The sequence below is a fragment of the Neltuma alba genome, unplaced genomic scaffold, assembly GCF_004799145.2.
Source record: "Neltuma alba isolate B1F8T4 unplaced genomic scaffold, ASM479914v2 tig00000201_pilon, whole genome shotgun sequence".
Taxonomy (NCBI): Eukaryota; Viridiplantae; Streptophyta; class Magnoliopsida; order Fabales; family Fabaceae; genus Neltuma; species Neltuma alba.
The window spans coordinates 626,022-770,200 of NW_021631957.1; the positions used below are offsets into that span (position 1 = coordinate 626,022).

Consider the following 144,179-nt stretch of genomic DNA (forward strand, 5'->3'; position numbering starts at 1 on the left):
TGAGTAAATGAGAGACTGTCTGTTTAAGCAACTTGATGAATGGTGGAGGGATTTTAAAGCCACGCTTACAAAACATTATATTCGTGGAAAAAGAAAGGGTGAGCATCCTAAGGAACGATACCTGTTTATCAGTCTTTATTATATTTTATTTTCCTTTTCTCTCTTTTGAAATCTTTTCTTGCTTATATTTTCTATACAAATTTTCTTTAGGATAATTTTTGAATTTATATTTGTTTTTACTTTTTCTTTTAATTATTTTCTCAGGCTTACATTCCCAACTATGAGATGTTCTGATTCTCCACATTTTAATATCATTTTGTTGGTTTTATAATATTTCATATTTCTCCAAGCTTGTTTACATTTATCAGATAGATGTTCTGTTAGGAAATCTTCTCTTCTTCCCATAGTATATATAAATGGCATTAGATCTGCTCTATTATTGAAAGCTTTATTGCATTCTATTATAATTTCTAATATTAATCTTGGTATTTTTCTGTAAAATAGTTCCATATAAAATCTTTGTTGTTCATAAAATTGTAATATTGCTTCATAATAATATTTTTTATATGCACATGTATATTGGTTTAAATATTTTGGATCTAAGGAACGTATTTCAATTTGGTGCATTTTAGTTATAACTTTTTCTATTTTTCATTTTTTCAATTAGCTCCTACACTTCTTCCTATGAATTCATTTCTCCATAGTTGTTCACACTGCCTTACTAATAGTGCATAGAATTCTTTTCTATTTGGACATGTTCCTATTATAGTTTTGGCTTGTTCTCAAAATAAATGTGCTTTACTTTGGGTAAAGGTGCAAATTCACCCTAAAATTTTATTAGATTAACGAACGCAAATTGATAATTTTCTGGGTTTTAGTTGAATAAAATTTATGCCAATTATAATTATAATGAAAACTGATTTAGTAATAAACATTTGCACCGGTTCTCTTTTGTTTGATGAAATATGCGAATATCACGACTCTGCCTTGCTTGGTTTCGCAAACACACTCGTAGGCTGCACTTTCTCTCTTGAGCATGGGTCCCGCCATCCCTGTTGCCATCGCCATTCTATTTCTGACGTAGGTAACGTCATCGAGTTTTATTTCTCTCTTAAGTTATTTGCCTAAACCATAATACTTATACTCGTTCTATTCAAGACCAAAATTAACTTAACAATTAGGTCTTATATAAAAAATCGGAGAAGTATCTTTTAAAGCATAAACTTTTAATAAATCTTGAATACTGATATTTATATGAAATCCTAATTGTTTCATTAAATACATATTTGCCCAATTGATTAAAGGTATTATCTCCATCTACCCCCCACGGTAAACGGAGAAAACACAGGTATCTATGAGAATTTATCGGTAACCTAGTACTCCTCCAGTCCTAATTATAAGACCCAATTGACTTATTTGAGGAGATTAAGGAAGTAAATTAAGTTGGTTATTTATAATAAATAAGTGTTGTTATTCCTAAAATATCCTTGCTAATTAAGTATATTGGCTAAAACTATCATTATTAGAAGGATTATCTTGGAAAAAAATGCATAAATATAAGAGAGAAAATGGATTGGGTTTTATAATTAGGACCAAATAAAAAGTCAAATTGGGTCTTATAATAAAGACCGGAGGAGTACTTTTTATACCATATGTTCTTGGTTCTACTGCATCCATTTCTAAATATTAATTCTCATCAACTTGATAAATTGATAATCATAAACCATAAATTCTCATAAAAATTTTCTGGCAAAAAAAGTTCTCAAAAATTTCTATCAATCAAATCTATCAATAATCAATTAAATATTAAATGCTTTCTCGGGTTCTTAATACAAGACCTAATTGACTTGTTTAGAGAGATTAATGAAGTTAGTTCAGTTAGTTATTTTTAGTAAATAGATATTGTCTTTGTTAAAATATCTTTATTGGTTATATGTATTTAAATTACCCATTGATAATAACTTTGTAACATACAAACCACTATAGAGATTATTTAAGGGCAAATAAAAAAATATTAAAGACAAAGTAGATTGCGGTCTTGTATTTATTATCAAATTGAATATCAAATTAATTTTTATATTAGGGATTAACTGAATAGAATGAAATAATGGGTGGATAAAAGTATTAATTCTGTTTAAATTTATAAATTGATAACCATAAAGTCATGAGCCATAATTTCTCATAAATATTTTCTGGAAAAAAAAATTCTCATAAAAATTTGATTTGATGACGAAGAGTTTATTTATTTTTTAATAATAACCCGAAAAGGGGAAAAATGAAAAAATAAAAGTGACGCCCACTCCCTCCCGATTAATCCCTAGCCATCGACGGGGTCGTCCATCAACTCTGACACTGCCGTCTCATCCTCGCCGGCCAATTTCTTTACCGGCGGACGATTTCAACTGTGAAGGCATGTTTATCTATTTCCCTCATTTTCTGAAACCTATGGAGTTCTTCCTCTCTGCGCTGCATAATCCTCTACAATTGCCGTCTGCATATCTTAATTGCCCTTGAAAAAGCGTTATTCACTCCTCGTTTATAAATTAATGCAATCGTTGATTCGAATTGTAAATTCTAGTTATAGAATTTTACTGCTCTGCTAGATGGTTGAAGCACAATGGACGTTTTTTTCCTTAACAAATTACTGCTTGATACGGGCGTTCACGCAAATGACATTTTAAATTTTCTTTGTCGAGTAAGATAGGTTGCATCGTTTTCTTGCGAAGCAAGTGCTGGTTATTCATTTTTACTTGCACAGTAATTTCTAAATTTCTGACACTACAAAATATGCGATTAAACGGGTCTAGTCTACCTCTGCAGGCAACCCTGAAATATATAGTTGATATCACTGAATCAATAGTGCGCTTTCGGGCTTGATTAGTTGAGAACAATCAGATAAAGAATGTTAGACATTAGCAATACTAAACAAATGATTGGTTTGCAAAAAGAAGAAACTCCACATTGAAGCTCATATATTAGTCTATCGTTATTATTTATGTAATTCTTTGTCGCTCCAGTGGGTGTCTCCATGTTGCTGTAACACTTTTTGTGCCATTATACAAGTGTTTAATTCTAAATTTTATGATTAATGCAGAAAAGGGAAGGTATTAAACTTTGATGGATATTAATCAGTTGCAAGGAAAGTTATTGTGAGCGTTTTGGTTGGATATGTATATTTGCGTATTTGGCATTTTTGATAAATTGTGGAGCCAAAGGGAGCAATGAAGCATTTGGAATGATTTATTATGGCCCAGCAGTCATCTAGACTTCAGCGCTTGCTTACTCTCTTGGACAGTATCCTTTTTAAATCTTTACATGCACTATACTTTTATTCTTGAATTTTGTACTTTATTTTGATTTCTCTTTAACCAAATTCTACAAAAGCCGGGTCGACCCAAGCAACGAGATTGACTGCTGCTCGCCAAATTGGGGACATTGCAAAATCTCATCCTCAAGACTTGATCAGTCTGCTAAAGAAGGTAACAGTTACTCTTATGTTTTATTCTCCCAGCTTTTATAGCATTTTGGGCTGTTTGCATTTGATTTTTGACCCTACTTAATTATAAGTCAGTTTGGTGAGTCATTGGGTTTGAAAAGTAATAATTGGTTCTGACCTCCTACCTGTCTCTATTTGTTTAACATTAATTGTAGAGGCAGAAAGCATTTCTGGGCTTCCAACTAATAGCTTAGGCTTCTTAGGTAGTTCTTGTTGATATGGTATCAAAGCCTTGCCAATCTGATGGTCAAGAGTTCTAATCCTTGCCCCAAATATTTTTATCATATGATAATTGCACAATGTTGTGATAAGCTTGTCTTTATCCTTGATTTAGATTCCAAGGGCTTTTATGTGACCGAGTGTGTTGGATATAGAAGCCATTTGTCTTTAAATGATAGTTTAAGTTTGGGGCCTTGTTTTCTCTCAAACATGGTGTATTCATGTCAATGTGCATTTTTGTATGGTTATTTTTTCTGGAAACCTAATGGCATGTTTGTGTCTGGACAATGTTTGTCATTGGTGCCGTGAGAGTTGTTTCATGCGTGCTGTTTCTTTTTTGGTGGTTTTATCCTTTTCAAAACTCCTTGTCATGTGATTAGGTATCTCAATATCTACATAGTAAAACTTGGGATACAAGAGTTGCAGCTGCCCATGCAATTGGGGCCATTGCTGAGAATGTGAAGCACACAAGCTTGGATGAACTTATTTCTGCTGTTGCAGCAAAAATGTCTGAAGCTGGGATATCTGGTAGTGTTGAAGATATGTGTGCATGGCCTTGCTTGCAAGCTAAAATTCCGGGAAGTGCATTTAGGAGGTTGGACAAAGTTCACTATCTGTGTATTAATTTTTTTCCTTTTTATTTGAAATTCAAACTTTAAATCTGGAAGATATTTACTTTTTTGCTCCTTGATAGCTTTGACCTCAACAAGGTTCTTGAATTCGGCACGTTATTAGCATCTGGAGGACAGGTAAGATGAAAATTTCTTGGTAAATATGCAGCTTCTATTTTTTCTCTTGGAGGTTAAAACATTACAATCGTTTTATTTTGTTAAGGGTATGCTGAGATTGCAATATTGCATATGCTGATACTGCATGTTCTCAGAAGTAAACTCCTGAATTTCTTGGAAAATCCACCATTGTTGTTTAGGAGGTTAAGGAAGTCATGAAGAAACTAAAAGAGATGTTTCTTTTGGAAGAAATGCAGAAGGCTCACACACTCAGTTTACTGAGTTAGCATTTATTGTATTTTATAATAATTTAGATTTAACCATTATCTTTAGGATTTAGTTTATTTTGGATTTGATTAAGGATAAGGGTTTTTCTCCGTTGTTCTTCTCTTTCCATCTTCCCTCTACTGTTTTTCATAGAGATCTTGTAAATTCAGTCTGCTATAAGCAATAATGCTGGAAAAATAAGCAACTTCTTCACCAATAACTTGTGAAATTGAAGTCCAGAAATGCATGATTAAACACCTCTATGAATCACAATACTTTCATGAAGCAATAATGCCTCCATACGCATCTTCATTGCCAACCGCTATTCATAGTTTCCTCTCTGTACTTATAGACCTTCTTTGATGAAGCCTTCTGCATATAGCACCTCCTCCCTTGAAGCCTTTCTCCTTCTTCAACAAAATCCTATCCGCCATCTTAAGAAACCATCTTCTTTGTCGGCTTCTTCTTCTTTGCCATACCATAGATCCACTGTTCTTCTCCCTTTCTATAGCTTTCTCCTTCTTCAACCCTCTGTTGTTCTTTCTCCTCTTTGTCCAGTTTTTTTTGGTTGTCTTCTTCAACAGATCTGGTTCATTGTTCTCTTTGACAGCTGTGGTCGTGGTGGTCTTGGCAGATCTGGTTCAGGGATTTACTTCTATATTAGAATTCCAATGATGGAGTGGCTTCCATATTTGGTTCAGTCGTTGGAAATTTTTGGTTTGAATGATGCTCAAAGATCTAAATATTGCTTGATTTTTCAAATCTTGAATGTAAAAATTTTCCCTTAAATCATATGTTGTAGATTGCGTTTGATGTTTCCTAAAAATTTTTAGCTTTGAAATTTTGTTAGAATTTGTTAATGTTGCATATTGGCCAAATCTGTGGTCGGTGTATGTGGATTGGATGATTTTGCTGTTGAAAAATTGACAGAGGGGGAGGGAGACATTATTGCTGAAGAGGAATCGTGAAAGTTGAAAGATGAGGGAAGGGCATCTTTGTCTTTTAGTTTTTTTCATACTTTGTTATAATAATTAAATATAAATTTTAAGCAAATATTACCTCATAATTGCATCCATTTTTTTGTCTTCCAATTCAGTTTCCATTTGCCATTAATTAAGAACCATTCCTCTGAATTAAACGGGCCTAACTGAATCAGAACAGAAAGGGAAGCAAACATTAGGAGGCAAAAATAGGTAGTGAGCCATTGGGTATAGAAAGTGAATGAAGTTGCTAGACGTGGATCTCTGTGTGAATCTTGACAATTAAGTGGTAGTTTAGAGAGATTCAAGCACAATATCTTCTCCAACATAAATAACCTTCAAGAAGCTGTGTTTATAACAATGCATGTATTTTTATCACTTGGTTGTCAAAATTTTCTGGGGCTTTCCTTTTCCAATTAATGGGCCTGCACATTGGGGTTCAATAATCGCCCACAGATAAGAAAGAGAATAACAAGAGAGAAGGATAAGGTAGCATCCTAAAAGGTCATATATATAGCTTTGTTCAAGATATATATATTTTTAAAATTTAGTTGCCTGTGTTCAATGGGTTTTGTTCCTTGTTCCATTTCAGGAGTATGACATAGGAACTGATAATTTAAAGAACCCGAAGGAGCGATTAGCTCGCCAGAAGCAAAATCTTCGACGTCGCTTGGGTAAGTATCTAGCTCTGCTTGTGTGTTTTTTATTATTCAATGCATGCGGATTCTTGTTGGGCATCAACAAGAAAAACGAAGTGCTGATGAAATAATGGGGCTGTTGATCGCTAAACATTTTTATGGAATATGCACAATACACTCTGGTTGGTACACAATGCTTGTGGAACTTGTTTGACCTGTAAACCATATTCTGTGGTTGGGGGCACTGATTTTGCATGGTGCACTGTCCGCTGTCATGTGATGTGTTTATCCATGGTTATTACTCTATGCCTTGCTCATTTTAATATTGTTCATTAAGTCACTTGAATAAGATGCTTCTGGTGCTAATAAATATTTCCACCTAATTTTAGGTTTGGATGTGTGCGAACAATTCATGGATATCAGTGATGTGATAAGAGATGAAGATCTTATAGCGTATAAATCAGATTTACGTCCGTATGGAATTGATCATAGAGTTTTTACATCTCATTCTGTACATAACATCCAGAAAATGGTCGCCAATATGGTTCCTAGTGTTAAATCGAAGTGGCCAAGTGCAAGAGAGCGAAATCTCTTAAAACGTAAAGCAAAAATGAACTCGAAAGACCAAGCAAAAGGCTGGTGTGATGATGGAAGTACTGAGGCATCACTTGCTCAAAATGTGACTTCCAGAGGCACATATCCTGATTCAGTAAATTGCAATAAGGTGATGTACCATTTATTATTATCATCATCTGATAGCAGTAATGTACCATTTATTGTGTTGACAACTTGATGCTTGTGGCAATTTACTGGGCATGCCTTCACACAATGCCATTGCGCAATCCTAGTTGTATTTAACCCTTGCTCGTTGCAATTTATACATGTTATACTTGTTAATTTACATGGCATCCTAGTAAGAAGCAAACCAAGTTGCATTATATTGTTTTGTGTAATATTCTTTCTTGACCTAATTTATTATAATGCAAATCTATTCAATTTCCATCTTGAAACTCGTGGCATGATTCTATGTTCTGAACTTGGTGTTCTATGCAGGCCTTCGTTTATGGTAATCATGATGAAGATGGATCTGATCATGATGGAGATGGGCGATGGCCTTTCCACATTTTTGTTGAGCAGCTTATTATTGATATGTTTGATCCTGGTAAAACTACCCTATTTGCATTGTCTTTAGCTCATTTTTGGAGGAGTGTTCCAAATATTGACTTTTGAATTTTTTGATTTTTATTTAATGCATGCTTTCCTGATGTTCTCTAAATAATTACTCTTCAAATTATTAGTTTGGGAGGTACGCCATGGGAGTGTGATGGCACTGAGGGAGATTTTAACCCATCAAGGTTCATCTGCTGGAGTATTAAAACCAGACTCACGCATGAGTGGAGAACTATTTCTTGAATTGGAAGATAAAAGTGTTTCACATGTATTAAAGAGAGATAGGGAGATAGATTTGAATATGCAAATTTCAGTGGATGAGTTTGAGTCAAATTCTAAGAGGCCAAAGCTTGAAGACGTATCATCCACTTCCATGGATGGCAGGACCGTTTGCAGCAATGGAGGTGATATTGAAATCAACATTGGCACTGAAACTCTTGGATGCAATTTGCCTGTGAATGACAGGAATGGACAATTTAATGATAGTTCTGTGGGCTTGGATCTGGAACCTTATTCTGAGGGTTTATGTCATTCATGGAAGGAACCCGCTGATATAGTGGAGCAGAAGGATTATTCTGATGAGGATAAGATTCCATCTGGCAATCTTAATGTGCTTCCTCAGGATTGTGAGCTTGTGAACTTGCTTAATGTGACTAGAAGTTCCTGGCTCCAAAACTACGGATTTCTTCAAGATTGTGTAATACGCTTCTTGTGTGTGCTGTCACTAGATCGGTATGAACTAGCTCTTGCTGTATACAGGGCTTCCTTTTTGCCTGCAAGTTTTTATTAAGTTTTGTTTGATCATTCTATATTGTTGCAGCTTTGGAGATTATGTCTCCGACCAGGTTGTTGCTCCTGTGCGGGAAACCTGTGCGCAAGCATTAGGTGCTGCATTCAAGTACATGCATCCGGCATTAGTAAATGAAACCTTAAATATATTGTTGAAAATGCAGGTAAATGCTATGTAAAGATGCTTCTTCCTTTTGCTATGTGTAATTTGACATTGCAAATTTGAACGAAGTAAAGAGAAAGGAAGAAGATATAGCCTGAAATGTACCCTGAGAGTCTGAGATGCATGACATTCTGTATTTAGAGGTCAAGATACAAGACAAGACATTAAAATACTTATTAGGGCTTACCGATTACAGCCAATATATGGTTATTGTCTAGTCAGCATTTACACTGTAAAGTTACTTAAACAGTATAGTCCTCTTTGTTGTGCCTTATTTGTCTGGCACTTCCTTTTAATTAGTTCAATATCTTTCAAGCTTTTTATTTTTTCTTGTTTTCTAACTTTGATTAGTGTTTAATCTTTATTCTTTTGCTCGTGTTTTGTTCAGTGTAGAGCAGAATGGGAGATTCGTCATGGCAGCCTTTTAGGTATCAAATATTTAGTTGCTGTGCGGCAGGTATATGTCCGTTTGCCATCTCTTCATTTTTGTTTTGGTCTGTGTGTAAGAAAATTATGCTTGTGCCTAATACCTTGCAAGTTGTTATGAATTTAAGTTTGAAACTCTGAATACAAGAAGAAACCGTGGGTCCGAGAAAATGTTTAAGCATAATATTGGCACACAAAACTATGGTACTTATAGAGATCATACAACCTCTACCTTGAATATTATAGCCATATACAACATAAACTTTTGTTAGTAGTACAGCTGGGATATGCCCTATTAATTTTTTGGCCACAGGATAAACTGATGATAACACTAAGTTATAACCAGTGTTCAAACCTGTGACAATATCTTTTAAGTTTTTACTTGAAGAAACATGAATTTTAATGATGCATATGGTTTTTGTTACTTATGTGTCTTGACCTTAGAAGTTAACAGGATGTGGCTATATGACAATTTATGGCAAGAACCAATATCTTCTCCCTTTCCCCTTTTGTCATGTGATTCGGTGAACCTGTTTTTGATATATCGTACTAAGGCTTTTATTGTGGTGGTGTGGAGCATGCTAGAATGTTCTTTATTGATTTGAGAGTGATCTCTCTTTGACAGTAGTGAGATACCTAATAATAGCTGGCAATGTAGAATGGAGTTGGTACCATCTATCTAGGGTTAGAAATGACCTTCTTATTGATGATTGTCTGTTGGTGTGGAATTATCTGCAAACTGCATATGCCATGCCTTTGAGTAATATTTGGTGTTGTTGGATATCATTGTGAGCTTCTAAGAGAATGCTGTTGAAATTGTTGGTTGTACGGTTGGCTTTTGAGGCAAGGAGAGAGGAAAATAGATATTCATTCCACAAAAAGGAAGGAGAATAGGTACAGCGTATATATACCCTTCTACCTAGACATGTCATTAGTCTTATTCTCTCTTCTAACTGGAAAGGCAATACTCACCATTTTACCATAGTCTATTACCAAAAAGCCCCTTACCAGATAATATTATGTATCACAAGTTATTTGAAGAGTCACTAAAAAAGGTATTAGTTCATAAGAAATGAATATTGAGTAGTATGTTCGTTAGGAAATGGGAATAGGATCCCATAAAGCTTCATAGGTGACATCCCTGTTTGAAGTACGAGGTTGTAGTGGTCACTTAAGAGATTTCATTTTGATTCCTTTCAATTCAGTTGTCGACTCTATTTTCCCTTGGAAGGTTATCCTGCTTCTTTCATGTATCTTCAACAAGGAACCTCCGTTTAAACTAGATCTTATCTTTTTCCTGTGCTTCTCTTCAAGAGTTAGAAAGATTGTTCACAATGGCAGGCATGCGAGATTAATACTAAACTATGAAGTGAAAGCTTAGTCTTTTTTAACGCCTGTTGCACTTTTAGTGATTTGAAAATCATATTTTTTGCTACGTTCTAATTTTTCTCTTAATGACCCTAGGAAATGCTTCCAGAATTGCTTGGACGTGTTCTTCCTGCATGCAAATTTGGGTTGGAGGACCCAGATGATGATGTCCGAGCTGTTGCGGCTGATGCTCTAATACCAGCTGCAGCTGCAATTGTTGCTTTGCAGGGTCAAACTTTGCACTCAATTGTGATGCTATTGTGGGACATTTTGCTTGATTTGGACGACTTAAGCCCATCCACTAGCAGGTATATGCTTGGTTATAAGTTTGTTAGGTATTTTATGCGGCCTTTAGTTAGTTAATTTTACCTTTGTGTTGATATAATACAGTGATAAATTTCATGAACATCTGTTTCATGGCGCTTGCTCTCAAGTATAGAAGCTATATGTGTACTTTCATTGAGTACCAGTGGTTCTAAATCTTGTGCGATTCTTTTGTATATTCCTTGAATGAATATTTGCATCTATTTATTTTCTTATGTTTACCATTGCGTCATTCTAGTTTGTGATAAATCAAATCTACTAATTAGGATTTGATTTGTTAGCAATGAATCTGCTAACAAATCAAATCCTATGAACATAAGAGGAAAATACCTAGGTCAATGAATCAGATATTAAATCCAAATAACTAATGATAAGATCTGGTAAAATAAATCAGGAAACGGTTTGGCCTAGAGAAGTTCACAGTCTTCAACATTCACCCTCAAGCTGAAGAACAGATGTCAGTCATTCCCAATTTGTCATTAATGGGGTGTTTAGATAAAAACCAAACTGTGGTTTTAAAAGTAATTTCACAGTATACAAAGTATGTGGGAGGAGTTGTCTTGATTTGTGTGAAAACACTTTTTAAAGGTGTTTTTTCTTAATTCTAAACGCTCCCTAAGCTCTTCATATCTGGTCCATGAAGTAGCTTTGGTGAGAAAATGTGCTTCATGAGAGTGAATAAACATAAGATAGATTAGTGATCGTTGCTTTGATCTTTTCCTTAATAAAATGCCTGTCTACTTCCACAGGATTTTGAGCAATCTCGATTGTGGCTGTGTTGTCACACCATTTCATTTTTGGGAACTAAAAGTTGAGTTTTAAATCCTTCAATAACCTCAGGATCCCTTTTCCTCCACATATCCTCAAAGATAATGCCCTATATTTGGCTTAGGCACTGCTTTCGGCCACTATGGGCTGCATCTCACTTTGCCATGTAACAAGGTTTCCCAACGCAAAGGTGTAGTAGCATACTAGCATGTGGTGGATCTTGTATCAACACGATATCCTGCCAGCACCTATAAAGTTGGAAGTGCTGAAGATTTTTATTAGGGGAGACGCTAGTGATGTTCCTAATCTATTTTTGGAAGATGCATTACTCACTTCAATAGAAATGCCCTCCAAAGTCCTTAACTTCAAACTTCCATCCAAAAACCATTAGAGATGTGTGATTTTATGATAAAATGTAGATGTATTTTATTCAGAATGAGCAGCGATATATATAGATACATAGGAGCTGTGTAGAGAAAGAGGAGATCACGGCTTTCTAGGGATAGGCTGAGATTCTAGGATACAATCAGATTCAAAAAAGAAATCAGAATAATATCTAACAGATTCAATGCTAGACCTAACGGCAGCCTTAGCAACCTAGGTTAACTAGAGAGAATATGAAATTAGGGTTTTTAGGCCCAAGGCCCATTAGCTAACACTCCCCCTCAAGCTGGCAAGTAGAAGTCTAACAGTAAGAATTGGTGTTTGAAACTGAGTTATAATCATTTTAAGAAAGGTGATAAAGGTGGATAACACATTAGATTTGTTGTCCAAAAGGTAAACCCAAGTTAAACGAGTGTGGTCATCGATAAATGTTACGAACCATTTGGCTTTTGTGAGTGAAGGTAATCGAGATGGTCTCCATATATCAGTGTGAATGATATTGAAAGGTTTAGAAAATTGGTGAGGGTGTTGCTTATAAGAGGATTTTGTGTGTTTTGCAATTTGGCAGACATCACATGTAAAAAAAGAGTCACTTTTATTCATAAGGGAGGGAAACAATTTTGACATGTAATCATGGTTGGGGTGGCCTAACCTATAGTGCCAAAGTAACACATCTTTATTTGTAGAACTAGTAGATAAAGTAGATGAAAAATAAGCAGCTTGCATGTGCGACCCTTCTGGTTTCATTTGACCTTTCAATTCCAAACAGTAGAGACCATCTAGAATCTTAGCTACGCCAATCGTCTTCCGTTGCTTTAGGTCCTGAAATACACATTCAACAGATGAAAAAATGACATTACAGTTCTGATGACGGGTTACTATTATGACAGATAAAAGACTGCATTTTAAACCCGGAGCAAAGAGGACATTGGGAAGTATTATATTATGAGATATATATGCAGTACCGATTCCCTCAACCTTCAAAGATTTACCATCTGCCACTTTAATATATACATTTGGTGGGCATGGTTTTATATCACTTAATAATTCTCCATTACCCGTCATATGATCCGTGGCGCCAGAATCCACAATCCACATTCTTTGATGATGGACATTTGTATTTAAAGCAAGTACAGCATTACCTGTATAGGCAATATATCCGGCAGCAATGGTTGATCCTTGAGAATCATGTTTCTCAAGTATTTTTCTCAACAGTTCGAGTTCTCCTTTATTCAATTCTGTTATGGTTTTTCCTTCTGTGGTTCCAGTATAGCCATGGTTGTCAGGTCTTTCTCTCTTTTGAGGTCTGCCATGAATCTTCTAGCAATTATCTCGGGTGTGTCCTTTCTTTTTACAATGATCACACCATTTTTGCTTGTTTCTATTTTCTCCGTTGCTGTCTCCCTTGGAAAGAAATCCACTAGGTTGCTGGACTTCACTCGTGGTTGCAAAATCATTAGAGGTCAACTTCTTTATGCACTCCTCGTTTCTCACTGTGAAGAATACTTCACCTAAGGATGGCAAGGGATCCATACTCATTATTCTCCCCCTCACATCTTCAAAGGGAGCATCTAGGCCAAGAAGAAATTTGAAAATCCGTTTTTCTTCCTTTATTTTTGCATACCTAGCAGTATCCTCTGGACACGACCACTCATGTGATTCGTACATGTCTAACTGCTGCCATTGAACGAATAGATCAGTGTAATATTTTGTGACAGATAAGTTACCCTTTTTGAAGTCATGAAGGAACCGTTCAATTTCTAGGACTGCATCCTTGTTTTTGAGAGAGGCAAACATGTCTCTTGCAGCATCCCACACCTCCTTGGCTGATTGGAAGAAGGCAAATTGCACACTGATCTCTGTAGCCATGGAGTTGACTAGCCAAGCCTGCACCATTGAGTTCTCAGCTTCCCAAGTGGCATACTTCTCGTTACTGGTATCTAGTTTCTTTTATGCTCCGGTTAAATAACCATATTTTCCTTTCCCCATCACATATAGTCGAATGCTTGAGGACTATTGGAAATAATTCTGTCCATTCAAGCGATGAATGGTGATTGATATTGAGCTTGATTCTGAACTCCCCTGCGTATTGGTCGACGATGTTGCTGTGAGTCCCGTCATGTTGAGGTTTGGCACCATCTGGTTGCTAGGGCTATCTTCAGAGAAGCCCATACCGAACCGAATCATGGTAGCTCTGATACCATATGTGATTTTATGATAAAATGTAGATGTATTTTATTCAGAGTGAGCAGCGATATATATAGATATATAGAAGCTGTGTAGAGAAAGAGGAGATCACGACTCTCTAGGGATAGGCCGAGATTCTAGAATACAATCAGATTCAAAAAAGAAATCAGAATAATATCTAACAGATTCAATGCTAGACCTAACGGCAGCCTTAGCAACCTAGGTTAACTAGAGAGAATATTAAATTAGGGTTTTTAGGCCCAAGGCCCATTAGCTAACAAGAAACCCATCCAAATTCTCCTTTAGTCTCTAATATGCATAAATATGATGGAAGTAAGTTAGATTTAAGAGCAATGAAGTGCATTTTTCTTGCGTACTCCCTTACTCAAAAGATACTAGTGTTATTGCCCAACCACAAAGAGGACATATGTCATTAATGATGCAATTTTCTTCAATGAGGATGCCTAGTACCCCAAATAACCCATTCAGGGGGACAATCATGGAGCAGAAGCATGGCTAACTTTGGCCCCATTACCTCTAACAACATGAAGAGAACCTAGACAACTAGTAACATACCTTGACAGCCCTGAGAACACAATTAGCCCTGACCTGTTCATTACAGCCCCAAAAATACCTTCAGCAATGCAGAAATTAGCCTCAACAGCCCAGAAAGCGTTCCTAAAGACCCTGAACCTGCCCATAATATGCTATATTGAAACTGACTCAAACAAGGCTGAACCATCCTCTGCTTGCCCAGAAACAGCACCTATCGGTCCAAAAAAACCTTTTTATGATCTGGTGGACCAGCAGTAAGATATCAGAACAAATGAAGAAGAAGGGCAGCAAAACGTTGAGCTTAGAGTCCCTCTTATTCTTAAGCACAACCAAGGTTTCAATTAGGTGTCAAATTTTGAGGAACTAGGCTGGCTTATTGTGCTCAGAAAAGGGGTAAGATCCTATTCCAAGCATCCTGTTAGTAAATTTGTTTCATATGAAAAATTGTTTGCTTGAATGGAGACATTTCTTGCTTTAGGATTAGATGAGATGCTCCTTAGGCATGGAGGTAGTTAGGACAAGTAGAGGGATTGATGTGTCATAAACAAAGTATGTCCTTAATTTATTACATGATATAGAGGATGCTTGGTGTATAGTAGAAACTCCCGTGGAAGCCAATTGCAAATTGGTGTATAAACTTGATGGTGTACTAGTGGACACATAAGGTACCAAAACCTTGTGGGAAAGTTGATCTATTTATCTCACACATGCCCAGACATAGGGGTAACTTATGGTCTGTTTGGTATGAGGGAGATGGAGGGAAAGGAAGGGGAGGCAAATTTTTAATAAACTTGATTTAAAAAATTGAAAAAGTGGGTTAAAACTTTTAATTATTTTCTCTTATTCTTTTGTCTTCCATCTTCTCTTCAGTAAAATTTTGTAACCCCACTTTTTCAATTTTTTAAATTGAGCTGATTAAAATTTTTCCTTCCCTTCACTCCCTCCCAATTCCCTCATACCAAACGTAGGGTTGTGGAGGTTGTCTATGAAATAGAGATGTTTGGAACTAAATCCCGAAAAAGGGCTAGTGGTGGGTGGCTATTGGTGTGGGTGACTAGTGAAAATGGCAATGAGCTATGCATTTTTGTTATGTTGAAGACAGGGTGTAGTTATCTAAGGGTGAGTGTTGAAATGAGATATAAAATGTTAATTCATTAAATTCTAATAAAGCGTAATCCCACCTTGTTACGCCTAGTTAGATCGTATAGTGTAGTGTTTTGATGATGTATAAGCTTATACAATATATTATGTGTATCAAACTTAGGATCAGCTTATAATATATTGTAACATGGGTTAAGTTTATTATATATTGTAAAAGCTCATACAATAATCCCTTTATAATAGTGTGTCAATTAGAACCTAAGTACACGTGGCATCCTGGTTGGCGTCTAAGGTAGTATCCTGAGTGGTGCACATAGCATCCAAGTTGACATCTTGTATGGTGACCGTGTCATACATTGTAGTATGTGATATCCAACATGACACCGAGTCCTAAGTGGCATGTCATGTCATGAAGTCACCCAAAGCCAAGTCATCCAATTGGAGGAAATTCCAAGTGAAGAAATTTTCGCAAGGCTACAATGTGTATTGGGAGCTAAATTACCATATTGAGCCATAGCTCAGACACCAAGTGAGAACTCAAAATGTCATTATTAGGCATTAGGCTATGCCAAAAATATAAAGAGAATTACAAGTGTGGAGAATCCATAAAATCTGGTAGAAAATGAAAGATATTACAAACAAACAATCCTATTCCCATAGAACCTGGGATATAGATAAATAAGAAACAAACTAAATAAATTTGGCTAAGTTACTAGCTTGGGCTTAGAATGGAGGTCCAATATGCTAACCAACAAAAAAGAATAAGCTAGCCATTGCTGTGCAGAAGAAGACTAACGGTACTTCCAAGAATTTTTACAAGAATTCCAAGATTCTCGCGGCTGAAGAAGAAGCTGATCACAGGGCTAAGAACCTATGCTTCTACTGCCATGAGAAATTCTCAAGGGACCATAAGTGTCCTCAACGACAGAAAATGCAGCTCCATTTCATTGAGCTGGAAGAACCAATGGAGATCAGTGGTTATGGGGTATGATTATGAGATTTAGTACAAGAAGGGAAATGATAACTCGGTAGCTGATGCCTTGTCAAGACTACCTAATTCACAGCTGTTACAAATGTCCCTTGACACTACTTTTCCGGAATTAATGAATCAGATTCAGGAAAGTTGGAAGAATGATGCTGATTTGGCTGCCATTATTTCTAAAATTGAGAGGAAGGGGTTTGCTCTTGGAAAATACACGTGGGATGGCACTTACTTAAGGAGAAAAGACAAACTTCCAGTAGGAAATGATGCTTCATTAAGGCAGAAATTATTGGAGTGGCTTCATGCTAGTCCACAAGGTGGTCATTCAGGAATTCAAGCCACCTATCAACGAGTTAAGGGACTGTTTTGGTGGAAATCTTTGCATAGGGATGTGCAGGACTTTGTTAAGGGTTGTGATACTTGTGCTCGCTGTAAATATGAGACCACTGCATCTCCAGGTTTATTGCAGCCCCTACCTGTCCCTAGCAAGGTTTGGGAAAGTGTTTCAATGGATTTCATTGAGGGTCTACCCAAATCTGGAAATAAGGAAGTTATTTGGGTTATAGTGGACAAAATGACTAAATATGCCCATTTTATTCCCTCTCTCATCCCTATACAGCATCTACCCTTGCTCAATGTTTCCTAGACCAAGTGTATAAGTTACATGGAGCCTCGGTTGAAATCATAAGTGATAGGGATCCAATTTTCATCAGCAACTTTTGGAAAGAATTCCTTAAGGTCTTAAAGGTGGAACAAAAGCTTACATCGGCCTACCATCCTCAAAGTGATGGTCAAATAGAGGCCTTAAACAGATGCTTAGAGGCCTACTTATGTTGTGTGTGTTGGGAAAGCCCTAAGGAGTGGAGTTCTTGGGTATCTTTAGCAGAATGGTGGTACAACACTAACTTTCATACTTCTACTAAGATTACACCCCATGAGTTGTTGTATGGGCAGAAACCTCCAATTTACGTTCTCTACATCCCTAGATCTGCTGTGGTTGAAGCTATTGACAGAAGTTTTGAAGCTAGGGAAAGAATGGTAGCTGTCCTAAAGCATCACCTACACAAGGCTGCTAATACTATGAAGCAAAGGGCAGACTTAAAGCGTTCAGATAGGGAGTTTCAAGAAGGCCAATGGGTTTTTCTTAAATTGCAACCTTATAGGCAGATTTTTGCTGTAACTAGAAGCTCTCAAAAGCTAGCTCCTAGATTCTTTGGTCCCTACTGAATTCTGAAGAAGGTTGGTGCTGTTGCTTACCGTCTAGAATTACCCTCTGAATCTAGAATTCATCCTACATTTCATGTCTCAATGCTTAAACTCTGTCTAGACCCAAGTGTTAAGCAGAGACATCCACCTATTGACTGGCCAGCAGTCCCTACCACTCTATATCCAGAAAAAATATTAAACAAGAGGGTTGGCAGAAAGAAAAGAAGGATTATTACAGAAGTTCTGGTTCAATGGAAGGGACTTCCTGATGAAGAGGCAACTTGGGTATCATTATTCAGTTTACAGAATCAATTTCCAGATTTCCAGATTATTGATCCTTGAGGGCAAGGACTTTTGAAGGGGGGGCATTGTTATATTAAAAATATAAGTAGTAGTTAGTTACAGTTAGTTGATTTCAGGTAGTTTAATGATTCCGTACAGAATTATCTGTTGGGAGCTAACCTATATAAAGGGTTCCTAAATCAATTGTATGTGTTATGTTTTGTTTCCAGTGAATATTGAATCCATTCTGAATATTGAATCCATCCTTTCCCTCTCTGTTTCTCCTACTCTTTCCCTCTCTTTCCCCTTCTTTCTCAAATTACATAACAGAACGCTTCAAACAAAGATGGCAGTGGCTTTATTCCCATAATTCTTCCTCTCACATCTTCAAATGCATCTATAAGGCTGAGTAGAAACTCATAGGTCCTTTCTTCTTTGACTTTTCTCCTGTACAATTTGGCATCACTGCTGCAACTCCATTCATGGACATAAAACATGTCTAACTGTTGCCACAAGCATGTGGCGGCAGTATAATATTGAGTTACTATCATGCTTCCTTGTTTCAACTCTCCTTCTAGTCTCTTAATCTGAAACAAGGCGGCTGTGTTGTCCATGGTAGATTGTGTTCTCGCAGCATCTTATATTTCTTTTGCTGTCTTGGTGAAGAGGTAGCCTTCACTAATTTTTATTGTCATTGAATTATACAACCAAATCATTATTAGGTTATTCTTAGCAGCAAACCATGCTTTATAATTTGAGTCACCATGTCTTGGTTGTGGGGCTTCTCCCTTGATATACTCCTCTTTTCTCTTTCCTCTCAAGTACATAAGAACACTTTGAGACCACTATAAGTAATTGCTCCCATTCAATTTGTAGGCAATTATCATATATTGTGTTTTGGCAGAAGGTACCGATTCTACTCCTATTAAAGATGATGTAGAACTTGAAGTAATAGAGGATGAGGAAGAGGAAGAGGAAGGCGAAGGGGAAGGGGAAAGGGTGTTGAGTTCGATGGAAGTTCTCTAGACTCTATTGTTGTCTTTGGTCGCCAGCTCACATCGGACTTGTGATTATTGGTTGTGAAGGAGATATGCTAATCTCTGGGGTTGCAAACACACTATTTGTGGGGAAGCTTCATGCGACCTCTCTTTGGGTCGTGATAAACTGGGTGGAGGAAGTTCCTGCTCTGATACCATGAGATTTAATGGGAAGAATTGTACTTTATTGAATAATACTAAATAGGAAGGAGTACAATATATAGCCCAGCTGAGGTAACTGGGGTAAATCTAGGGTAAATCAGAAAAATAAATATATTCTAATGATAATGCTAATAATCTGGGAAAGAATCAAAGATAAAAGACATGATATAGAGATAATACTAAATAACCGTAAATGAAACTACTAAATAAATAGAACTGAGTTTATTGGGCTTGGGCCTTGTCTTCCTACAATTGTCTTACTAATAATAACTTGAGGTGTTTTATTTGTCTATAGTTCATGTCAAACCCAAGTTTTGTTATGCTGGTATAAGTTGATGCATTTCTATTTTCTTTGCAGTGTAATGAATCTTCTGGCAGAAATTTATTCTCAGAATGAGATGGTTCCAAAGATGAATCAAGCCATTGAACTGGGAGATACAGAAATGGGTAATCTAATTGGAATTGGTGGCAGCGGGGATAGTGATCATGACAAAAATCCTTATATGCTTTCAATGCTGGCACCACGCTTGTGGCCTTTTATGAGGCATAGCATCACCTCTGTTCGATTTTCAGCAATTCGTACTTTGGTAATTTATCTCCACGTCACAATACCTGTGTAAACAATTGATATCATCTATCACTCCTTATAACATATTGACGAGGTGGCCTATTTCCAACATTTTGTTGCTTATGTCCTGTCCGTAATCTTTCTTGTGCAGGAGAGGCTGCTTGAAGCTGGATACAAGAGAAGCATGTCTGAGCAGTTTAGTTCTTCATTGTGGCCTTCTTTTATCCTTGGAGATACCCTTCGAATTGTATTTCAGAATCTGCTATTGGAATCAAATGAGGCTATATTGCAGTGTTCTGAGAGAGTTTGGAGGCTTCTTGTTCAGGTAATCTAATCAGAGGAGGTCGCTAATAAACTTTTTAAGTGTGTTATTTTATATGGTTTGTTCTAAGTTGTAAGTCAGCAACCTAAATATTTTGATATTCAATGCAGATTATTGCCGTAATAAATTGTAGTAACTTGGGGTTGCTGCTGCTGCTTGATTAAACTTGTTATCACCCACATCATTTTTCCTAAACTGCAATTGAGGATATAGCCAATTTGTTTTTTTGATAAGTTTAGGAAAAATCAGCTAAGCAATTAGTAACTTAGCCTCAACTTTATTGAATGAAAATTAGGGTAAATCAAAGATAAATCTAGGATCTAATAAGATATTATCTAATATAATCTAATCTATCCAAATAAAAAGATAATTAATAATAATAAGTAAAAGCAGCATTAATCAGTGAGCTGACTATGTCGGCTTGGGACTGCCTCGTTCAACATGCTTAATGTAAGGAATGAGATCAATATTTCATTTATAATAATTTATATTATAGTTTGGAAGGTTCTCATTGCATTTAGCAGTTTGGGTGTTCCTCTAAGTGGTAACCTCTGAAGATTTCGTTTCATAACATTGGCTAATTATGTTGTAGGCAAGTAGCCTTCTTTTTATGTAGTTCAATCACTATAATTTATGGATGCTAATGCAGTATCTATCTTTACTGCCTACTTCTCCAAAACTTTATCAAGGTATCTCATGAAGTTGAGGAATGAGAAGATCTTGAGGGATTTCCTTTGGTTAAAAGCAAAGTTAGGAATTTTGTAATTGTAGGTTTTTTGGGAAGAGAAGAAGCTGTATGTTTTGCTTTTATTTCTTGAACAGAATAACCGAATATAGCTAGGTTGAAAATAGGCTGAGACATCAACTATTATCTCCTAAGAGCTCTAGGGAACAAATTAACTAAAATTTCAATTACAAGGTAATGATTTCCTAAAAAATACGTTAGATTGCAGCAGCAGTAGGTAAAATTGCCTAGCTGCTAAACAAATAAGAACATAGTGTTAATGAAATAACTAATGGGGTGATTGGATTAGCTTTTCAAAAGCACTTTAACGCACATACTTATTTATTACTTCCAAAAAGCTAATCCAAGCACCCTCTGAATGTTAAAAAAATATGCAACGAAAGATAGCAAGCCATAGAAGCTGCAGCTGGGACTATTTCAGCTGCAGTCTCGATGCTTGACTTTCTGCATTAGATTTGATCCCCATGGTGGGATGGTTGTAACTGATTATTAATTTCATAAGCTTTTGGATTTATAGAAGTGTAAATTTTTTCCTCCTCACTCCTCAGTTTTCTTTTAAGTGGACTATTTCATTAAACACGTGTTATGTCATTTTCTTAGATTTATGATCTTTATTGATGGCAGTGTCCTGTGGAGGATTTGGAAATGGCTGCAAGATCTTATATGAATTCTTGGATAGAACTTGCATCTACCCCTTTTGGTTCGGCATTAGATACCTCAAAAATGTTTTGGCCTGTTACCTTTCCGCAAAAAAGTCAATCTAGAGCAGCAGCTAAAATGAGAGCTGTGAAGGTTGAAAATGAATATGGTGGAGATCTTGGCTTGGATTCTACTAAAGGAATTAATCTTCAAGAAAGAAATGGAGATGTTTCCATGGGTTCTGTCAAGATTGTTGTTGGTGCTGATGTTGATACATCAGTAACTAATACTAGAGTGATAACTGCTACTGCATTGGGAATTTTTGCTTCTAAGCTACCTGAGGTTTCTGTTAAAGATGTGATTGATCCGCTGTGGAGTGCTCTTACCTCTTCGTCTGGTGTCCAGCGCCAGGTAGTTATATATGATTTTTCGTGTAATAATCCCCCTTGATCTTCTGCCTTCTTTTGCCATCCTCTAATATATTTATTTCCTGTTACATATAGGTTGCGTCCATGGTATTTATTTCTTGGTTCAAGGAGACTAAAAGAAGTGGTTTATCTGAAAACCTTAAGATTATCCCTGGTGTCCCAAATCATCTGAAAGACTGGCTGCTGGACTTATTGTCATGTTCTGATCCTGCATTCCCGACCAAGGATTCATTTCTTCCTTATGCTGAGCTTTCAAGAACATATTCAAAGATGCGTAGTGAGGCTGGTCAATTGCTTAATGCTGTGAAATGTTCTGGTATGTTTGATGACTTATTGTCAACTATGAAAGCTGAGTTGGAGAGCTTGAGTGTGGATGATGCCATTAATTTTGCATCAAAAGTTCCAGCATTGTCCAATGAAAGTTTCGGGAATGAATCCTCAGGAAGAAACATTATGGATGATATTGAGTCGTCAAAACAGAGACTCTTGACAACCTCTGGCTATTTAAAATGCGTTCAGGTATGTGACGCAAGATTTTTCTCCTCTCTTGAATTGGTTGAGATAACTATTTTTAAATCTCTTTGGTACTTGAAGTTAGCCTGATAGTTGTCTTTGGCTTGCTATTTTCTGGCTAATGGGACTATTCGCAGAGCAATTTGCATGTTACGGTTTCATCTGCAGTTGCGGCTGCAGTTGTCTGGATGTCAGAATTTCCTTCACGCCTCACCCCAATTATTTTGCCTTTGATGGCTTCAATAAAACGAGAGCAGGTGCTGTTTATTTTTATGAGCATTTCTCTAAGACATAGAGTGCATTTGGTCATGGTGGTTTACTACATGAAAACCAAATACACACATATGCAAGTTTTCATGTTGCCATATGTGTCCTGTAATGCAGGAGGAAATACTGCAAATGAAGGCTGCTGAGGCACTGGCTGAGCTTATGTATCACTCTGTTGACCGTAAACCTTGTCCAAATGATAAATTAATTAAGAATATTTGTGGCTTGACTTGTATGGATCCCGCTGAGACACCTCAAGCTGAATTTATTAGATCCATGGACAGTATTGATGACCAAGGTCTCATGTCCTTTGGAACCCCCGGGGTTAAACAGAGATCCAAGGCCCACATGCTGGCTGGTGAAGACCGATCAAAGGTTGAGGGCTTTATCAGCAGACGTGGATCTGAACTCGCATTGAGGTTTCTATGTGAGAAGTTTGGTGTTTCATTGTTTGATAAGCTTCCCAAGTTGTGGGATTGCCTTACTGAGGTGATTAAGCCTAGCTCTGCCGAATCTCTTGCTGCTTCTGAAAAAGAAGTCACTTTGGCTATTGAGTCTGTCAGCAATCCCCAGACCCTGATTAACAATATTCAGGTTAGTTTCATTCTCTCTCTCTCTGTTTTTTTTTTTAAATTACCATTGCTGGTCCTTAAAGTTTGATTGAATTTTTGTTTTGGTCTCTGTAGTTTCAAATCATTGGTTTTGGTTCCCATAGTTTCATAATTCTTTGGTCCGAGTTTAATAAATGGTCCCTATACTTTTAATGAGTGCTGGTTATGGTCCCTATATTTGAACTCAAACCAACTTGTTATGAAACTATAGGGACCATGATAGGTCAAGAGAACTGGAGGGAATTGAGAGGGAAAGAGAGGAAAGAACCTAGAACCAGAATCTTGTTCTAGAGGCAAGAGGGAATTAGTTCTCTGAATAATTCCTTCATAACTTGAATAAAGTACATAATGGACTTAAGTAGTCTGTTGAACCATAATAACTGATAATAATCCTAATATTTGAAAAGATAAACTGAAAATAAATTATTCCTAAACAACAGACAATAACTTAGAATAAAACTACCCTGAAGTCTTATTCTTCTTCCTAGAATAAACCAGTAAAGGACGTTTGCCCTATCAGACCAAAGCAAACCATTTAAAACTACAGGTACTAAAACAAAAAATGGATCAAACTATAAGAACGAACAACGATTTTAACCCTTTTTTTTAAAAACAAAAAAAAAAAATTTTGGTTATTACATCACTTTTGTTACTTGTCTGAAATTTAGACTTCATTACTGACATTACAATTTACATAAGCTGCACATGTGCACTTTAGTGTGGCATTCTGAGCTGGGATGGAATAGTCATGAAAGTTTTTATTTTATTATTGTTTTTTTTTTTTTTAACTTTTTTTTTAAGATTGGGCAGTGTCTCTCTTATTTCGAGATGAACAGAAATTTAGAAAGATAATACTGGCAGTAGGGAGTTTATGTTTTGCATGAATAATGAGGAATAATATAAGAGATATTTTCTTTTCTAGGTATATTGAGTCATTTCTTAGTGTTAGTAATTAGATTGGACCAGAAGCTGATCATAAAGCATTTTCAACTGTGGGAGTTAGGGTAAACTTATTTTGTTTTTTATTTTTTTGAAAAAAGAAAAGTTGCTTTTTGCATGAATTTCTTTGAGGATATAGAACATTGGTTCCACAACCTATTCGGCAATTAATATCTAATGTTGATTTGCTGATGGCACTTTCAGGTCATTTGCAGATCTGAGCTTAACTTATTTACCAATGCAGCGTGTATTGTTTTGCTGTTCGTATTACTTTGCATTTTATAGCTCAATGTGCTAATGAAGAATATGGGCTAAAGTGATTAGTGTTCCTGCGTTAAAAAAAAAAAAAAAAAAAATCTTAATTACTAGCTGTGTTTTGAATTTTTACTTTTCAGCCATATGATTTAATATGCAAGCATATTCCGAATATAGCCAGACCAGGTACTTATGTTTTGACAGAATCACAGAATCTTCTGAGGTCTTGTTAATTATTTGATGAATAGGTGCATAATTCTTGTACGTTTGGTAGTTAGGGGTGTTCAGAGGTCAGGCTCCTGTTAGGAAAAAAACAAAAATAGAAATTAGGAAAAAAACAAAAATAGAAATTTATGAAAAATTATAAAACTAATTCTATATGGCGATCAGAAGTTCGATTTACTCAAGAATTAAACATCATTTTTACATTAATAATTTTGTATAGATTTCCCCTGTTTTGGAATGTCTCAAAATTCCATGATAAACCAGAAGTTCACCATAGTTCACTTTTATTATATTTGATTTTCTCCATCGTCATCTAGTCTAGTCTAATCTGAATAATACAATTATATCTAGTGTTCATTTATCATTTGGTTATCTGTATTCTTATTTAATTGTTTTGGTTGTGCATGTATTTTTGATATTAGTAGTCTTTTAATAGTTTTCATAAATTCTTGAAAGTTTTCACTATATTCATTTAAAATTGTTTTGAGAATTTGCATATAGCAACCAACCTAATACGTTCATTCTTGTTTTAGGTGGTACGCTCTATTGCTCCCCTCCTGCATGAGGATTTGAAGCCAAAATTGTTTACACTTCTCCCTTGCATTTTCAAATGTGTCAAGCATCCTCATGTTGCTGTTAGATTAGCTGCTTCACGCTGCATTACTTCAATGGCCAGGTCAATGACTTTAAAAGTTATGGGAGCTGTGGTTGAAAATGCTGTCCCTATGTTAGCAGATGCTTCATCAGTCCATGCTCGGCAAGGAGCTGGCATGCTGATTAGTTTTCTTGTTCAGGGGCTTGGTGTTGAGCTGGTCCCTTATGCTCCTCTCTTGGTAGTTCCACTTCTTCGGTGTATGAGTGATTGTGATCAGTCTGTCAGACAGAGTGTTACACATAGTTTTGCCACTCTTGTACCTTTACTTCCTTTAGCACGGGGCCTTCCTCCACCTCTTGGTTTAGGAGAGGGTTTATCCAGAAACACAGGAGATGTAAAATTTTTGGAGCAACTACTTGACAATTCTCATATTGAAGATTATCGGCTGTGCACTGAATTGAAAGTAATATTGAGAAGGTAAATTGCAACGCTATCCTCTTTTTCCCTCTGAAGGTGTTCTTCTGAAACAGATTTGAAATCCAAATGATTTTAAATATTCCTCCTCCGCCCAATTTGTAACTTGGTCTATCATTAATAATATCTTCTTTCTAAACATTTATTCATGTTTTTTACATTTTGCATGATGTTTCTTTTGCAAGACAATGAATTTTATTAATGGCTTTTTACATGTAATTTTACTGCTATTTTGCTTCCAGGTATCAGCAGGAAGGTATAAATTGGTTGGCTTTCTTGAAACGTTTCAAGCTTCATGGAATTCTATGTGATGACATGGGACTTGGTAAAACACTTCAAGCGTCGGCAATTGTGGCGTCTGAAATAGCTGAGCATCAAAGTCTGAATGAGAATGAGGAACTTCTGCCGTCTATAATCATTTGTCCGTCAACTCTTGTTGCACATTGGGCTTTTGAGATAGAGAAATATATTGATGTTTCTATTGTATCTACTCTTCAATATATTGGTTCTGCACAGGAGCGGATGTGTACTAGAGATAATTTTTGTAAGCATAATGTCATCATAACATCATATGATGTTGTCCGTAAGGATATTGATTATTTAGTTCAGATACAATGGAATTACTGCATTTTAGATGAAGGACATATAATCAAGAATGCTAAGTCCAAAGTAACCCTAGCTGTAAAGCAGTTGAAAGCCCAACACCGCTTGATATTGAGTGGAACACCAATACAGGTTGGTGAATTGTTTGTGTGCTCTTTCAGAGTAATACATTGAAAACTGATCAGATTAATGGAAGTGATCAAATAAATGGATTTCCTTTTCTTGCAGAATAACATCATGGACTTGTGGTCCCTTTTTGATTTTCTAATGCCAGGATTTCTTGGTACAGAGAGACAGGTAAATTTTGATCTTCCTTGTTGTAATTGATCTTTCATACATCACTAGAATTACAAGGACTAAAATGAAGGTGCAACTATGTTCAGGATTTGTTATTGCTATGGTGTGTTAGATTTCATGTGCTACGGTCTTATTGTTTGGATTGAGCATATCTTTAGTTTTGTACATGAGGGTTTCACCTTGTGTAGATTGAACAGGAGGAAAAGAAATGGGAGAATAAAAGTTTGGAAGAAAAGAAATTGTTTGAGATGAGGTGTTTTGCATATAGCCTGTAGTAACAGTCCTGCTTTATGCTCTTTAATTCTAGGATTTTGCTAACCTGTGTTGCTTATTAGCTCTGTTAATGTTGGTCCCTTGGTTCTAATTAGAGTTAATACATTTTCTTAATCTTTCTATACGCTGCATCTTTGCTGGATGAAAGTTAGACTTCTGAGCCATTCCTCTGTAAAATTCAACACTCTTTCTCTGCAGCAATGCATCAATGCAAAATATGCCTGGAAAGGCAGAATGAATTTCTGTAAATTGCCTTTAAACTATATCCGAAGTCATTCGGCTCAACAGATAAACCCTTTACTTTAGGTGCATTACATGTAGCACTTGGACTCTCTTAAGCTATAGCTTACTATCTTGCATCTAGTTACAAAGAAATCCAGACTGAAGTGAGAAACAAAAGACAAAAACAAACTCAAGAACATCAGCATGCTGCAACATTACTTGGGTTGCAAAACAAGGCACCCAATAACACTCAACTCCTATTACTGCAAGTCTATCAATATGTTACAGTCAAGGACCACCAAGAGCTTTGATTGCTAATTTCTTGACAGAAAAGCTTGACAAATCAGCAATCTTCTCGTTCCACAACCAAGTCTCCTTTTCTTGTTGAAAAAGACTTTTTGATTCTCCTAAAATTGCTTTAGCAGTCTTCTGAACCTTAGCCATTTCTTTCCACATGATGTTGGCATTTCCTTGTGACTCCTGACCCCTTAATCTAAGAGAGCTTCACCTCAACATCCTTGCATATTATATCAGTGAAAAATACTCCCATCTCCAATTTGAACACCGAAGGTAGAAATAAGACAGTAGGCAGATGGGGTTCTTGAACTACCGTACAAGAGATGATATCGTGGGTTGACCCACTATCAACAAGCAAAATTACCTTGTGGGAAAGCAGAGGGCCATGCAACTTCATGGCAGACCCTGTATTGCATGCTAGAATACCGTGGAGTGATATTTAGGCTCCATTATACTCCCTCTCCTTGGTTTTATGTTTTGCCGAATCAATGATTTCTGTGAGTGAAAAGGTGCTTTTATATACGTGTGTCGACAACTAAAATAGGGGCCTTTCTCTCTTCTATGTTCGTGTTCACGGAGACGGGCTTGGATACTCTAGGATGCCAAATGAGTATCATTACGCGTCAAATAACTGGAAGCATTGACCAACTTAGGGCACAGGGCTAATTGGGCTTGGATCCATTGGCTAATTCCAATTTGGACTCAAACTCTAAGGCTAAACTTATGGCTTTGTATACGGTGCATGGGTTGTGGATTCTCGTGTTTGCCTTCAACTCTTCCTTGAGTCCAATGAGAAAAACATTGAGGTTGTGCTGTGGCTAATTCTGAACTATGGCAACTCATTTGGCAAACTTATATTGGTATTTACCAATTGAACTTCTTTGTTTGATGGCGCTTAGATGCTCATTGAGGTTTTGATATTTGAGAGGCCTGCAGTTCTCTTGCAAAGTTCTCACTAACTTGTCCAAATATAGTACTGAGTTGATCCGAGAAAATAAATCTACGGCATCTCCTTCCAAAGGAATTGAAGCAACAACAACCTTGAAATCTTCTGGTGTTTGATAATATCAAAAATATTTTTACTCTGTTAAAATCCATCTGCAAGGGTCACCTCCACTAGATTTAGAAAATTCTATCCTGGTGTGCGGTAGACCAGGGCCTCTTCTGTATCTCGTCAGATCTGAATCTTTATCACTCTCGTCATCCCAAGGAGAGCGCCTTCTTCCTCTATCATGGTCATTGTTGTTTCATGTTTGACCTTCTTTGAGAGTAGCCACTTCATGTCTTAAAGCTTCTACTGGTTTAGGGGTCAGATGAAGATGAAAAGGGGTTGCAGGAAGTATTTGAGCGTTATTGGGAGTGGGTGGCTCCCATGTTGAAAGCAAGCTCTGATACCAAATTATAGTTGCTCAAAAACTATTAGGGAAAATAAAGGAAAGGAAACTAAAGGAAAGAGAGTAAGAGTCTCGCTCTACTCTTTGTTACTTGCCGCATTCTTTAGCAGAATCTCCAAAGGTCCAAAATAACAAAACTGATTTATTATTTACAAATAATGACTAGCTTTACGAAGGCTAGCCTATCTGTAAAAGGAGGTTACCTTAATAAAATAATAAGATCTAGTAATAATCGTAATATCCCTAATTCAAGATAAACTGAATAAACTAATCCCAAATAAACTACGATAAACTAGTTTAATTGTTAAGATAAATTAAACAATTAAAAATGCGAAAATTTGATTAAAACTATTAAATAAATAAATTAATTTTCTATTGCTTCTCCTGAATTGGTCTGACCTCTAAGCTTTTATCAATAACAATCTAATCTGAGATGTCAAAGGTTGATTCATGGCATAACTGAATTGCAATTAGATTATGCAACTCAGTCTTGTCCATTTAAAAGATTTTTGAATCCCCGCAAGACATATGCGGAAGGAGCAGCTCGTTTTTCCTTAATATCAACTAACTCTTTCATGATGCCAAATGACATAACTATAATAGCTGAGAACTGTCATTAAACAGGAAACTTATATTGTACAGCTATACAAGACCCTACAGCATTGTTGTAAAACTCATGACTTAGCACATAAAATCATACAGTTTCACAATCTCGGGTGGACTTCTGGTTGACTTGCACAAGAATAAAAATCCGCGAGCTCTCACCAAAACTTGCTTGAAATTTTAATCTTGCCTTGAAATCATGAGTTTGCTAATGAGGTTGAGTTCCATTGTTGCTTGCAAATGGATACCCCAGGGACATTGGCTTGTTGAGTGTTCCTGTCATTCCCTCTGCCAAAATTGAATAGGATGACTTGTTGATGGAAGCTATTGTGTCTGTTAGTGGCTTTTACTGTTTCTCTGTGGCTGGTCTTTTTTGCATGCCCCGTCTCGTCCTTAGCTACCATCTCTTTTGGTTTTGGGGCCTCTGAACATTAATAATTTTCTGTCAGAGGTTTTTAAATTCTTTAAAGTGGTATTGAGCAAGAATAAATGTCGCACTGTGGTGTGTTGTCTTCGGCTTCTTCCTGCATTTGTTATTTTAGTGTTTGTGAATTCATTTTCTTTTTTAGAGTAAATTACTGAGACTCCTTTTGTGCTTTGTGAAGTTATACAAAACATTTATTCAGTACATACTTAGAGGGGAGATAAGAAATAAGGCTTTTTCTTTCTTCACTATCAGCTTCAAGTAAATTAATCTCAGGTTTATTAGTCTCTTTTATCAGTTCCATTGATTATTCTTGTTTTAAATCATGTCTATTGTATGTGACTCTTCACAGTTCCATGCCACTTATGGAAAACCACTCCTAGCTGCAAGAGATCCCAAGTGCTCTGCTAGGGATGCTGAAGCAGGAGTTCTTGCTATGGAGGCATTGCATAAGCAGGTGAATAAATTTTCTCCTAAATTCACTCTGAAAATATACGTGTATTGTTTCTTTTAATTGTGTATATTTTCATCCACTAGGTCATGCCTTTCCTTCTCCGTAGAACAAAGGAAGAAGTCTTATCTGATCTGCCGGAAAAAATAATTCAGGACAGATACTGTGATTTAAGTCCTGTACAGCTTAAACTCTATGAACAGTTTTCTGGTTCTCGTGTCAAACAAGAAATCTCATCTATAGTAGTAATGAATGAATCCACTGCGACAGAAGAAAGCAGCAGATCACCCAAAGCATCCTCACATGTTTTCCAGGCAAGTTGGTTGTTTAATCCTTTGTTATCAACTTATCAGCTTTATAATACACACACAAACATGCTTAGTGTATGTGTGCGTCTGATCACCTATTCCACATTTCAGGCACTTCAATACTTGCTAAAGTTGTGCAGTCATCCTTTGCTTGTTGTTGGTGAGAAGATTCCTGATCAACTTTCTACCATTCTCTCAGAATTGTTGCCTGTTGACTCTGAAATCATGTCAGAACTCCACAAACTACATCATTCACCAAAATTGGTGGCTCTCCAGGAGATCTTGGAAGAATGTGGAATAGGAATTGATTCTTCAGGTTCTGAGAGTGCTGTTAGCATTGGGCAGCACAGGGTCTTGATATTTGCTCAACATAAGGTGATATTCGTTGTTGAGGACTACTTTCTTTCTGAAGTTATCTTCATCAAGGCTGATTTTTCATTCAACTGTGCAGGCTTTTCTTGATATTATTGAAAGAGATTTATTCCAGACACATATGAAGAAGTTAGTTCCTGGTCCTAATCATCCAGTTAATATGTAGTAGTGTAGTTTCTTGTGTTTCTTCCATCATGTTTAAACAAGCTGTTCTGCATATTTTGAGTAAAATTTTGAAGCTGTTTTTTTTTTTTTTTTTTAAATTACTACAATAATTTGTTACGATTATGATTTTGATTTGTGCTTCTTAAAATTATTTGCTTCTGATATATATTATTAATGTCAATATAATTTTCACTTTATACATGAAAGCGTCACATATTTGCGACTGGATGGATCGGTTGAGCCGGAGAAGCGTTTTGAAATTGTCAAAACATTCAATTCAGACCCTACCATTGATGTATTGTTGCTTACGACGCATGGTAAAAACTTTCACCCCCTCTTGGTTTCTCCGAGATGTTTGATTTTCAAAGTACAGATTAATTTTCAGAGATATATAACATATCCATCTGCAGTGGGTGGGCTTGGTTTGAACCTGACATCCGCAGATACCCTTGTTTTTGTGGAGCATGATTGGAATCCAATGCGCGATCATCAGGTAACTGCAATTTTTGTATGTTTTCTTTGGGGTTTATGGTTTACTTTAGCACACTCCTAATGTGAGGGCTGAAAATTGAAAGCATGCCATTGAACTCAACTTCTCAACTGTATCATAATTAAATTTTTGGATCACTGGCTAAAAGACATCGCCAAAAGCTTAAATTATGGTTTTCTGTAGTAGTTTAATTTTCTTCCTCCTGACCCATGAGCACATAGCTGTCTGTCTGAGTTTTGTTTTGTGGATTATTCTGAAGCCGAATCATGTTATTGACCCTGCAGGCTATGGACAGAGCACACCGTTTAGGTCAAAAGAAAGTTGTCAATGTCCACCGTCTAATAATGCGTGGTACTTTGGAAGAGAAAGTCATGAGTCTACAAAGATTCAAAGTTTCAGTGGCTAATGCTGTCATTAATGCTGAAAATGCCAGTATGAAAACAATGAATACAGATCAGTTGCTTGATTTGTTCACGTCAGCAGAAACCTTGAAGAAGGTATAAATAATGTGTAGCTCGGGTATAATGGCATTTTATTTGTCATAATTTGTAGGTTGAGTTTGGGCCATATCAAATTGTTTGGTTGAATGATAGACACCCATGAACTCACTTTTGTTATTACCCATTGTTCATTTTCGTTTTGCAGGGAGCTTCTGCTGCGAACCGATCAAATGGCACGGATGGAGATGCTAAATCCGTGGGAAGTGGGAAGGGGCTGAAAGCAATACTCGGAGGTTTGGAAGAGCTTTGGGACCATTCACAATATACAGAGGAGTACGATCTGACTCAATTTTTGTCAAAGCTGAATGGCTGAAATTCTACATTCACTTGAGGGTGTACAGTCTAAATTTACAAATTTTGACCACCTTTTAACATCTCAAATTTTTTTCCCATGACCTTCACCGAGTTTCAGTCGTCACTTTGTGAAGCCACCAGTGCTGCCCGCGTTAGCCATTGTAAATGCTCACACATAAGTGGAACAGGGTCTGTATTTTGCTAGGGGTTGAGTCGAGAGAGGGTGGTTTCTGTGACTGGTGAAATCCCTTGGGAATGGAATGTAAAATGCACAAGTGATGCCCTTGGGAGGGGATGGGGTTGACTATTTTATTTTTGTTCTCTCTTGTATATATATAAGCCCTAGTCGTACTCAATTTGCAACATTCTTTAAAAAGGTATTAATATCAAAATGCAAATTACTTCTTTACTGTTGGAAGTTCTCGAACAACTGACTTACCAGTCAAATTATAATAATTTTTCCCCCCTTTTGTCTATTGTTAATCTTCACTGTTCATTTTATTCTGCATTAGCTAAAATAAAAGAATCGACGGGGAAAAGAATGGATCTACTATCGAATACGTTTGCAATAATAATTTATTACGGTAAAAATGGCACAGGGAACTAGGTGTTTAGATGGCTCTCAAATAATTGTGTAATTAGGAATACAATTCTCGTTACTTCTGCGTGTTGTATATTTACTCGATCAATCAAAGGAAAAATGCCATATAAATACTCACTGAATTCTAAACTTTCAAATAAATCATTTCAATTATAAGTATTAAATTTTAGGACCAGAAGAGGAGGAAAAGTAACCTCCATGTTACTGATTGCATAATGATTTTGACAACCTGTTTTAAATGATTTTTTGTAAAACAAGTTACCAGATTGGCAACCTAATTTTAGTCCACATTGTGTAATGAAAGTTACCAAACACATAATGATTTTTCCAACATGTTATAAGTTATTCACAGAGTATTTTACAGAACAATAAATATAAATGACAACTTGTGTAATGTAAGTAATTATTTCAATAACTATTCTTGCTTTCATACTACTCACATGGTCAATTTTTTTTTGGCAGAATTAAAATCCGATGGCCAAAATATTTGATGAAAAACATCATAATGAACATGATAATAGTAACTTCGTACATATGTAATGAAATTGACAACTAAACTCATAATATTTATCATAAACTAGCAGGACTATGATGGAACTTACATTATATACATTTAAATGACAAGTTAACATTAATAATAATATGACTAAATCAGTACCTACATTAGATAATAATATGATTAACAACACTTTCAATGTGTTTGACAACTGCACTATTGGCACTTCCCAAAAACCATAATACCCCATGATTACAACTACATTTGGCGCTATCATGGTTGAGAGGAAGAAACTTTAGTCGTGTCTTCTCTCTCTCTCTCTAAGGAAGATGACATGCAGATATTGCTTTTGTTCCCATATCTTTCGTCGACTAAATCAGAAATAGAAGGAACAAAACTGATTTCTCTCTAATTCAGCTTAAGAGAAAAATTCGTGATGGTCGCCACTTAAAGAAAAAGAGGACCAATTGCAGAATGGTATGCTTCCAAAGTTTATGATGATCTCTCTCCTCTCCCTTAAAATAGTTCAATAGTATCTCCCACTCCTGGAAAATCAAAATGAAAACTGAAATTCTTTGCTTGCTTCCTTGTGATTGAACTCTGATTATGCATTGGAGGGGATAAGTGAGAGGGTAGTGGGAGCTTTAACTTTTGATAGAGAAGACAAAAAGAAAATGAGAGAAAGGGCTTGGAGGTAATTTGCTAAAATTTACAAATTTCAATTTATTACCTACTCACTTATTTGTCCTTTGTGAAATTATAATGACTTGTTTGAGATTATTCCTAGTGGGAGCTTTAACTTTGATAGAGAAGACAAAAAGAAAATGAGAGAAAGGGCTTGGAGGTAATTTGCTAAAATTTGCAAATTTCAATTTAATACCTACTCACTTATTTGTCCTTTGTAAAATTATAATGACTTATTTGAGATTATTCCTAAATCAAATAGCCCCAAGTGAGACACGTTACAAAGTTCTAGGAACTGATTTTGCAAAATGACATTAATGTTAATGATGTTACACACGTGGTACCAACAGAATAAATAAGAGGGTAGAATGTCTTGGGAGTTTTTAGTGACCATGAGTTTTTCACTCATTAGTTTTATCTAACTATTATAAAACAAAAGCTAAAGTATATATTTAGTTCTTTAACTATATATAAGGTTTCAATTTGATCCTTTAACTTTAAATAGTACATTTTTAATTTTTTAATTCTAAAATTATTAACAAAAAATGATAACATTGAGATTTTAAATGTTGATGAACCATGATCAAATAATAACACTGAAAGTAAATGTTGAACATTGAAAGTGCAAACATAAGAAGGGGTATATTGGTAGTTTTGAGCATTATGAAGAGAGGTAGAGGTTGTTAAATGACATGCTTTGATGTAACAAAACTTTAAGAGTTTGCTATTTGGTAAGAGATTTAAATTGAAATATTTAATAGGAAAAATTTCTCTTAACCCTTTGGTGGACATTTAATATCCAAACTCGTCCAAGAGATTCGAAATCGTCATTATAGTCTTGTGAGGGTAAACTAAAATTAATTTGTCAAGACAAAAAGACCAAAATGCCATGAAAAAGAAAGCACAATTTGTGTGCTGAAGAAAGGAAAAAGAAGTTGGTGTCATTTCGAAGCTTTGTCCATGCAATGAACGGAGACTATTCCCCAAGCTGACAAAAAAGGCAATGGTTGACGATTATTTCAAAGTTGCGTCCCTCCGCCATCTCTCCAAGACACTGTTAGTATGGCTAGGAGTGTGAAATAGTGTGACTTCGCTATATGGTGTCGCGTCATTATCGTCACTAGTCTAATAAATTTGGATTTTTTTTTTTTTTGTGTGTGTGTGTGGTAAAATCATGTTTTTCATCTTCTCTTGTTTGCGCGATGCGAACCTTTTTTCCTTTCCTCCTCTTTTGGACAGAAACATAGCACAATATCGCCATTTCTTCCCTTCCCTTGTTCACACGATGAAGCATGGGAAGGATTTTCAGCAGTGTTTGGTGAGTTAAGTTGAAAATTTTCTCTTCTCCCTTGATTTTGAGTTGCATTGGCATGGTGTGTGAGAGTTGAAATTTTCGAATTGTATTCTTATATTTTAACTGATTCCATTTAAGGAATTGTATTTTGGAAGCATGAAACTTTTATAGATTAATTTTGAAAGAGAATGTATTGGACAAAAGATTTGAAGGTGAAAAAGTTTCTTGAACTTACTTAAATATTAATGCACACAAGGTGTTTGTGAAAATGCTCAGAATAAAACTTTAGTTGGAATCAGATATATGGTTAGTATTCATGTTGAGTTTTTTATGATAGTTATGGAGTAGATTGTATTGGGTAAGGTATTTGAAATGTGTGTGTTCGTGTTGGTTAAGAATGTGATATTTCTTTCTAGACTTCTTTGGAATGTTGTTGATTGTTAGTTTGAGCTATAATTTGATAACATTGCGTAAATATTATTGCACACAAGGTAATCATCCATTATTGCTTGTAAAAACTTTTAAGTTTTTTTTTTTTTTTTTAAATTTTCTGGATTGCTCAGCTTGCTAACTAAATTGTCAAATTTAATCTTGAGATGCTTAAATCAATTTTGTTGACTTGTATTGTGGTTGTATTGTGTTAGGCAATTAAATTCCCTCTTGCTTTTGATCATATTCGGAGTGCTTAGCATATAGTAGTGTTGTGACAAATTGTTCGGCCATGTATATTTGTCACCTTCATGTGTGTTTTAGCCACCCTTTTTAATTTCCCAACTTCATATTTTTCTTCTATTCCCATATGTTGAAGCGAAGTACTATTCCCATCTGTCGAAGCTCATCATTTACTTCGCATATTTATCCACGTCCATTGTATATGTCACAGACCTATGCAAACTAATTAAACATGGCTAGATATATTTTCTATAGTTAGTTCTAATGTTGTTAACATAGTTTCAGTTTTGTGTTCTTAGCTCGGTTTTTTCAGTCTGCTTTTTCAGCTTCAACTACATTCCGTACGGGTAGATTGCGTTGGATTGAATATTTGAACATAGTTTTGAATTAGTTTAATTGGAATTGAGTTGCATTACTGGCAATACAAATAATTCAACTTTTTTTTGTTTGTAAAAATCGTTACTTTCATCTGTTGAAGTTAGAACAAATTGGATTTGAGCATTTTATTACATGATTTAGTGGGTCCTTTGGAGGTTTATTAAAGTGCTTTTGTACACCTTTTGCATCCTTTTACGATTAATTGTGTCACTGTCCATTTGAGTTGATTTATGCTCCTTCAATGGTGTTTTCATCAATTTTTATTCAATTTTGAAGTACCTTTCTAAGACGAGATATTACAAAATTTTGGATTTATTTGTAGGTAACTTGGAAGAAATTGGGGCAAAATTGGGAAATGACTCAAAAGTCCCTAGAAATGACAATTGAGAACCAAGAAGAATGACAAAGAAGGACCCCAAATTGAGAATTGGTGCCTAATACTTTACCAAATGGCATAAAAAAGTCATGGAAGCTTTATTTTGTCTTCCTTGCCACGACAAAGCCCTAATAACTTGCAAAACAGAGTTTCGATTAATGAAGTAGAAGAAACCCTAATATGATCTCCTAGCTCGAATTCTAAAGGCACTAAGTCTCCATTTCGTCCAGAACCTACCTTCAACCTTTTCTTTCAACTCCTCTTCATCGTTCACTCCAAATCCCATAACTTTTCATCAATTCATGACCATTTCCCATTTCTAAACTGATTAAACCCTTCCACACTTCTTCTGCAACATCTTTTCATACTCATTTTCATAATTTATCATGGCTGAGAGCTTGGTGCTTGTTTGGAGCAAGTTAGAAGATGAGTGGCTGATCTCCTGTAGCGTTTTGTTAGTAAAGATGTGTTCAAATCTTCAATGGACTAAATATAGGAGAGTTATTTAGTTTTCCACTAGTTATTTTCATGTATTTGACTATCTAGTTTTAGGGTTGATGACGTGTGTCTATAACTGAGGTTTTAGTTATAACTGCTTTGTGGATTTTGTCATTTGTGATTCAATTGGATGCTTTTAGTTCATTTTAAGTTTATAAATCCCCTTTTAAAATTTCACTTAGTTACTAGGAACTCTTTTTTTTTCCCCCTCAAAATTGAACGACCTAAGTTATACTATACTACATCTAGAGCTGGTAACGCGATCCAACTAGCCAACTCGCTAAAAATGGCGGGTTAGGATTGGTCAAAACCCAACCCGTCAATAAATGAATCTTTTTTAACCCGTACAGCCAGACCCGCAACCCGTGGGGTAACTTACATCTATTTTTTTAAAAATTTTTTAATTGTTATAATTATATTATTACATATTATATCCTATCTAAAAAATAAAAAATACCTATATAATTTATTTGGTGCTTTCAATCCAATATTTCAAGGAAAAACAAAAAATTTATTATTATTTTTGAATATCATGTGAGAAAAAATATTAAAAAGTAAAAAAAATAAAAAAAAATAAATAAATAAGTGTTAGTGAGTTGGCAGGCCAACCCATCCACCTATTTTGGTGGTTAGGTTGGCTAAAAGCCAACCCGTCTTCAAACGAACCTTTTCAACCCTATTCATATGGGTTCAACTTGTCACGGGCCAATCCGCAACCCTCGGGTTGGGCCATATTACTAGCCCTAACCATATCAATTCAGTTATTTTTTGTTGATCCCAAGGCAACTAAGGAGGTGATTGATCACTCTTGCTTGATCAATTCTATTTCTCTCACTCGCATTTTGCTTCTTTGTTCATTATGAGCTTTCCTTTTGTCCTCTCTTGCAACCCACTCAACCCTCACCACTCCAACCTTCTTACCTTTTCATTTTTGCGCTAAACCCCCACTTCCCAGTGATTTTCATGATTCTTTCGTCTTTGAACTTCTCTATTCGCATTGTGGCTGTGTTATATGCTCTCCGTTACGTTTTATTTCTAGTGTATTAGAATAGAGTTCTCTTTTTCTTTTACTTTCTTTTCTTTCTATTCTGGGTTTGAGGAAGCATTGAGGATAGTTTTGAATAGGATTAAACTGAAGGAGCCATGGATTTATAATTGGTTGTTTTATTGATTTGGAACTGCTTCTGTGATAACTTATGGTTCATTACTGATTGAAAATTTGTTTACACCAACTGAAGGATGTTCCTTTTACGAATTATGAAGTCACAAATTTTGATTCTTGTTTGGAAATTGATCGCTGCTATTTTAACTATTGCAACTTTCTAGAGATATTGAAGTTCATTGGGTTTTACCAACTCTGAGTACTTACTAATAGGTATTCTTTTTTGAATTTTGAACCACAAGTTATATAGCTACTGATGGTTGTCTTTTAGTTTGAGGGTGGATTTTTAGTTTGGAATATTTAGACTTGAATTTTGAAAGCTTTTAAAGTTAGAGGGGGTTTTTCACTTCTGTTTTGGTTTTTGATTGTCTTTGTTTGCTTATATGTTTAGTTTTGTTTGTGGTTTGTGTTTGCTTTTATTTGCAGGAGCTATGCCTCACACAAAGAACCCTTATGTCTCCCTTGTTCCGCCAACTTATGACGATGTATTTGATCAAGTGGGTGCCTGGCTACTCCTTAAGGACTTTCAGTGATGACATTTAGTAGCGATACAAAATGTCACCACTGAAAGTATGACTTTCAATGGTGACATTAAATGTCACAACTAAAAATCTTACTTTCAGTAGTGACTTTTCAGAGTCACCACTCAAGGTCAATTTTTGAAAATAAGACTTTCAATGGTGACTAATCATGTTGTCACTGAAAGGACTTTTCAGTGGTGACCTAATGTTGCCACAGAAATAGGTTTTTAGCAGCAATTGTTATTGTCTAGGTGCTTGAATGGGCGATGTCAAATAAGTTATCCAGATAGATGATAATTTGATATTGTGAAAATCAACATCTAATGTTGTAAATTCACATATTCTAGTTGTCTAGGGAAATGGTAATTTTGTGTCGTGAAAACTCATATTTCAATTATAAATTCACAAATTCCAATTATCTAGGGAAATGGTAATTTTATGTTATAAAAACTCATAGTTTTCTTATGAATTCAAAAATTTCAATTCTTTAATGAAATGTTAATTTTGTGTTGTGAAAACTTGTATTCCTACTATAAATTCATAAATTTTAGTTTTAAATTTATACTATGTTTAATTGTTTATAACTAATTGAAATTGACATGTGAATGGTGTGTAGCAATAGATGATATATGGCTAGTAGTAGTGAAAAGTTTATTTTGCATCTTCCAGATGGGAGGGAAATATGTGAAGAGCTCAAAGGGAAAAATGACATATGAGAGGGGGATTATAAGTTGAAGATTACGAAGAAAAGGGATTACATATGAAGAATTGCAGAGTATATTAGCAAATGATGTGCAGCTTGGATGTTGTTAAATAAAGTAGACAGTTAGTTTTGACAAGGAAATATTATTAGACCTTGTCGATGATGTGGGATTTGGACAATTAATTGACTACAACAATAACAGTGGGCATGTCTATGTTTGTAATAATGTGAAAGAACTGAGATAAGCTTCATAGTTGGATAGTGTTTGACTTTATTGCTAAGCATAGTCTTTTTTTAGTTTTATATAAAATTGCTTTTGTTTTGTATATTTATGAATTAAAATATATATTTTTTGAATGGTCGGGGAAACAGCTATGACAACACATTTAGGGTTTTTGGGATGGATTGCAACTATTTTGTCTAGTGTTAACAATACTTGGTCCCAAGTACTGCATTAAAATTGCTAACTCATTGGTGACAACTATAGTAAATGGGCACAATCCATCCAACTCACAGTTGAAGGCAAAGGGAAGCTCAGCTATCTTACTGGAGATTCACCTTGCTCACCTTGGAAAACTAAAAATTTGTTGTAGCATCGTGTTTGATCAACACCATGACTTTCACTCTTAAATGAAGCTTTATGTTTATGTAGAGTGGGAAGGAGATCTAGAAAACTAGCTGAGAAGCATACTATGATAGAGAAAATGCTTCCCAAGTCTTTAAGATCTAAACCAAGTTATGGCAAATAAAGCAAAGTCTGGGAAGTCTAAATGAATATTACCTAAACATGTCTGCTTTGTGGCAAGAATTAGATTTTCAAAATGAAGAAGCTTGGAAGTGCTCTGAACACGCAACTAAGTACAATACAAAGATTAAAAGAAGAAAAGATTCTTTGAAATTTATCCAGAGTCAATGTTGACTTAGATGCCATAAGAGAGCACATCCTAAGCAAAGTACCTTTACTGAAGGGTTGTGTTACAATCTCTCTCGAATACCTCAATTAGTAATTTTGAATTTTCTACTTTTATTTCTCAAAATACAGAATAGAGAGGTCAAAAAACCATACCAGTATATAAGCATTATAAGAAATTAGGCCATAGAAAACATACCTACTGTGATATCCATGGGAAACTAAAAGATTTGAAACCCAAAGGAGGGAGAAACCGAGGCTATATTGCTAAAAAAGGAGAGAAGGCATCACCATCTCCAAGCATGTCCATTGAACAATTCCCAAAGCTAATGGAGATGCTTTCTAGTGTTCATCCTTTTAGACAAGTAGCACATAGCCAAACCAATACCACAGTAATAAGCAAAAGTAATTTTACGCATGCTTTGAATGTTATTCAAAGCTTGTGCTCAAGTATGTGTTGGATAGTTGACTCTATCACCTTTGACCATATGACGTATAATTGTGCCCTATTTAATACTTATACTTCTTGTAATGTGTCTCTTAAAGTGAAAATAGCTTATGTTTCTATGTCCTTGATAATTGGTATAGGAAGTATTAAAATTTTAGATCAAATTACACTATATATTGTTTTCTCAAATGCAACTTACTACTGAGAAGTGTCATGTTAATTTTTATGATTTCAATTCCTTATTTTAGGAATTGTCAACAAGGAGGATGATTAGTTATGCTAAAGAACTTGACGACCTATACTATTTTGATGAAGAGTTTATAAAACCTGGTACTAGCAATAAAGTCTCTTTTCCAAGTGATATTTACCTTTTTTTATGGCATAGACATCTTGGACATCCAAATTTTTGATATTTGGTTGAACTGCTTCCTTTAAATTTTTCAAAGAAAGATATTTCTTGTAATGACTATTTTTTTAAAACCCATTTAAATTAAATCAAATAATTTAGTTGAAAGATTAATCATGATTGAAAAAAAAAAAGAAACCTTAAAATCATAAAATCACTATCATGATTAAAAGAAATAAACTTACATCACAAGTAACTCATGTTAGAAAAGGTTTGCACATCTAACATAGTTTAAAGATAAAAAATTTTCTTGTTTGAATAGATAAAAATCAGTTCATATTAATGCTTAACTTAGGCTGTGGACTTTAAAAGTCGAAACAAAACTCATTTTTAAGGGTTAAGGTGCAAATATATCTATGAACTTATACCAAATGTGTGTCTCGCATCATAAACAAACCTTGGGTGCAAAAATACACATGATGATTTTAAAAAGTTGCAAAAATGCCACTACCGTTAATTGTTGTAACGTTGACCATTTGTTTGACCGAAGGTGCTGACGTGGATGCTGATATGGCTTAGAGAGTCTGATAAAAAAGAGTGAAGGTGCAAATATACCTATGAACTTTTGTCAAATGTGCACTTGACACCACACACAAACCGAGGGTGAAAAAATACCTACTATCATTCTAAAGAATCCTAAGACGGTATAGTTGTTTAATTCATTAAAGATGATTGTCTAACTCAAAATTTTGACTAAACAAGGTGACATAAATGTTAAGTTAGTGTTTCAGTCTTCCTCCTTCAAGTGTAAGCTTCTACTCTTTGCAAACTAGAGGGGACCTGACAAGAGCAACTGAGAGAGAGTAGCATTGCTCTTACAAAAAGAGAGACTTTGATAGATGAAATGAAGGAGTAAGTTTTATGGAGAGTTTAGCTTATTTCTCTTCAATGAAAGTGCAATAGTAAGGAGAGAACATCATTGGGATTGGAGGGAGGCTGAAACGCGATCATTTGAAAGGAGGAGCAAGTTGCACTTGAAGAAGGGAGACTGAAACACTAGCCTAGGGTCTCACCTTTTTCAGTCAGAGGTTTGAATTAAAATTCATCTTTGATTAATTAAATAATTGTAGTATTTTAAAGTTATTTTGAGATGATCATAGGTATTTTTGCACCCAAGATTTGTTTACGGTGCGAGGCACACATTTGGGACAAGTTCATAGGTATATTTGCACTTTCTATCGAACCCTCTAAGCCACATCAGCATCCATGTCAGCGTCCATGTCAGCACTTGTAGTTAAACAAATAGTCAACGTTACAATAATTAACGGTCATGGCACTTTTATGACTTTTTGAAATTATCATGTGTATTTTTGCACCCAAGGTTTATTTATGGTGCAAGACGCACATTTGGTATAAGTTTATAGGTATATTTGCACCGTAACCCTATAAATTATTATTTCAAAATAGCAAAAACCTCACAAACATATTAGCACATATATAATATACATAATCATAACTTCTCAATCACAATTCCAAAAGCCCTACAAGATAATTTTCATAACTCAAAAAGTATAACACATCTCTTCAAGTTGCAAAAAACATATTATTAAGGAAAAATTGCAAATTTGGAACCCTGAGCAGACTACCGTTGATAAGACAAAGGAAGGTAAGGATGACATCAAGCCATCATGCCCCTTATGCCATGGGCGATATAATGGCTAGGACAAAGGATTGTAATCCCATGAGGTGAGCGAACTCCAAAATCCCATCCTCAGTTTAGATTGCGGGCTGCAACTCACCTGTATGAAGCTAAAATCACTAGGAATAGCCTGGCAACCATACGGTGGTGAATTCATTCCTGGGCCTTGTACATACCACCTGTCACATTATGGGAGCTAGCCATGCCCGAAGTCGTTATCTTTACCTTAACCATACTCAAGTAACAAAGTGCAAAACCCGTAGTTTGGAAAAAAATAAAGATAAAGTAAAGTTTTGTAGAACCACATTCACTAATTTAGGAAAACTAACAAGTTATGTGTTAATCACTAAATAAGAAGTAAACAAATAGCTAAATATTATTTTCCATTGCCATAAATTATTACCTTAATCTGAAATTAGCCATTTGAATTTGAATGACTGGTAGAAATACCAAGTTTAAAAAATGCTATAAAGCTACTAACAAAAGATAGCATGCTCTTCACCGTCGCTTACTAGTCCATGGGGGTAGTGTAGTGCGCTAGGGATTTGGCAAGGGTGAAGACATAAAGTAAGGGGTAGGAATAAGGAAGTGGGGTGGGGGAGATGGGGTTAGGGGAGAAGTGAAACATCTTTTCTTAAACCCCTTTTAGTATGCATATGAAAGCCTTACGATTCAAGTAGATCATAAAATAAGCCCCTAGATTGAAAACTTGCATTTAATTTCTCGGGTTACTATTTACTAGTAAATTTCAGATTTTCAGTCCAACTTTGAAAATTCAAAACTAATTATAAAAAAATGGCATTGAGGTTATTTAAGCCTATATTTAAAGCTTTTTCAATTCTCTATAAGAAAAAAAATATATAAGTTTGGACTCAAAGCTTGTTAGCCATTACTCTTATCTATTTTAAGTGTCTACCACTTGTTTTAAAGCTCATGATATGTATTTTAATCATGCCAAGTTTCATAAGTAGATTCCATCATTTACCTTACTTTTACTTCAAACACAAATTCATGGCTCATTTAGGGATAATTTATCCCCTCTTACTTGCAATAATAATTCATAATTATACATTCTTTGCATGCATTCATTTTAACATTGCATAATTCTTTCCCATACATTAACATGCTCAACTTTACATGCCATTATCATCATTTAATGTTAATTATATTACATTGAGAGACATGTTCATACATTAAATACATAAGCTCAATTATCACATTCTTCTCTTCTTTCTTTGTTCTCCTTCATGCATTCCTCTTCCTTTGCACATCATATCTATTATGATTGGTTAAGGGAGGGTGAGATTCAAAAGAATCTCAGTAGTAAACATAACTATCCAAACATACATGGCAAGCTTGACATTTATAATATGCTTGCAACTTCACATCTTTATAACATAATGACATGTTTGGAAATCATCATGCATTTATCATCAAACACTTATGCCTATGGCATACTTTAAGCATTTTCACATTCACAATGCATAAGTTCATAAAATCACATAAACATACAAACATGTCATACATGGAAGCAAATACCAAGCACATAAGAGTAGGGTAAAGTTTGCTACCTTTAGCCTTTTACATTCAATCTTTCCTCTTGCTCCTTTTATTTCCAACCATAAGGGTTGCTTGATCAAGTTTTTCTATTCATATTTCTTGATATCACATGGCCCTAATCACATTAACACATCATTGTCATTCATTTTATTAGAGCCATGGAATCAATAACATTCATACTTTGCTCTTTAACATACTTTAACCTCTAACTTTTGAGCATTAATTCTAATCTTTTTAAAATTAATTCCACAAGCTATTTCCACATAATTTTTCATGTAGAATCTATTTTCACATAAAAGAAATCTAACTCCTTCCTAATAAACTCTACATGGCTGAACACTATAGGGCTTTAGAGAAAAATTCTATTTTTAATTCTGATGCTTCCAATTTCTAAGTTTTACCCCATAAAATTTTTCATTCTAAACATAACCCCCAAGTCTAGCCAAAATTCACACAGAGTTAGGGGAAGTTGGATTCATTCAATTTTCATCACAAAACCACTTCATTCTTGTTCCTTTCTATCCTTTGGACATGATTCTAGCATCAACCAATCTTTTTCATGGTTCAAACATCATTGAACAGAATCTCAACCTAAGGTTTCAAGCTTTCAATATCCATCAAAACCATGACTAAGCTCAACAAAACAAGTGGCAAGATAAACTACACCAAAAGCCATAAACATACCTTGTCTTGGAACTTGATCTTGCATGGCTTCCTTGACTCTTTCTCTTCTCCTTTTTCCTTTCAAATTTTTGGCCCCTTCTCCCTTTTCTTGAGTTAGAAGAAAATCTTGGCCATGCGGGAAGGGATGAGATATTTATAATGCAAGCCAAATTTACATTGTGATAATCCTTCAAATTCACCATTTATTTTCACTATGGACACTTGGTTGATCTTGTTTCACTTTCCTTGTGATTTTGCCACATAAACCCTCTTAAGTCTCCTTATTATTCAATTCTATTGCCACCTCAAAAGACACCTCATGTGCCACTTATTACACATGTGTAGAAAGCATAATATTTTATTACATAATTCCCTTTCTTGTAAACTTAGTCCTTAACAAAATGTACAATTTTATCTATGTTCCTTCATCAAATTTGCATTGAAATAGGAGGAAAATAGGAAGAAATTCATGCTCCCTCTTACCCTTAACCATTCCTCTACCTATTTTAATCGTATTGAGTACTTTTTCGAGTCCTGACTTACTCAGTAACCCCGAGACATGTTATGGCACTTTTTTTTCATCACAAATGACCTCACATGGCATTATATAACATGCCTAAAGAGGAAGTGATACTCTTCCTTTTGTTCTTTCATTAAAATATTTAATATTTATTTTAGAGTAAATTTGACCAAATTCTTTCTATCGATACATAACGTTGAGAATCTGTCTCTAGGTACCAATACTATCTTCTCGTCATGGGATACTTTTCTAATTTTTCTCAGGTTAAAAGTCAATCCACAGGTAGCTTATTTTGACTTTTTCTGCATAGTGTATAAATAGACTTTAAATTCTATTAAAGCCAACCTCTTTGCTTTTTGGGAACAAAATTATTTTTAAAACCTATAATAATTCCTTCCCTCTTTATCTCCAAATATCTGAGGCATCCTTATATTTTAAATAATTTAATTTTGACCAATATTTATATTTACCCAAAACCCTGAGAATTTCATTAATTTGCTCTAAGGATATTTTTGTCATTTTCAACCCTATACAGGCTCAAAACCTCATTCCCCATTCTACTAGAATGTTTTGAAATTTTTCAAGAATTTTTGAGTGTAATTTCCATCACCGCCCTTTTCGGTCCTAAACTTTCTGAATTTACAATTGGGTCCTTATTCAGGTTTAGCCTCAAGAATCATCTCGTTGAGATTTCCTGCACAACCTTTGACCCTTAATAATCTCTAATTCCCATACTCGAGCCCTTAAGACTTCATCAGAGTCTCTAACTTGCCTGTCTCATGGTTTCAGAAAACTCTTACTTTACGATTTAGTCCCTAGAAATCTTCTCATCCTTCTAGGAAACTTCCGAAACTCCTACCAAAAGGAGTCTGGTAGCCTACCTATTTTAGGCTAATTCTGATATGTTGAGGTCTAAAATCTGAGATGTTACAAGAAGGAGAAGAAAGAGGAAGAAAAGAAAAGGAAAGAGAAGGAGGGGGAGAGGATATAAAGAGAATGAGAAAAGAAGAGAAGCAAGAGAAGGAAATGGCATTTTGGTCTTTTAGTCATCATTTCATAATTACATCTCGGCCTTTTTAAGCAATTATATTAATTCAAGAACCTATTTCGCAATTTCATACGTTAAGGGTCTGTTTTTGTGATTTACCCTATTATTATTTCAAAATAGCAAAATACACACAAACAACGTATTAGCACATATAACAAACAAAAAATGGTTATCTCTCACCAAAGTAGTGAAAAGGATTATTACAAGGTCAACTCTATGCTCAAACTAATAATCTAATAATTAATTTGCATAATTAATATAATCACATATTAATATAAACTATTTAATTAATTAATTTAACTTATATATTAGTCAAAATTTCTAATTTTTATTCTAAATTTTCAAAACTCTCATGACGCAAAATTAAGTACTTTAGCTCTAACTCATAATTTTCAAAACTCAAAGCTTGCTCCAAACTCTAGACCCAAAATTTTTTTTCTAAACATCACAAAATCACTACCTTTAGATAGATCTAATTGAGTAGAACAATTTTCATAAAGAGAGTTTAATAAATAAATAAAAGTTATATTTTGTTTATCAAAAAGATCTGCAAGATGAAAATCTAATAATTTCTTTTTATTAATCGAGTAAAAAGAAAATAACGTTATGTCCCTCTCCCCAACGGTAAAAAAGAAAAGTTTGGGGTACATTAAAGTTAAAGACCCCACTTTAAAATGGAGAAAAAGACAGTTTGGAACCTATTTTTTTTTTTTTTTAAATTTCCATACGTTTTCTTCTTTTTTCGTTTCTTTTTATTATTCTTACTTAATAATTTCTTTTACTTGTAACTAAATTTTTTTCCATAAATCATATTTTAGTTTAAAAAAATCTCTTTACTCAATTAATTACAGGGTAGCATTGCATTTACCATAAAGTGATTATTCTTTCCAAAATATTGAAATCTTAGGAATAAAAATTGGGATGTTACATTTCTAACATTTATTATGAAGTTTCTGAAGTTGCAAAGCAGCAACATGCTACTTTTCATCGAAAAGTTTATCAACCATCTACTCCATTTTCAACTATTCACGATGATTTGTTGGAACCTGAAACATCCTTCCATTTGCCCTTTTTAGTATGTATCTGAAAGTGTTACAGTTCAAGTAGATCACAATATAAGCCTAAAGATTAAAAATTTGAAAGTTCCTTCGCGGGTTACTATTCACTGGTCAATTTTAGATTTTTAGTCCAATTTTAAAAATTAATAACTAATTATAAAAAAATCATCTTGAGGCAGTCTAAATCTCCATTTAAAGCTCTTTCAGTTGTCTACAGGAAAAAACATAAATCTAAACCCTTCTCAATTATACAATTAATTTGTGAAATTTTACTATTTATTTGATAAAAATTATACTTTTTAGTTTCTTGTTTCTTTGCCCTAAATTTGAGCAGTTATATCTCTTAGTACACACATCCATTTTAAGTGATCTTCCACTTGTTTTAAAGCTCAAGATGTGTGTTTTAAGACAAATCTATCATTTGCTTTATTTCTACTTTGTCACAAATTCATGGCTCATTTAGGGATACTAATCCCCCCTTGCTTACATTAATAATTTATAATTATACATTTCTTTGCATGCAATCATTCCAATATGCTATTGATCATTTCCATACATCGTTAAGCCCATTATAAATGCCAATATCATTATTCATCGTTACATTATATTATAAGCATGTTCATGCATACATCAACATAAAGGAGAAATATTATATTATAATACGTAAACATATTTTTCCCATCTCTTTTCTTCTTTCTTTGATCTTCACCAATGCATTCCTCTTGTATAGGCATAATACCTATTGTGGTTGGTTAAAGAAGGGTGAGATTCGAAAGAATCTCAATAACAAACATTACTATGATGTATGCAAGATAGATGCAAGTGTATGACATGCTTGGTTATACATACTTTCACATTTATAAAATGTCATGCTCATATGCTCAATATTTTAAACACACATGGCTATGGATTAAACATAAAATAGAGCAACATTTAACTATTCATACTTTCATTCATCATCAAAACAATACCAACATATAAGCATACACATCAACATACAAAATAGGTATGTTCACTGCCTTGTGTCTTTAAGTTTTCTCTTTGCTCCCTCTTGCTCCTTTTCCCTTCAACCACTTCAGTTGCTTGCTCAGCTTTTTTCATTCATCTTTCTTTATGTCCCATGACCCTTAAATATACTAGCACACAATGCCATTGACTCATTAGAGCCATGATCACTATTAATATCAACACTTTGCTTTCTTTAAGCGACATTGACTTCTAACTTTTGAGCTTGAGTTTTAATCTTTCTAAAATTAATTTCACTTGCTATTTCCCCATAATTTTGCATATAGAACCCATTTCTAATCTCAAAACTCCTTTCCCCTTGAATAGTCTTGGCTGAGACATATAAGGCTTAGGGTTCAAAACTCCATTTTCAATCCCAATACTTTTAAACTTGCTTCTCACATTTACTCCACACAATTTTTCATTCTAAACATATAAAAGGCATCAAAATCATTAAATTCCAACCCTAACATCATCCTTAAGTCTCGCTGAAATTCTTATGAAATTATGGGAGTTGGATTCTTTGCAACTTCATCACAAAACCACTTGATTACTTATCTTTTCCTTCTTTTAATCATTAATCTAACACCAATCAATCTTTTTCATAATTTAAACATATTTGGATAGCACCTTCTCTTAGAGTTTAATGCTTCCAGAACTCAATGAAAACTATAACTAAGCTTTGCAAAATATAGAGCAACTTAAACTACATAAAAAACCACAACCTTACCTTGTTTTGAAGCTTGGATTTGCCAAGGAATTTATGCTCTTTTTCTTCTCCCTTTTTCACTTGAAAATTTTGTACTCTCCTTGCTCTTCCTCTCTTGGCCATCCAAACACACAAATGGGAGGTAGAAAGGGGTATTTATAGACAAAATTTTGGCTTGGATTTTCTATTTTGCCCTTGAAGCTGTTTGAAATTACATGGGTCCTGTGGCTTGATCTCTTGCCATCCATTCAAGCCTATTGCAAAGTGAAGGCCTAAGCCACTTTGCTTAAATAATTGCCATTTGTTGTGCCACCTAATCACACATATGGTCAAATATAATATTTTATTAAATAATTTTATTTCTTCTAAACATGACCCTTAATAATTTGTATTATTCTATACATGTCCTCCTTATTTTTACATTAAAACAGGGACAAAAATAGGGAGAAATTCGAGCTCTATCTTACCCTTGACTATTCCTCCACCTACTTTACAATTTTACATTGTATGGGGTACTTTTTCGGGTCTTAACTTACCTAATAACCTTAGGACAAGTTCTGGCACCCTTTTTATATCACAAATAACATCACATGAAATTGCATAACATGCATACAGAAGGGATGTTCTTCCCTTTTTTCTTTCATTAAAACATTTAATAATATTTATTTCGAAGTAAATTTGGCTGAATTCTTCCTATCGGTCTATGACTATGAGAATCTGTCTCTAGGTACCAATACTATCTTTTCATCATAGAAAATTTTTCTAATTTTTCTTAGGTCAAAAGTCAACTCATAGATGGTTTATTATGACTTTCCCTGGATAGTGTATAAATAGGCTTTAAATTCTTTTAAAACCAACCTCTTTGCTTTCTGGGGATGAAATTATTTTTAAAACCTGTGATAATTCCTCAAATACTATTTGCCATTTTTCTGCAATTATCTAAAGCCTCCTCATATTCTAAATAATTCAATTTTAGCTAATATTCATGACTAGCCAAACCCTAGGAATTTCATTAATTTTCTCCAAGGACATTTTTATTATTTTTAACCCCATATAAGTCTCTAAACCTTATTTCCCATTTTTTAAAGAATTTTTTGAAATTTTTCTAGAACTTTTGGGCGTAGTTTTCATCACTGCCTTTTTCAGTCCCAAATTTTTTAAATTTATGATTAGGTCCCTGCTTAGGTTTAGCCTCAAAAATCATCTCACTAAAGGTCCTAACACAACTTTTGGCCTTAATCATCTCCAATTGTCATATCCAAGTCCTCGAGACTTCATCGAAGTCTCTAACTTGCTTGTCTCATGGTTGTAGAAAACTCTTACTTTATGATTTAGTCCCTAGAAACCCTGTCATCCTTTCAGGAAACTTCTGAAACTCTTGCAAAAAACAGTCTAGTAACCTGGCTATTTCATGCTAGTTCTGGTACTTCTAGGACAAAACTCGGGATGTTATAGGACAAAGCCTTATCCCTGATAGAATTTAGCATAAATGGTTTATGACTTCCATTGATGATCGCTTCAGAGTGTTCTAGACATATTTGCTGAAAGGAAAGACAAAGGTTAATTCTATTTTCATAAATTTCTAACAAATTATTAAGAACCAATTTCAAACTTCTATAAAAATTCTTCACACAAACAATAGTACTGAATATATTAACAAAACCCTTGGTCATTTTCTTCAATAAAATGAAATTATTCATAAAAATCCTTGCCCCTATACTCCTCAATAAAATTGTAATGCTAAAAGGAAAAAAGATTGACTAATTCTGGAAGTAGCATGTACCCTTCTTCTTGCACACAGTGTACCCAAATTCTACTAGGGAAATGTTATCCTTAGAGCTACTTTTTTCATAAATAGAATGCCAAGTAGACCCTTATCATTTCAAACACCTCTTGAAGTGTTACAAAAGACAAATTATGTCCCTTGCCTTTAAAACAACCTACCCCTAGAGATATTTGGCTGCACTGTTTTCATTCATCTTCATCACCAAGGGAAATTAGATCCACAACTAATCAAATGTATCTTTATAGGTTAATCGACCTCTCATAAGGGAGATAAATGCTATGACTCTAAGAAAAAAAAATTATTTATCACATGTGATGTCACTTTCCATAAAATAGAATCTTTCTTCCATACCACAATTTAGGGAGAGAGTAGGAGGGAATTGCAGTATTTAGAAAATGACTTGGACATTATCCAATCTTACTTAGAATATGAACCTTCTCTCACTTTAAAACCTTTGAAACCAAGCCAAACTCCAATAAAAATGAGAAACAAACTCAAATCAAGGGGAAGAGACAAGTTCAAAACAAAACAAATGTCAATAACGACATCAACAAGTTTTATAGTAGATGAACTAAAACCGGTAGGCCTCACAATTTTTAGTATCATCAAGAACATAGGTAGTTGGTAGCTCCTATATCTAAAGGATTTGATGAGTCTGGTGGCATAGTAGGAAATCTGGATCTTTTAATTCCTTTAAGGAAGAAGCCAAGAAGTTGTCTTGGAAGAAACTCTAAAATCCCCAAAGCGGAAAGAAGCTGTCTTGGAAAAAATGAAAGCATTAAAGAAAAATAGTACATAGGAGGAAGCTGCTCTACCCCAAGGAAAGAAAGCTATGAGGTATAAATGGGTATTCATGATGAAATATAAGGATGACAAAACCATTGAGAAATTCAAGGCAAGACTTGTAGCAAAGGGTTTCTCACAAATCTATGACACAAATTATAAGGAGACATTCACAACAATTGCCAAATTAAGCACCATTAGGATCTTGATGTCACTTGCAACAAAATTAGACTGGCCTATCTACCAGTTAGACAGCAAAAATGCATTCCTAAACTGTGGTTTCCCAACTAAACAACCAAACATGATGAGCAAATTGAAGAAGTTCCTATACAGCTTGAAGCAGTCACCACGTACTTTGTTCAAACTATTGACTCATGTCCTGAGGAAAGAAGGCTACATATAGGGGCAAAGTGATCAGCCCTTTTCTTCAAACACAGGGTAAAAGAAAACCATTCTGAGCGTATACATAGGTGATATAGTCTTTACTGGAGATGATTTAGAAGAAATTGAAAGGATAAAAGCAGACTTGGCACAAAAATTCCAAGTACAAGACTTGGAAGGGATAAAATACTTCTTAGAAATGGAGGTGGCTTGATCAAAGAAGGGAGTCTACAACTCTCAACACAAGTATGCACTTGACTTACCCAAGGAAACAAGCATGCCAGGGTGCAAACAGCTCTACCCTTATAAAAGTTACAACCAAGAGAAAGAAGAAAAGGAAGGGTGAATGCAAGAACAAAGAAGCTAGTGAAAGTAGTGAAGAAGATGAAGAGGAAAGTGAAGGAGATGATGTTGATAAGGGCAGGTACCAAAAAATAGTAGGAAAGCTCATCTACCTCTCCCATACTAGACTTGATATTGCATTTGCAGTATGGCCCAAAGGGGAAAGACCTCAAGGCAGCCTATAAAATCATAAAGTATCTAAAAGGCACACCAGGCTCTCCCATACTAGACTTGATATTACATTTGCTCTTGAGAAGCAAGAAACAAAATGTAGTATCATGAAGCAATGTAGAGTTAGAGCACCGATTAGTAGCACAAGGAACATGGAGTCCTAGAGGAACTAAAGATCAAAATGGAGTGTCCCATGAAATCTGTAACAATGGTTATCTCCAACCTGTTATTAACCTTTTTAAACTCAAATTTTAATAATACTAACCATGGTAGAAAAGAATCTCAGTATAATCTTTGTAAAGGCTACCATGGTTATAAAAAGAAATTTGATTCGTAAAAAAAATGCTAACCATGATAGAAAAGATTTGATCTAGTTATCCAAAATGTCTATCATGATTATAAGAGTTTTACTAAACAAATTGTATGAAAACAATAATTAATAATATTTCACAATAATTGGGCCTTGGGCTTTGCGAAACCCAGAACGTCACATCCAACTCTAAGCCCATAACATGATATTTTCTAAATAAAATTCTTTCAAACCAATAGTAATCAACTACTTTTAAAAGTCATTATGGGCCCATAACTCACAAACACAAGCAACCTAGCAACAAAACTAACTAAGACCATAAGTCTTAGATAAATCAGGGTACGCAAAAAAAGCTGTATGTGGCAATATACAATATTCATCACATGGGAAAAAGGAGGCTATACAAGATAAACTTGATAGCTAAGCCTCCGCCGCCTTCCCTGATGGACCAGCCCTAGAGCTATTACCTGAAAATGTTAAACCACAGGGTAAGACAAAAGCCTCAGTAACCAACAATCTTACTCATCAGGCATATAAGTAAGTGCTTGAGAGATGTCAAGTGAAACAGTTACAAAAATCATAACATTCACAATTGTCATATGGTTATATATATATATATATATATATGCATATCAAAATACAATATCTCACTCTCAATTCCACCTTATTTTCTCACACCTTATTTCCTCTAACTAAACCTATGGACTAGTACTAACCCATTTGACTGGTAGCTCAACATAATAAGCTCGTCGATTAAGTGATGTGAACAGGTCAAAGTCCACAGAGCACAAGACCAGACCATAGGTTCCCCCTCTAGTTCAGTAGCGGGGTGCCATATGCCTTACAACACATGAAAGGGCCAAAGGATCAACCAGTGTACATTTGGCGTCCTCCCACCTTATTACCTTTATAGTGTGTACAAAATTCACCCCCTTATTCTCCCTGTAATATGTCTCCCACCGATCAACATTCACCATCCCCTCTCGCATTTATACTCATAAGATTTATAAAATAATCATCCACATATAACATAATAACTTTCACATTTACCGAAATCAAGATTTCTAAATTTCAATAATCAATATCAATCCTCAAAACCATTTCTCAATGAATTCATGTACCACATGACAATTTTATAAATTCATAATTTCATAACTATTTTTTAATAACATAAACTATCTCAAGGCAATTTCAACAATAATACCTTTCATTGTTCAAATCATAGCCCAATGGCATTTTCAGAATCTCAAGTAATTCAAAATCACTCACAAACATCATAGAAGCATACATAACAAGTAGAAAGCCTAAGGCTATAAAAAGAATTACCACAAAGTCAACTCCGTGCTCAAATCAATGATCCAATAATTAATCTACACAATTAATATAATCAATTAAGCTTATATATATTAGTTAAGTTTCTAATTTAATTTAATTCAATTTTTATTCTAAATTCCCACAACTCTCATAACAAAAAAATTAAGTATTTTAGAAATAACTTATAATTCTCTAACAAGCCAAATTATTTATTTACATCCTCTAAATTATTTAATCAAATAAAAAGAATTTTTCCAAGATTTCCAAATATGAGCTTATTATGTTTTAAACTCTAAAAATCCCATTTAAAGTTCAAACCTCAAAATCAAATCATCAAAAAATTCAATAGTAACTCAAATATTTATAAATAAATAATCTACTCAAAATTCTAATAGTATAACTATCAGGTTTCTTTTTCTTCACAAATAATAAATTCTTTTAGCTAAAATAATTATTTTAAAACTCCAATCAACCAATAAATAAAACTAAACAAATTAAAATTTTAATAATATGCCAAACAACCCAAATAAATTATTTAACATAATTTTGATCAGTAAAAATATGATAAATATCATAAATAACAAAATTTTCAACTAAATAAATTAATTTAAATACTAAAAACCAACAAATGGGCAAATCTAAACCGATAGAAATGATCTAATATAATAGATCTACAACACTATGGTTAACACTCATCAAAACTAAATACTTGCTCCAAACCCTATACAAAAAATTTTCTTTGAGCAACATGAAATCACTATCATTAGATAGATCTAACTGAGTAGAACAACTTTCTTGAAGGAAGTTTTGTAATTAGGAGTAGTTTTACTTATCAAGATGATCTGTAACGATGGAGAAAGAAGGGAAATCTGTAACGATGGAGAAAGAAGGGAAAGAAAGAGCAACGCTACGAGTGAACAACCTAATGTGGAGAGAGAGGGAGAAGAGAAGAAAAAGACGACGAGAAAGTAAAAAACAACGCTACGAGTGAACAACCTAATGTGGAGAGAGAGGGAGAAGAGAACGCTACGAGTGAACAACCTAATGTGGAGAGAGAGGGAGAAGAGAAGAAAAAGATGACGGGAAAGTAAAAAACAACGCTACGAGTGAACAACCTAATGTGGAGAGAGAGGGAGAAGAGAAGAAAAAGACGACGGGAAAGTAAAAAAAAAAAACTTTCAGAGTAAAGACCCTATTTAAACCCTTAGAATAAAATCTGGTAGTGAGAACCAAAAATGTTGTAGACACTTCATTGGATAAACCCTTAGAATAAAATCTGGTAGTAAGAACCAAAAATGTTGTAGACACTTCATTGGAGAAAAGATTGATGAACGGTTGGTCACCTTTGCTCATGTGCCTGCATGCAAATATCTTTATAGAGGGCTTATGCAAAGAAAATTTGAAGATTTTACGGGCAAGTTGCAAGTTGGACATGATTAACATATATAATTCTAAGATTTTTATTCGATTCTTTTATTCGTGATTTCTGTAATCTAGAGTTATAGGTGTTTGTAGTTCTTCCTTTTTTATCTCGTTGAATCCTTGTATATAATTGTGTAAATATTCCCGGTGAATATACAACTCTCAACTAAAAGAATTATTTTTATTTTTATATCTGACTATACCATTTGGTTATAAACTCATAATTGAAAATTAGAATTGGAGAGAAAAAATAGAATACCATTTGTACTGTGCTTCCGCAGTACCGGGTCTGGAAGGTATTCAATTGCTAGAGTGACTACCCTTGGCTTAGCAGCTCGAGATGAACGAAACCAAATAGTCCATATCCCCAAAATAAACAACGGTTATGCCTCCAAAGAATACAGGGTCACAGATTTCTTTTTTATTCTTCTCTCAACTCTTTCATTGTAAGAATTTCTTATTTGCGATTTATTTTTTTTATTTTTATTTTTTGGATTCTCCCAACCATGAAATTAGTAGCTAGAACGTACAAATAACTAATAAAATTACAAAGCAATCTTCAATTATGCACATTGGGTTGTTTATATTTCTCTATGCTTTGGTAGATTTTCCTTTCATTAGTGCCTTGAAGAAATGGCTCGAGAGGACATAATTTAAATTTACTGTTCATAATTATACCTTGCATTTTTTGCATGCCAAACACTATAAATATGAAAAATTATAAAGCTGCAGTTTGGCATCCAAGTTTCTTTTGAACTACTACTCATCGAAAGGTTCCTCAGAGATATTATACAGATAAACAAGACATCGCCTTTTTCCCCCTTCTACCACAAGGAATTGCTTTCAATTACTTCTGTTCTTTATGTGGTAGAATTGCCTTGCTAGTTTTAACATTTGAACCTAGTGTCTTTCCTCAAACTCCTTACAGATTTAGCTTGTTTGCATCATATATCCATGTCCACGAGAGACATTTACCGGCAATGCTTTCTTCTCAACCGAAGGCCAGCAAACGTTGTCTTTATGGGCACAAACGTTCATCATGTTCCGCTCTAATGGCACCTCCTCTATACACACACACACATTTACATATAGGTGTGCTGAATAAAGTCATCCCCTTCAGTAGCCATATTTATCATTCAAGGATGTTCGTCCGTCGCCTGATTGCCCTGCACAAGACAATAAATTACGCGATTATTCCAAAGAAAAGTTGCCGCTCACGAATAGTAAGCATATTGAACCTGATAATTACCTTCAGGTGGAACCCATGCATCACCATCTGTATCGCCACTCAAAAATGATGGTTTCTCAGGTCCAAGAACTCTCTTAGACTTGTTATTTGCATCTGATGTACCATGGTGTTCATTTCCTCTCTCCTCATCACTAGCATAATATCCCCTTTTATGCTTTAACAATAGTGCCACAGCATCCTCAACTCCAAGTTCTGGGCCCACGAAGGAAGATGCCAGTTGCTGAGAGGCATCTTGTCCATTTGCTTCAGATTTCTCAACTAGCTTTCGTTTTCTTAAAATCAAACCAGGAGCAGCAGACTCAATATTAGGTTCTTCTGGGCCCACGAAGGAAGATGCCAGTTGCTGAGAGGCATCTTGTCCATTTGCTTCAGATTTCTCAACTAGCTTTCGTTTTCTTAAAATCAAACCAGGAGCAGCAGACTCAATATTAGATTCTTCTATTGCCTTCGCATCACCACTAGTGCCCAAAATTTTGTTCCTGTCCTTGTAATCAATAAATGGTTCAGACTCAACATCCATCTCATGTAGATCCAACGCATCTGCATTTTGTTGGCTGTCAATAGTAACCCTATCCCCTAGAGCTCCAAGCCATTGGGGCTTTGGCATAGAGTACACGACATTCTCATCATCCATTTTGGCAGAGCTGCCTTCTGACTTATCCAAGCTCATTGCCACATCCGCTTTACCAGAAGGCTCAGCATTTCTCCGGATTTCTGCAGGCAGTTTCTTCTTGTCTTCTTTCGCACACGTCTCACCACTTCTCTGGGACTCCATAGTTTGTTTCTTCTTAACGATAGGGACAGCTTCCTCAGCTTGGCTAGGCTTGCGTTCATGTGCTTTCAACTCCCTCTTCTTGGCAGCTTCTCCTGATGGGTCAGCAATCTTCAGAAGGTAGCAAATCCTATCAAGCTCAGACTGCAGTGTTGACAAATCCTTCTCCAGTTGAACACTTTTATCATATACTGAAAGCAAAAAGGAAATCATCAGCAAAGCAAACTAAAATGCACTAAGCAAATCTCAATCATCCGTATATCCCCATTTTGTCATCCATGTTTGTCCACTGGAAATGTACAAAAATCAAACACTAAAATTTGCTCAGATAATATGTAATCATACATTATATCACATATGATTGGAAGAAAACTACTCTCAACAAACATAAGCATGGCAGCATATCTAACAAAATAAGCCTTAAACTTCAGAAAACATAACATGTTATTAGAAATACTTGCCAAGTTGAGATGAAAGCCCTGACATGTATGCATCAAGTGTGTCGCCAACTTCATCCTGTATCTCACTTGCTGAAGGCATTTTGTTTTTCTCTATTGAAAACAGCTCTTTCTTCTCGCACATTTCCTTGATGATTGCCTCCTTTTTGTCCAGAAGAGTATCAGCAGTCTCAATTGATTGGCTGCCATCAGCCTTCTGGTGTGTAGGCCTTTTCTTTGTCCGATCATAAAATTCATCATCATCACTGAACAAATATTACCGCAATGAAAATTTAAGCATCATCATATATGTTGATACAAGTAAAGCAAAACACGAATGGTTTATGTAGTCTCAGCACTAGCATTTAGGTTTGGATGTATTGCGTTATAAGTGTTGTATGGCCAAAAGACAGACATTGTTTATGTAGTCTCATACCAGGTGGTCGCAAGTAATTCTTATCTTAAGTACATACCAGCTACTAGAGTTGAGTTCTCCATGATTACAGAGATCTCCATCAATTGATATCTCTTTCACCCTTACTGAGCTTGTAAGGGAGAAAACCATTGTCTCTTAAAGCGCCAGAAGAATTACTTGTCGCCACTTAATTTGAGACTCCATCAATTTAACCTCCCTCTCTCTCAAACGGGAAAAAACAGGAAAAAGGAAAAGGGGAAAAAAATTTCAGCTTGCTGAAAAGAGAATACAAGAAAGTAAAATAACCTAGAGCAGAATGAATGGTTATTACAACATGAACTTCCAGTCCTGCACACTCACAGTTTAATCTACAAAAAGAGAATGGCATGATGATTCGAAAAGAACTTTACAATTACAAAGATGACAAAAATGGCAGCCTGCATGTTTCAGTTGTGAATCTGACAAGTTCATGATTGCATAGGACCTTTACTGTCTAACCTAGCAGGCATCCAATACCTCTTTACCCAGAAATGGGCATCATATGCAGGTTAATGTATACCTCAAATATTCCACTTCATCTTCAACAGGACCTTTCTTCTTCCCAGCGGATAACTTCCCACTACGTGCACCAACACTTTCCCTAATGCTATCGTTTAGCGTTTCTTCCAAGTTTTCAAGTTCTTCCATCATCTATTCAGTAACAAAAATGCATAAGAAATATCACTATGCATGCTTACAGATCAGTATATGTAACAAAGCATGTTTTGATGATATACAAACACAAATTCCCAAACCATACAGATTTACAGAATATGAGGAGGGGATTGAGATAAGTCCTAGGCTTGTTTATTGTCTCCTAATTTACCTGAGTTATTCTTTGCTCATTCCGAGCAATCTGAGTCTGTTGACCCTGTGTTAATCCACCTTGAGAAATGTCTTTAACGCGTATAGCATTGATTTCTTTCTTCATGTTAGCAATCTGCATCAGGACAAGTGACATCAGTACAAAGAAGGTATTGTGTTAAATGAATAGTGCTAACTGAAACTATCAAAAATCTCGAACAGCTAGACAAGTTCAACTTTACAAGAATCAACTCCCAGGAATGCTTTTACATGTAGCAAAGAATATTAAAGCCAAATTGCAGAAACGATGAAGCATAAGAAGAATATGATTTAACAATGGGTTAAGGTTCAATTTTCCCTGAAAGTTTTAGCAAAGGAGCTTTAAGTGGTTGGAAGTTTTTGTTAGTTCAATATCGCTTAGAAAGTGTTAAAAAAAGCGATGTCACCCCTCGACGTTAACACTTCTGGGGCAACAACCATGGAAATGTTATTGGGCACTTTTCGTGATTGCCATTTTCAAAGCCGATATACTCATTTACCAAACTTAGCGGACCTTCACAGTACTCTAGCCACTTGAAGATGTGAGACAGCTATGCATTGACATTTCAAACTAATCTTCACTCAGTCACACCAACTTGAAGTCAAGAAAAGAAATCAAACTCATTGTTGAATTTAGATAAAGAACGCATTGCCTCAAACAAAGGAGATCCCTTTTTCCCATTAAATTTCCAACAACCATCTCCTATAACGCATTAACTGAATCCAATTGTCATTCAATATTCTGGAGGCATTCTCAAGAAGATCCATTATAATATTGTTCATCTTCTCTATTTTATTTTGTATTTTTGTTTCTTCCTTTATAGAGTTAGAAAATCATCTATAACCGTCAGGTCTTAAAGACAAAATCAGATTTCGTTCCTTTCTTCTCTACCCAGATTCTCGCTACCTTGAATATAATTAATACTAGGAATATTTGCTTTTATTACTATTGATTGTATTCAAATCCTGGGAGCCTATATATATGTAATTGATCCCAAAGCATAATACATACGAAATATTCATACAATTCAAAGATGGTACCGGAGCACTAGGATACAAACAAATTCCGACAATTTCCCGCCTTAGTTTGGGTCCATTCGACGGAACCAGGGAGTTCAGATTTCAACTGTGACAGCTTTCATGTCAGGCTCGACACCTCATGGGGTGTCGACTCCAGCTGGGTCAACCAGCTCTTCACTTGGGTTGCAGGTGTTGGCCGACCCACAGGAAAAGACACCCCGAGGCAGTAACTGAATTTGCTCCATCAACCGAGACCCAAATGATGACCATCGGGCACAAACTGAACGGCAGCAATTATATGTAATGGACGCAGAGTGTCCTCCTGTATTTAAGGGAGAGACGTAAAGAAAAATACATCAATCAAGAAGCACCTCAGCCCTAAGCCACTGATCCAAGTTTCGACACTTGGTTCGCCAAAAATAACCAAGTTATTACTTGGTTATGCAACTTAATGACCTTGGAGATAAGTGAGGGCTACCTGCTTGCTCAAATTGCAAAGGAGATTTGGGATACAGAATATATTCCTCAATGGATAACACGGCTGATTTATTCCAGCTCAAAAGGGAACTCAGAGAGCTCGAGCAAGGTAACCTCACGGTAACTCAATCCTATAGTACTCTTGTGTATATGGCAGCATATAGACCTCTATGAAGTTCATTCATGGAAAGATCTTAATGATGCCCAATATTATAGACAAATCATAGAAAAAGAGAGAACCCACGAGTTTCTATTGGGACTCGACGATACTTTTAAAGAGGTAAGAGGTAGGATTATGGGAATCAAACTTTTGCCCTCTTTATTTGAGACCTTTAACATGGTTAAATGTGAAGAAAGTCGCAAACAGCTAGTTCAAGGCACCACTAATTCACTGGAGACCTTAGCCATGGCTGGGAGGGGACCGAACTTCTTAGATCAAAAGAACAAGGGAGACAAATGGTGTGACTACTGTAGCAAGAGGGGCCACACTAAAGATTTGTGCTGGAAATTGCATGGCAAACCTCCCAACATAAAAAATAAACAATGGTCAGATGGAAAAAGCCACCACATTGAGAGCAAGGAGAATAATAGAGAAAGCCTGAGCAAAGAAGAGCTTCAGCTTTTGCGGCGAATACTGGAAAAGCAGACTACTATCCCTAATGCAAATTTGGTAAAGTCAGGTAACTCTATAATTTCTCTTAATATTGCCCTAAATCATGATGATATTTGGATTGTTGATTCTGGAGCTTCAGACCATATGACTGGTAATAAATTTTCTTTTAAAACTCTCAAATACTATCATGAGGATCTTAAAGTTAGAGTTGTAAATGCAATTAGAACTAGAGTTTGTGGCATTGGAACCATTGAATTATCTGAACATATAACTATTGAAAACGTCCTGTATGTCCCTAAATTAAAGTGCAACCTCCTCTCTATAAGTAAACTAAGAGCCACAAGTGCTCAGTTTTGTTTAATGAAAATGAATGCATCTTCCAGGATCTGATCACAGGGAAGAGGATTGGCACTAGTGAGGAATAGGATGGACTCTACTGCATGGTAAAAACCAGCACAAATAAAGGAACAAGACACGCAATGGTTAGCTCCACCAATTCTCATAATGATGTATTGTTGTGGCATTATAGGCTAGGCCACCCCAGTTTTGATTACATAAAACACTTGTTCCCAAACTTATTCAATAAAATTCTATTCCTTTTCATTGTGAGACATGCCAATTTGCCAAACAAACAAGAACAACCTACCCCAAACAAAATTATAAACCAATAATGCCCTTTACTCTAATTCACAGTGATATTTGGGGCCGTGCTAAAACCAAAAGTCTCTCTAATGCTCGCTAGTTTGTCACATTTATAAATGATCACACACGTGTTACCTAGGCTTATCTTCTAAAAGAAAAATCTGAAGTGTAGACGTTTTCAAAAGATTCTATTTTTTATCAAAAATCAATTTCAAACGTCCCTTAAAATTATCAGGAGCAACAATGCTTGTGAATACTTAAGTAAAATTTCAAAGATTTTATTGAACAACAAGGTATACACCATCAAACTTCTTGTGTTTACACTCCTCAACAAAATGGAGTAGCTAAAAGAAAAAATAGACATCTATTGGAAGTTACTCAAGGAATCATGCTAGGGAAAAATGAACCAAACATTTTTCCAATCATGCTAGGGAAGCAGTTCTAACTGCCACGCACTTGATCAACCGAATGCCCACTAAAGTACTCAACTTTAAGACCCCTATTGACACCCTCTTTGAAACCTATCCAAACTCACCTCCCAAAATTTTTGGGTGTGTTGTTTATGTTCACAAAAGGGAAGGGGGAAAACTTCATCCTAGGGCCGATAAATGTATTTTCTTAGAATACTCTTCAACTAAAAAGGATTACAAATGTTGTTGTCCCACTACCAGACGCCATCATATCTCCAAAGACATTGTTTTCTACAAGGAAGATGCATATTACCCTAAATTACCCATTCAAGGGGAGAACTATGGAGCAGAAGAATGGCTAATTCAAGATTTAAACTTACAAGCAGCACCTCCAACTCACTTAAACCCAATCAACCTGAGCCACTGTCACTCTCCAAACACATCTCATTTTGCACCTGAAACTGTCCCAACTAGTGAAATTTCAAAAAACAACGCTGAAAACGAACCCAACACAGATACATGGAAAATCAAATAACCACTGAGGATCAAATTGAAGCCGAGGAGATTCCCTCACTAATGACAGGGAAAGCCAACAAAACACTGAAGAGCAATTCCCTCCCAGTCCTTACTAGTGCCAAGAAACCAATCCTATATCACAAAGTAAGGAGTTGGGATGCCCTATAGCTCTCAGAAAGGGAATAAGATCTTGTACCCAACACCCTGTTCAAAGATTTGTATCTTATGGCAACTTATCTGCTTGAATGCGAAGTTTTGTAATGAACAGCTCACAGGTGAAAATACGAAACTCATACCAAAATGCTGTAGCTGACCCAAATTAGAAGAAAGCTATAGAGGAGGAGCTAAGAGCATTGAAAGAAAATCACACATGGGACATTACTACACTTCCCAAAGGAAAGACAGCAGTTGGTTGCAAGTGGATCTTCACCACTAAATTCAACCTAGAAGATTGGTGGCCAAAGGACACACTCAAACATATGAAATTGACTATCAGGACACCTTTGTGCTCGTAGCTAAACTAAACACAATCAAAGTTCTTCTCTCCCTAGCAGCTAACCTAGATTGGTCTCTTAAGAATGCTTTTCTGAATGAAGACCTAGAGGAAGAAGTATACATGGAAATTCCTGAAGGAGTTCAGGGACCTGATAAAACTGTAAAGGTGTGCAGACTCAAGAAAGCACTATATGGATTAAAGCAGTCACCTAGAGCATGATTTGATAGGTTTGCTTAAGTGATAAAGAAGATAGGTTATTAACAAGGCCAACCTAATCTTCCAACCAAAAAAAAAAAAAAAAAAACAAGGCCAACCTAATCACACTCTGTTTGTAAAACACAAGCAGGGCAAAGTTACCATACTTATTGTGTACGTGGATGACATTGTGATAACTGGGAATGATAAAGAGTCTGGTGAAGACCTGAAGAAAGCCTTAGCGATAGAATTCCAAGTGAAAGATCGCGGAGAAATGAGACATTTTTTAGGCATGGAAGTAGCAAGAACTAAAAGAGGGATAAGGTGTCAAAAAGAAAGTACACACTTGATCTACTCCATGAAATAGGGATGCTCGGAGCTCAAACTAATGAAACACCAATGGACTCATCTTGCAACTTAGAGATAAGACCCAATGGAGTGCCAGTTGACTCAGAAAGATACAAGAGGCTAGTAGGAAAGTTGATATATCTAACCCATATTCGCCCCGACATTAGCTACACAGTAGGGGTAGTTAACCAATTTATGCACCAACCTCAAGAAGAACACATGGAGGCTGCGTATCGAATACTCAGATATCTTAAACTCAACCAGGGAAAAGGAATATTCTTCGCAAAAGGTACAAGGAGAGATATTGAAATATATACAAATGCAGATTACGGAGGGTCAGCAGAAAATCGAAGATCCACCATTGGATATTGTACCTACGTAGGGGAAAACTTGGTTACATGGAGAAGTAAGAAACAACCAGTTGTGTCAAGAAGTAGTGCAAAGTCAGAGCTAAGGGTAGTAGCACTTGGAGTGTGCGAAGGAATCTGGATCATCAGGCTATTGAAAGAACTGAATATCCCATGAAGGACCACTCCAACTTTGGTGTGATAACAAGGCTAGTATTGAAATGACTAGGAACCCAGTCTACCATTACAGAATAAAACATGTGGAGATCAACAGAAACTTTATCAAAGAAAAGGTTGAGGGAGAAATAATTAACCTCACCTACATCAAGTCACACAATTAAATTGCAGACATCATGACAAAACCACTAGCTAGAGTTCAATTTGAAGGGTTACGAAGCAAGCTGGGAATGCTAGACATATACTCTCCAGCTTGAGGGGGAGTGTTAGAAAATCACATATAACTGTTAGGTCTCAAAGACAGAATTAGAAGACAGAATCAGATTTCTTTCCTTTGTTCTCTACCCAGATTCTCGCTGCCTTGAATATAATTGATACTAGGAATATTTGCTTTTATTACTATTGATTGTATTCAGATCCTGGGTGCGTCTATCTTTTATTACTATTGATTGTATTCAGATCCTGGGAGAGTCCATCCTCCCTATATATATGTAACTAATCCCCAAGCATAATACATACGAAATATTCATACAATGCAAAGAATAAATAATCACAAAAAAATCATTAATCTTAATTTCTTTCTTTGTTTTGTGTTCTACCTTCTTAATTTTGGAATTAAATTTAACATTGACTCAACGTGAAAAAAATTTATTAGGTTTAGGGTAGGTTATATCTTTTAAAATGGTTTTGAAACATATTTTTAGGGTAGGGGTGCGAATAAAAAAATTATAATGTATTACGTGTAATTTTTCCAAGTTCAGCCTATGCTTTTAATTTTCTTTTAACTTCTGCCTGAAAGACAAGGAAACAATGATGTTTCCAAGATGAGCATTTGGAGCTCAAAGATTCACTAAGCACCAAATGCAAACTTGCCTCCATACGTAATCCAATACACTCACCAATAATCCATCACATTTTCTCTTCTACTTATCTTCATCTCCATGCGAGTTCCTGTGCCACAAAGGGGAGTTATGCTGGTCGATCTTTTCTCGTATAAACCATTCGTTATTTCCTACTTTTAGAATTGACTATTGAGACTTTGATTATCTTGTTGAATTTCATTGTGATCAAACAACTGCAAGTTTATGTTTGAATTTATACACCCGGATCACTAAGATCGGCCCCTGGAGAATGTACATTGATAGTCAAACCATCAAGAAAATCAAAAAGAACAATTGCGGCTTGGACAACATTTTATGATTGCATATATTTTATCATTTATTGATTAATTACATGTTTGATTCTTACTCTAAGCATTAAGAAGAACAAATTATAAATTTAATATAAATTACATGCTAAGTCAAGCAACTATAGTTTCTTGAAAGACAGAAAATTGGAACTAAATGGTCTATGTGTTGAACTATGATAGCCACTAATTCATTCTCAAGAAGATCCATTATAATATTATTCATCTTCTTTATTTTCTTTTATATTTTGTTTTTTTCCTTTATAAAGAGTCATAAACAAATCATTAGTCCTAATTTCTTTCTTTGTTATGTTAATTAATTTTGGAATCAAATTTAACATCGACTCTGCAAAAAATCTAGCTAGGTTGATCACTATATTATATAGAGGTTAAGTAGAATTAATTTGATCGTGATACAACTAGTACTATCAATCACATTAACTAGGAAGTGGTTATACCAGTTTCTTCCGAAATTATAATCCATACGGCATCAGCAATTCTAGCAAATAATGCATTTAAGGTTATCTCATTTTATGTCACCTGAAGTTCTTTTTTCAAAAAACAAAAATCACTGTGTCAGCACTATTTATTTCTGGCACTAGGCACTTAGGCAGCTGCTAGTGTGGACAAAGACGGATCCCCTGCATACATATTTTTTTAACACAAGATTCAGTCATGAGAATTCAATAGTTAGATTATTAGGTGGTTTACGGCGTAACATGGGAATTTCTTTCTTTCAAATGTATGAACAAAAATCAGCACACTGACCTCCATTCCTAGCTCGGTCTTTATGCAAAAATCCTTCAACACATGTCATGAGCACAGACACTGATAAATGAATGCAGGGGATCCATTGCAGCAACAGGCATACTAACCCAACCATTCCTTCAGGGTACTTATCACACTATATATCAATTAACAGAATATGATTGAATTAAAGTTCTTTGACTTGCCTATGCAGATTATTATTAATATTCAATATTGTGAAAGCGGATTTTACTATAAAATCAAGCAGTATAAGATGGGACATTTTATAATGAGTACTGCTCACCTTTTCCATCCTTTTTGTAATTTTTTCACGAGTTTTTTCCTGCTTTTCAGTGAGCTGTCCTTTATATGATTGCCATGTTACTTCATCAGAATCATCCTGACATTTGAATCCGCCAAATGAATGAGCAAGAAAGAAAAATTGGTCAACTCAAAAGCTCTCACAACAAAGGTTCATCAACAAAAACCAAGACAAACGGTAGTTCAGAGGGGGCAAAGCATTCAGAACAAAATCAAAATATGCCCTGCACAGCATAACTACAAAATTCCACAAACCTCATCTTCTTCAATAGCATCCTCGCTCATACCCCATGAAATGCCATCAGCAAGGGATGCTTCCAATCTAGCCCGCTGAAGTGAAGCTTCCTGATCTACAATTTGCTCACACATCTTGAATTGTCCCATGATTTTCGCATCAGTTTCCTAATAAAATAAAGCCAGGAAAAATGCTTAACCAATACATATGCAAAATAAAAATATGTGGGAACATTGTGCATTGATTCGAAAATCAGTTATTATTGTAAATACCAATTTGCAAGACTATGTAGTGCCACTAGATTAGTGGCTACTAAATGATATATGATCACAACTGCTAATCATTCTATTTGTCAAGGTTCAGATATGTGGATAGTAGATTCAAGACCTACTAATCACATGACAAGAGAAATTTCCTTATTTGAGGATGGGTTGTCAAGATTGCTTCATATGTAGATGTTGCTAACACTAGAACAGTTGTTTTATCACCCACTATTATACTAGATAATGTCTTATATGTTCCAAGTTAGCTTGTAATCTTATCTCTATTGGAAAGCTAACTACATTTAACAAGGCCATTTTTATTAACTTTGGGTCAAATGATTGTGCTTTTCAAGATATGAGATTGGAAAAGATGATTGGTTGGTGTCATTGTGATGGAGATCTCTACTATTTTGGAAGGGTAGCAGTAAAGCAAGCATGTGCCACAAGTTGTTCAACTAGTAATTCCTCTAAGTTTGCCACTAGAAACTCTATTCTTATATAAAGCTTTCACGTTTTTGTTCTGGTCATCCTAACATGGATTATTTTAAAAAGTTGCAGCCTTCACTAATGAATAAAGGTCTTTCTCAATTTACTCATGAAATTTGTTCAATAGCCAAGCATACTTGCAGCTCCTAACCTGCCAAACCTTATAAATCGTCCAAAGCCTTCAATTTAATGCATAGTGACGTCTAGGGACCATCAAGAGTTAAAAGTCCCAGTGGGGCATGATGGTTTGTCATATTTATAGATGATGATACTTGTTTTACATGGCTGTATCTTCTAAAAGAAAAATCTGAAGTTCTTCCTACCTTTCAGTAATTTCATGCCCTGCGGAGCTCAAGCCAAATGATAAAAATCTAATGCTGAATTTATATTGAAGATCCAGAGAGCTGGAAGAAAGAAATTTACAGCAAAAATAAAGCTTAAACTCTCGAACACTAAGCTACTGGAAATGATAAAACTAAGCAAACACTCTAAGAAAACTCATGGACAGATTTCACTCTCACAGCATAAAGAAAACATGATGAAGAAAGACGAACTCCCTCACTAAACCACATCTCCATAAACCCACACTAAACCCCTCTGTGCAAATATATACATCACAGAGTCCTCCGCCCCCCACCCACTGCATAAGCTTCACACACTCCTCACTTAAGCTTAGCCCATTAAGGGGGTGTTTGGCAAAAAAGCCAAACCATGGTTTGGTTTGCCAAACCTTGGTTTGGCAAAAAATTTGCCAAACACCCCCATTTTTTGTAAAACCGAGGTTTTGGGCAAAACCAAGGTTTTGCCAACAAAACCTCGGTTTCCAGATAAGCTAGCGGGGGTTCAATTATTGGCTCTCCCCAACAATTCAGCTCCCGTGGTTTCCAGACTCTCCCCAACAATCTCCCGAGGCTCAACGGCCAGCTCCACGGTGAAGAAAACAAGCACGCGGGGTTCCTTCAGCTCACGGTCAAGACCCATTGTTCGGCCTCTTCTCTCCCATTCCGTCGGCCCTTCTCCCACTGCTCTGAAGATCTCCCTTCTCCTGTGCCGTCGCCCCTGCTGAAGAAATCGGTTCTCCTGTGCCGTCGCCTCTTCATCCCATCGGTGAGATCGTGAACCGCTGAGGAATTTTCAGTGCCGACGAGGTGTTTCTCGGCCTCCGAGAAGAAGATCGTGTATTGGGTTGCCTGATCCAAGCCTTCCATTTCCGGTATCGTCACTGGTCAGTTCATCTGAAGTCAGTTGATTCTTCCACCGTCGCCCCTTCCGAAGCTCTGGTCGCCGTGTCTTCTTCCGTCGGTCAGATCCAACTCCTTCCGGTAAGCTGTCTTCTTCCGTCGGTCATTGTGGCTGGAGATCTGGTGCATTAGAAATTCTGTGTCCCGTCAATTTTTTCCCCGAAACAGAGGTTCCGTCAACGTCATTTTTTTCTTCCGAATCAGATGTTGGTTTCACCGATTGCCTATGCTATGCTCACTTGTAGAGGCTGATTTTGTTTGATGGTAATCATGTGTGTGTGTATACGATGGCTGGTTGTGCTTCGTGTGTGTGTATGTGTTGAGCCTAAGTATACGTACGTGAGAAAGAAAGCCCAAATGTAGCCCAGTTATAAGGGTGTGTGCGTGAGTGGCGTGAGCCCGGTTTATAAGGGTGTGCGTGAATTGCATGAGAAGGGTAATTATGGTTTTTAGTAAGCAGACGGTTAGGCAGGGGAACGGATATAAGTATCTGTTAGTTGCATGTAAGGGGCATGGAAATAGTGAGTGAACAGTGAGGAGAGTGGTGATCTCGAATGCACCGGACTGCCTGATTCTTCCTTGGTTGTATTCATCCACTGGGTTATGCTGGTGGATCGTTTTGGTTATATCCAATAATACAGTAAATCTGGAGTAGTTTCCATCAAAGGTATCAGAGCACTGCGCATCCTGGTATGGTAAATACGCGAAGGGATAATCTGATGGAGGACGTCACTTCCCGTGTAACTTCCAATGAGCAAAAGGTGGAGCAGCTGTGTGATGAAGTCTCTATCCTTAAAACAATGATGGCCGAAGTCTTAACCGAGCTACGTTCAGGCAAACGACCGGACGGACAGAGTACTCACCCTGAGGATTCCGGTGATCAAGGGGGCTCTGCTGTTCCGAAGGAGGATTCGGGGCATAAGGTCAAAATCGTCGAGGTTGAGGATCGTGGGGGTAACGACGACACGGACCACTCAGCATACAGGAAGCTCGATATGCCTCTGTTTTCCGGCGATGAACCGATGGGCTGGATTTTTAAAATCGAGCGTTATTTCAAGGTGAACAAAGTGAAGGAGTGTGATAAATTGGACGCCGCCGTGTTGTGTTTTGAAGGCCGAGCACTGAACTGGTTCCAGTGGAAGGAGATTCGATCTCCCGTGACCGATTGGAAAGAACTTAAACGTGATTTAATCCTCCGCTTTCACCCCTCTCAATATGGGAGCTCATATGAAATGTTGATGGCCCTGCGTCAAACTCGGTCTGTGGCAGACTATATTGAGCGGTTTGAGCTAATCTCCGCCACGCTCGAGAATTGCGACGATGACGTATTGATCGCAGCTTTCTACAACGGGTTGAAAATGGACATTAAGGCAGATCTTCGGTTGATGAAGCTTGGTTCCCTCGCCGAACTCATGGATATGGCCATCAGGCTGGAAGAGAGGAATTGGGTGTTCTCACATTCGGTGCCCCCACGTGGATCCGGTCCACAACGAACATGGACCGAGGATAAATGGGTTGGAACTCGAGCCCATTACACCCGCAACGCGTCTTCAATAGACTCAGGCAAGACACCAGCTGCGTCTCCCTCGAGTGCGGCTAGCGAGTCAAAGGGCACTGAAAACTCCAAAGCGGTGTCCATTCCAGTCACTCAAGTCAGTCGGACGGTCCCTAAGAAATATACTGATGCTGAGATTGAGCGACGACGCGAACTGGGTCTCTGTTTCAAGTGTGATGAAAAATACCGCCCAGGTCATCGCTGTAAAAAGAAGCAACTCCAGGTACTCATTGTATCAGAGGACGGCGACGGTGAAGATGAACTTCCGCAAAACCCACCACTGCCATTTGACCAGGACTCCTTCCGTGAAGACGAAGTATCCACGCCAAGCCAGCTCGTGTCCTTGTCGCTAAATTCATTGGCTGGATTTACAGGAGGGAAGACCATTAAGTTAATGGGTTCGGTATGTGGTAAGGACGTCTTGATTCTCATCGATTGTGGGGCTACCCATAGCTTCATTCATCAGGATCTAGTCAAGTCCCTTCCGTTGTCGTTCGATCCTACCATTGCTTTCACTGTCCAAGTTGGAGACTCACGTAATGTGCAGGGTCGTGGAATTTGCAGGGATGTCTCTATCCATGCACAAGGGCTCCATATTGTTCATTCGTTGTACCCATTTAAATTGGGGGGGTCGGACATCATACTTGGGGCAGACTGGCTGGCTTCCCTTGATGAAGTTTTAGTAAGTTGGAAGAGATCAACCTTGAAGATTGACATGGGAGGAGACTGGATTTGTTTACGGGGCAACCCAGCATTACAGAGAACACCTATGTCTTTCAATTCTTTGTACCGATCCACTAGATGCGATGAAGAGGTGTTCCTAGTTGAATTCTCTGAACTTAAGATAACTGACTTAACTATCGCTCCCATTAGTACCGACGTTCAGAGCTTATTGGGGGAGTTCCCTGAAGTTCAACAACCAGTGCAAGGTCTACCTCCTGTTCGGGATACCGATCATACTATCGATCTACAACCAGGAGCAAAACCCCCCAATGTTCGGCCCTATCGCTATCCACATCATCAGAAAACAGAACTGGAACGCCTGGTTTGTGAAATGATGGCTTCTGGAATCATACGACCAAGTAAAAGCCCGTTCTCTAGCCCAGCTCTTCTAGTTAAAAAGAAAGATGGCAGCTGGCGTTTCTGTGTGGATTACCGTGCTCTGAACAAGTTGACCATACAAGACAAGTTTCCTATACCAACTATAGAGGAGTTGCTCGATGAACTTGGTGGGGCTCAAATTTTTTCCAAGTTAGATCTGAAATCCGGTTATCACCAGATCCGCATGAAACAAGGGGAGGAACCCAAGACAGCTTTTCGCACTCATGAGGGACATTACGAATTTTTGGTCATGCCCTTCGGTCTGAAAAATGCTCCTTCAACCTTCCAATCTCTCATGAACGAAATTTTCCGGCAGCACTTACGCAAGTTCATTCTTGTCTTCTTTGACGACATTCTAGTTTACAGTGGTGATCGAGTGTCTCACTTACAACATCTCCGAGTCGCCTTGCAGATATTACAGCAACACTCTCTGGTTATAAATGCTAAAAAGTGTGTGTTCGCTCAGCCCCAGTTAGAGTACCTTGGTCACATCATCTCTTCCGATGGTGTCCATGCTGATCCAGCCAAAATTGCTAGCATGAGTTCTTGGCCGACACCCACTACACTAAAAAGTCTCCGGGGATTTCTTGGTCTCACTGGGTATTACCGGCGTTTTGTCAGGCATTATGGTCTTATTGCAGCACCTCTGACCAGTTTATTAAAAAAGAACGCTTTCTGTTGGAGCTCTGAAGCCCAAGACGCTTTTGACAGACTGAAACAAGCCATGACCACTACACCAGTGCTGGCATTACCGGATTTTTCCCAACCCTTCATAGTGGAAACTGATGCTTCCGGCAGTGGTTTGGGCGCCGTCCTCATGCAATCTGGCCGCCCAATTGCTTATTACAGCCACTCCCTCTCTTCACGACGACGCCAATGCTCTGTTTATGAACGGGAATTGATGGCCATTGTGTTCGCTGTTCGGAAATGGCGTTATTATTTACTAGGACGTCAGTTCATTATTCGTACTGATCAGAAGGCCCTTAAATTTCTGCTGGAACAACGCGTCTTGGAAAATGCACAGCAGGCGTGGGTATCCAAATTATTAGGTTTCGACTTTCAGATTCACTATAAACCGGGTACTGCAAACTCAGCCGCTGACGCGTTATCTCGAAAAGAGGAATCGTTGACTTTGCAGGCCGTTTCTGTCGTCCAGCCCACTGATATTGATGACGTGGATAAAGAGGTACAGCAAGATGAGAAGCTCTCTGCCCTGGTCCAAGCTCTGGCATTAGGAAAGTCCGTTACAGCTGGTTATACATTGAAGGGAGGGCATTTACTCTTCAATGGGCGATTAGTTCTACCTAAATCGTCCTCTCGCATTCCCATTCTGCTGCAGGAATTCCATGACTCCCCTGTGGGTGGCCACTCCGATTACCTCCGCACGTACAAACGCATCGCCAACCTATTTCATTGGGAAGGGATATGACGGGATGTCCAACAATATGTAGCTAACTGTGATATCTGTCAACGCAATAAGCACCTCTCTCTAAGTCCTGCCGGCTTGCTCCAACCGCTGCCCATTCCGGACCGTGTATGGACGGATATATCCATGGATTTTATCTCTGGTCTACCCAAGTCTCACCATTATGATACTATCTTGGTGGTTGTCGATCGCTTCACAAAATACGCTCATTTCCTGACCCTCAGTCATCCCTACACTGCTGCAAGTGTTGCTGAGTTGTTTGTTAAGGAAATAGTTCGACTTCATGGGTTCCCACGCTCCATTGTTTGTGACCGTGACCGGGTATTTGTCAGTACTTTTTGGAAGGAACTTTTTAAGTCTGCCGGAACCTCCCTGAAATATAGCTCCAGCTACCACCCACAAAGCGACGGTCAGACGGAAGTGGTTAATCGAAGTCTGGAGACCTATCTTCGATGTTTTTGTAACACCAAACCAGCGTCTTGGACTAAATGGGTATGTTGGGCTGAATATTGGTTCAACACTACTTATAATCGCTCGGCTGGTATGTGTCCCTTCAGAGCTTTGTACGGCCAAGATCCACCACATCTTTATCGTTTTCAAGAGCCCCTATCGATTGTCGAAGCGGTGAATGAACAAATGAGGCACCGGAACATCATCTTGGCAGAATTAAAAGAGCACTTAGAGCGATCTCAGCAGTATATGAAATCTTGGGCCGATCAGAAACGTCGCGACGCGCAACTGGCAGTGGGTGATCTAGTGTATGTGAAGCTTCAGCCATATCGTCACCGGTCTTTGGCCAAGAAACCCAACGAAAAGCTCAGTCCCTGATTCTTTGGGCCATACCCTGTGGTCGAACGTATCGGTTCAGTGGCATATCGTCTACAACTACCGACCGAGGCCAGGATCCACCCTGTTTTTCATATATCGCAGCTCAAGAAATCCCTCTCTTCTTCGACTGTTCCTCAGGCACTACCTGCTTCATTGACAAGTGACTTGGAACTTCAAGTTTATCCCGCTGCGGTTCTGAAGCATCGTCGTCTTACAAATGGCCAGATTGAGCTACTGATTCAGTGGGCCAACCTTCCTGTCAACGATAGTACTTGGGAACCCTATGATACAATCCAACAACAGTTCCCTGATTTTCGCCTTGAGGACAAGGCTAACCTTCATGGGGGGGGTATTGTTGAGCCTAAGTATACGTACGTGAGAAAGAAAGCCCAAATGTAGCCCAGTTATAAGGGTGTGTGCGTGAGTGGCGTGAGCCCGGTTTATAAGGGTGTGCGTGAATTGCATGAGAAGGGTAATTATGGTTTTTAGTAAGCAGACGGTTAGGCAGGGGAACGGATATAAGTATCTGTTAGTTGCATGTAAGGGGCATGGAAATAGTGAGTGAACAGTGAGGAGAGTGGTGATCTCGAATGCACCGGACTGCCTGATTCTTCCTTGGTTGTATTCATCCACTGGGTTATGCTGGTGGATCGTTTTGGTTATATCCAATAATACAGTAAATCTGGAGTAGTTTCCATCAGTATGAGAGACAGAGCATTTGGTGGGTGTTGATCAAAATTTCCGTTTGGTCGATTTTATTTCGGAGACAGGACGGCCGAATTTTTTTCTTTTATGCTTGATGGTTGCTTTTGCAGTGTTATATGTATGGGATTTTGTTGGTTGTAGCCAAATTGGGTCAGTTAACCGAAATGATGCTGGGAAAAAAAAATAATTATTAATGTATATGTATACCGTTGGATTATAGATAAATACTATCCTGTTATATCATATCTCCTGAACTGAATGGTATGTTTTTTGGGTTAAATTTGTGATAACTGAACTGTTGTAATTGGTTTATAGCATAATGAATAAAAAAAATAGCAAAGCTTCGTGGGATATAAGAGCCACAAAGGTCTTTATTGACCTGTGTATTGAAGAAGTTGAAAAGGGGGGAAGAAGAGGAACTAGCATGACAAAGCTTGCTTGGACAAGTATTGAGGAGAACTTTGCTGCAAAGACTGGGAGAGTTTATACGAAAATCCAATTAAAGAACAAATATGATACCTTGCGAAAGGAGTGGCAGTTATGGGATAGGCTGCTCCGTGAGACAGGTTTAGGGTGGGATGCCGAAAGGAATACTGTTAGTGCCCCTGATGATTGGTGGGAGAAGAAAATAGTGGTAATCATTTAATTTTATTTGAGCTTGTATTTTCTCTCATGTTAACGTTTTTTGTATAATGTATAATATTTTTGGTGTTGAATGCGCAGGAAGTTCCAGGCTATGAGAAATTTAGAGAAAGAGGGCTTCAATTTCGGGCTGAATTGACTCAACTCTTTGGGTCTGTAGCTGCCACTGGACCACAGTCATGGGCACCTTCTTCCATGACACTTCCAAGCGAAGGAGTTCCTGAAAATGATATGGAAGAAGGATCTGGAGATAGTGATGAAATTTTGGGGGCACCAACTGGCATAAGCGGGGAGTTTAATTCAGTCACATTCAATGACAATAGTGGAGGAAGTGGAGGCAACACTGGAATGAGACAGGAAAACATTCGTGGGGGCAGAAGCACAGGTGGCAATCAACCTAGTAGCTCATTAGGAGTTAGAAAAAAGGGTGAATCCATGAAGAAGAAATCTACTACCACTATGAAAATAGCGGATGCACTAAGCAGGATAGCTCAGGCAAATGAAAATGATTCTCAGCGTGAACATGAAGAGATTTCAGAAGCACGTGCTAGGAAGCTAGAAGAAGAAGCACGTGCTTATGAGACGTCAATTGCCGGAGTCATGGAGCACCTTAATGAAGTTGATGAAGTTACTGATGATCCTGATCTGTTTTCCCGGTGCACAACACTCCTCATGGATAAGCCAGCTGCAAGGGAGATGTATGTGGCTCTGAAGAACAGGAGGGAAAAACTCCTGCTCTTCTTGAAGCATGCAACCAAGGATTGAGACTTCATTTGTGTTGCTTATTATAGTGTTTGACTACTTTTTGTGTTAATTAGAAGATGACTGTGATAATTTATGTATATTTTTAGGAATTATGTAACCAGCACTATTGTATTATGTGACTTCTAAATTTCTGTAGGAATTAAAAAACTTATTTTCTTGTTAAATGTTTAGTAATTTCATATCCGGGTTTCTAAATTTTATGTCTATGTGCACAGGACAAGACAAAAAATGGCTGATGAAATTAAAATTGCGGAAAAGTATCGTAAACGACGGAACAAACGAGTTAATCAAGTTGCAGTAGCGGTTGGTGGATACGTTTCTCTTCATTTGTGTAAAGAGCCCCAGCATACAAGTATTTATACAGGCAAGGTATGGGTAAGGGATGTTTTACAAGGCCATTCCAATCGTTGTTATAACATGTTTAGAATGGAAAGGGAAGTATTCTTTAGTCTTTGCACAGAATTGCAACAACACGGTCTAACGGAAACTAGAAATGTTGGGATACATGAAATGGTTGCAATGTTTTTAAATACCGTTGGCCATGCGCTTAGTAGTAGGATGCAGCAAGAAAGATTCCAACATTCAGGGGAGACAATTAGTAGACATTTCCATAATGTCTTATTGGCATGTTGTAGACTTGCTATGTCCAATATCAAACCAAAAGATCCAACATTTCAGCATTTGCATACAAAAATACGGCCCGGTGGTCGATACTGGCCCTTTTTCAAACATGCTATTGGAGCAATTGATGGAACACATATTTCATGCATTGTTGATGCAACTGAGCAAACAAAATTTATTAACCGAAAAGGAAGAGTGACGCAAAATGTAATGGCGGTTTGTGATTGGGACATGTGCTTCACTTTTGTATTGGCTGGATGGGAAGGTAGTGCGCATGATGCTCGTATATTTAACCACGCCCTCACAACTCCTTCCATGAACTTCCCTCATCCGCCTCAAGGTATATTTTAAATTGCTACAATTTATTTATGCTTAACTGTTAGAAAACAAAGTTTATTAACACCAATCATATATTTCATGTAGGCAAATATTATTTGGTCGATGCTGGCTACCCGACACCCATGGGATATCTTGGTCCCTACAGACGTGAACGCTACCATCTCCCTGATTTTCGAAGGTCATCTGCATTTGAAAATAACAATGAGGCGTTCAATTATTTGCACTCAAGTCTACGGAGCACTATTGAAAGAACTTTTGGAGTTTGGAAGAGTAAGTTTGCAATTTTAGGAAACATGCCGAGCTATGACTTTCCAACACAGGTTCAAATTGTTTGTGCAACGATGGCCATACATAACTTCATTAGATCAACATCCATTTCTGATCCTGGTTTCATTCAGTTTGAACCAGAAGGTTCTTATGCAGAAGAAAATAATGATGATGATGGAGTTGGGTCTTCACATATACCTTCATCAATAGAATCTTCATCTCACATGGCTCGACTTCGTGACTCCATAAGAGATCAAATTGTTCACTATATACAAGAATAGCCATGTCTTTCTTATTTCCTTTTTTCTTTTCAGATAATGTAATGTGTTGTTAAAAAAAAAACTACTTGGACAAATATATTTCGTTGCAACCTTTATTATTAAGACAATTAATATGAATTTTTTTTTGTGCTTATTTAATTTTGTGAGAAAAAAAATTATGGGATTTCATCTTTAAGAAATAATAATATTTTTTTTGGCAAAATAAATCATTTTCCTCAAAACATATTTAATTATATTATTAATATATATACACATTAATTTTTTACTATTTATATTATTTATGTCTTATTTATTCTGTTGCCAAAATATATATTATTAACAAATTTATTACTTCAAATAAGCATATATCATGAAATATATCTTACATGTAATTATCATTTAAACTTATGTCCTTTTTAGTAATTTCTACATATCAAAAAGCACTTCTGACAATAATTATCCAAACACTCTCACTTTATCAGAATCACTTTTTCAGAAAAGCTATTCTCTCAAAATCTATTCTCCCCAAAATCTATTCTCCAGAAGCTATTCTCCAAACCATGGTTTTGCCTCATCCAAACACCCCCTAAATGTGGGCTCATTAGCTATGTGTCCATCACGCTTTAATCAAAAATTGTTGGTTAGTGGGCCGTGGGCCTAAAACCCTAATTTAATATGTTTCTCTTGTTAACCTAGGTTACTAAGGCTGCCGTTAGGTTTAGCATTAAATCTGTTAGATATTATTCTGATTTCCTCTTTGAACCTGATTGTATCCTAGAATCTCGGTCTATCCCTAAAAGACCGCAGTCTTCTCTCTCTCTACACGGTCCCTGTGTATCTATATATATTGCTGCTCACTCTGAATAAAATACAATCTACATTCATCACAAAATCACACATGGTATCAGAGCCACCATGATCAGATTCGGTATGGGCTTCTCTAAAGATAGCCCTAGCAACCAGATGGCGCCAATGGCGCCAAATCTCAACACGACGGGACTTACAGCCACAGCGTCGACCAATGCGCAGGGGAGTTCTGAATCAAGCTCAATATCAATCACCATTCATCGCTTGAATGGACAGAATTATTTCCAATGGTCCTCAAGCGTTCAACTATATGTGATGGGGAAGGGAAAATACGGTTATTTAACCGGAGCGGAAAAGAAACCAGATACTGGTAATGAGAAATATGCCACCTGGGAAGCCGAGAATTCAATGGTGCAGGCTTGGCTGGTCAACTCAATGACTACAGAAATCAGTGCACAATTTGCCTTCTTCCAATCTGCCAAAGAGGTGTGGGACGCTACGAGGGACATGTTTGCCTCTCTCACAAACAAGGCTGCAATCCTAGAGATTGAACGATTCCTTCATGACTTCAAAAAGGGAAACTTGTCTGTCACGAAATATTACACTGATCTATTCGTTCAATGGCAGCAATTAGACATGTACGAATCACATGAGTGGACGTGTCCAGAAGATGCTGCTAGGTATGCAAAGATAAAGGAAGAAAAACGGATTTTCAAATTTCTCCTTGGTCTAGATGCTCCTTTTGAAGATGTGAGGGGAAGAATAATGAGGATGGACCCCTTGATACCAAACTTTTGCAAACTGATTATGCCAAATAATACTTCAACAATGCCTTTCAAAACTAAATTACCATTCTAGGCATATACCACTAAAGTTCTTACCCTAATACTCCTCAACAAAATAGTTTCAGAATAGAATAGAGAAATCGTCAAATTTTAGACATGACAAGGTCTCTCTTTCTAGCTGCAATTGTTCCCACTCAGTGGGGTACTGCAGCCATCTCCTCCACCTATCTCTTTAATTGAATCCCTTTCAAAACACAACTTCAAAGCACCTCATCAAGTTCTTCCTGAAACTTACCCATCCACCCATATTCTAAATACCTTACCTCTTTAAGATTTTTGGATGTATTGCCTATGTCCACACCTCTCATTCATATAAGCTTGGGGCTCGAGCTCTCAAATGTGTGTTTCTTAGTTATTCTAATCCTCAACAGGGCTATAGATGGTATCATCCCCCTACACAAAAATGTATTGTCTCTTCTAATGTTACATTTGATGAAACACAATTTTACTTTCACAAAATGCCCATTTAGGGGGAGAATTCTAGGATAGGTAATCAAGAATGGCCATTTTATGACCATCCCGTGGTACCACAGCTTGAAAACCCACGAAATAGCCCTAAGCACACTTCTAGTCAATCTAGCCATAAGGTGCCTCTAAATGATGAACTTTAGGAAGCACATCATGCTGTCCAGAATCAAGAAACAGGGAAACAACAACTATTACAGCACCAAAATAGCAAATTAGAACGGAGGAATCAACTATCCAACTCTACCTCAAATCCTCCACCTAATAACCTAGGTTGGCCTATCGCCTGTTGCAAATTTTGTCTCTAATGACCAATTATCTCCTACTATGAGAGCCTTTACAGTCAGAATTTCAGATGACATTATTCCTACAAATATACATAAAGCAATGGAAATTCCATTAACAAGGAAATGACAGCCTTAATGAAGATAGCACTTGGGAATAAACTAAACTTCTAATAGGCAAATCCACAATAGGATGTAAATGAGTATTAACAAAGAAATGTAATTAGGATGGTTCAATAAATAGATATAAGACCAAACTGGTTGCTAGAGGATTTACTTAGCAATATGAAATTGACTACCAAGAGACATTTGCTCACATAGCAACACTTAATACCATCAAGGTACTCTCTCCATTAGCTAGTAACCTTGATTGGTCTTTGTACCAACTTAATGGGAAAAGTGCCTCCCTCAATGGTGAGTTAGACAAAGAGATCTATATGGATGTTTCCATGGGATTCAAAGATATCATCAATCGAAACCAAGTATGTAGATTGCGAAAGTCTTTATATGGCCTCAAACAAGCCCTATGTGCCTGGTTTGAGAAGTTAACCAAAGTGGTCAAGAAAAAAGTTATAATCAATGTCAAATACATCATAGGCTTTTCGTTAAGCATACCAAGGGAAAATTGCAATTTTAATAGCTTATGTTAATGATTAATGGACCCAAACCTAACAAGCTCCTCTATTGGGCAAAGACTAGGTAATATTGAATGTGTGAGAGATTTTTTTTTTAAGGAAACAGTGGGTATTGTGAGGGAGAAACTGGCCCCTAGAATGCTAGGAAACCATTGCATGTGAGTTTTTCTTTTTTGCTCTTTTCTTCTATTTTCAACAAATTTGCATCTGTTCTAGCTTAGAATTACACTCTGGCTGGATTTTTTTATTCATTAATACATTCGAGCAATGGGTTCCATCAATTTGGTATCAAGGCAGTACACTCTTAAGGAAATGGTAATCACTCTGGAAGAACATAAAATATTGAAATGTATTGAACATGTGCAAAACATGATAAGAATTATAGAAGTTTTGAAGGATTGGAATGAAAGCAGAAAAAACAAAGCAGTAAAGATTGAAGTAGAGGCACAAAATGAGGAGGAAACTTCTGAAGTAGACATGGACACAAAAGAAGAGGAGGATACTGAATCAGAGAAGGAAATTATTGGCTATTCAGTCTCTATTAGGCCATGGGCCGTGCAGATGTGCAAATCTGTGTGATTCTTTCTTTTAAATTTCTGTTTATTAGACAGATCATGATTCCTTTCCTGATATATCTTAGGATTTGATTTAGACTCCTAGAATCTCGGCCTGATCCTAGTATCTCGCCTAATCCCTAAAATCTCGACCTAATCACCTCATTCATTGAGGGAATTGTATCTATTTAAGTCTGCTATTCTATTCGAATAATGTACAGCTTCAGAATCATTAGATTCTTCAAAAACAGAAGAGGAGATAGCTGAAAAAGAATGAGGAAAGGAAGACCTTGCTGAAACCGAGCTAGAGGAGGAAGTCAAGGTAGAGCTAATATCGCAAAAGGGTAAGAATGAAGAACTGAAGAATGTGAAAGATAACCCTGAATCACAGCTTATAACGTTGTCAAGGTCCTTTGGGGTTAAAATAATGATTTTATAAACCCAAAGAAAGAAACTACTGAGCAAGAAGTATACAAAGAATTGAAGGCTGAAGGAAAAGAGGAGCTTGAAGAAGTTTTCAACCACCAACCAAAACGAGAAATGAAACCTAAGGGTGTTGTTGCAAGGACTTGAGTCAAGCATTGAAGATATGATAAGCGACTACGGGACAAGTTCAAGGAAGAAGCTGATGACAATGATGAGTGCAAAAAAGAGGAGTCTAATTGGGTCTTGGATCACACAGGTCAAAATAGGTGGGGAAGAAGGCCCAAGCACTTATTTAAACCTTTACCTTGTGGGCCCATTTTTATTTTTAAAAAGAAATATGATAATCCGACCCATTTAATTGTACAGTACCATCAACTCAAGCCTGTGATCCACATTTTACCCCTATCCAAACAACCCAAACCACCAAACCCCTACCAACATTTTTAACCTTACTTAATATGTAAAACCACCCAGTCACGCTAAAACGCAGTGTTCATTGACGAATAGGGAGTCTTCGTTCTTCACTTAACACCGACAAGATAATGAGACATCGACAAAGGGGATAGAGATGCTGTCACAGGCAAGACTTGCTCATACATCTAGGATGATTTCAATATGGAAGGCTTGCAAGGCAAGGGTTTACTCATTGTAAATTTGAAGATGCCAGCAAGGAATCAGCAGCTATGGCTTTGAAAAGAGGTGGAAAGGCCCTGTTACAGCTGCTGAGAAGAAGTCGAACAAGTCTATCAACCCACTATTTGAGAAGCGACCAAAGTAGTTCAAAACTGGAGTGGCATTGCCTCCTAAGAGTGAGCCATGCCTCCTAAGAGTGAGCCTAGCCCTCTATGAATTTTACTTGGCCAAAAAGTAGCATTGAGCAAACCAAAAGCATTTTCTACCTTTTCTGAGTGCAAGAGGATGTTAGATACAGATTAAGAAGCTTTTCCATATGTGCAATTTGAACCATCAAAGAGTGTTCAAGCGTGTTTTGTTCTTATTAAAGTAATTTTTGGTTGAGCAAGAACAATCAAGTTGTATCTACCAAAACTTGTGAAGATGAAGGACATGGCCCTGAAGACGTTGCCATGTGGGTTAGTGTCAGAAGTGTTTTTAGTAAATCAGGGACAAGTCAAGGGAGACAAATCATATATCTTCATTTTCTATTTTTGATAACGAGTAAAAGGATCCTTAGGCAGGAGATTAGTGTATGGGCAATCATAATTCCAAGTCAATACTAATGATTTTAAAGGTCCAAGTCATTGAAAGTGAGCCTTGGTTCGATATGACTATATTAATATTTTATAGCATTGGAGATCTCAAGTTGAAAATACCATCATGTCATATAAAAGTCCGCAATTGCAACACTGTTCAAAAGTTGGAATCTCCACAAGCTATGGTTGCTAGTGATGGCTGGGCAGTATACAAATGTTTTATTATAACTGAAAATCGGATTCAAGTTTATGAAGCTGATGAAGATAAGAGAGTTACATTTGCTCCATATAGCATTTCAGCTATTTTTGCTGTTTTTGAGTTGTTAATTGAAGTTAATTTAAGCACCCTTGGCCATCCATCAAATTACTAGTATTTCTGGTTTATAGTATTGAACAGGCAGAATATGGTGACAAAAGTGATGGACTGATTAAAATTAACGAGGCTTTTGGAATATCTACTCTTCTTCAATTATTGTTGCCAATAAGTTCTTTACGAGTCACTTTCAGCAAGACACCAGCTGGTTTTGCAACTTTGTTTCAACATACCTTGGGCTTCTATAATTGATCTTGTGGCCTTTGAGGAGACTCACGCCTATGTTGATATAATTTCTGCAGAATGTCTTGGAGAGATTGAATCATCCATATCGAAGATTCAATATGAAATTCAATTACTCTTGTTGGTATATGCAAACAAACAAAAGCAGCTAAGTTGTATAGGGAAGAAGCCAACAATGCCTACTTCTAATCTTCACCTTGAGGGCAAGGTGAAGTTTGGAGGGCCAGGTAATGATGGACCCGAACCTAATGGGCTCTTATCTATTGGGCCAAGGCTAGGTTATGTGGAGTGTGTGAGAGAGACAGAGGGCTGTGTGATGCATAAATTTGTGCAGAAGGATTTAGTGTTTTTTTAAAACAAACAATGAGTATTTGTAAGGGAGAGACTAGCCTCTCGGATGCTAGGGAATGAGTTTTTTTTTTTCCCCCCCTCTTTTTTGCTCTTTTCTATTTTCCACAAAGTTGTAGTTGCTCTAGCTTAGACTTACACTCTGGCTAGATTTTTTCATTCCTTAATAGTATATTTGAGTAGTGGGTTCCACCACATCATTATTACAAGAGATGATATCAATGAGTTAGAAAGCCTAAAGAAGTTCTTGGTTGCAAAATTCAAAATCAAGGATTTAGGATTACTAGGCTATTTTCTTGGCATGGAAGTTGCTGGATCTAAGCAAGATATAGTTGTATGTCAGAGAAAATATATTCTTGATTTATTAAAAGAGACAGGTATGCTGGGATGTCAGCTAGCATCTACACCTATGCTTCGTTTGCTAGGTGTAAGAAAGGATTGCCTTCTTGTTGGCAGAGAAAGATATCAGCAATTCGTGGGTAAGTTAATTTACTTAACTCACATGAGACCAGACATCTCCTATGCAGTAGGAGTAATGAGTCAATTCTGAAGTCATCCCAATAAGGATCATATGACAGCAACAGACAAGAGTAGACAGAAGATATACCATTGGTTTATAGAAAAACTTGCTAACATGGAGAAGCAAAAAGCAATCTGCTGCTTCTAGAAGTAGAGCAGAAGCAGAATTAAGAGCATTAACTCAAGGAATTTGGGAAGGCATGTGGCTTGAAAGGCTCTTTAGGAGCTGAGGATCACGGGACAGCCTACTAGAAGTTTGGTATGATAAAACAGCAACTATCAAAATTGTAAAGAATCATGTATATCATAAGAGGATGAAACATATTGAGATTGATCATCATTTTATCAAAGAAAAGATAGAAGACAATCATGCTAATGTTGCATATACTCCATCTAGTTAGCATGGCGCACATGTCCTATCTAAATTCCCAGCTTGAGGGTGAATGTTGAAGAATGCAAGCCCAAGCCCATCTAATCGGGCTCACTCATTAATATCTGCTTTTTCATCATCATTATTATTACTAATTTCCCTTTTTTGTTATTTAGGAATTAGATTAAATTAGATTAGATAATATCTGATTTTATTTTCTTAAATTCAAGATTTATTCTTGACTTACCCTGATTGGGTCCTATATGTACTAAGTGAATTCCAGCAATAAAGTTTGAAGCCAAGTCATCAAATTCTTAGCTTATTCTCTAAATTAAACAATGTGCAGTCATATAGAGATTAATCAACATCAACATTTTGTAAAGGGAAAGACAAAGTCAAAGGTATTTAAAGTGTCTCATGTCAATTCAAGTTCACGAGTGGCGGACTTACTAAAGATTTTGAAAAAACCAGATTGGAAGAAGTCATATCTAAGCAAGGGTCAGCTCCCCAACTTGAGGGGAAGTGTCAAGCTGCATTAGCTTAGGCCCACTTAAACCCATTAATGAATATACTTTTATTTATATTATGTTTTGATTATCTCTTTATATATAGTTTTTCTCATCGTATCTTAGCAATCTGAGATATCAAGATAAGTAAGGATATTATAGATGCTAGGGTAAGTTGCTATGTTTTCTGACTCTATAAATCAGACCTTGTGTAAGGTTTGCACCGTGGAATAATATTCACAAAGGCACACTTCACCTCTGTTCCCTACATCTTTATTTGCTTTCCTCAATTTTGCTTATCGTCTTTTCATTCTTCCATTATCTTCTATTCCTATCGTGTAGCTATAATACTAGGAGTGCGCATTGATTAGTTGAGGGCTGCTCTATCCGTTCTTTGTACTCTTTTTTACATTAAATAATGGTTCAGCAAAGATCACAAGCAAAACGAGTCGTATAGACACCCCATCTTTCTACAAACGAGTTAGCACATCATATCTCCCAAGAAAAATCATAAGCTGGAAAGATCCAACAGCCTGTCCCTTTCTATTCTGATTCCGTAACTTCTTAATTCAGGACCGACCAATTCAGCAAAGAAATTGCAGGCATTTTAGAGAAAGTTATTGCTTATATCAGAAACCATATAATAAGTGAATTTAAGTAAAAAATACTAAAATTACTTTCAGAAGAGATCAATAGAAAGGAAATGTATGGTCAAAAACATTTATACAGGGGCAAACAGGCAAATACAAAAAGAGTTAATTCAGCATGAAGATAAAGGTTCAAAAATAAGAAATACAGATCTTACTGGAAGCATCAAATTAGATGGTCCTTGGAAGATGAACAGACGAGATGACCTGTTCATTGAACAAAAAAATTCTCATCAGAAGCATACAACAAAGAAAGTTCTTTATAGATGAAATTTTCTTCTGATTATTTTTAGTTCCTACTTTGTCTAAAAATAAAGTACATTGAGCAGTTAAAAGAGAGTTGCAGAACCAAAAATATGCCAATGCAATAGCCTTGTACTGCACCATATAACAAAGAAAGGGCAAATCACACTCATTCTAATATATCATTTCTTTCAGTGTAGTAATTTAAGTTATGGACAACCCTAGTGAAAGATCATTCTTCAAGAAGGAAGCTACCAAGAATTTGAAGACTTACATACAGATTAGGTTGGATCCATGACTGATACAAGGCCCAACACAGGCTATTGCACAAAAGTATGAGAATATCATGGAGAAGTGAAAAAAAAACAAATAAATACTTATGATATGAATGTGTTGTAGGATGGAACATTGAAGAGAGAAGAGAGGGTAGGTAGGCGAGTTAGTAGTGTTTGGATGAAAACAAAACCACGGTTCTAAAGTAATTTTATGGAAATAAATATGTGAAAGAGTTTATCTCGAATTACGGAAAAGTGCTTTTAGGAAGTGCTTTTGGCAATAGCCAAACACCCCCTGAGAGATAGAGAGCGAACAAGAAATCTGGATAGTACATCAGAATGGATTCACAAAATAGTCACAACGCATTCTGACCATATCCCTCTCATTTATATGCAACATAGCCATGCATCTGCTCATATCTGAACACAACAACCCTAACTGACTGAACTAACCCCTCACAACCTAACTAACTCTCATTGAGGTTCTTAGTGCAAGTCATCTGGTGGGTCCATATCATCTTATAGTCCCCAGCCTAACCCTTACATAGTCCCTGCCTCAGCAACCTTATAGTAGCACTATGTCTCTGCCTCTTCATCTAGTAATCTAGATGTCAACATTCTGACTAACAAAAAGCGATTTTCCTCTTTCCTGTATATTGCTGATTTTCCTTTTCTAGGTCTGACCAGTAAAAGCAACTCTATCAATCACACACTAGTTCAACAACCCATATACTAATATAACAGTTAAGTCACTAACCAACTATAGTAAATGATTCAATTTTCACCCAAAAAAAAATATATATAAGTGCCTCAATCAGTCTTTTAAGTCATGCTAAAGATAAAAACCAATTTCATTTATGCTATGTTTGGATGGGCAGAAAAGTTGAGTAAAAAAAAGAAAAAAGGCAGCGAATTTATCATCCCTCTTGCATGGATAGACAAGAGAAAATATGAAGGAAAGAAAATAAGCAAATATCTAAATGACTAAAATATCTTTATCAAAATATATCATACTTAAAATTAAATCAAATAAAATATTGCAATAGGAAAATCATACTAACATTAGCATCATCAAATAATTTTTTTTTTTAATAGTACTGAAAACCGAATACGACTAGATGAACCAGACACAAACGTAGTTTCCTCTATCGACCACCCCCTCTCTATCGGGAGGTGGTTGATCTAAGATACAAAATCACCCTCTAAACAATGAGAACATCTGGCTAAGTGATCAGCAATAATCAAAGATTCTCTTGGTAGATGAGATGGAACAATGGACCAATCTCTATTACCCAAAAGCCTGGCTTCATCAATATCCTTGAAAGGATGATTTGCCTGACTTGATTTTAACTTGATTTTAAATCATCAAATAATTTGAAACCAGCTAACTTGATTTTAAATCATTTGATGATTTAAAATCAAGTTATTTGGTTTATATATATTTTTATATTACTATATTGTAAAACCAAATCATTTAATAAAAATAGTTTTAAGATAAAAATAAAAGGTGAATTTTTTTTTTAAACGTAATGAAAGAAAATAAATATGGGGAAGAAGAACTCAAGAAGGCGAGAGGAGAGAAAATGACACATGGGACCCACCTTATTTTCACCCCCACTTTTCTTTCCTCCCACATTTTCTCTCCTATCCAAGAAGGGAAAACTCATTTCTCCTCCTATTTTTTCCTCTCTAGTTTTCTTTCCTCCCTAATTTTCTGTCCATCCAAGCAGTGGGTTAGGGTTTTTTCACTCTACCACTGAATCTCTGTAGTTTAGGCGGCAAGTTCTGTTTCAATTTAAATTAAATTTTGAAATTTATTCTGACTCTCCAATAATCATGTAATCTAGCTGAATCCTAGGATGGACCGATAATGTGGTTATGTGCGAATAAGTGTACGACTATTTCAATGAATAAACAACTTCTACGATCAATTGCTACAGAAGTTAACCCAACAACTAAATAAAATTAACAAGAAACTTCAGCCATTATTTAGCATCCTAAAAAAGCAAAAGCTTTTGGGATAATTGGTTCTTTGACAGCCAAAGATTCACATAATGAAATAAAAAGAACAACTGAAATGGGACGAAGGATTAACCACTTATAATAAAAATAAAATAAGAAACATACCGTCCAAACTTAATGACATCACCAACATGCAAGTCAATATATGTGTTTTTCTCCACCTAGTCAAATGGGAAAGGAAAGCTAATCATTTAGCTGATTCTACAAGATGTTTGGATAAAGGAAGAAATTGTACTAAAGAGAACAGACAACAAAATTCTCAACCTAAAGAAACAAGGAAAATCTCAGCCAATAAGTATAAATCCACTATCAAACCTCTTTGGATATCAGAAACAGCAAATTCTCTATTAAGACCATAAGCAGTGGACTCAAGAAATAAATAACCAGATGTTATTTTTTTTTTCCAGGTATCTTGACAATTTTCCTTTTATTGGTCTGGAAAGTAAACGCAATTCTATCAAAGTATTTTTTTTGATAACAAATACTTGATAATATGAATTTTCAACCAGATAGCAATGATCTCCAATGATCAGATGTTAGTTTTTACTGCTTTATTTGTCATATTTTACTGATAGCTGCAGAGAAATAAATTATTGACTGTTACAGCAAATCTAAGCAAATCGGATGTTGACCATTTGTTAGGCAGCAATTATCTCCAATGTTTATCTCTATACATGTACAGACTTATTGTTTGAATAATAATACAATATATCACGCTAGAATTATCTTCACTAGCAAATTGATTCAATAGTAAACATCCAATTTTCAATTTTTTTTCTAAATTTTTTCAAACTTAGAGTTACTAATCTAATCGTGGTTGTTTAGACTATTTTAGGTAAGGTCTCGGACTTCTGAACCTTTTAATTCGCATTTTAACATTTGTGCTATCAATCCTTCCCGGAATGACATGGAATAAAAACTAAGTTCTCATGCTTGGATTAGAATCTGACAACTTTACCCTTTCACCCAATTTCAAGAAATAACAACTCCGTCACAATCCTACATTATGTTTAGCCAACACCATTGGGTCCACATGTCCCAGCTACCATCAAAAATGTACAATCTAGTATTAACATTAAAAGAGATAACAGCAGAAATGGTGTTAGCAGCACACCCTAATAGGCCTTTAGGCCCACAAAACCCTAGTTTATTCTCTAGGTTTACGCTCCGCCATCAATTAATGATTTTCAGTTAGTTACAGATTTTTATTTGTTTTATTTCCCTGGTTTGACGAGGTGAGGAGCTGAATTATGGGGGGCTCAACACTACCCTCACTCCGCAAAGTACTCTCCAAATGGTCCACAACCCTATTCACCATTATCTAAATACTTCAATGAGCTTAGGCCCACAAAACCCTGGTTTGTTCTATAGGTTTAGACTTTGCCGCCAATTAATGATTGTTTTCAGTTAGTTACAGATTTTCATTTTATTCTATTTTACTAGTTTGTACACGTAGAATGTCAACTTAACCCTCTCACGATTGAGGGTTTTGAAGCTATTTATGCTGCACAATACGAATAAAATAAGCTTTTATGACAGCAAATGCCTGTTCAAAGGGATACCTGATTCTTGTTCAAAAAGGTACCATGAGTGCTCCCAAGGTCATAGAGATATGCTTGCCCACTTCTCTTGAATTGGATAACTAAAAATGACAAACAGAAAAACGGTGAGATTCAAGGATAAAGTAAATGAACTTTCCCATTTGTGACTGTCAACACCAAATTTATAATTTATTTATCATGTAAATGTAAAGAAAGTCATACATAAGCCATCATATGGCTTCTAGATGTCTATAGGAGGAGATACTTCATGAGGCAGTCTAGTAAATAAATAACTACGCTTCCTTGACGGCTAGACCAATAAAGCCTCATGTTCCTTGAATTTTTAGGAACGATGATAACAATTGCAAGAGAAGAAGAGAGCTAAAACTAAGAAACATGAAAAAAAAAACTACAAGGAAGAATGATATTGAATAAAATTTGACATACTCACAAGGGCAATGCTGATCCTAGTCTCAGCATTCCAAATTCCCAAGACCCAACCATCCCAGCAAGGATTGAATAACCCATACTAACCAAATAACTCATTTTTGTACGATTTCTAAGGAGGTGTTTGGATGGAAACCAAACCATGGTTTTAGAAGTACTTTTACGGTATACGAAGTAAATATGTGAGAAGTTTGATATTCCCACAAGGATATTATCAACCCAAAAACTAAATAAGAACATAAAACAGGTACATTGGAGCTAACAAAGCATTTCAATGCGAAAACAACCAAAAAAAAAAAAAAACCAACACCGAAGAATGTAAAAGTGCTAGTTCATAATCACATAATAAGACCAATGTTAAACTTACTCAACTTAATTGATTGTTTGTTAACACGTTCTGAACATACAACCTTGTCTATCGAATAGGTGATTATCACATCTGGGTGGAACAAGTGATCATATCGCTCTGTATTTTATTGAATTGAGGAGAAAGGAATACATATACTACCTGACCAGTTTGTAGGCATAGCCAAGAGATGAGTTTCTAAAGTGAATCTAGGTTAAATCTAATCAACATGAAGTAAAGATAAATGCTGAAATAATGCAACAGCAGTGAGAGCAATAATAATCATGATGAAGTAAATGGGATAAGTAATCCAAATAGGCCAAATAGGATAAGTGATGCATTGGACTTCTGACAGCAATCAATCCTTACTAGTTTACATATGGTAGAGTTAGAGCATAAGCCATTTGCAGCTTAATAAGAACTGGGTAGTATGAAATATGTGTTTCCCACTTAAAGTAAATATGAGATGCTTGTTATGGTACATCAGGAGTTCATAGGGATTGGATGGTATAGTATGCGTAAGTCTCACATCAAATAGTATGGAATGCTTGGCAGGATACCTATGAAAAGTGGTTCTTCCCACTGACAGCACATGCAGATTGACAATAAAAAGCTTGTCGCTTACAACTTAGTTCCCAAATTGCTCACCAAATTATTAGTTAATATTACAATTAATTAAAACTACTGAAACACAAGTAATGACAATGGAAAAGAATGATGAAATTCACAGAAAGATTTCAGTAAGGGAATAAAAAACAATAGAGCATGCGATATACCTGCGTGAAACCTGGAAATAGTTGGATGCTCAAGTAAGAAGTCACAGAGGTCTAATCGCCCGAACATGTAGGCCCCTTTCTCATAGCTGTACCAGAATCAAGACATGCAATAATTTAGTCGGTAAACATGGTTCGTTAAAGTACGCATGATAGCCCGATGCTCTACTCCAAGCATGGACGTAACAAAGGAATGCGACGACTTACACGTCAAGTTTATCAATAATACAACCCTCCTTGAGAACCTCAAGATAGAACTCATGGCAAGGAGCTCCACCCCAAGCAGGAATTTTATATGGAACCCCTACGCTTTGAGGTTGCTTCGGAGTTGAAGACTTCTCACTTACGTAACCCGAAGAGCTTTCCGGGCTTTTCTCGATAGATTCAGGGGCCGTCTCAGACTGCGGCTGGCCTTCTGCAGAATTCAAATCGGCCTGGACCGAATTAGGCTTCGAAGCGTCGGGAATTTTGGGAGGAGGAGGACCCATAACAGACTTCGATGCACCTCCAGAAGAAGGATGCGGAGAAGGAGGAGGAGGAACGAGTTCATCAGCGGATTTGGTAACTGGGTTTGCACCTAAGTTAGGGTTTACTGGAGGAGGACCCATGGCGTTCGTCATTGTAACACGAACGGCAAAAATTGGATGGGGAAGGAAACTGGAGCGGAGGGAATCAAATAGCGGAAATTTGATTTTGTAAATCCACAACTGAACTTGGACCAAAACAAGAAATTCTGCAACTGACCAACTCTCCACGTCCCCAAGATGGCGTTGGCGCCTTTACACCTCATTGGGCCGCAAAGTTCCCAATTTCCAAATATCTTTGGGCCGGCACTCCCCAGTTTCAAATTGGATTAAGACGCAAATAAACCTATAGCCATTTCTATCCTAACTTTTTCAACAATAGCAAAAATACCATTCCCATTAACTACTTCTAACTTCCATTACTTTTTGCTTTGGTGTGCCTCACACTTGTTCAGTGTCATCTGATTCTCCGTCTTCTCTCCTTTATCCATCTCCTCTTTCTCTCTCTCCTTTCTTTTTTTTTTTTTTTCCAGTTGACCTTCCACCAACATGCGTGATGTTCCAGCCGAGAACCTCCCAAGTTCCTGCACCATGTGTGACAACCACCACCTGCGTAGTGAAGAATTTTAATTTAGCTGTCTATGCTTCCAACGCCCTATGTTGGGCTGTGTTTGGTATCGCATTTCGTGGCCTAAATGTACGTTTGCACCAGTAAAAGTTACTTTTGGGATTTTGAAGTTGTTTGGACTAACTTTTTTTCATGATGGGCTTATGGGGTCCAATGAACTGTTGGGCAGAAGCTACTTTTTTTTTGTTTTTGGAGTGAAGAGCAGTAGCGGATGAGGGATGGTGGGGTGTGCAGCAGAGAAAAAAAGAAGAAAGAGAAGAGATGATGATATTAGACATGAACAGTTTTTTTTTTTTTTTTGACATTCACATGTTGTAAAAGTGGAACAATAAATTAAGGATAATATTTTTTTAGTATTTACTAACGTAAAATTGGGGGAGGGGAAAATAAAGCACCATGCTATTTTTTCATTTATTTACTTAATGTTTTTTTTTTGTAAAAAAAGATATCTTTTTGTTATTATTTTATTGCTTAGAACTTACTATTATAATATTACTTAATAAAATTTATGTCCTTTTCAGTTATTTTGTATCTAAACTTACTTTTTTATTATTCATCCAAACAAGTTTCAGCTTCTCAAACTGACTTTTCTACAAAAGTTAATACAAACATAAATCACATTATCCTATCTAACTTTTATCTAATCTGACTTATACAAAAGTCAGATTGAAAAAAAGTAACTTCTCCCACCGCTTATCCAAACACGCACTTGAACATTAATAAACAACTTATAGAGTTGAATGTATGTTCAAGATCACTTTAAAAAGTCCCAATTAGGGGAAAAAAGGTAGTTATGTTTAAAAAATTATGTTTAGCATGGCTTTGGGAGCAACTGGCTTTTTTGTCCAAAAGCTATTTTAAAGTTGAAGCAACTTTTTCTAACTTCTTATTTTTAACTTTTGGATTTTCTTCATATTTGAAGCTTCTTAAACTAACTCTTCAATATATCATCTAAACAAGTTTTTTTAAAACTAACTTTTTTTATAAAAATATGTCCAAACGTAAATTATATTGGCCTAATTGTTTTTTATCTCAACTTTATGAAAGTTGGTTAGGATAAAAATCAGTTTTATCTATGTTAATTAAAAAAACACCCTAAAAATCACTCTAAATATGATTTTGTTTGATTATGTTAGGTAGGAAATCATCCACAAGAGAGGTGAATTAGGTGATAATAAGAAAAAATTATACTAAGGTCCCAACAATTAGAAATAACTACTAAAAGGTCCCATGAAATCTTTAAACTATTCTTAAGTTCCAAGGGACATGTGAGAGATTGTTATGATACAATTACTAAATTACCCTCAATGATTTGGGGAAAAAAACTAAAGTTTAGAGCAATTTGCACTTTGTGAACCATGGCCCTTGCTCTCTACTTTATGTTCCCTCAGCATCTCAGCCATTGTTCAGTCGTAACTCTCCTCATTGCCATTAAAGGTGAGCCTCAGCCCCTCATATATAAATCAAGGAGGGAATGAAGAACTACTATCAAAGAAGCCATGAAAGAAGATCAAAGAGATTATGAGCATGCTTGGATCACAGTTACAAACGCCAAAAGCTCATTGGAAATAGTAAAACTGAGGTTGCAAACTAAGTTGGACAAAAACTGTTGTTTGGTTGAGCTAACTTTTCCAATCAACTTCTGGTCTTTAACCTCAATTGGACTCAACGGAGAAAAATATGACTTTTCAAACTGCAGTTTTCAAAAGGTGATTATTAATAATAAGCATCCCAGATTTACCCTCACATTTTCCCCTCTGCCTCATCCCCTTCATCAACATAATGAGCTTTTATTCAGACCAAATGAATTTTAATTTATATTCATGTTTGTCCACTATGTATATTTAATTAATTATCTACAATGTGTTTTCAAATTTTTCTTTGTAACAAATATTTTTATTTTATAATTTCACAAATAAACTATTTATGCTTTATCATAATACTTTTACATATTTTTGAAACTATTATCACATTAAGAACATAAAATTTCAAACATTACTATTCAATAAAGTCCATGCCCTTTTTAGTCATTTTATAACTAAACTAACTTTTTTATTAATCATCCAAAAACTTTCAACTTTTTCAACTAACTTTTTAAAAACACCTATCCAAATATACCCTAATTGACTTTTACTCTAACTTCAGTTACACAAGTCAGTTGAGATAGAAGTTAGTTTTGCCCAACGCCAATCCAAACAGACCCTATAGCAGTAGACATTCTCATTCCCTAGTTCTCTTAATTTTGTTTTTCTTTTATGTTATATATCTTTATGCTTTCGTTTTCTTGCTTTTTCATCTTCTCTATTATACCCATATCTGTTTATGCTCCTTGGTGCTTCCAGTTTCTCTCTTTTGCCTTAATAATTTGTTTCCTTTCTTGGGTTCTTATTGGTCTTTCTTATATGAAGTATGAAATACAAAGATGTCATGTGCTCTTGGTTATGTGTTTTCATTATGTGTGGCTAGGGTAATGAATTAATGCTCTATTTCTATATATTTTTGGGGGTAGGTTGCTCTATTTTAGGGGAAAATGAATGAATATATGAAGGTTGTTGTAGTTAGAAACCCTTCTTGTGAATAGGAAAAATGTGTTATTGATAAATGCCACGATAGTTGTTAATTATAGCACCTTAAATTGTCAGTGAATGCCCTCTTAGCTTTCAATGCATATTGATTAAAAATCTAGGGAAAAGTAATTTCCCAGTCTTTAGAGTTTCCCTAGATTTTGAATTAGGTCCCTGTATTTGTTTTTCTTTTTATTGGGTCCTTTAAGTCTACTCTATTAGATTAGTTTATCCTTCTGTTAAACAAATGTTAACAGTGTTAAAAAATTTGCCAATTATTGACGATGCAGCATATATGTTCCCAGGTTGGATATGATAAGGCATAAGTAGGTCCACGTTAGCTATGACTAGACTACTGTCACTGTGACAGAGGTTGAGGGCATTTTTGAGGGAGGACAAAGGCTGGGTTGTCAATCGCAAAGGAGGTCAATGGTGTAAATCCCATTTTTTTTCTCCCTTTTAAAACTTGGAGCATCCAATAAAATTTTTGCCAAAAAAAAAAAGAGGAAATAAAGCTAATGTTTAAAGTTTGATGCATTTTAATTTAATATTCAAGAAAAAATATTTTTATGTGTTATATTTTTCTATATAAATATTTGTATATATATAGTGATATATTTTAAATATATACACACCCAAATATCTAGGAGTTGATTAATTAATATTAATTAAGTAGGTAATATGAAAATTTTCAGGATTCGAAATTATTGAAATAAAAGGATAGGGGCTTTATTAAAATTAAATAATAATATTAGGATTAATAATACTATTATTAGTACTAAAAAGAAAGTAAAAGTTGAGCTAATCAAATAAGAAGTCCCACATCGATTAAAAGAAGAGTAGATGAGGTCTAAGTACCTGTATATAGGAGATCACAAAGAGTTACCTATTCATTTTCTGTGGTAGTAAAAATAAAGCTGTGGACCCCAGTAATTCTTTTTATATGTTTTGCAATCTAGAAGAGTTATAGACGCTAGAAATATCTAATAAGTACTCTAAACTTGATTCTTATCATTAAAGAATAGGTTTTTAGGGCTTTAAAATAGCTTTAAGAATTAGACAATATGTTTTCTAATTATTTTGTTATAATTATTATAGTATCTATCAATAAAGTATTTTATTTAGTTTTGTAAAAAGAAAAATTCTATTCATATATTATAATGTGAATATCTTTATATAAAATGAAATAAACAAAAAACATAAAGATAAATAAATAAATTGGTCAGTAAATAAATAAACAGAATAATTTATTTTATTTTATTATTTTATGCCTTTGTAAATGGTAGAAAATTATAGAACATATCTTTATAAATAATTATTTTAAAAATATATATTTGCACACACGTATAAACTCTTATAATTTTATTATATGAGTCCAATATTTTTCCAGAGGATTAACTAAAAAGGATTAAAATTATATGCTGTAGGTAACTTTAGAGTAACCTTAGGATAAATTTAGTAGTTTCAAGTTATAAATTAATGTTTTCGTATATGTGTGATTTTTGTAAACACTCACTAAGAGATCTAACTGCTTAGATTCGCCAATTTGACCACTTGTAAATTAAAGGAGGACAGATAACTGTTGGAAATTGTGCCCTAAGGGCCAACCATTGTGTAATGAACATTGTTGATTTATGAATTTCTTAATTATGTTATCATATTATTTGCATGTTTACTGTGATGACTATCCTTAGATAACTCATGATTTTATCCTAAATGTCCCTGGTCGGTCATCTATATGGGAGTAGAGATGAAATAAGACCAGTATGACTTTGAAGATGTATAGAGATATAAATCAAAGTCATAGGCACATGTAAGAATACAAGGTGTTGGACCGACCCGCTATGAGAGAGCTGCATGGGTTAAGTCACAAGCTTCTTTCATGTACAAACCATGTCACTATGTCCTTTGACCTGAGATCATCATGGATTCCTACATGAGAAACGCTCAGCTTTGACCTAGTCAAAAGTCACTTTTGACCGAGTGATCATAAAGACTATGTTCAGGCTTAGTGGTTTTTCATATGGAGGAATGTGAATGGTCAAGATGGAATTTGTCCCTCACATTCGTAGAGAGATGTTACTGGGGCCCTCGATAAGTGAGTCTGAAAAATGTATGGCCATACTGTAATGGAAAGGTAGTTCCATTTCTATACTCAGACTACTCAGGGATCGAGAAAGTAACAGTCAGGAATAGGAGGATGACGTTCTCCATGCCTCATCCATGACCAAAATGTCGTGTGACAAAAGGGACGTGATATGGTTGTATGAAAGGTTAAATCATTCATTGATCCTCATATGATTTGGGTAATTGTGATGTCTTGCTAGAGACCGCTTACGACTTGTGAGTCATTATAGTAAATGGCACACTGCCAACTTCATATGGGCCTACAGAGTCGCACACAAAATATATTATTTACATGTTTACTGTGATGACTATCCTTGGATAACTCATGATTTTATCCTAAATGTCCCTGGTCGGTCATCTATGTGGGTACAGAGATGAAATAAGACCAGTATGACTTTGAAGATGTATGAGATATAAATCAAAGTCATAGGCACATGTAAGAGTACAAGGTGTTGGACCGACCCGCTATGAGAGAGCTGCATGGGTTAAGTCATAAGCTTCTCTCATATACAAACCATGTCACTATGCCCTTTGACTTGAGATCATCATGGATTCCTACATGAGAAACGCTCAGCTTTGACCTAGTCAAAAGTTACTTTTGACCGAGTGATCATAAAGACTATGTTCAGGCTTAGTGGTTTTTCATATGGAGGAATGTGAATTGTCAAGATGGAATTTGTCCCTCACATTCGTAGAGAGATATTACTGGGCCCCTCAATGAGTGAGTCTGAGAAATGTATGGCCATACTGTAATGAAAAGGTAGTTCCATTTCTATACTCAGACTACTCAGGGATCGAGAAAGTAATGGTCAGGAATATGAGGATGACGTTCTCCATGCCTCATCCATGACCAAAATGTTGTGTGACAAAAAGGGACGTGATATGGTTGTATAAAAGGTTAAATCGTTCATCGATCCTCATATGATTTGGGTAGTCATGATGTCTTGCTAGAGACCGCTTACGACTTGTGAGTCATTATAGTAAATGGCCCACTGCCAACTTTATATGGGCCTACAGGGTCGCACACAAAATAGCCCAACATGAGCTATGATGTCCAGATTCATTGAATCTGAGATATGTCCAGATTCATTGAATCTGAGATATGTCCAGATTCAATGAATAATCTAGGGTGGACGTGTATATATATAAATACGCGTATATATATTATATGATATAAGAGATATTTATAAGATTTGATTTATAAGGATAAATTAAATCTATATCATTTTTTAAATTGATAAGGTATAATATCTCAAATTTGATTTATTAGAATAAATCAAATATAATTCTGTCATATCTTTATTTTGAATTAAATGAATAGGTGAATTAAATATGTAGGATGGATTTAATATACAAACCGTATTTATTTAATTGATTTCTTATCAGATTACGCAATATATGATATTGTATTAATTTTGGAATTAATTTAGGATTAATTCCAAAATCCAATGTCCTTCATAATACCGATAGCATCCTATATATTTGATATTAGGAGCTAGGGTTTTGTGTGGATGAGAGTGCAAAAGGTTTGCAGATAAGAAACGGCCAAAAGAGAGACGGTGAGGACGAATTCTCAAAAACCCTAGAAGGACAAGAGGCGCTAGCACGTCGTTCGTGATTGGAACGCTGTTCGTGTGGATACCAGTAGAGGAAGCCGATCTGAGTTGTCAACTTCTCATGAACAAAAGGAGAGCATAGGCATCCCGGACGTCGAAATCCCCGAACCACCAACGATTTGAATATCGTAGGTAACATCTCTTACCACTTGACTTAAACACAATCGGTAGATCCGGGCAAGGAATTGGAAAATTTTAAAGTTATTTTCCGCTGTGTGTCTTTCAATTCCTTACAGTGGTATCAGAGCCGTGCCGTTTTGTGTTTAAGTTAGGTTCGATTGTTGATACATGTGATGTATGACTAGTTATTTCTATAATTGGAATTGAACATGCATATTGCTTAATCATTGTACGAAGATATGTGTGCGATTATGTATGACATATAGGGAATCTGAATTGAAACTGAATTGGAATTGAACCTGGTTGTAGCGTGACCTAATCGTAACATATACTGCCTTTCTTGGTGCATGAATGTTTTAGTTTTGTAACATTTATTGCCCTTCACATAATATGAATCTTGATTCTTGAATGTTTGGGTATGGTGAACAATATGGCTCTAGATTACAAGTGCTGTAATTTTTCTAAATACGGCCTGCGTGTCATGCCTTCCTCTATTTACTCTCGATGTACATTCTCTTCTCATCTCATTCCCCTCGAATGTTGAAACAAGGTTTCTTTATGTAATTTTTCTTTTTCTTATTAGAGAGCTCCTCTCATTGGCTTGAGGGGACTTAGGATAGGTGAGCCATATTGTGTCACGTTTAAAATCATGCATCTTATGATTAGATCACTACATGTATGTTTTATATGCATATTACTTGTATAAGATACAACCGCGATACATGCATTCTTATAAACCAGATAGTTAATTAAGCCCTCTAAATGAAATCTTAAGTCATAATGCCGTCAATTAATGAACACTTGTCAAAACCTCGATCGCTCACTTGTAGACTCCACCAAAGTGGGTGCATTTGAGTTATCTTGGGGAGATAAGCAAGAGTAATGGTGCTACTCACATATGTTTGTTATTGTTTGACTTAATTGAGATTAACAAAACGGTTTTGGGTCTCAAGGCATTAGATGGGATTAAAACATGCCGAATCATATGATGATATAATCCCATGAACATCTAAGAGTTACATTTAATGTAATTAGTAAAGATATTACCTACCTAAATAACTTAATTTTAAGCATCCTACCAAAGCGAACTTAAGTTTAAGCCAAATATGGATCTTAGCCCACTAATTATTACATTGAGGGTTGTATATTTAGTGGGAGATTGCTAATTCAATTGCATATTTTAATTGTAGAATCATGACGACTAGTAATACTACTACATTATCATTGCGATCTGTCCTTGAGAAGGACAAACTCAATGGGACAAAATTTCTTGACTGATTCAGGAACTTGAGAATTGTTCTCAAGCAAGAAAGATAGGCACATGTCCTAGATCAACCCATTCCTGAGGAGCCAGCAGCCAATGCTCCTAGAGCTCAGAGAGATGCTTACACAAAGCATAAAGAAGACTCTGTTGATGTGGGATGCTTGATGCTTGCCACTATAGTTCCAGAGCTCCAAGGAGATCTGGAACATATGGAGGCTTATGAGATGATTGTCCATCTCAAGGAAATGTTCCAGCAACAGGCAAGGCAAGAGAGGTATGAGACCACTAAGGCCTTACATTCCTGCAAGATGGCTGAAGGTGTATCAGTCAGTGCTCATGTCTTAAAGATAAAAGGGTACATTGATCACCTTGAGAGGCTTGGATTTCCCATGAGCCAGGAGTTAGCTACGGATTTGATCTTGAACTCACTCCTAGAAAGTTATGACCAGTTTGTCATGAACTACAACATGAACAACATGGAGAAATCTATTTCTGAACTGCATGGGATGCTTAAAACTGCTGATCCGAGTGTTAAGAAGAAGCCCAGTACTGTTTTGATGGTTCAGAAAGGAAAGGGTATGAAGAAGAAAGGCAAGGGCAAAGGGAAAGGTCATGGCTAATCTGGTAAGACCAAAGAGTCAGGCAAGCCCGAAACCAAGCCTACACCAAAGAAGGCAAAGCCTCTAAAGGAAGGAGTCTGCTTCTTCTGCAATGAACCTAGTCATTGGAAGAGGAATTGCAAGCTTTACCTCGAAGATTTGAAAAAGAACAAGAAGGATAGCGGGGCTATCACTTCAGGTATTTATGTTATAGACATTCATCTTTCTACTTCCACTACATGGGTATTAGATACTGCATGTGGTTCTCATATTTGTACAAATGTGCAGGGTCTAAAGGACAGTAGGAAGCTGAAGAAGGGTGAAGTTGACCTACGAGTTGGAAACAGAGCAAGGGTTGCTGCTTTAACTGTAGGCACTTATGAATTAGTTCTGCCCACTGAGCTTTTGTTAGTTTTGAACAATTGCTATTATGTTCCTGCTTTGAGTAGTAACATTGTTTCTCTTTCTTATTTGGATAAGGAAGGTTATACTTCTATTGCTGGGAATGGTAGATGTTCTATTTATCGTAATGATGTTTTCTATGCTCATGGGGATTTGCATGTTGATCATTATATATTAAATTTGGAACAACTCAATCATGGAAATATCTATAACACAACCACCAAAAGGGTCAAACCAAACGATTTGAATCCGATATACCTCTGGCACTGTCGTCTGGGCCATATAAATGAGAAATGCATTTCTAAACTCCATCAAGATGAATTTCTCAACTCATTTGATTTTGAATCATATGATACTTGCGAGTCTTGCTTGTTAGGAAAAATGATAAAGTCACCTTTCACTGGGCACAATGAGAGGGCCACTGATTTGTTGGGCCTCATACATACAGATGTGTGTGGACCGATGAATACAAATGCCAGAGGAGGTTATTCGTACTTCATCACATTCATAGATGATTTTAGTAGATATGGGTACATCTATCTGATGAAACATAAATCTGAATCTTTTGAAATGTTCAAGATATTTCAAAATGAAGTACAAAACCAGCTTGGCAACACAATTAAAGCCTTTCGATCTGATCGGGGTGGTGAATATTTGAGCTAAGAGTTCATTGATCATCTTAGGAGTTGTGGGATAGTCTCACAATTGACTCCTCCAGGAACACCACAATGGAATGGCATTTCTGAACGGAGGAATTGAACACTATTAGATATGGTTCGATCCATGATGAGTTGAACAGATCTTCCACTGTCCTTTTAGGGCCATGCCCTAGAGACAGTTGCGTTCACACTGAATCATGTTCCATCTAAGGCAGTTGAAAAGACTCCGTATGAGATATGGACTGGGAGTAAACCTAGTTTGTCTTTTCTCAAGATTTGGGGATGTGAGGTCTATGTTAAGCAACAAGCCTCAGATAAATTAGCGCCTAAATCCTCAAAGTGCCTTTTTGTGGGATATCCTAAGGAAACCAAGGGATACTATGTCTATAACCCCGCCGATAACAAAGTGTTTGTTGTCAGAAATGGTATCTTTCTCGAACGAGAATTTATCTCTAAAAGAACCAGTGGGAGCAAGGTACATCTCAAAGAAGTTTGAGAGCCACAAGATGCCACAGAACTACAGATGGAAAACAGAGATAACTCACAACAAGTTGTTGAGACTCCTCAAGTCACGCGAGGTCCACGGAGATCTAATAGGACACGGTTTCAGCCTCAGAGATATGGATTTCTGATTTCTGACAATCATGATGTGTTGCTCATTGAGCATAATGAGCCGACTACCTATCAAGAAGCTATAGTAGGACCAAACTCTGAAAAATGGCTTAATGCCATGAAGTCTGAGATGCAATCCATGTACGACAATCAGGTTTGGACTTTAGTCGACCCGCCTGAAGGTGTAAAAACCGTCGAGGTGCAAGTGGGTTTTTAAGGAGAAAACCGACATGGATGGCAATGTAAATGTCTTCAAGGCATGACTAGTTGCAAAAGGATTTGCTCAAACTTATGGTGTAGACTATGATGAGACTTTTTCCCCAGTTGCAATGGCCAAGTCAATCAGAATCCTCTTTGCCATTGCAGCATATTATGACTATGAAATATGGTAGATGGACGTCAAGACAGCCTTCCTTAATGGAAAGCTCCTTGAGGATGTGTATATGACACAACCTGAAGGGTTTGTGCGTTCCGAGGACTCTGGTAAGGTGTGCAAGCTTCAAAGGTCCATTTATGGATTGAAGCAAGCATCTCAGAGTTGGAATCATCGTTTTGATGAAGTAGTCAAAGGGTTTGGATTTCTTCAAAATATTGATGAACCTTGTGTGTACAAGAAGGTTAGTGGGAGCACAGTTGTGTTTTTGGTACTCTATGTTGATGACATCCTACTTATTGGGAATGACATTCCTACCTTGCAGATTGTCAAGTCTTGGTTAGGAAAGTCTTTCTCAATGAAAGACTTGGGTGAAGCCACCTACATCCTAGGAATTAGGATCTATAAAGATAGATCTAAAAGACTTCTAGGACTAAGTCAGAGCACATACATAGACAAAATACTGCATAGGTTCAGTATGCAGGAATCAAAGAGGGGTTTCATACCCATGTCTCATGGTGTTCACCTCAGCAAGTATTTGTGTCCTAGTACACCTTATCAGCGAGGTCACATGAGTAAGGTTCCATATGCCTCGGCCATAGGATCTATCATGTACGCCATGTTATGTACTCAACCGGATGTCTCGTTTGCCTTAAGTATGACTAGTAGATATCAATAGGACCCTGGTGAGGGCCATTGGACTGCTGTCAAGAATATCCTTAAGTACTTAAGAAGGACTAAAGACTTATTCTTGGTCTATAGTGGATTGGACGATGAGCTCTGTGTAACTGGTTACACAGATGCAAGTTTCCAAACTGACCAGGACAATAATAAATCGCAATCGGGATACATATTCCTCCTGAATAATGGAGCAGTAAGCTGGAAGAGCTCTAAGCAGGGCACTATAGCAGATTTTGCAACGAAAGCTGAGTATATAGCAGCATCTGATGCAACTAAGGAAGCCGTTTGGATTAGGAAGTTCATTACTGATCTTGGGGTGATACCTACCATCTCAGATCCAATAACTTTGTTCTGTGACAACAGCGGTGCCATTGCATAGGCCAAAGAGCCTAGGTCACATCAAAGGACCAAGCATATACTTAGGCGATTTCATCTCATCAGAGAAATCAACGATAAAGGTGATATAAAAATATGCAAAGTAGCAGGAGAAGACAATGTTGCTGATCCTCTAACAAAGCCGCTTGCGCAGCAAAGCATGAGCGTCATGTTAGGTCAATGGGAATTAGACAAATTAATGATTGTACCTAGTGCAAGTGGGAGGATGTTGGAAATTGTGCCCTAGGGACCAATCATTGTGTTATGAACATTGTTGATTTATGAATTTCTTAATTATGTTATCATATTATTTGCATGTTTACTGTGATGACTATCCTTGGATAACTCATGATTTTATCCTAAATGTCCCTGGTTAGTCATCTATGTGGGAGCAGAGATGAAATAAGACCAGTATGACTTTGAAGATGTATGAGATATAAATCAAAGTCATAGGCACATGTAAGAGTACAAGGTGTTGGACCGACCCGCTATGAGAGAGCTGCATGGGTTAAGTCACAAGCTTCTTTCATGTACAAACCATGTCACTATGTCCTTTGACCTGAGATCATCATGGATTCCTACATGAGAAACGCTCAGCTTTGACCTAGTCAAAAGTCACTTTTGACCGAGTGATCATAAAGACTATGTTCAGGCTTAGTGGTTTTTCATGCGGAGGAATGTGAATGGTCAAGATGGAATTTGTTCCTCACATTCATAGAGAGATATTACTGGGCCCCTCGATGAGTGAGTTTGAGAAATGTATGGCCATACTATAATGGAAAGGTAGTTCCGTTTCTATACTCAAACTACTCAGGGATCGAGAAAGTAACGGTCATGAATAGGGCATCCACACGTCAGCGGTAACGGCGATCTCGATCATATAGAGCATCACGATCCTTCTGCCTCTTCATCTCGCAGAGGAGGGTGACTCGCAACTGGTGGACATGGTCGGCCAGCTCATCAATATCATCAACCAAAGTGTCCAAGGTGACAGGTTCAGGAGCTTCTGGATCTGGCTGGTCTTCTTGAGCTTCAGGAGCTGGTGCACCGACTGCATGTGCTGCGCCAACATCATACACAGGGTGGATGGGTGGAGGGGGTCCAATGATAGGCTATTTGAGGTGGTCATATCTAAATAAGGGGGCAGCTCAAAATAGCTGTCATTGTTGAACTCAGGGACCTTGGCAGCCCTAAAGAGGTCAGTGACTAGATGGGGAAAAATGATACTGTTGGTGAGTTTGGGGGTGTTGATAGCATCGTGGAGGGTTGAGTAGATGGTGTCAGCTACATCGAAGGAGCGGCCAGTCATGAGAAGGTAAACATAAAGAGCTTGGCGCTTTGGAACATTGGCTAGGTGGGTGGTGGGTACGAGGTTGTTACAGACAAAATGCAGCCAGGGGCGAGCCTCAGGTCGAAACTCGGATCGCTTAAGGTATTGCTCGGAAGTACGGGGGCGATGCCAAGTGGCTCCGTTATGACATAGGGTTTGGACCACATCGTCAAATGGGTAATTGTCTCTGTAGGCCGAATAGCCCAAATGGCGACTAGGGGGAAGGCGGTAATGGAAGCGGATGTTGTCGGCGGTAAAGGCATGGCGGACAAGGACATTGTGGAAGTCGACTACCAAAGAACTATGGAAACGGGCATAAGTGTAAAAGTGGCGAACAAAAGCGTCATTACCCATGGAACGCTCTTGGACCAAACCGGTCAATTGGGAGGCACGGAGTTGGTAAACAAAAGGATGGTCAGGTGGGTCTAAGGGAAAGGGGCGCTCCTTAAGAAGGGGTCTTTGGTCAATCTTTCGGTATAGCTCCTCGAAGGTGTATTCATCCCCCGAATCAGACTCAGACACAGGTGCAGGGTTCTTAGTGCGAGGCATAGTCTGAACACAAGAAGTAACACACACACTAAACAAAAACTACACAAATAACAACTAACACTACCCCAGAAAAACCAAAATCACAACCTAGACAGTAGCAAATGGTTATATAATGATTCATAGGTTTTCAATTCATCAAAAACTTTCAGAATTAAGTAAAGAGATTAAAGAAAAACACAATGTACTATGAATCATTAGATAACCTACAGGCTACGTAACTACAATTTAACAACAAAATAACCCAACCCAATCAACACAATAACAGAACAAACAAGCAAATTAACAACTAAACAAAATTAAACTAAAGGAAAGAACAAAGGAAGAGAGAAAACATACCACAATGAAGGGATGCTTCAGCGCAGACTGGAGGAAGAGAAGGAGGGGAAAAACTAAGGAAGGAAGAAATAAATGGAGAAAAGGAGAGAGGGAGAGGCTGACTAAGAGGACTGGAGAAGGGAGGAGTCCGACGGGGGAAGATGGAAGGCAGAGAGGATCGCCGCTTTCGGTTGCGGAAAGGGAGAAGGCGAAGAGGGAGAGGTTTCAGAATGGAAGGGATCGTGCGAAATATGTAGGGACCGACGGTTTTGGTAGAATTGAAATGAGTTAATGGGGGGTTTAATGGAATGGGTAGGGGAAAAGATTGAAATGGGTTCAGGAGAATAGGATGGGTGACTCAGAAATGGGGGCAAAGAGGGAAATTTACACCAAAAAACAGGGAAAAAACGAAACCGATCCGCACTGAAACGGCAGGTTCGCCGCGGCGAACCATGCCCGAGGCAAAAACAAAGAGAGAAGAGAAGGGTTTCGCCGCGGCAAAGGTGAACATTCGCCGCGGCCAAACCATCCCGAGAGCAACACATAGAGACTGGCAACCTTCGCCGCGACGAAATGTCACCGAGAGTAACACACAAAGAAACAGAACCACTTTGCCACGGCGAAGTGTCATAGAGAGCACAGAAAAATATATAAAACACCCAAACATCAGAGAAACACAACACCAAATAACAGATGTAGCTGGATACTTCAAAAACTTTAAAGTGCATTAAAAGAGATCAGAAGGTGCTCAATAAGTCCATGATTAAGCATTATACCACAGACAAACTTTCTCAATCAATTTGAATCATATAATTCATTACAAGCACCAAATCATCAAGCACAAAATAAGATAAGATAGAGATCAAAACTTGCAGGGGGTCTTATTGAATTCAAACAACAACTACACTACTATCCTACTGAAAAGGGTTTCTCCTCCACACTCATTCAACATACAATGCACAAAACATAGCAAGATCAATAATTAAGCAAAAGCATGTAAATGAGTGAAGGAAAGAAACGACCAGGGAGTTAAGGAGGCTTTTGGTTCTCATGGTAGAGCTTCAGTAGATGGCCATTAACTTTGAATCTGGCCCCGGTCTCCTCGTGTAGTAGCTTCACCATACCGAAATTGTGCGCTTTAGTGATTGTGTATGGCCCATTCCATCTAGTGTTGAATTTTCCTTGCTTGAAGGTAAATCGAGCCTTGTACAACAGCACTCTATCGCCTTCCTTGAATTCCTTTCTCAAGATACCCCGATCATGCACAAATTTGGTCTTCTCCTTGTAGAGTCTGGAGTTCTCATAAGCTTCAAGTCTAATCTCCTCCAGCTCTTACAATTGCAGCTTCCTTTCCATGCCAGAGGACTCTATATTCATGTTGCACTGCTTGACCGCCCAATATGATTTGTGTTCCAGCTCCACTGGCAAGTGACATGGCTTCCCATAAACTAAGCGGTAGGGAGACATGCCAATAGGCGATTTGTATGCAGTCCGGTAAGCCCATAATGCTTCTTCTAAACGTGAGCTCCAGTCCTTCTTGGATGGCTTTACCATTTTCTCCAAAATATGCTTCACTTCCCTATTAGATATTTCAGCTTGGCCATTAGTTTGGGGGTGATAGACAGTAGAGATTTTATGAGTGACACCAAATTTGGACAATAGGCTGTTGACTATCCTATTACAAAAATGTGTTCCCCGATCACTCACTATAGCCCTAGGGATCCCATACCTACAGAAAATGTGTGATTTAAGAAATCTATATACAGTTGGGGCATCATCTTTTCTGCAAGGTATAGGTTCAATCCACTTGGATACATAATCTACGGCTAATAAAATATATACAAAACCAAGGGAAGAAGGAAAGGGTCCCATAAAGTCAATTCCCCAAACCTAAAAAATCTCACAAAACAGGAGGGCCTGTTGAAGCATCTCATGTCTTTTTCCCAACCCCCTAAATCGTTGACACTTGTCACAAGATCTACAAAATGTAAAAGAGTCTTTGAAGAGGGTGGGCCAATAAAATCCTGAATCTAAGACCTTTCTAGATGTCCTCCTTGCACTAAAATGACCACCACAAACCATGGAATGGCAAGCTGAAATAATAGGTTCAAAATCCTCCTCCGGCACACACTTCCGTATTACTTGGTCACTGCACATCCTCCACAGATGAGGGGCATCCCAAATGTAGTACTTTGACTCGCTACGAAGCTTTTGTGCCTAAAATCTAGACATAAAGGGAGGAGTGAGTCCAGACATGAGATAATTGACAATATTAGCATACCAAGGCTCTATAGAAAGCACAGAACATAAAGCTGAATCGGTAAAAGAATCACAAGTCAAGTCAAAAGAGTCTACTCCCCTTGTGTCTTCCGGTAGCCTACTCAGGTGATCGGCTACTTGATTCACTGCCCCGGGTCTATCTTTAATCTCAATGTCGAACTCTTGAAGCAATAAAGCCCATCTGATCAATCTTGGTTTAGATTGTGGCTTTTTGAGCAAATAGTGGACAGCTGCATGATCTATATACACAACCACTCGAGAATTGATTAGATATTGTCTAAACTTGTCTAAAGCAAATACAATGGCAAACATTTCTTTCTCAATAGTGGTATAGTTGACTTGAGCTGGGTCAAGTGTTTTAGAGGCATAGGCTATAGCTCTAGATTGCTTCTCCTCCTCCTGGCCAAGCATAACACCCACTGCACAATTAGAAGCATCACATGAGAGTTCAAAATGTAAATTCCAGCTGGGTGCAGTCAAAATAGGAGGCGAAACAAGCATAGACTTGAGAGTATCAAAGGCATGTTTACATTTTTCATCAAAATTAAATTCAACATCCTTTTTAAGTAGAGTAGAAAGGGGCAAGGCAACTTTACTAAAATCTTTAATAAAGCGCCTATAAAACCCTGCATGCAAAAGAAATGATCTCAAGTCTTTAAGACAAGTGGGGTAAGGCAAAGATGATATAACCTCAATTTTAGCCTTATCAACCTCAATCCCCTTACTAGAGATGAGGTGACCTAACACTATGCCACTGCCCACCATGAAATGACATTTCTCAAAGTTCAAAACAAGATTTTTGGCTATGCATCTCTCTAGAGCTTGCCTTAGGCTATTTAGGCACTGATCAAAGCTCTCCCCATAAACCGTAAAATCATCCATGAAGACCTCCATATTGTGCTCTAAGAGCTCACTAAAAATCGCCATCATGCACCTTTGAAAGGTGCCTGGAGCGTTACATAACCCAAATGGCATCCTTCGATAAGCAAAGGTACCGAAGGGGCATGTGAAAGTGGTCTTATCCTGATCCTCGGGGGCTATGGGTACCTGAAAATAGCCAGAAAAGCCATCTAAAAAGCAGTAATGTGATTTACTAGCTAGTCTCTCCAACATTTGGTCAATAAAGGGTATAGGAAAGTGATCCTTACGTGTTCCATCATTAAGTCTCCTATAATCTATGCACACACGCCATGACTTTTGAACCCTTGTCAGAATTAACTCATCCCTTTCATTCCTTACTACTGTTAACCCACTCTTCTTTGGCACAACATGCACCGGATTGACCCACTCACTATCAGAAATTGGATATATTATCCCAGCACTCAACAATTTAGTAATTTCTTTCTTAACTACATCTAATATGAGAGGGTTCAATCGTCTTTGGGGTTGTCTCAATGGTTTTGATTCCTCACTCAGTAAAATTCTATGTGTGCACACAGTAGGACTAATTCCAAGTATATCTGCTAGTGTCCAACCTATTGCCCTTCTATGCTTCCTTAAAACAGATAAGAGTCTCTCTACCTCACTCTCAGACAGTGAGTTAGCAATTATAACAGGTAGTTGTTCATTAGAGTCAAGGAAAGCATATTTCAAAGTAGGAGGAAAGGGTTTCAAATCAAGTGTAGGTGGTTGCACAATAGAAGGAATCAATTTATGAATTTCAAGAGAGAACAGATTACTCCCCTTTCCTTCAACCAGTGATAATTCCTCAGCCTTGTAGTTAACTTCCTCTCCAAGCGTTGAACCAACTTCTAGTTGATCTACAGCAACCGCCTTAGAGGGATTCTTCTCCATGACTTTTTCCTCCGTATCTGAAACAACAACAGGAAACTTTCCCTAAGGGAATCATCACTGATAATAGAGGAATCAAAGTCGACTTTGGAGTCAAGGGAGGAAATAGAAAATGTGTGTGGGATAGAAAGCATGCAATTAACCATAGTACAATCAAGACATATAACATCACCACCACATAAGCAAGTAGAAGGTGTAGAGTAAAGAGATGAAAAGGAAGAAATGGATTCATTCTCATCAATAGATTCATCAGTGTAAATATCATAATAGAAAGAGTCATTTTGCAATTCAACTTCAGAACAAGCATCTGAAGGGAATTGAAAGACAACGCGCAGCGGAAATCAACTTAAAATTTAAAACTTTCAACCCCTTGCCCGGATCTATCGATCGCGTTTAAGTTAGGTAGTAAGAAGCATTACCTTCGGTGTTCGATTTCCAGGTGGCTCGGTGATTCCACCGTTCAGGATGCCTCTGCTCGCCTCCTTTGTCGTTCGAAGTCGACAACTCCGGTCGGCTTCCTCTACCGGTATCCACACGAGTAGCCCTCAATCTCGAACGACGTGCTAGCGTCTATGTCCGTCTAGGGTTTTCAGAAATCCGTCCTCTCTTCTCACTTTTGGCCGTCCCTTATCTGCTTAGTGCTTTCGCTCTCCCTCTTAAAACCCTAGCTCCTCATATCAAATATATAGGATGCTATAGGTTTAATGAATGATTTTTAATTTCGAAATTAATCCTAAATTAATTCCGAAATTAATACAATATCAAATATTGCCTAATCAGATAAGAGAATAATTAAATAAATATGGTTTATATTAAATCCGTCTCACAGATTTAATTCACCTATTTATTTAATTCAAAAATAAAGATATGACGGAATTAATTTACATAGATCTAATTTATCCTTATAAATTAAATCTAACAATTAATATCTCTTATATTTATATAATATATATATACGAATATATATATATACATGTCCACCCTATATTATTCATTGAATCTGGACATATCTTAGATTCAATAAATCTGGACATCATAACTCGCGTTGGGCTATTTTGTGTGCGACCCTGTAGGCCCATATGAAGTTGGCAGTGGGCCATTAACTATAATGACTCACAAGTCGTAAGCGGTCTCTAGCAAGACATTACGACTACCCAAATCATATGAGGATCGTTGAACGATGTAACCTTTCATACAACCATATCGCGTCCCTTTTGTCACACGACATTTTGGTCATGGATGAGGCATGGAGAACGTTATCCTCCTATTCATGACCGTTACTTTCTCGATCCCTGAGTAGTCTGAGTATAGAAACGGAACTACCTTTCCATTATTGTATGGCCATACATTTCTCAGACTCACTCATCGAGGGGCCCAGTAATATCTCTCTACGAATGTGAGGGACAAATTCCATCTTGACCATTCACATTCCTCCGCATGAAAAACCACTAAGCCTGAACATAGTCTTTATGATCACTCGGTCAAAAGTGACTTTTGACTAGGTCAAAGCTAAGCGTTTCTCATGTAGGAATCCATGATGATCTCAGGTCAAAGGGCACAGTGACATGGTTTGTATATGAGAGAAGCTTATGACTTAACCCATGCAGCTCTCTCATAGCGGGTCGGTCCAACACCTTGTACTCTTACATGTGCCTATGACTTTAATTTATATCTCTATATATCTTTAAAGTCATATTGGTCTTATTTCATCTCTGCTCCCACATAGATGACCGACCAGGGACATTTAGGATAAACCATGAGTTATCCAAGGATAGTGATCACAGTAAACATGCAAATAATATGATAACGTAATTAATAAATTCATAAATTAACAATGTTCAAAACATAATGATTGGCCCCTAGGGCACAATTTCCAACAGCATCCTCAACAGCAATGTCTATCACGTTAACCCCTAAAAGTGAATAGTCCTCATAAGGATGTTTCATTGCTTCATACATGTTAAAAGAAACTTTATTATCACCCACCTCCATAGTTATGGTGCCCTCTTTCATGCTAATCATGGTATTAGCAGTCCTTAAGAAAGGTCGACCAAGGATGAGTGTACTGTCATTTACAAGTTCAGAAGACATGTCAAGCACATAAAAATTAGCAGGAAACACCAATCCCTTAACTTGGACTAAAATGTCTTCAATAATGTCCTCAGGATACCTAATAGTCCTATCAGCTAGTTGGAGCACAACAGTAGTAGACTTAAGAGTCTTGACTCCTAGAGAGGTGTATACGGACGTAGGCATGACATTAATGGCTGCACCTAGATCTAATAGGGCTCCCCCTATAGTAACCTTTCCTATGGTGCAAGGGATAGTGAAAGATCCAGGGTCTTGACACTTTATAAGAATTTGAGGTTTAAACAATGCAGACACATTAGAGGGTAATTAGACTCTTTCATTAGATTTAAATCTCCTCTTTTGAGTGCATAATTCTTTTAAGACCTTAGCATACTTAGGAATCTTTTTAATCAGGTCAAGCAAGGGTATATTCACTTCTACTTTTCTAAATGTCTCAAGCAACTCATGATCTTGCCTCTCCTTACCCATTTTCACATTTTTCAAATAAGCATTAGGGAAAGGTAGTTCATTGATATTTACCTCCTTACCTTCCTTGCTTGAGACTCCATGATTGCTTGGCTCAGATTCCACAGCTTTACCCTTGCCATCATGTTCTTTTGAGGCTTCTTTCAGCTTTAGCCTCTTCTCCTTGGAGCTGTCAGAATGCTTCACTTTTGAAGGTGCTTGTGGCAGCTCATCACACAAGATTTCCTCATCTATAACTTCATCCTCCTCTTCTCTAAACTTCACTTGCTTCCTACTCCTAAGGGTAATAGCATTCAAGCCCTTAGGATTGATAACAGTGTTGGAGGGGATTGCGCCACTACTCCTTGCTTGTTGCTCACTCATGTTGTTGGACAACTGAGTTACATAGGAGTTAATATTCTCATATTTAGTCTCCCATTGCTCCATCGTCTTTTCCAAAGCACTAAATCTAGCATCATTCTAGGATGAGTCTTGTTGAATTAGTGAAGCTAAGGAGTTGAACTGAGTAGCATTCGCAGCCCTTTCTTCCTTCATTAAGGCCATCATATTTTGTAGGAGTTGATTCGTTTCATCCTTAGGTGGGATAGTTAGGGCTTGAGATTGGTTTTGGAACTGGTTTAAAGATGGACCAGCTCCTCCACTCTTCTGAAATCTATTTGGAGGTCTACTATCATCATTCCTCCAGCCCAATCGAGGGTTTGCCTTCCATCCCTCGTTGTAAGTGTTGGAGTAGGGGTCCCACTTTTGATTTGGACGGCCTTAGAAGACTGCAGACACTTCCTCATAGCGGTCTGGACAAACACTAGAAATATGCATGACTAATCCACATGTTTCACAACTAGGCGTTGTAATGTCTATAGGAGCGAATGGGCGATGCACACTCATATTCTTCAATTCAGCAGTCATCCAAGACAATTGAGATGTCACTTTGCTTCCCAAAGAATCTACTTTTGATTCCAAAGTGTCCATTCTCCTACTGTGCACCGAAGCAGCTCCCATCTCATGCACTCCTCTAGTATCTCTCACACTAGATTGTTGATGATTCAGGGCCATCTTCTTTATCAAATCCCAAGCCTCCTCAGCAATGGAGTCTATCAAAGATCCTCCCGATGCAGCATCAAACATACCCTTCTCTTGGTTCTTCAACCCATCATAGAAGTACTGCACCAGTTGTTCATCCGAAATTTGATGATGTGGGCATCTTGAAAGTAGGTCCTGAAATCTATTCCAGTAATCATAGAGAGATTCGTCATAGTCTTGCTTGGCAGAATAAATCTCCTTCCTCATTGATGAAGTACGAGAAGCCGAAAAGTATTTCTCTAGAAACGCCTTCCTTAAGTTCCCCCAACTGTGGTATGCATCAGCTACATGTCTTGGGAGGCTCATATACCATTCCCTAGCCTTTCCTTCCAAGGATAGATGAAAAACCTTCCATAGCACTTGGTCCAAAGATGCTCCCGCAGGCTTCATACTCTGACAAATCATGGAAAGAGATTGCAGATGGAGGTATGGGTCTTCTCCTGTCAAGCCATGAAATTTGGGAAGAGAGTTAATCAATAAACCTTTAATCTCAAAGTTAACTTCAAAATTTGGACAAGCCGCAGTAAAAGGATCAAAATTTATGTCAGAAGTTGTGGCTTCCCTAATTGTTCTTCTCCTAGGGTGTCCATTATTTTCTCCTACTCTCTCTTGTTCAGCATTACCACCATTCCTTACTTGATTAGCTTTCAGGTTAGGATTAGGTTGGTTTTGTGGTAATTCAGCCATTATCTCTTGGTCAGTAGGCTCACTCTCACTACTAGATAGGCTAGATTCCACAGAAATATTCTCTTGCTCAATCACCAACTCACTTGTCCCCTCAATTCTTTTCTCTCTTCTTATCTCTCTGAGTCTTCTCTCAATCCCAGGGTTAAAGGGTACAAGTTTTGTTTTCCATGGCATGCAAGATAAAAATCACAAGAGAAAGGACAAACAAAATTGACTTGCAGCACACAAAGTCGACTAAAAGCATGCAATGTGATAAATGCAAGTGTATGGGTGAGTATGAGTATGTATGCACAGAAAAAGAAGCAAAAAGTGTAAGTTTCAAAATTTTCCAGAAGAGTTTGCCGCGGCGAAAGCAGAGGTTGGCCGCGGCGAAGGTTGACAGAGGCAACCAGATATCTTATTGCAGGGAGTTGGCCGCGGCGAAAGAAGAAGTGTGCTGTGGCGAAGGTATCTCGAGAGGAATCCTTCAGTTTTTCAGACAGTTGGCCACGGAGAAGGAGCAGGTTGGCCACAGCGAAGTGTCACAGAATGCTTATCAGATACTGGACTCCACTGATTCAACGTGAGAGATGCTGAAAATCAAGAAAATCAGTATATTTGTTTGTATTTCCAAAAATTTTGATGCTATACAAGATGAAAACCTATACTATGAACAAATATGCAACTAAATTACCTAAGATGCAACCCAGAAAGATCAAAACTTCAATTGACAACCCATTAGCACAAACTAACCTAGAGAACCAATTTCTTGGCTCCCTGGCAACAGCGCCACTTGACGAGAGCCTTTTTGTCGTTCGCTTTGGGGTTCTCAATCAAAAATAAATCAAGCTATGCAGTGTAGTGCAAACTCGGGTCGTTTCACGCTTGGGAGCCTTAATTAATTACCTAAGTTAGACTAAATGCCATGCAATGTAATGAAAAGGGGTTTTTGGATTTTTAACATTTAAACAAATGGTGCCTAAACTGAATGCAATGAAAACAAACCTAAGATACTATGTTTTTAGTGTTTTAAGATAATAATGATGTAATGGAAATGATTGATAGGAAATCTCTTGAAAATGGTTTTGATGGCAATCATAGTTCACTTAAAATATTGGGAGTTTCATAAATCCATTAGGTTTTCTTAATAAGAACCTCAATAATTCATTTAGTCCAAAGCTTACATTAATGAACTCATTAATGAAAACTTTGTTTAGCTTCCCTAATGTGTAATTTTGGAATGATCATACAATTGGCTCAATGTAACACACAATCAACTTAGTACTGAAACATAACCATGCAAGATAGGAGAGAATCATGAGAGTTACAAGAAGCATATATGCAGCTACATATATTTAAGCACAAAATTCAACATCAATCAATCCAAATTACAAATGTTAATCATTAACCAATGATTACAGAATTAACCAAAGTGTCTAACTAAGACTTTACAACTCCTATACCTAGAAAATCATAAACACAGCTAGAAACTAAAGATTAAAACTAAAGCTCCCCTTTGAAGCTTGGAAACTCATGCTACTCCACTATCTTCAAGAGTTGGGAAAGCCTAGCTCATCAAAGCCTTGGAATCAGCTCCAACCAGAGTTAAATCTTCTGCCATAACAGTCAGGAGATGAAGGAAATGAAGGTGGATAAAGAAGAAGTGCAGGAAAAATGGAAGGTGAAGAAGATGGAGATGGAGGATTAGGGTTCAGTGGGAAAGATGAGAGGAGATGATGATAGAAAACGTAAGTGGTGGCTACCTCCTTCTGTCTGACCTCACCCATACCCAAAATAGGGTTTCTAACCCGAAAATGACGTGTATGGGTCGGTTCCTAGAGGTGGGTAGGTCAGATTTTCCCGAAATGGTCGGGTCTGAAATGTGCTGATACGAGGGGTTCACCGCGGCGAACCATGGCAAAAGGCTTTCCTATTTAATGGGCAACGTTCGCCGCGGCGAACTATGGCAAAGGCTCCTCTTTGCATCTTGTGCTTTGAGTCTTTAATCTTGGCCCCGATCTCAGGTGTCCTATATTGAAAAGCAACAATTTGAAGCATCAATTGTCCTAGAAATCAATTAAATACAATTAATAACCAATTATGATAATTTTACCCTCAAAAAGACACTAAATCAAAGTAAGGACTCTTAATCAACATTAAACACAATTATCATTAAAAAGGAGCCAAAACCTATGATAAAAACCCTTAAAATGATATGAAATAACATAGAACAATTGGGTTCAATTAGCACCATGAATCATTAGATAACCTAAAGGCTACGTTACTACAATCTTACATCAAAATAACCCAACCCAACAACACAATAACAGAGCAAATAAACAAACTAACAACTAAATAGAATTAAACCAAAAGAAAGAACAAAGGAAGAGAGAAAAAACATACCACACGAGAGAAAGAGGGAGCTTTAGCGCTGAAGGAGAGCAGAGGAGAGAAAAGAACGGAACCAGGAGAATGAGATCAGAGAAAAGAGAGGAAGGGCGTAGGAGAGGAATAAGGAGAGGGGGAAGGTCGACGGTTTGAATGGCTGAAGGTGAAGAGAGCACTGGTTACGGTTTCTGAAAGGGAGAAGGCACAGAGGGAGCGGTTTCTAAGAGGGAGAGGCCGTGCGATTATGAAAATTGAAGGGGTAATGGAAGTATAATGGAATGGGGAAGAGAAAAAGACTGAAATGGGTTTAAGATAATGGAATGGGTGAATCAGAAATGGGGGCAAAAAGGGAAATTCACAAGGAAAAATAGGGAAAAACGAAACTGATCAGCGCTGAAACGGCGGGTTCGCCGCGGTGAAACCATCCCGAGACAAAAACGAAGGGAGAGAAGGATGTTTCGCTGTGGCGAAACCATCTCGAGAGCAACACCCAGAAACTGGCGATATTCACCGCGGCTAAAGGTCACCGAGAGCAACACAAGAAACACAGAACCACGTTGCCGCAGTGAAGGCTTAGGTTTGCCGCGGCGAAGTGTCACAGAGAGCATAGAACAACACAAAAAAACACCCAAACAACAGAGAAACACAACGCACAAACAACATATGTAGCTGGATACTTCAAAAACTTTAAAGTGCATCAAAATAGATCATATGGGTACTCAATAAGTCCATGATTAAGCAGTATACCACAAACAAGCTTTCTTAATCAATCTAATTCATATAATTCATTACAAGCACCATATTACCAACAAGCACAAAATGAAATAGGATAGAGATCAGAACTTGCAGGGGGTCTTATTGAATTCAAACTACAACTACACTACTATCCTACTAAAATGGTTTCTCCCCCACACTCATTCAGCATACAATGCACAAAACATAGCAAGATCAATAATTAAGCAAAAACATGTAAATGAGTAAAGGAAAGAAACGACCAGGGAGTTAAGGAGGCTTTTAATTCTCATGGTAGGGCTTCAGTAGATGGCCATTGACTTTGAATATGGCCCGGTCTCCTCATGTAGTAGCTCCACCATACCGAAATTGTGCGCTTTAGTGACTGTGTATGGCCCATCCCATCTGATGTTGAATTTTCCTTGCTTGAAAGTAAACCGAGCCTTATACAACAGCACTTTATCACTTTCCTTAAAGTTCTTTCTCAAGATACCCCGATCATGCACAAATTTGGTCTTTTCTTTGTAGAGTCTGGAGTTCTCATAAGCTTCAAGTCTAATCTCCTCCAACTCTTGCAATTGCAGCTTCCTTTCCATGCCAGAGGACTCTATATTCATGTTGCACTGCTTGACCGCCCAATATGATTTGTGTTCCAGCTCCACTGGCAAGTGACATGGCTTTCCATAAACTAAGCGGTAAGGAGACATGCCAATTGGCAATTTGTATGCAGTTCGGTAAGCCCATAATGCTTCTTCTAAACGTGAGCTCCAGTCCTTCTTGGATGGTTTAACCATTTTCTCCAAAATATGCTTCACTTCCCTATTAGCTATTTCAGCTTGACCATTGGTTTGGGGGTGACAGGCAGTAGAGATTTTATGAGTGACACCAAATTTGGACAACAGGCTGTTGACTATCCTATTACAAAAATGTGTTCCCCGATCACTCACTATAGCCCTAGGGATCCCATACCTACAGAAAATGTGTGATTTTAGAAATCTATGAACAGTTGGGGCATCATCTTTTCTGCAAGGGATAGCTTCAATCCATTTAGATACATAATCTACAACTAATAAAATATATACAAAACCAAAGGAAGAAGGAAAGGGTCCCATAAAGTCAATTCCCCAAACCTCAAAAATCTCACAAAACAGAAATGGTTGTTGAGGCATCTCATGTCTTTTTCCCAACCCCCCAAATCGCTGACACTTGTCACATGATCTAAAAAATGTAAAAGAATCTTTGAAGAGGGTGGGCCAATAAAATCCTGAATCTAAGACCTTCCTAGATGTCCTCCTTGCACTAACATGACCACTACAAACCATGGAATGGCAAGCTGAAATAATAGGTTCAAAATCCTCCTCCGGCACACACTTTCGTATCACTTGGTCACTATACATCCTCCACAGATGAGGGGCATCCCAAATGTAGTACTTTGACTCGCTACGAAGCTTTTGTGCCTGAAATCTAGACATAAAGGGAGGAGTGAGTCCAGACATGAGATAATTGACAATATTAGCATACCAAGGCTCTATAGTAACCACAGAACATAAAGCTGAATTAGTAAAAGAGTCACAAGTCAAGTCAGAAGAATCTACTCCCCTTATGTCCTCTGGTAGCCTACTCAGGTGATCGGCTACTTGATTCACTACCCCGGGTCTATCTTTAATCTCAATGTCGAACTCTTGAAGCAATAAAGCCCATCTGATCAATCTTGGTTTAGATTGTGGCTTTTTTGAGCAAATAGCAGACAACTGCATGATCTGTATACACAACCACTCAAGAATTGATTAGATATTGTCTAAACTTGTCTAAAGCAAATACAATAGCAAACATTTCTTTCTCGGTGGTGGTATAGTTGACTTGAGCTAGATCAAGTGTTTTAGAGGCATAGGCTATGACTCTAGATTGCTTCTCCTCCTTCTGGCCAAGCATAGCACCCATTGCACAATTAGAAGCATCACATGAGAGTTCAAAATGTAAATTCCAGTTGGGTGCAGTCAAAATAGGAGGTGAAACAAGCATAGACTTAAGAGTATTAAAGGCATGTCTACATTTTTCATCAAAATTAAATTCAACATCCTTTTTAAGAAGAGTAGAAAGGGGCAAAGAAACTTTACTAAAATCTTTAATAAAGCGCCTATAAAACCCTGCATGCCCAAGAAAAGATCTCAAATCTTTAAGACAGGTGGGGTAAGGCAAAGATGAGATAACTTCAATTTTAGCCTTATCAACCTCAATCCCTTTTCTAGAGATGAGGTGACCTAACACTATGCCACTACCCACCATGAAATGACATTTCTCAAAGTTCAAAACAAAATTTTTGGCTATGCATCTCTCTAGAGCCTGCCTTAGGCTATTCAGGCACTGATCAAAGCTCTCCCCATAAACCGTAAAATCATCCAAGAAAACCTCCATATTGTGCTCTAAGAGGTCACTAAAAATCGCCATCATGCACCTTTGAAAAGTGCCTGGAGCGTTACATAACCCAAATGGCATCCTTCGATAAGCAAAGGTACCAAAGGGGCATGTGAAAGTGGTTTTGTCCTGATCCTCGGGGGCTATGGGTACCTGAAAATAGCCAGAAAAGCCATCTAAAAAGCAGTAATGTGATTTACCAGCTAGTCTCTCTAACATTTGGTTAATGAAGGGTATAGGAAAGTGATCCTTACGTGTTGCATCATTAAGTCTCCTATAGTCTATGCACACACGTTATGAGTTTTGAACCCTTGTAGGAATTAATTCATCCCTTTCATTCCTTACTACTGTTACCCCACTCTTCTTTGGCACAACATGCACCAGACTGACCCACTCACTATCAGAAATTGGATATATTATCCCAGCACTCAACAATTTAGTAATTTCTTTCTTAACTACATCCAATATGATAGGGTTCAATCATTTTTGGGGTTGTCTCACTGGTTTTGATTCCTCACTCAGTAAAATTCTATGTGTGCACACAGCAAGACTAATTCCTGGTATATCCGCTAGTGTCCAACCTATTGCCTTTCTATGCTCCCTCAAAACAGACAAGAGTCTCTCTTCTTCACTCTCTGACAGTGAGTTAGCAATTATAACAGGTAGTTGTTCATTAGAGTCAAGGACAGCATATTTCAAAGTAGGTGGTAAGGGTTTCAAATCAAGTGTAGGTGGTTGCACAATAGAAGGGATCAATTTATGAAGTTCAAGAGAGAACAAATTACTCCCCTTTCCTTCAACCAGTGATAATTCCTCAGCCTTTAGTTAACTTCCTCTCCAAGTGTTGAACCAACTTCTAGTTGATCTACAGCAACCGCCTTAGACAGATTCTTCTCCATGACTTTTTCCTCCATATCTGAAACAACAACAGGAAACCTTTCCCTAAGGGAATCATCATTGATAATAGAGGAATCAAAGTCGACTTTGGAGTCAAGGGAGGAAACAGAAAATATGTGTGGGATAGAAAGCATGCAATTAACCACAGTACAATCAAGACATGTAACATCACCACCACATGAGCAAGTAGAAGGTGTAGAGTAAAGAGATGAAAAGGAAGAAATGGATTCATTCTCATCAATAGATTCATCAGTGTAAATATCATAATAGAAAGAGTCATTTTGCAATTCAACTTCAGAACAAGCATCCTCAACAGCAATGTCTATCATGTTAACCCCCAAAAGTGAATAGTCCTCATAAGGATGTTTCATTGCTTCATACATGTTAAAAGAAACTTTATTATCACCCACCTCCATAGTTATGGTGCCCTCTTTCATGCTAATCATGGTATTAGCAGTCCTTAAGAAAGGTCGACCAAGGATGAGTGTACTGTCATTTACAAGTTCAGAAGACATGTCAAGCACATAAAAATTAGCAGGAAACACCAATCCCTTAACTTGGACTAAAATGTCTTCAATAATGCCCTCAGGATACCTAATAGTCCTATCAGCTAGTTGGAGCACAACAGTAGTAGACTTAAGAGTCTTGACTCCTAGAGAGGTATATACGGACGTAGGCATGACATTAATGGCTGCACCTAGATCTAATAGGGCTCCCCCTATAGTAACCTTTCCTATGGTGCAAGGGATAGTGAAAGATCCAGGGTCTTGACACTTTATAGGAATTTGGGGTTTAAACAATACATACACATTAGAGGGTAATTAGACTCTTTCATTAGATTTAAATCTCCTCTTTTGAGTGGATAATTCTTTTAAGACCTTAGCATACTTAGGAATTTTTTAATCACGTCAAGCAAGGGTATATTCACTTCTACTTTTCTAAATGTCTCAAGCAACTCATGATCTTGCCTCTCCTTACCCATTTTCACATTTTTCAAATAAGCATTAGGGAAAGGTAGTTCATTGATATTTACCTCCTTACCTTCCTTGCTTGAGGCTCCATGATTGCTTGGCTCAGATTCCACAGCTTTGCCCTTGCCATCATGTTCTTTTGAGGCTTCTTTTAGCTTTAGCCTCTTCTCCTTAGAGATGTCAGAATGCTTCACTTTTGAAGGTGCTTGTGGCAGCTCATCACACAAGATTTCCTCATCTATAACTTCATCCTCCTCTTCTCTAAAATTCACTTGCTTCCCACTCCTAAGGGTAATAGCATTCAAGCCCTTAGGATTGATAACAGTGTTGGAGGGGATTGCGCCACTACTCCTTGCTTGTTGCTCACTCATGTTGTTGGACAACTGAGTTACATAGGAGTTGATGTTCTCAGATTTAGTCTCCCATTGCTCCATCCTCTTTTCCAAAGCACTAAATCTAGCATCATTCTAGGATGAGTCTTGTTGAATTAGTGAAGCTAAGGAGTTGAACTGAGTAGCGTTTGCAGCCCTTTCTTCCTTCATTAAGGCCATTATATTTTGTAGGAGTTAATTCGTTTCATCCTTAGGTAGGACAGTTAGGGCTTGAGATTGGTTTTGGAACTGGTTTGAAGATGGACCAGCTCCTCCACTCTTCGAAAATCTGTTTGGAGGTCTACTATCATCATTCCTCCAGCCCAATCGAGGGTTTGCCTTCCATCCCTCGTTGTAAGTGTTGGAGTAGGGGTCCCACTTTTGATTTCGACGGCCTTGGAAGACTGCAAATACCTCCTTATAATGGCCTGGACATACGCTAGAAATATGCATAACCGAGCCACAAGTCTCACAACTAGGGGCAATAATATCCATAGGGGGTGCTGGTCTATGCACATTCATATTCTTCAATTCCATAATGATTACAGATAGTTGAGAGGTCATTGTGCTTTCCAACGAATCCATCTTTGATTCCAAAGTGTCCATTCTTCTATTGTGAACTGAAGCAGCTCCCAACTCATGTACTCCTCTAGTATCTCTTACACCATATTATTGATGATTCAGGGCCATCTTCTTAATCAAATCCTAAGCCTCCTCAGTAGTGGAGTCTATCAAAGATCCTCCTGATGCAGCATCCAACATACCCTTCTCTTGGTTCTTCAACCCATCATAGAAATACTGCACCAGTTGTTTATCCGGAATTTGATGATGTAGGCATCTTGAAAGTATGTCCTGAAATCTATTCCAATAATCATAGAGAGATTCGTCATAGTCTTGCTTGGTAGAATAGATCTCCTTCCTCATTGATGAAGTACGAGAACTCGGAAAGTATTTCTCCAAGAATGCTTTCCTTAAGTTCCCCCAACTGTGATACGCATCAGCTACGTGCCTTGGAAGGCTCATATACCACTCTCTAGCTTTGCCCTCCAATGATAGGTGGAAAACCTTCCATAGCACTTGATCTAACGATGCTCCCACAGGCTTCATACTTTGGTAGATCATAGAAAGGGATTGCAAATGAAGATATGGATCTTCTCCTGTCAAGCTATGAAATTTTGGAAGGGAGTTAATCAATAATCCTTTAATTTCAAAATTAACTTCAAAATTTGGACAAGTAGCAGTAAATGGGTCAAAATTGACATCAGATGTGGTTGCTTCCCTAATTGTTCTTCTTCTAGGGTTCCCATTATTTTCTCCCACTCTCTCTTGTTCTCCATTCCCTCTATTGCCTCCATTCCTCACTTGGTTGGCATTGGGGTTAGGATTAGGGTGGTTAGGTGGTAAATCAGCCATTATCTCTTGATCAGTAGGCTCACTCTCACTACTAGATAGGCTTGGTTCCACAGAAATGTTCTCTTGTTCAACCACTAACTCACTTGTCCCCTCAACTCTTTTCTCTCTTCTTATCTCTCTGAGTTTTCTCTCAATCTCAGGGTTATAGGGCACAAGTTTTGCTTTTCGTGGCATGCAAGAAAAGAATCACAAGAGAAAGAGCAACTAAATTGACTTGCAGCACACAAAGTCAGATAAAAGTATGAGTTGTGATGGATGCAAGTGTATGGATTAGTATGAGTATGTATGAACAGAGAAAGAAGCAAAAAGTGTAAGTTTCAAAACTTTTCAGAATAGTTCGCCGCGGCGAAAGCAGTGGTTGGCAGCGGCGAAAGGTGACAGAGGCAACCAGATAGCTGAGTGCAGGAAGTTTGCCATGACGAAAGCAGGAGTGTGCCACGGCAAAGGTATCCCGAGAGGAATCCTTCAGTTTTTCAAAAAGTTTTCCGCGGCGAAAGGACAGGTTGGCCGCAGTGAACTGTCACAGAAAGCTTATCAGATACTGGACACCACTGATGCAAGGTGAAAATGCTAAAAGTGTAGAAAATCAGTATATTTGTTTGTATTTCCAAAAATTTTGATGCTATGCAAGATGGAAACCTATACTATGAACAAATATGCAACTAAACTAACTAAAATGCAACCTAAAAGGATTAAAACTTCAATTGACAACCCAATGACACAAGCTAACCTAGAGAACCAATTTCTTGGCTCCCCGGCAACGGCGCCACTTGAAAATCGCCTTGACTGTCTTTGCTTACACCTTGGGGCCAATTTCAAAATTTATCCAAGGATTGTACTATAGGCACAACCTTGGGTCGTTTCACTTGTGGAGCCACAATTAAGATCCTAGATTAACTAGATGCCATGGTTATGCAAATTGAGCTGAAAAGATTGGGGGTTTTCATTGAGACTTGTGAATAAGATAAAATGCAATAGAATGTAAATGTATTTTTGGATTTTTGGGAGATTAAAATGAAATGGATGGAAATCAAGCACTGAATCAATTGATAAAACCTCTTGAAAATGGATTCTTGGCAATCATAGTTCTCTTAAGATGTGGGAGTTTTATAAATTCATTAGGTTTTCTTGATAACAACCTCAATAACTCATTGAGTCCAATGCCCACATTAAGGAACTCATTAATGAAAACATTGTTAAGCTTCCCTAATGTGTAATTAAGAATGATTAATGCAAAAGGTTCAATGCAACAGAAAATCAACTCATCATCAAAACATGACCATGCAAGATGAAGAGAATCAGGAAAGCTACAAAGAACATATATGTAACTACATATATTGAAGCATGAAATCCAACATTAACCTATCCAACTACAAATATGAATCATCAGCTAATGATTACATATCAATCAAAGTCTTTCACTAAGAATTTACAAATCCTAGACCTAGGAATTCATAAATACATAGCTAAACTAAGATGAAACAGAAACTCCCCTTTTAAGCTCTTAGAACTCATGCCAATCATCCATCTTCAAGAGCTGGAGGAAGCCTAGCCACTCATGGTGGGCAGAAACATCTCCATTGAAATTAACTCAGTGTTGCCCATGGATGAAGATGACAGTGGAAGATGAGGGATTAGGGTTCTGGTGGGAGAGATAAGAGAAGATGAAGAGAAAAACATGGATGGTGGCTGAATATTCGTGTCTGACCTCCTTCATACCAAAAATAAGGTTTCTAACCCGAATATGATGTGTTTGGGTTGGTTCATGGAAGTGGGCAAGTCAAATTTTCCTGAAATGGTCGGGTCTGAATGTGCTGATACGAGGGGTTCACCGCGGTGAAGGGTAGGTTCGCCACAGTGAACCATGGCAGAGAGTTTCATTCCTGAAGGCAGACGTTCGCCGCAACAAAGGCAGAGTGTACCATGGCAGAGGCTCCTCTTTTTGCTCTTTGTGCGTTGAATCTTCAATCTTGGCTCCAATCTCAGGTGTCCTACACTGAAAAGCAACAATTTAAGGCATCAATTGTCCTAGAAATTAATTGAATACAATTAATAACTAATTATGACGATTTTACCCTCAAAAAGACACTAACTCATTGCAAGGACTCTTGATCTAAAATAAGCTCAATTATAGCCAAAAGAGCCAGAAAATGCGACAAAACCATGGATGATGTAATGAAAAGATAAGAATAATTTGAGCTCAATCACGCGTACCAAGGATTCATAGACCTTCCCAGCATGTGTTTCCCATCGAAACCTGACCGAAAAGGCATCCTCACGGTTGCTCAGTAAGCGAGGGCTAGGTTGGACTCACATGCTCATCAATGTCAATCGGAACTTTCCGAGAGGGATCCCAGACACAAAGTTGCGAAATGGCATTCGCCAAGGGACTTTTTCCCACCGGGTGCTTAATAAGCAAGACCGTGGAGGGGTTGATGTTCTCGGGCGTTTCGTGTGGCACGTTTGGTGCACTCCCCTATCCCCCTATTTGGAATCTCATTCACTGCCCCTCATGCGGTGTATTCCCCCCTCACGACGACAGCGGACAAGCAACCCAATCGATATAGCCTTCGGATGTAGCCTTTTGTTGCTTGGCCAGGCTTGAGCAGGGTTGGAATCCTTCGCATGAGGTGCCCAGGGTCAACGTCATTGGCCCCTAAAAGTGTGTGGGATTGCAAACGGCATGGATGGTGGTGTGTACTAAGGATTCATGGACCTCCTCAGCATGTGTTTCCCATCGAAACCTGAGCGGAAAGGCATCCGAGGGCTAGGTTAGACTCACGTGCTCGTCGATATCAATCAGAACTTTCCGAGAGCGATCCCCAACACAAAGTTGCGAAACGGCATCCGCCAAGGGACTTTTTCCCACCGGGTGCTTAATAAGCAAGACCGTGGAGGGTTAGTGTTCTCAGGCGTTTCGTGCGGCATGTTTGGTACGCTCCCCCATCCCCCCATTTGGAATCTCATTCACTACCCCTCATACAGTGTATTCCCCCCTCGCGACGACGGCGGACAAGCAACCCAATCGATGTAGCCTTCGTTGGCGAAACCCTTGCAGCGGATGAGTCGCAAGGGACGCCTTGAAGAAATTCCCATTGAGCGGCGGGTAGAATCCTTTACAGACAACTTAAATACGTGACTAGGTATTGTAAGTGGCAGAGTGGCCTTGCTACCACGATCCACTGAGATTCAGCCCAAGTCGCTCCGATTCGTCCCTCCCCCACATTCCATCCCATCATTCTCCCAAAACAGCAAAGCGGCCCCGAGGTTATATTTCCTAACTAAAGGACTTAGAAATTATGCTAAGTCTGGGAAAAGCTCCGGGTTGTGGTCCAGGCCTCTTCGCCGGGAGAGTCCTGGGAAGGTCTGGCATCAAGGACCCAGAAATTATGCCAAGTCTGGAAAAAGCTCCGGGATGTGGTCCGAGCAAAGTGTCGGTGAGTCCTGGCAATGGCCCGGGCAAAGTCTTGGGAAGGTCTCTACATTGTCTAGGCAAAGGTTGGAGCAAGTGTGGGCAAAGTCCTGGCATGGTCCAGGTAAGGCTCGGGCAAAGTCTCAGGAAGGTCCTGCATGTCCACCTGATTTTTGTGAGGTGGAATTTGAGAAAACATGGGTGAGGTTGGCCATAAAATAGCATCCCCGTTTGTGGAACTTGGAAATTTTCATGAAGTCTACTGTCGGGGGACACCTCAAGGGGTGGGCAAGCCCTAGCACGGTCCGAGCAAGGTTGGAGCAAGCGCGGGCAAGTCCTAGCATGGTCTGAGAAAGGTTAGCACAAGTCTGGGCAGGTCTTGGCATGGTCCTGGCAAGGCCCTGTGAGTCCACCCTGATTTTCGGAGGGTGGAACTTGGGAAAACGTGGGTGAGGTTAGCCATGAATAGTATCCCCGTTCGTGGCACTCGGATATTTTCCCAGAAAGCTACTATAGGGGGACTCCTCAAGGGGTGGGCAAGTCCTGGCACGGTCCAGGCAATGGTTGGCACAAGTCTGGGCAGGCCCTGGCACGGTCCAGACAAGATCTTAGCAAGGCCCTGTGAGTCCACCCTGATTTTCGGCGGTGGAATTTGGTAAAACGTGGGTGAGGTTAGCCATGAATAGTATCCCCGTTCGTGGCACTCAGAAATTTTCCCAGAAAGCTATTATAGGGGGGACTCCTCAAGGGGTGGGCAAGTCCTGGCACGGTTCGGGCAAGGTTGGAGCAAGCGCGGGCAAGGCCCTGGCATGATCCGGGCAAGGTTGGCACAAGTCTGGGCAGGTTCGAGCAAGGTCTTGGCAAGGCCCTGTGAGTCCACCCGAATTTTTGGGGGGTGGAATTTGGAAAAACGTGGGTGAGGTTAGCCATGAATAGTATCCCCGTTTGTGGCACTCGGAAATTTTCCTATAAAGCTACTATAGGGGGAACCGGACCTCCCCAGCATGTGTTTCCATCGAAACCTGAGTAGAAAGGCATCCTCACGGTTGCTCAGTAAGCGAGGGCTAGGTTGGACTCACGTGCTCGTCGTTGTCAATCGAAACTTTTTGAGAGGGATCCCCGACACAGTTGCGAAACGGCATCCGCCAAGGGACGTTTTCCCACCGGGTGCTTAATAAGCAAGACCGTGGAGGGGTGATGTTCTCGGGTGTTTCGTGTGGGACGTTTGGTGCGCTCCCCCATCCCCCCATTTGGAATCTCATTCACTGCCCCTCATACGGTGTATTCCCCCCAACCCCCTCGACGATGGCGGAAAGCAACCCAATCGATGTAGCCTTCGGATGTAGCCTTTTGTTGCTTGGCCAAAGCTTGAGCAGGGTTAGAATCCTTCACATGAGGTGCCCAGGGTCGATGTCATTGGCCTCTAAAAGTGTGTGGGATTGCAAACGGGATGGATGGTGGCGCGTACCAATGATTCATGGACCTTCCCAGCATGTGTTTCCCGTCGAAACCTGAGCGGACAAACAATATTAGTAGTTGATGACATGGTTTTCATTCAACACACAAAATTGATTATGTGACATGAATCCAAAAAAATCAAAATAAACCAAATTACATATTATATATAGATATGTAAGGAGTCAATTATAAGAAAAATAATTTTTTATTATGTCAATAAATTTTGTTTCGTCATTTTACTTTCTAAACAAACCTCCTTTTTATTTCATTTTTTGGTAACAATTTACATATCGTTTAGTGATATCTATAGTGATATCTACATTAACTCTGGAACCAACATCTATAATTGATGAGCCCATAAGGACTTAATAAAAATAAAAACTTATAAGAATTCAATTAAAATTATAAAGAATGATAAATTAATTTTACTTACATGGAATCTTGAAAGCATAAACTGAAAATCCCTAATTTTTATTTCCCCCAAATTTGCCGCCACACAAATGTCATGAGTGGGCCCATCGCCATCAGTGATATGGGTCAATAAAGTCCTTTTCAGAGAGCGATTGCAAAGAAGTGAAAACAAAATCATAGAATTATCTTCGGAGAACTTGTCAATAAATAGCCTCATTGATTAGGTTATCAACTAAGAAGACTTATTTATGGAAGTCAATATTGACCAAGAGTGAAATATAAAACAAAATAATTTATCATGAGGATTCTTCAAAAAACTAAATGAAAAGATATCTAACTTGACTTCTATCTAAGTCAGGGAATTTTTGCTTTAAATAATAATATAAGAAGAAGAACAAAGGCTGAAAATTTAAAGATAGAATAATATTATATTTTTCTAAAATATGATATTGAAAAGGTTATCGATAATTTAGGTAGATTTTCAAATTCATTTTAAACAACTTTATCGAAAAGGTTATCGAAAATCAAGTTTATCAAAAAGCTTTTAGAAAAGGCTCTTAAAAAGAGATTAGGCAAAAATAACAAGAGAAAAAAGAATGACTTTTATTAACAAGGTAACGGTGAAAATATAACTTTTAAAATATAAAGAGTTTTATCGAAAATTCTTTTGGAAAGCATAAGTGATTCAGTAAAACTTTAGAAGAACAATTTTTGATCCCGTTATCAAGAATTATGAATTATCAACAATTGTAGAGTTTGATAGACATAATAAGCCCATACGCATTAATAGTTTGTAATACAAATAAACTCACCCATTTAACCATTTATCGAAGAAGTTTTCAAAAAACCTTATTTATTCATCAGTAAATACTTAACAGTAAACATAAATGCAAAAAAACAAAACAATTTACTTTGCCGTCCTTAAAACATTAGCTCTATCATTTGTGTTGCTATTATACTTAGTAGTTAGCAAGAACAAGGGAAAAGAAGCAAGGATCAAAGCTTAAAAAAAAAGGTAGCAAGAATTGTTCGTCGCTATATGTTTTTGTGCTATAAGGTGACCTTACATTTTATGTTTTTTATGTTTGGCAATACTTAGGCCATACATGTTATTCATCACGATGTATATCAATACATATTTACAACTTGGTTATTATTAACTTATACATCATCCATGATCAATTTACAAATTCAAAAAATTTAGAATTAGTTGAATTTTTAATTTTCTGACCAAAATTTTAGGTTTGAAAAAAAATTTTAAAAAGTTCACTACCCAATTCCTTTTCCAGGACCAACATAGGACCAACATTTTTTCACGCGCCAAAAGTTCCAGTTTCTAGTTTCAACTTCTCGACTAAAACCAACGTATTATCACACTTCAAAAACTTCAAAACAAACTTGAACAGGGGAAAAGAAGAAACATAATTACTTAAAATTACTTAAAAGTCTGGATAAGTCTCAATACAGACAAGGAAACGACAGCTCCCTTAGTACCAACCACATAATTAACTTGTCGTTGTCGTTGAACTTTTTGATAACATTCCTTTGCATCCTCGTTCTAATTCTCCCATTGAATTCCGACACCCATCATGAATAGATAATAATTTTTTCATTCAAACAAAAAAGTCATTATATGTCTGCCAGTTAAAACATATTCCTTCTACTTGCAATTAATGGTCAATTTTTTAGCAATCAATCTAATCCCTGCATGCTGCTTATAGTCATAGGGATCTAAGGAGCAGACTGCATCAACAAATGTCCCAGCTTTGAGCAAGGAACCGAGCTCCTCCACATCTACCTTGCTAAAGAGCAACCTCCAAACGGTGCCCGATGATTCTTTCTGGCATATTTCAGCTGCATATGTGGCAACCTTCTCACATATCACCGTAGGTATGCTGTAATGTCAATATTTACAAAAATCAGTGAAATTCCCATGAGGGGAAATTTCCAAAGGTTCGATTTCTTAAGATCTTTAGATATTAAGCAAACAATTCAGCTAGATATTTTCTGTTAGGATCTTTGACCCAGTGGCAGGATTCAGTCACCTATAGCATTTATGGCCGCTAAATTTTTTCTATTGAAGAACCTCATAAAACATAAAGAACTGCTCCTAAATTTTATCCGGAGCTAAATCTTTGCATCCATGTTTCAAATTGTGCAGCCAATAAAAGGACCCTATAACAATTTTAAATTGACAAAGCTTTTAAAATCTCAAAATCACATTCCTAATAGCTAGTTCAATCATATGAAAGACTGAAAACCCAGCCCAAGATTAGTTTATGCTATCCGTCATATATTTGGTGTGAAAGCATGTGCCTACACTTTATGTGCAGGATATGAACTTACTGTAACCGCACAGTAGCATAATGGAAGAAGCCCTCTTTTCTAGTAACAATTGGTCTCCAATCAAAGCTGCTACCAGATTCCAAAGATAAGCCCCGTGCAGTACTGTCACAAGCTTCAAGAACCTTACATAAGCTTTGTGATGGATCAAGAACAGCCAAAAAATTCAACTTCGGTCGGCCAACATGATCCTTATACTTCTCGTTTACTCCAAACTGTATTTTAAGATCAGTACAACAAAGCTGGAAGGGGAAACCTTTGTGCAATAGTTGTATCCTTTGACTGCCATGATATAATGGATCAAGAGATGCTGTGAGGCAAGAGATAAATATTTCATCGGGATCTAAGACAACAATAGAGCTGCTACTACAAGGATCAGACATAGCAGCCGAAGAAGACATCTAGGGTGTCTCTGGAGTGGGCATTTCATCAACCACTATAGCTGGTTGAATTGATTCTCTGTTCAATGCATCCCAAAGGCCACGCAAATCAAAATGACGTTGTTGAGCTCTATTAGCATCTACTGAACTTGATTCAGAGCCTTCTAAGCTGCACATCGCAATAGGAGAAGCTGGAGAATTCTCAACAGGTGACAAAGATTTCCCATTACTACGACTTCTTGTAGTAGTATTTGGAGAAACCCAACTATTTGCTGTAAATATTTCTAGAAGACTTGATTCCTGCATGGAGGGAGGGATTATAAAGTAGAATCAAAACTCAGTATTTAACGAGTCAAATTTCAACGAATTAAACCATGAAAAGAATTATCAGCACCTAGCACTTAACAATATGCTCCTGAAGACTTTACCAAGAACAGAACATAATGGAATTCGTCAAAATAAAATTTTACCAAGAACAGAATAGCTGCGCAGTGTTTGAGAACATCCAGAGTCATGCGAACATCATCTAAGTTCCTGAGGATATGATGAAGAAGAAAAAAGCCAAATGAAATTATTATAGCCAATTTAAAATAAAGCATTACATAAAATCGATCAGTATAGTTACTGATGCGTTTGTGGTCCAAGCCCAAAACATCTTGCAAGAGTTGCCAGCTACAGTGAACACATGAATGCGTTGTAACTTGAGTTAGGCAAAGCCAAACTACAAGATAGAATGTGATAGAAGGTTTTTTTTTTTTAGTGGAAATGTGACAAAAGTCCGAGTTCAATTTTAATTTTAGGTTCGGTTCCACTTCCACTCCCAATTCCAATTCTTCATACCATACGGTCATACCATACATACCATATGGAAACATTCACTCAGCAGAGGTAAACATCAGGTTCATGGGTACAAGACTCAAGAGGCTCCGCATTGAGGGGGTAGGGCACCTACTCGTGGTGGGGTGTGGGTTTACAAATTCTAGAAATAAAGGAGCAGTACCTTCATGTCACCAGCTCTTCTTCGAAACATTTTAGTCAACAAATCCAACGAGTCAATAGTAGCCTTCGGTTCTGGTGGTAGCCGATTAATCTCCGTAAATGCATCTCTCACACGAACACAATCAAATTTTAAGATGTTATGGCCAGCCCAAATCCGCTCTACACGAAATTCAGAGAAACAAAAAAAAAAGAATTAAGAATTATAATTGCAATTTGCCACGCCTGGTCTATCGTTTTCTCAATTTTCTCCCATTAAAAAGCTGAGAAACAAAAGAGAAGGAAACAAACCATGAAGAAGTTCATAAACCGTATCGGCGATGTCAGCGAAAGTAGGAGCCGAGGCAACAACATCACGAGTAATGCCATTGCAGCGGTCGAACAAGTGAGAGATAAGTGAAGGATCGGCGGGTCGGACCAAGGTGGAGTAAGAGCTGAGTTCCGTTAACTTCTTTCGGCAAATGAAGATGGCTCCAAACTCAAGAATGGCGAATCCCTGGCCGGATCAGGTTGGGACGGTGGTTTCGACGTCGAAGAAGACAATTTCCGACCTATCTTCAGTGGAACCCATAGAGGTCGACTAGAATTTCAAGTTGAGCTTCAAGGATTTCGAGGATAAAATGGACAGAAGGGAAGGAAGGGAAGCAGAACAGCAAGTCTTTTTGTTACTAAAAATGAATTGATTGCAAGGTTGGTATTGTTGGTCGCCGTGTGGGCCGCAGACTCCTCCTTCCGCTGAGCCTAGCTCTATCCTACAAGCAAGAGGCAGGGTACTTGTTTGTCAGCGCAGGGCTAGCTCTGAAACGGCGCGGAACCTCTCCACTAATGCAAAACTATGTCGTTTCCCACAGCAATGGTGCATTGGTGCGGCGGCTTAGATCAAATGAATAAATATGATAATACTCGTCTAGTTTTAGTAAATGAATAAATATTATGAGTTTTTGGCCGTTGCTAAAAAATATATGGGCAACAAGTTCGGATCTATACCTTTCATCCTTATGCATGGGAACGATTTATTAATTTATTAATGACATGAAAGGTGAAATAAATGTTCAAGTGTGGGGAGAGAACAGGCGATGGGGTGGGAGAACAAGAATAACGGTCCATCAACTGGTTAATAGTTATCTGTCTTGTATAAATCCATCACGCATCCTTTAAGCTTAAAAATTGTTATTGAATAAAGTTGTAGGCAAAGCTACACAGGGAGGTGCTGTAGTAACACAATAATGTAAATCCTTCACATGAAACCAGACCTTCCCATCCCCCGTAAATCAAGTCAACGGCTCCCCTCACCTACACGGCTTAAAAATGAATTATGGTATAAAAGTGTCAATGAGCTTGCTGTCAATTCCAGGAGAAAAAGGAAGAAATACAAAGCGTAGTGCTTAAGAATAGCTATTCTCCATGTAATAAATTATAAATCTCAATATCCAATGACAATATAAAAATCTTAATTATCTCACATTATACAAACATTAAATCAATACAAGCCAATGCTAATCTAAAAAAATAATAAACATACAAAAATTAAATGAATTAATTACATAGCATTTACTATATTTATGTGTGTATATTTATTACCAAAATTTTAAATTCCAACTTAACTTCTCAAATTTTTTATTCTAAATCTATACAAATTTTTTTCTCAATCCAAACAACTCATTTGAACCCTAATCTTCAAAGTTGTGTCGTAAATGAAAAATGGTAGAAGACTTACGCAGGGAAGGAGAAAAGGAAGAGATTTTATTCATATCCTAAGATTACTAGCAAGGAATCTTGGAGTATTATATATATGAGATTCCTAATTTATATTTTTCATGTTAACAACTTAGCAGCTACTATTAACAACAAAAGTGATGACAAATCAACTAATAACTTACTTTATTCAAAAAATTATATGATAAAACTTTGTTTATCATGAAATAATTTCATTAAATCGAGATCAATATTAAATATTTATAAAAATAACTTGGTGCCTGAAAAAATATAAGGCTCTTTTTGTCTAAATTCTATATTTCCAAACTTCAAATAAAGATTTTAATATATTCTAAAACCCAATTTAATTAATAAATCCTATCACAACATTAATTAAATTTCATAAATAGAATTTGAAATGTTGGATATAATCAAAGTAGGGTGTCGCATTTTCTCCCTTCAACCTTGCTCCTTCCCTCGGACCGGTCTCCTGCAAACCCCGCTCCCAAAAACAAAAAACAAAAAACTTTCAGTATTCTCTTTCATTATTTAACCCCCACTTTCAATATTCTCTCTCGTTATTTATTGATCTCTACCCATAATTCATCATTCCGCATGCGTAGTTACATAATACGTATCACTAATGGGTCCGGATTCTCTCAGCCGTCTCCCTCAACCATCATATTGAGCTCACAATATGCCACGTCATCGAGCTATTAAAAATTAGAAATTTTAAAAAAAATTGAGCACAATACCTAATTTCTTGGATATATTTGTTTTAATTGTAGAGTTTATTAAGAGTTCAAATTAATATATATTGAGTCAGACTTTATTTTTTATTATTAATTTGTTATTAGTAATTTGAATTAACATTGACAACAGTGTATCAAACAAATATAATCCCACCGATCATGATTTATTCCTGTTCCATAGGATTTTTTTTTTTATTTCATCAAATAGATGGGTTCGTGACTGAAGAAAAGATTTGATGGGTTCGTTGACTGAAGAAAAGAAGTTCCTTTTTTTAATTAAAAAAATTAAAGAAATATTTTGAATTTTGAATTAAAGAGCTCCTTTTCTTTATAAAAGATCAAGTATTTTAATTAAAAGTTTTAAAAAATAAAATGCCAAAGTTTTATGGTCAAGTTTTATATTCTTTATGGTTATGTTTGAAATCTGGTAAAGACACTTCAATTTGGAAATTAATTTGAAAATGTTAAAATACTCAAAATTTACAAAATCCCAATTTAGATACAAGTGACCAATTTGAGATTTTTAAATTTGTTGAAATGACCACATTGCCCTTTATTTTATTTATTGTTTTTTGGTATAGCATTTAACAACAGGTTTCCTTAAAATTTTAAAAAATTGCCATTTTTACAACTTTAGCAATTATTTTTTTAAAATTTTTTACAAATTTAGTAAAACAGTTAATAAGTTTTGTAACGGTATTAATAAGTTCATTATAGCAGTTAACAACAAGTTTTTCAGAAAATTCAGAAAATAGTATTTTTACAACTTCAATAATGTCGTTAATGTAATAGCCTCGGTAACAATAACTAGTGCAATTACCTAATTCCAAAACAATAATTAATTCTTTAAAGATCAATAAATAGAAAAGAGTTAGCCAAAAATATTTAGGTAGTAATTATAGTAGGAAGAATAAATAATATAATTAAGAACTACTATAGTTATATAAAACACTTTGCTAATGGCTTCAAAAAATCAACCATGGTAGTAAGGACAAAACTAATCAAATAAAAACCTACTATGGTCATTAACAATTTATAACTATAACATAGCAGTAGCCACTATTCCAGAATAGCAAAGATAATTAATGTAACAAGAAATATAATTAAAACCAAGCATGAATGGGCTAGAGCATTTGAAATCTACCAAAATAACTACCATCCCATATCAATCGCAACCAAGATAACATTCACTCATATCCAAAAAAAGCTCCGCCCAATAACACTAGTCCAGAATGCAGCGAAAAAAAAAAACAAAGTAAACATATGTTAAGTATAATAAACAAGTTTGGCAATGTAAAACAAAACAGAAACTATATAGAGTGGAAAGGAAAACTCAAGTCTCGGACAACTTTTTCTTGGGACCAACACAAGATAGTTAAGCAGAAAAAGTACAATCTCGAATAACACATAGTATAAACATATTTACAGAAAATAATACATGTAACAATTTCAAAAGTAACTTACATGCACATAACTTCGTCAACCATCCTTATAACCTCATTGTAATATCTGATAGAACTTATGAGCTATTCACACATAACAGGATTCATCTCTTTAACATAACAAAACTAAACCAAGCTCTCAGCCGAGCTTATATCGAACCATGAGTTCTTTTTCCTTAGAATACTGAAAGGTGTTTTGTTCCTTGAACTGACTTTTGACCCGGCCAAAGGAAGGGTGATACTGAGGGCCTTGAGAATATTAAAGCTAGCTACTGGGCGCCAAGTGTTGATTATACCACATGGTATAAAATAATCAAACCTCTCATAATTATATTTCAGCACAACCTAATACATCTCCATAAGCATTCCAACCATCTAATTTCACACAATCCAATATTCATAAAGTATTCTCAACTTTTGTTCAACATTAACAAGATAGTCACAAGATAATAAATCATCATAATGTATAATAATAACATTTATACATTTTTAATATCAAGACATGCTTATAATCACATTAACAAGCATACAAGGTAAATTAGAAAGTACTTATCTCAAGTTCTTGACACAAGAACTAAAATGGAAGGATTCAAGACTCAAGAGCCCAAACCAAGCTCACGCTTTAATAATAAATTTATAAACATATATTAATAAAAAAAACTAATTAATACAGCGTTAAAATAGTTTATTAATTAAATCCCCATAATTGACTCATTTAAAGAAAATATCTTTGAGAAAAATAATAATTCATCTATTCCTCCAAACATTCTTCCAAATAACAAATCCTAAAACGTTTTAACTCATAAACTCATAAGGCCTTATTCGAACCCTATAAGCTCCACTAATATCATAATAATAAATTAAAAGCTTCAAATATCAACAAGCTCTAAAAATTTATTCTTTTGCCATAACCTTAGAAAAATAAATAAAGAAGCTATATAAAGAGGAAGTAGGGAGAAAATAGCTTATTTATTTAGATGAGACCAAAAAAAAAAAAAAAGACTCCCTTCTTGCTCTCACCTACTAAATCCCTGACACACTCACTCTCTCACTAATCATTACGTGACCCACTATTTCATTCCATTTATTTATTTTTTTTAACCGCCCCTTTCCCCCACAAGCCGAACTGTTATCATATATATATATATATCTTTTTTTTTTGGTTAACTATATATATTAATTATTAATTATTAATTGATTATTATTTGTTAATCAAGATTACAACACGTAATTAAGTAATTCAGATTAAATTTCAATGATAATTAATTAATCTCAAATATAACTAAATATGTACTTTTTTAAATAAAAAGGAATCTTACGGTTAACTATATTAACAAGTTCGGTATAATATTTCTGACAAATTCAAAAAGTGGCGGCATTTTTACAACTTCAGTAACACGATTAACAAGTATAAAAGTTGTACATTTAAATTTTTTCACTTATTAGGCAGCCACCATGATCATGAGACTTATTAACCGTGTTACTAAAATTATAAAAATACTGCTTTTTGAATTTTTCAAAAAACCTATTGTTAAATACTATACCAAACTTGTTAATAAAGTTATGAAACTTTTTAACGGCATTACTGAAGTTGTAAAAATACTACTTTTTAAATTCTTCGAAAACCTTTTGTTAACTGTTATACTAAATTTGTTAATTGCATTATAAAATTTGTTAACTATTATAAAGAATTTTTAAAAAAAAAGTAATTGCTAAAATTGTAAAAATGCCATTTTTTTAAATTTTTAAGAAAACTTGCTGTTAAATGTTAGACCGAAATTGTTAATAGAATTATGGTACTTGTTAACGGTATTATTGAAGTTGTCAAAGTGCTACTTTTTGAATTTTCTGTAAAACCTATTGTTTTGTTAACTGCTATAATGAATTTGTTAATAGCGTTATAAAAGTTGTTAACCGTTTTATTGAAATTGTAAAAAATTTAAAAAAAAATTGTTGCCACTTTTGGTTTTTTAAAAAACAATAAATAAAAGAGAAAATGAAGAGAAAATATTGTAAAAAAGTCCATATAAATCCAGTAACTACTTAGGAGACCCAGGACTTGGTTGTAATAAAACAAATCATGAAAAGATTATATTGTCGTCATAGGAAGCAAGGAACCTCAAATCTTGTCATAATTATTGAAGATCATCTGGGTATAGGGTATCATTTTATTGAAGATCATTTAGGTATAGGGCATCATTGAGGCTGTTTGTGGTTGAACAAAAGGTGTGGTGTGAGCATCTCTGTGTGTGTTCATCTATGTTCTTCATTTACAGCAATATATTGCTCTTGTTTCTTTGTAAATTTTTTGGGTTTAAAATGCTACATTGGGACCTTTGGGTTGGTGATTTAAGTTGGAGTTTCATTGTAGGTGGGTAGGATTATGATGGGTGCTCTGTTTTTAGTTATATGGTAGTTTTTACTCTGTTTTAGCATGATTTAGTGTGAAAGGCTGAAAAAGATGAAAGTTTGTGTGGGTAAAAACCTTTTCCATGAAATGAGATATTGTGTTGTCAATGTAGATTGTGAAAGTTGTCAATGGATACGCGCTAGTTGTCAATAGTGCTGCTTCATTTGTTTATACCATTATGGATTTCATATAGGGGTAAGTTTATAAATGATGAAGAAGATGATATAAGATATATTAGAGGTACTGCAAGAACAATAAGTATAAAAGAAGAAACAAGTTATGAAAAGTGCGATTGAAGGCTGTGCTTGTAAAATGACATTTTATATTGAAGTCATTATATTCTCTAATAAAAATAGTCAATGAGACTATGCATATTATTGCTTTGTATTAAATTTATGAATAATCTAATTCCATGCAACCTATTACCTTATATAAAGATATTATTTATTTGAAATTTTTAATTCAATTATGTTGGACATGAAAATGACCTTAAACAGCACAAAATTTAACAAGTTATAGTGGCATTATTAACAACTTAGACGTGTGGATATTAATGATGATATTGAAAATTTTCAAAATTGAAGGTGTCATTTATTTAAAATGTTCAATTAAGTTATTTGTAACTTAAAATGAAAATATTAACCAGAAGGTGTAAGTCACTATTAACAAGAATAGTGCTACTGTTGTGTTTGTTGATAACGCTTAATCCGAAACAGAAAGAAAGGAAAGGCATTTTGTAATAGGCATCAGGCATCATGGCGTCTAGATAAATCCGTCATGGTTTCATGGTGTCTAGATGAAGTTGTATGCACGGACAAGTTATATTAGTGCCACCATTGAAAAGTCATATAAGTGCCACCGCCACCATTGAATGGTCAAATTGCTACCGTACAAATCAAATGGTAATTGTGATTCTTGAAATCACTTTTTTTTCAAACTTATGATAGTGCACTCAATAACAAGTAACACTATCACTATTACATTTTTACGTGCAATTTAGGTTTGGAGAAATAAAACTTTAATAACGTACAATATATCTTTTCCATGTACAAATAAACTTACTATATATGTAACTTATCTTTCATTATGTTTAAAACATATCCTATGCATGCAATATATTTTTATTATGTGCAACTAAATTGTGTAATTTATCTTTTACTATGTTCAAAGCATGCAATCTAACTTGCCTTACATGTAATATATCTTTCTCATGTATAACTAAACTTGCGGTATGCATTTTATCTTCCATTATCTACAACTTATAAGTTAAGTGCAATTGACTTTTTCTTAATTTTTTGTTCTCTGCAATCACCTTTCATTATGTGCAATCTAGTTAGGTGCAATCAAACTCCAAACTCCAATAATATGCAACATATATTTGCAAATAAAATCCCCATATGGGCAATTAAGGGTATTTTGGTTTTTTCATTTTCAAATGTTTACCAATATATTTTTCAAATGGGACTTTTTCCCAATTTTCCCTTAAACTAATGTAAACTTCATTATTATTTAATTAGTGATACAACAATATATTTCGTTTTTAGTATACGTCACATATACATTGCATTGACCACATAATAATGTGAAGTTCTTTATTTTCACACGACATGCGTATGTTCACTATAATCACGTCTTTTTCTCGCCAAATTTCTATCTTTACAAGATGACAAATTTATTTTTTGGTTTCATGTGACATAGTCATAAGCTATGTCTTAGCATTAGCGTACACATCACTTCTAAATTTCATGCAAGTAACTAACTAAATTTTTTTCAATTAATTTTTCTGGGGCGTTGGGGTGGCTGGGGAAGGAAATTGAATGTGAGGCGAGGCGAGAGAGCGAAAAGAAAGAGCGAGAGAGACGCCCAGAGGCGAGAGAGTTACAGGTGATAAAGACAAATTTAGGAATTAAGACAAATTTAGGAATTATTTGGGTATAAGTACAATTTTTTATCAAATTTTCTTGAGTATTTTTTATAATCTTTAATATAACACCTTATTTCACTTTTATTTTAGTTCCAAATATAAAATTTTAATTCACTCTGTCTCTCATATTTATCTATTTTTCTCAAGATAATCCTTCTAATAATAATACTAATTCTAACCAATAGACTTGATTAGTAAGTATATTTTAGGAAAGATAACACATATTTTATTATAAATAACTAATTTAACTTATTTCCTTAATCTTCTCAAATTAGTCAATTAGCTCTTATATTTATGACGGGAAGTAGTATTTTTTAGTTACTATTTGATCTTCTTAGAACTTTCCAACTTTTCAGTATTAATATTTATTTATTTGATTTTTTTTATTTTTTAATTATTTTAAGGTCGTAATTCATTTTCTGCTACTTTGAAGCAAAATGATAAGGGAATAACTAATTTGATGAGATTAAAGAAGTTAGGTAAGTTAGTTAATTATAAAAAATATGTATATTTTTTCTAAACACAATAATCACATTCCTTAATATTCTCTCATCCTCTTTTATTTAATTACACTTGAGGAAAGTAATTTAGAAAAAATTTTAATAAATAGGATAAATATGTCTTACCAAAATCAACTCAAAACCTGACCGGAAAACATTTTCTTTAAAAGCTACTAATTAAACAAATACATAATGACTTATTTTCTTAATTAAAGAAATATATTTTTTTGGCCAAAAATTAAACAAATATATAAGAAAAAGAGAAAAATTAACCCACGGAAAAAAGAGGAAAAAAGAGAGAAAGAAATAAAAAACTTAGTTAAGTTAGTTATTAATAATAAATAGATGATGATACTTACTAATAATATATATTAATTAGAAAAAATATATATAAATATAGGAGGTAAAATAGATTAAAATTTTATTTTGAGAATTAAATTAAAACTTAAACTAATAGAATATATTTATATTTCTAATATTATAGCTTTAAATATTATTTAATCTTAAGCTAATAAAATTTAAAGGGAAAATTGGTAATTGACACTCATATTTATTATGCTATGTGCAACATGTGCAACAATTATAATACGAAACTTATTTAACTAATCAAGCTTTGCGAAGATACATATTGCATATACTTTTCTAATCAAATTTCTTTGGCTAATTGAAGGACGGGTTCTCCCCAAAGTTGCAGTCTTGAAAATTTAATTAACTAAAAGTAGCTTTTAATAAAATGAGTCATTATGTATTTGTTAAATTAGTACTCCTCCCGGCCTTAATATAAGATCATTTGATTAATTTGATTAGATTAAGGAAGTTAGGTAAGTTAGTTAATCATAAGAAAAGTGATACATTTTTCCTAAAACACTATAATCATCTTTCTTAATACCCTTTCTCCCTCTTAATTATAGCTGAGAGAGTATCCATAGAGAAAATTGATAAATATAAAATATGAGTCTTATATTTAAGATCAAAACCAACTCAAGAATTGGGTTCTTATCCGGAGGAGTAGCTTTTAAAGAAAATGTTTTCGGGTCACGTTTTGAGTTGATTTTGGTAGGACATATTTATCATATTTATCAATTTTTTCTAAATTACTTTCTTCAACCATAATCAAATAAAAAGGGAGAAAGGATATTAAGGAATGTGATTATTATATTTTAGAAAAATTATTTCATATTTCTTATAATTAACTAATTTATCTACTTTCCTTAATCTAATCAAATTAGTTACTCCCATATCATTTTGCTTCAAAGTGGGGGAAAAATGAATTACAACCTTAAAATAATTAAAAAATAAAAACAAATAATCAAATAAATATTAATACCAAAAAGTTGGAAAGTTATAAGAAGATTAGATAGTACCTAAAAAATACTACGGTCCTAAATATAAGAGCTAGTTGACTAATTTGAGTAGATTAAGAAAATAAGTTAATTTAGTTATTTGTAATAAATTTGTGTTATCTTTCTTAAAATATACTTGTTAATCAAGTTTACTGGCTAGAATTACTATTATAAATATGAGAGATAAAGTGAATTAGAGTCTTATATTTGATATTAAAATAAGTTAAATTTATATTAATAGCGGACATGGTACTTATTATAAAAAATAGGAAAAATGGCAAATAAAGACCCTCCAATATGCAAAATGACGGATAGGTCACCTGAATAAGTGAAATTGCTCACAAGGATCGGCTCTCAAATTGCCATTATGAAATCATGGCCAAATTACCAAAATACCCCTTTTTAATTTTTTTTTTTAAAAAGAACGCCACTGCCTCTCCGGAATCCGGCGGCCGGAGCTTTGGCACCCCGGCTACCCGCCGCCGGAGCTCTGATGCTGGCGGCCGGTTCCAGCCACTGCCGGCGACCTTCCTTTGTTTTTTTTTACAACTGTTTTTCTTTTTAAATAGGGGGAAAGTGCAACATTGGGGGGATTTGATCCCTCATGGCCTTCCTTTTTTTTTTGCAACTGTTTTTTTTTAAATA

At 36.7% G+C, this 144,179-nt stretch overlaps 2 protein-coding genes, 1 long non-coding RNA gene and 1 pseudogene across 6 annotated transcripts; 2 read left to right on the forward strand and 2 right to left on the reverse strand.

The window, feature by feature from the left end:
- Nucleotides 1-3,095: 3,095 nt before the first annotated feature.
- Nucleotides 3,096-32,917, forward strand: LOC114756442 (TATA-binding protein-associated factor BTAF1). Of its 4 annotated transcripts, XM_028945470.1 has the most exons (29): nt 3,109-3,125; nt 3,171-3,294; nt 3,385-3,479; nt 4,096-4,310; nt 4,410-4,464; nt 6,283-6,364; nt 6,718-7,052; nt 7,382-7,490; nt 7,627-8,230; nt 8,319-8,451; nt 8,839-8,907; nt 10,341-10,552; nt 19,591-19,819; nt 19,952-20,125; nt 21,492-21,917; nt 22,010-22,453; nt 22,585-22,704; nt 22,832-23,308; nt 25,278-25,816; nt 26,056-26,548; nt 26,645-26,713; nt 30,279-30,383; nt 30,464-30,691; nt 30,797-31,060; nt 31,137-31,186; nt 31,430-31,539; nt 31,633-31,715; nt 31,997-32,209; nt 32,358-32,917. In XM_028945470.1, exons 2-29 carry the CDS (start codon nt 3,246-3,248, stop codon nt 32,523-32,525), a joined length of 6,150 nt encoding a protein of 2,049 aa, XP_028801303.1. In that variant the 5' UTR covers nt 3,109-3,125; nt 3,171-3,245; the 3' UTR covers nt 32,526-32,917. The 4 variants fall into 4 exon arrangements, with proteins under 4 accessions (XP_028801250.1, XP_028801303.1, XP_028801366.1 ...); XM_028945417.1 differs by having other exon boundaries at nt 3,096-3,294; XM_028945533.1 differs by lacking the exons at nt 3,109-3,125; nt 3,171-3,294; nt 3,385-3,479; ... (3 more) ...; nt 6,718-7,052; nt 7,382-7,490 and adding an exon at nt 5,795-5,805 and having other exon boundaries at nt 7,750-8,230.
- Nucleotides 32,918-57,004: 24,087 nt separating this feature from the next.
- On the reverse strand, nt 57,005-92,867 carry LOC114756266 (kanadaptin). The gene is made up of 13 exons (XM_028945220.1): nt 92,378-92,867; nt 92,174-92,259; nt 90,626-90,705; nt 89,169-89,224; nt 86,682-86,730; nt 67,872-68,018; nt 67,600-67,695; nt 60,105-60,218; nt 59,799-59,929; nt 58,849-59,090; nt 57,949-58,578; nt 57,616-57,825; nt 57,005-57,532 (listed from the first exon to the last, which is right to left on the reverse strand). Exons 1-13 carry the CDS (start codon nt 92,788-92,790, stop codon nt 57,483-57,485), a joined length of 2,304 nt encoding a protein of 767 aa, XP_028801053.1. The 5' UTR covers nt 92,791-92,867; the 3' UTR covers nt 57,005-57,482.
- On the forward strand, nt 57,761-58,134 carry LOC114756337 (uncharacterized). The gene is made up of 2 exons (XR_003741441.1): nt 57,761-57,924; nt 58,048-58,134. It is a non-coding gene; the product is annotated as an uncharacterized LOC114756337 (long non-coding RNA).
- A 38,542-nt stretch (nt 92,868-131,409) lies between the features above and the next one.
- LOC114757340 (protein NEN1-like) overlaps nt 131,410-144,179 on the reverse strand; it is a 15,070-nt pseudogene continuing 2,300 nt past the window's right edge.

Coding starts and splice junctions, on each gene's coding strand:
- LOC114756442 (XM_028945417.1), top strand. CDS start 3,246: ATGGCCCAGCAGTCATCTAGACTTCAGCGCTTGCTTACTCTCTTGGAC. Junction 20,126..21,491: donor TTTGGAGGCTTCTTGTTCAG/GTAATCTAATCA, acceptor TATTGATGGCAG/TGTCCTGTGGAGGATTTGGA. Junction 23,309..25,277: donor CCCTGATTAACAATATTCAG/GTTAGTTTCATT, acceptor TTCTTGTTTTAG/GTGGTACGCTCTATTGCTCC.
- LOC114756266 (XM_028945220.1), bottom strand. CDS start 92,790: ATGACGAACGCCATGGGTCCTCCTCCAGTAAACCCTAACTTAGGTGCA. Junction 59,091..59,798: donor GATGAAGTGGAATATTTGAG/GTATACATTAAC, acceptor ATATTTGTTCAG/TGATGATGATGAATTTTATG. Junction 58,579..58,848: donor AGGGCTTTCATCTCAACTTG/GCAAGTATTTCT, acceptor TTTTGCTTTCAG/TATATGATAAAAGTGTTCAA.